This window comes from Equus quagga, chromosome 11 (genome assembly GCF_021613505.1).
Source record: "Equus quagga isolate Etosha38 chromosome 11, UCLA_HA_Equagga_1.0, whole genome shotgun sequence".
Classification (NCBI taxonomy): Eukaryota; Metazoa; Chordata; class Mammalia; order Perissodactyla; family Equidae; genus Equus; species Equus quagga.
This window is the reverse complement of record NC_060277.1, coordinates 59,741,540-59,856,419: the sequence shown is the minus strand read 5'-3', so window position 1 is coordinate 59,856,419 and position 114,880 is coordinate 59,741,540. Positions and strand designations below refer to the sequence as shown.

Sequence of the window (114,880 nt, the reverse complement as noted above, 5' to 3'; positions counted from 1 at the left end):
TTTATCTTGGGATAAATTGCTTCTTTAGCTCCTTCACCTGTGGGAGAAACCAAGCACAGAATGATTATGTTGTGCCATTGGAATGATATAGAGTACAAAGATTTCTCTGTTCCCAAATGCATTGTTGCTTAGGAAAGCCAGATTCCACAGATGCAAGTGGAGGGGAGAAAGCGGTCTTTTCTCTGACATCTTATGAGCTGGCAGAGAAAGGATTCGGGAACAGTTTAAGCAAGAAAGGGTCTGAAAGAACTGATTTGTACTTGGATTGAAAACTCTGAAACTCTTCTAAGACTCTTACTCCTAACGGACATGTTTCTGCTCCAGCCAGGGAGTGGCTCAGTGTGGTGGGGAAGGCAATCGATTTTGCCACACAGCAATGATGGAACAGGAGAGGAATGGACAGATTTTCTCGGCCCTGCAGACAAGGTGTGGCAATGCAGAGAAAGGCAGCCTACGCTTGAGGTCAGAGTTGTCCTTTTTGAAGGAGGAGGACAGGAAAGGCCACCATAAGCCAAGGCAATGCTTGATTCAGGCAGACGAGGTCACGCCAAACCATGGGGCATTAATCTTCCTCGAGATAACAAGGCGTACACACACGAGCAGTCCTGGAAGAGAATCTGGGCGAACAATCTTCGTCCCCCGTGGTGCGCCGGTCTGTGCGCACCTCTGAGCTGGAGGAACAGCGGTTGCACTTAAAATGAACTTGAGAGCAGATGTTTTCTTCATCTGGAGTCCCTGAACCACTTATCAAGTGTGAAACCTCAGCTAAAGCCAGGGAAGTTCACAGAGAAAGGTCAGATCCTTTCGAGAGGTTCAAGGCAGAACTGGGCAAGGCTTCAAATATTTTTACTCTTCATTGTTAAAGACTAGGAAATATCCAGTCCAGGCGACTTCAGTGGGAAGCCTGGGCCTCATGTGACAACGACCTTAGAAATCTGACTCAGAAATTAAAATTCTAGAAATAGAATTAAAACTCTAGAAATAAAATTCTAGAAACAGCTGGCAAATGGTGGAGCCAAAATGTAACCTTTGACAATCTGGAGCCAAGACCACTAAACTCTACGAAATGCATAGTCTTAGACACACCCCACATTCCACAGTGACAAAAACAAAAGCAAAACCTGCAAGACTGTGAAGCATGGAGAATTCAGTACAACAGAATTCTTTCGACACTACATTTCCAAGTTCTACCATAAAATGGGAAAAATAAATTTGCATGAAACCAAACATATCACAGGGTTAGTTATGATTCATAATCACACATCTTAGTCTCGTGCCTCCATCATGATGAATCTCTGACTTTCTGGCTTATGTGGAGAAAATGGGCACTGAACCTACCCCAGGGAGGGCTCAGGAGGGCCACGGGCCAGACATTCCCTCATCTTTTGTGCTGTCTCCAAATGGGGTCGCATACCCAGGCACAGAGGTAGAATGGTGGAATTGAATTAAGTTGTGCAACTCACAATGAAATACATTGTGCATCTTACAATTCAATGGTAAAATGTAAGCATTTATATGGACCAAGAACTTGGTAACCTCATTTTCTACTTATTTAAATACATCAGAAGACTCAGAAGAAGAAAAAAAGTGGCTTGGACCTTTATTGATCTTGAGGGACCCTCCAGGGTTTAAGTATGTGACTTTGAATCTGAGAATCCCTACAACCGACAGCAAAAGCATGGTCGGATATGGTTCAGATGAGAAAAATGCACTGAAAATTATGGTCCATTTGACCAAGCGGGAAAGCCCTTACAGCATTGTCTCACTTCTCAGGCTCTCTCTCTTTCTTTCTCTCACGCCTCTTCCATCCCCATCATGGTGTGCAACCATAATGAAACAAACATACCAGTAACATCTGAATTTCACTGCCTTGTGAGTGCCTCCACCACTGGGAGACCTCAGGATCATTTTGAGTCTTCCTTCCTAGCAAGGCATTTTTCAAGGGCCGTCCCAGAAGACGGTTTACATTGCATGCTCACTCCTATATAATCTTGGATCGTTGAATACCAAACTGTGTCTTGGGGACTAGATTATGAAGTATTTTCTAAATTTACTGGACCGTGGAACTTTTGTTCCCAGATTCTCTCCAAGACTTAGGTTCCATGGCACTTACATTGGAAACCTTGGGCTACATGTCCTCTCCAGCTCTGACATTCTAATATCTATCAAAGGAGACAAATGGAAGAAATGGCATTTCTTCAAACTGACTATAGACATTTCAGGAAATGAAAAGGCAGATTAAAGGCAGGAGGCATCGCTAAGGACTCCAGGCCAGCTAACTTTCCCCAGTCAGGGAAGAGAAAACACCCATAGAAGCCAGCAAAGAGATTTGTTGCTGTGATCCTGAGTTAGGAATTGGGTGGAGGTCGTTCCCAATAGCCACTCAAGTTCTCCTTTGCTGTATATTTATTCTCCTTTTAGGGGGACCACAGTGTTTCAACTCAGGGGCTCTAGGGGTGGCCTCATCATGGTCTTTTGAAGAACACCCAAGAACCCAGTTATAGCATTATATGAATGATCCAAAGGTGGCCTCTGTGTATTGGCCCCTATGTTGTTTATTTCTTTACTGAAAGCTGAGAGCTGTTACCTCAAAAGCTCGCTGGCATTTAACTCAAAGTTTTTCACATCCAATTATTTTAAAAATAGCCCAAACAAGCAGATTTTTAGCTATGTAGAATCTGTCTGCTTTGCATGCCCCAGGAAACCTTACCCCACATCTGCCGGCCAAGGATGAGGTAGAGCCTCGTGGTTATAAGACCCCAAGCTGCTATGCCCCTTCAGAGTTCTCTGACTCAGAGACTCCACACCGTGGAGCTGAGCAACATCACCTAGACACGTAAGTGCCCTTTGAGGACACATAAGTCCCCACTTCCCCAGGAGTTCCCTTTCCCTCCTCCCTTTCTGGATGGTGGCCCATGTGCCCGCTGTGGCCTCTGGTCAGTCTCCTGCTGTGAAGGACCTTGCCTCTCATGCAACCATGTTCCATCACCACCCAATAAAGTTTGTTGTGTGTCACTGCCTCTTGTGGTCATATCTTTTTTCCTAGATCAGCCCTAAGACCCTCTAACAAACCCTCACATATATAGAGAGAGGTGAGACACAGAGGAATGATAGGCCTGGCACAGAAACACAGTGATAACCTTAGGATTCGTGCATGCAGAGAAGGGCAGGAAATCTTCCAGAGAAACAGAAGCATTCTGGTGGTATTGTCACACAGGCCATTCCAGCTTCCTCAAATAATCCAGCTGAAGAACTTCTTCCAGAGGATCCAGGGTGAAAGTGGGTGACATGGATTGCCAGTGATGGGCTCCCAACTGGAAGACCTCCTGAAAAAGAATCTTCACACTATCAAGCTGAGAGAGAAAAGACCTGTTGTGAGGCTGAATGTGTGGACTACTCAGCTATGGAGCTATGGAAAATAATGACCTGGTACATAAATCTGTACATGGGCCTGGTGGCAGTCCACGAGAGCCCTGCACTCAGACAGCACACAACTGGGTGTGCTCCCGCTCAGGTGACTGATAGAGCCATTCTTCATCCAATAATTTCAGTGGCTGATCCTTAACCCTCACTCCTCATACACAATGTGATGTGTGAATACCTGGGTAGAGTCGAAACTGGCTGGTGTAGTCTTAACAGCTGCACACTGACGCATCAGCTCCCTGTCTCCACCAGTGTTTGCTTCTATAAAGGAAACAAAAGCCATACAGTTCCTCTTGCTAAGGTCACTGGACTTCACTGGCTTCTTCCATGATGACAGAGTAAACAAAAGATGACTAAGTGTTTTTGGCATCCAGGGCCATCCAGGGCCATCCACAGTCAGAAGCAGACTCTGGGAGAAGTATATTTTGAACATCTTAGCCTTAAGTATGTAAGGAGAGGGAAAACTGAAGGCCTTTTAAAGCAATATTCATTCAACAGCTATTTATTGAGCACCTACTACGGGTCAGGAGGAAATAACATCACTTTGCCTCTTCAATCTTCATTAGAAGTAAAAACAGTCACAAAATCTTCCCATCCCTACAAACATGCCTTTTTGCAACGTAGCTTTTCCATTCCCGCCACGAAAAGGTGCAATCTATTCCTCCACTCTTTGAATCTGGACCTGGCCATGTGGCCTGCTTTGGCCAACGGGACATTAACAGTATGACACAAGCAGAGGCTTAACAAGCACTTGCTCTTTAGAGTGTGCCCTCTTACTGCTGGGGGTTATTCTCTCATCATCTGAACAAGCCCAAGAAGCCTGCTGGATATTGAGAGACCACATGGAGAGCAATCCCAACCATCCCAGACAACCCAGCAAAGACCCTGGACACGTGAGCCACCCAGGGAAAAACAACGGATCCTGGACCAGACAGAAGGGATGCCAAATGAAGCCCAGCCAACCCTTTGGACCATGAACACCAACAATGTGTTGTTGGAAGCCACGAAATTTTGGGGGGATTTTTTACACAGCATAAAGCTAACTGATACCTAGGAATCCTAGAGTTGGAATTAGGTACCAAACATGTTATATTTAGAAGTAGGACTCTTTGCCAGCAGGGCAGAGGCAATTCCCCTGGCAAACTGACTTCCACTCACTCTTGGTGCTCTGGGGCCTGGAAAACTGACTTTAGTAGTTGGCTCAGCTGCATCTCTGAGGAAGGAGAGTGGTAAGGCCAGAGAGATGGTGGAGATCCCTGAGGTTCTGTGGGAATCGCTTGACTCTGTGGAGACTGTCAGTTATTTTCTGAGGGTCTTGTGGTTCTACGCAGAAGCCCGTGGACCTGTAAAGAGTCTGTGTATCTGTGGGGTGCTCTAGGATGCAGCGCAGAGCAGCACTTCTCAAACTTGCTGTGGAGAAGTGCCATTTTTGTTTGTTCTTTATTTCTAATCCATCATAATCAGTTACATGATCCTACTTGGAAACATGCAAGATGGACGTGTCCATTGATCATGCACTTGGATGTCATGCAACGTAAAATTGCTATAAAAATTTTAAATTCTTACCCTCAATTTCTCTACTTACGTCACAGTAGCCCTGTAACAGTTTGTGAGCTGGCATTGGTCCCATGCGTGGACCACAGTTCGAGTAGCATAGCTGTAGAGAGGGCTGAGGCTGACCCTACAGTGCATACAGCCCCTGGCCTAGAACCATGAACTTTCATCTGTGGCACGAGCTTGACTATTAAAATTTTTCTTTGAACACTAAACCAAATGGCATTTCTTCAATTTCCAATGCAAAGCCTATGGAAAATCAAATCACCGGAAAACTTTTATGAAGAACAGAACCCTTACTTGGGAAGGGCGCTGAATAATAAAAACCGTAACTCTCAACATTTAGCGCCTCATTGCCCAGGAGAAGCAGTTGCACTAGGAAGCATTGTACAGACATCCGTGAGCCACGGTCTTGATGGCAACGCTGATCTGAGCGTCAGCCCTGCCCTGAACGCTGGTGCCAGCCCCGCTGGGGGAGAGTCTGCTCCAGGGTCTACAGGAACAGAATGGTGCTCCAGCCAGCGGAACCGTGCACCCCATGCTCTGAGCAGCCATTCCCATCCACTGAGCCATCACTTTTTTTAACAACCTGCAGACACCAGGAGCATGAAAGGTATCATTTCCAGAAAAATCTACGGGGTGCTTTAAGGAGTGTCCCTTAAAGTATCTTGCTGAGGGAGGGTCTTGCAACATTAAGATTTTCCCCTCACACGCCAGAACAAAGGTTGACATATTTGCATTGTTCTACAGAAGGCGTGAGAATGAGAAGAACAGCATCCGACCTGTCAAAGAGGCAGGGCTGCCGCAGCTCCTTGTCAATAAGATTCTGTTGGGACCCAGGACATTCTAAAGCCTCTTTTCCTTCATCTGGAGAGGATGGTCACCTCTCAGTGGTGCCACCATCAATCCACTGTCAAAATCAGAACCTGGAGCGTCATCCCAGACTCTGCCCCTTCTCTCAACTCCAGTCACCCTACTGGTCACCAAGAGTTAGCAGCTCTACCCCCGAAATGTTTCTGCTACCTCCATTCTCACTGCAACTGCTCTGTTCCAGGCTACGGTTTCATTTGAATTACTGCAAAAGCCAAATGCTCTCCCTGCCTCCATTCTGTCACTATCTAATTACCATGAATGATAACCATCATCACCAACTTACTATGTCCTGAAGATTGTGTTAAGTACTGAACTTGTGACCTGAGAAATAGGTACTATTATTTTTTCCCCAACATTTTATTATGAAAAAAAAATACAGAAAAGTTCAAAGACTTGCACAGTGAACACCCAAATACCTACCACCTAGATTTCACAATTGCTAACCTCTTCTGCAGTATCTGCTTTATCACATATCTGTCCATCTACCAACCCATCTTAGTTTTTATTCATTTAAAAGTAAGATGCAAATATCAGGACATCTCATTCAAATATTTTGGCATGAAAATCATTAACTAAAGCTCAATATATGTTTAACTGTTTTAAGATAAAATTTACATACAGTAAAATGTGCACATCTCCAGTGTACCACTGATGAAATCTGATGATTGCTTTCACCTGTAAAGACAGAACATTCTTAGCAACCCACAAAGTTCCTTCAGGCCTCTTCCCAGTCAATCCCCAATCTCCAGGGTGACCACAGTCGACAACAACAATTTTTGGAACTGTCATTTTTTATTGTTTTCTTTTAACCAATGAAGAAAACAACGCTTAGAAAAATTAAACCATTTGCTCATAGTATCAAAGTGGAAAAGCCTAGATCTTTCTAACTTCAGAGTTCACTTTCTCCTCCCAGCTTTTTCTCTGTGCAGCAGCTGAGTGCCTTTATCAATGCAGCCTGACCCACCAAGGGCTCCACGGCACACACTCAATAGTTCTTGGGGAAAAAAAAGTCCATTGGGGGATTTCTTACGGACATGAGCATATAGAAGAATTCTAAAGGATCTGAGAAGTCCTACAATAAAAAAACAAAGCAGAACAAAACAAAAACCTGTTTATAGCCTGTTTCTTGGCTGATTAAAATCTTCTTCTCCTGTAACAAAATGTAGCATTGATGGTGCTTGAAATGCTCCCCAATATGTTTTCCTTTCTGGGTAACAGGTGGGTCACTGCCTAGCTTCTCCAACATCCGGGTTCTATCCTGCCTTCAGATTTCTGCTCAGCCCCTTCCCACTGCCTGGAATTCTCTCCTGGCCTCCATCTACTCTTTACCTCTCTGACTGTGCTTGTTCTCCAGGCCCCAGCTTATTATTTTTTGGAAAGTTCCCAAACTCCCTAAAAGGACTTGTTAGGAATCCATCCTGTGCATTCCTGTGGTGCCCTGCACATCTCCACAGGAAAGGAAAGGAGGGGAGAGGAAGGGAGAGGAGGGGAGGGGAGGAGAGAAGAGGAGAGGAGAGAAGATGGAAAAGATAGAGAAATACCTTCACTTCAGATTCCCCTTCTTTGGCTACAGCCTCATAACATTTTGGCTTAAAGCTTCTGAGACATTTATTTCCACACCAGTGTTCCACATAATTGTTGCCTTTATGTCAAAAACTACAAAGATAATAGGACGTTAAGTTTGTAAAATACTTAGACTAGAGGGATCTCAGACATTAGAAATTGGCAGCTAGTAGGCTGAATCAGCCCACTGACATGTTTGGTCTACACAGCACAGGGCCATGGTATTTTCAAATTGAATTTGTTGCCAGCATTTCAAACCTGGAGTCACATGAAAATCGCTATTTCTAGCTTCTCTTGGAAAACTGGGATATTTGGCAACATCCAACCTACATTACTGTATAACAGCAATCGTTTGGAGCTAAGTAGTAGCTCACAATGAAATAGTATATTCGTCAACATAGGATGGGCTCTCATGAAACAGCAAATAAAGCCCCAAATCTCAGTGACACAACCCAACAAAAGGTTATTTCTTATTCATTCTAAGGCCAGTGAGAGTTGGTGAGGGCTCTACTCCAAGCGGTGACCCAGAGATCCAGGATTCCTCCTTCTCGTGATCCATCATGTAAATGTGTCATCCAAGGTCACTGTGGGAAGGAAGGAGAGGTTGAAAGAGGCACAGTGGCTCTTACCACCCAGCTTGACATGTGTCTTCAGAGTCCACTGACCAAAACTAATCAGACAGATCCAATTTAGCTGCAAAGGAGCCATGGAAATGTGGGCCAGCACATGGAATTTGGTGAGAATTGGCTCTACCACATATGGATGTGTTCTTTATTTTGTCAAATATCCACAGACCATATTTTTCCAGACACTGACATTTATATGCCACTCATCACCATACACCATTCCCTTCACTCATTACATTACCCTGGTTAAAAGGAACTGTATGGAATTGGAGAGCCTCTGGGTCCATAATTATACTCCAGCTCCTGCTCAGGACTGACACCATCTGAAGCAGCCAGGAGGCTTGGACAGGCCTCCCCAGGGAGGAAAAATCCCACAAGCCCTAAGACAAGCCCTTCATCTGCTGGCCAAACGACAACCCTGGCTGAAACACAAGGGATGCCCAGCTGTACCCAGAGGCCAGACCTGTATCCAGCACCTCTTCATTTCCATTTCAACACACACCTGGCAGCTGGTGAAGGGACTTTTTGAACAAATACGGTTTCTTCTCTCTACATGTCTCCCAACATCTCCCCCAGGAAAACAAAGTATAAAATGGTGACTGTGTCTTCAAATCAGGCCACAAAACCTACTTAACACAGATGTCTTGAAATTTCCCCATGTAGCTGAAACAGGCTTTTGTGAGCTGGCTGGAAATGAAACTACCACTTAAAACCAATTCTATGGGTAGAGATGTTTCAAGGGCAAGCAACTGGCTTATGAATGTTTATAACGTTTCTTGCCATTATTACTTTGTAAACTAGAATACCTATATTGAACAATCTGAAACTGGTTTATTAAGGGTCTTTTTTTCCCCTTTTTCCCTTGAATTAAAAATTTGATTTAAAATTCCTCTTACTCTCAGGATAGAAGAAACCTTCAATAACTACTTAATATCAATCAAAAGATTGGAAAGCCATTTACTGTCTTCTACAATTGCAAAAGAATCCTCTAACTCAGTACTGTCCAGATCAGTACTGTTCATTTTCATTCAGTTCCAAATACTTTCTAACTTCCCTTTTAATTTATTTTTGGATCTATGAGTTATTTAGAAGTATATTATTTTTTTACAAATATTTGAGGATTTTTCATAGCTTATTGACTTTTATGTAATTCAATTGTAGTAAGAGGACATACTTTGTATGATATTAACCATTTCAAATTTATTGAAATTTGTTTTGTGGCCCTAACATGGCCTATTTTGGTTAATGTGCCATGTGCACTTGAAAATGTTATATATTTTGCTGTTTCTAGATGCAGAGTTCTACAAATGTTATTTAGCTAATTTGGCTGATAGTGTGGTTCAACTCTTCTATAGTCTTCTTGATTTGCTGTCTACTTTTTTCTATCAAATAGTGAGAAAAGGGTTTGTAATATCCAACTAACTGTGGACGTGGCTATGCCTTTTTCAGTTCCATTAGTTTTTGCTTAATTTATTTTGGAGCTCTGTTACTATGTGTATAAACATTTAGGATTGTTAGGTCCTCTCAATGGATTATTTTTATTATTTATTATTATATATTTATTTTTATTATATATATTTTTATATATAATATATCATATTATATATTTTATTATTTATTATTTTATAAATTTATTATTTTATTATTATAAAATGAATTTTTATCCCTTTGTTCTGAAGTCTATTTCATCTGATATTAACTTAATCTCTCCAGCTTTTTAAAAATTAGTTTTAGTATATTATAGCTTTTTCACCTCTTTGCTTTCAACCTATTTGTGTATTTATCCATACAATGGGTTTCTTGTAGTCAGCACATAGTTGGGTCTTGCTTTTTTATCCAACCTAACATTCTGTGCCTTTTAATTGCTATTTTAGACCATTTACATTTAATGTGAATATTAACATAGTTAGATTTAAGTCTATTATCTTACTATCTGGTGTCTGTTTGTCTTATCTGTATTCCATTTCTTTTTTTTTTCTCTTTTTCTACCTTCCTGTAATTAAGTATTTTTTTGTGATTTCATTTTTATCTCTTTTGTTGGCTTATTAACTATAATTGTTTTGTTATTTTAGTGATTGCTTTCAAGTTTATAGTATCCATCTTTAACTTATTCACATTTTACTTTTAAGAGATATTGTACTATTCCATGTATAGTGTAAGATCCTTATGCTTCCATTTATCCCCACCTGAATATTATGCACTTGTTTATATGCAGTCTACATTTACATATGTTATATTATAAATCCCATGATACATGTTTTTATTTTGCTTAAACAAGGAATTATATTTCAAAGATATTTATATAATGATCAAAACCTTACATTTTTACCCAGAAAGCTATCGCTTCTAGTGTTCTTCATTCCTTCTGTTCATTTGTATTTTCACGTGGTATCATTTTCCTTCTGTCTGAAGACTTCCTTTAACATTTCTCATGGTGTGGGTGTACTGGTGATAAATTCTTTCAGTTTTTGGATAATTGAAAAACATTTTGCCTTTGTTTTTTTGAAAAATATTTTTTGCTGTGTAAAGAATTATAACTGACAGGTTTTCGTTGTTTTTTTTTTTTTTTTGGTCTTTCTGTCTTTTAAATATATTGCTCCACTGTTTTCTTGCTTGCATTGTTTCTGATCAAAAATGTGCTGTCATCCAAGACCACAAGATAATTTGTGAGGCCCAATGCAAAATAAAAATGCAGAGGAGGCTTTGTTCAAAAATTATTGAGAATTTCAACATGGCAACAGCAGAGCATTAAGCAATTGCACGGGTTGCAGATCCATGAAGCTGTCCCTGAAGTCATTCTTTTCTTTGTACATCCAAAGGTAACTTGTCTTTTTTATGTTTGTTTTTCACATTTTCTCTTTATCACTGATTTTGAGGGGCGTGAATATAATATGCCTCAATGTAGTTTTCTCTCATTTCTTGCACTTCAGTTTCATTGAGTTTCCTGGATCTGTGACTTTACTGTCTTCATCAAATTTGAAAAATTTAGGCCATTAGTTCTTTAAGTATTTTTTCTTTTACCCCTTTTCATCTCATTCTCTTCTTAAGAGACGAAAAGTATATATATATTATACAACTTGAAGTTGTCCCATAGCTAACTGATTCTCTTCACCTTTTTAAAAGTATTCTCTGCATTTTTTATTTGGGATAGTTTCTATTGCTATGTCTTCTAGTTCACAATCTTTTCTTCTGCAAAGTCTAATCCATAATTAATCCCACCCTGTTGTAGTGGCTATTTCTATAAATTTGACTTTTAAATATCTTCCTTGTCTCTATTTAACTTTTTCAACATCTGGAATACAGCTATAGTAACTGTTTTAATATCCTCTTTGCTAATTTTAATATCTGTGTCAGTTCTGGGTTTGTTTCAACTGATTGATTTTCTTCTGATTATGGGTCATTTTTCCTACTTCTTTGAATGTCTGGTAAATTTGTTTGATGCCAGACAATGTAACTTTTACTTTGTTGGATGCTGGATATTTTTGTCTTCCTATAAATATTTTTGAGCTTTGCTCTAGGATGCGGGTAAATTACTTGGAAACAGTTTGATCCTTTATTGTTTTGCTTTTAAGATTTATTAGGCAGGTCCAGAACTGTGTTTAGTCAAAGGCTAATTATTGCCCACTACTGAGGCAAGGCTCTTCTGACTACTCTGCTCAGTTCCCCATGAATTATGGATTTTTTTTCAGTTTGGATAGTGGGAACAGGCATTATTCTCAACCCTGGTGAACACTGAGTATCATTCCTTCTAATTCTTTCAGTGGACCTTTCCCTGGATCTCAAGTGACACATACACATAAGCTGATCAGTGCTCTCCTATTTGATGGTTCTCTCTCTCTGTCTGTCTCTCTCTGCAGCTCTCTTCTCTCTAGTTTTCTAGTCCTCAAACTTTAGCTGCTTTTGTCTCCTCAGACAATCAGCTCTGTCTCCTCAACTCAGTTCTGTCTCCTCTGACTCTTCTTGGGCTTCTCCTTTAATCCTGGCCTGGAAACTCTCTCAGAGTTACAAACAGGGGCTGTCATAAGGTTTGTTATTTATTTCTTGTCTCTCAGGGATCAATGTTCTTTGCTGCCTGATGTCTACTTTCTGTATATTTTGGCTTTTTTTTTTTTATTGTTTCTGGTCAGAGGGAAATCCAGTCCCTATCACTCCTTCTTGGCCAGAAATAGAAGTCCCTTTGTTTGATTGTTGACCAGAATTTTCCAAACAGGCTAGGTCTTTCTCAACACTTGACCTTAGTTGCATGGTTAGTACATGACTTATCTTTTAAGAATCTGTTCCAAGATTACCCCCTTTTTGAAGTTTCTCCTGACGCATTCTCCTTACCACTATACACTTTACATGGAACAAAGCATGCCTATTCATGAGGGAAACATTCTGAGCACTTCATGAGTTTCCATATTGGGGTCCACCAATACAGTATACTTGTTCTCTCTAAATGCTCTGTTTTCTGGATAAGAACAATTACTTCCTTAAAGGTCTTTAATTTCTCCTCATTTCCATAATTGCCACCAGCAGCTGGCTTTTGTCTCAAGGTTGTTTTTCACAATAATACTGAGATAGGATTTTATCACATTGCGAAGATATCTGTGCTAATGGCCCCCATAGAGAACCAAGCATCTCTGGGACTCGGGCAGTGGGCAGTTAGCCAGTCTCCTCACTAGTTAAGTGACTTGCTCCTGCCCATGTATTTCACACTGTGCACTCAGCCAACAAGTTCATACCATGTCTCACCAAAATTAAAATCACTGCATGCATAAATGAACTATGGTATATCCAGACAGAGGAATATTATTTAGCACAAAAAAGAAATGAGCTATCAAGCCATAAAAAGACATGGAGAAAACTTAAATACATATCGGTAAGTGAAAGAAGCTAATCTGAAACGGGTATATACTGTATGATTCCAACTATGTGATATTCTGGAAAAGGCAAAACTATGGAGACAGTAAAAATATCAGTGGTTTCCAGGGGTCAGGGGAAGGGGGAGGGATGAGCAGGTGGAGTACAGAGGATTTTTAGGGCAGTGAAGATACTACACTATAATAATGTATTACATTATTACACTATAATAATGTATAGTGTTACACTATGACAATGGATACATGTCATTATACATTTGTCCAAGCCCAGAATGTACAGCACCAAGAATAAACCCCAAGGGTAAACTGTGGACTTCGGGAGATGATGATGTGTCAATGCAGATTTACCAACTGTAACCAATGTATCACTCTGGTGAGAGATGTTGACAACGAGGAAGGCAGTGGGTGTGTCAGGTAGGAGGCATACGGGAAATCTCTGTACCTTCCTTTCAATTTTGCTGTAAACCTAAAACTTCTCTTAAAAAATACAGTCTTAAAAGAACATCACTGCATGTCACAGACCTGTGTGACTACTCACAGGCTGGCAACACTGTGAATACCAAATCCAGTTGTTAAGGATCTAGTTATTCTTTGAGGCATCCATTTCTTCATTTATTTCTTTATTGAATTCCTCCTTCTAGGCTATAAGCTTGTAGAAGGCTAGGACTTGTCTTACCGTTTTCTGATTCTCATGACTAATTACAGCCCCTCGTATAAAATAGGCACTTTATTAATACTTGTTGAATGACTGAATGAAAGTGCAGTTAGAAAAACATGTATATCTCCAAATCTCAATTATTACTAGAATGCCTGCATCGTGGTGACCTCATGTTTATATGCACCACACTTTGGCTGTTAAATATTGCTTCAAGCTGTTTTGCAACACATGGATGTTACTTTAAATATTTTACATTTCCAACCTGATGGTTCATCTAGTACCCATTCTGTCCCTTGGACTTCTCTCTGGTTCCCTTTATCTCAAAGGATAAATACTTCACTGTGTTTGGTCACTAGAACAGCGGATCTGATAACGCTTGACCAGCCGCTGCCTGGAACAGGCTCAGGATTTGATGTGAGCTATTTGAGGGCCTCTGATGAAAGGCTGTGCAGTATGAACATTCAGTCATGTTCCAAACATCTGAGGGACTGAGCTATGTTTATCCAGACCTGGCAATTCCTGTGTTCAGAACTATTTTCCTGGAGCATTTGGAGGGGTTAGGCTTTGCCAGGGAATGTTCCTATAATGTTTCTCTCGAGTCGGAGGGAAGCACCACCCATGCTCTGGACGTGCGGGGCCGGCAGCTGCCTGTTCTGCCGCACTTGCAGGCAGCCTCCCGGGAGTGTTGGAACTCACAATTTTCATCCGAATGCTTAGAAACATCTCTTTCTTTCCACAACCCTCCCAGCATATGCATGGGGACACCATCGCCGTACAGATTCCCCAGACTGGTTTGTGGACAAGCCCCAGGGTTGTGACACCGGGCTCAATGGCTCCTCTCTTTGCCGCAAACTCCAGCCACAGGCCACTTAGGGTCTGAGTCTTAAGCCTGCTCTCAGCACCTGTGATCACATGGCTCCATGACGAAATGGTGGGGCTGTCCTGTATGGCTCCCCTCTGGATGCAAGAGGCAGGGAGAGGGTCCAAAGGCGTCGATCCCTGGACAGATCCTTTTATGAAAGGGATGGGCATTAGCATCTTAGAAAGCAAGTCATTTCTGTGTATCATGACCTAGCTTTATCTCAGTTTGTAAGTTTGGTTCCCTTTTCACCTCCTAAACTTTGCGAAAGCCTACTTTAAACGTGCTCTCTCAGCGATGCTGTAAGACATTGAAAGAAGTCACTTTCCAGACACGCTTATTGGTTTGCCAGGGCAGCCACGACAAAGCACCACAGGCTATGTGACTAGAACAACAGAACCTGATTTTCTCCCAGTTCTGGAGGCCAGACGTCTGAGATCAAGATGTCAGCAGGTTGGTTTCCTCTGAGGCCTCTCCGTGGCTCGTAGGTGGCTGTCTTCTCCCTGTATCTGCACAGGGTTCCCACTGAGTGTCTGTGTCTAAACATCCTCTTCCTCGGAAGACACCAGTCAAGGGTTAGGGCCCACCCTAATGACCTCATTTACCCTAATTATCTCTTTAAGGACTCTGCCTCCAAATACACCACATTCCGAGGTACTGGGCTTGAAGATGTGGACACGTGAATCTTAGGGGCACATAGTTCAGCACGTCACTCATCCCCACACAGAACAGTGTGCTGGGGGCTTTAAGGGGGGCTCTCCAAAGGGGAGAATAATTTGGGGGAAGAGAACCGCAACTTCAAGTCTGACCCCCCTCTCGCAGAATAGATTCTTCCTCCACTTGGAGATTCTGCGTTTCTTTTCTTTTTCTTAAATGAGAATTATATTTCTTTTCGGTCCACCTCCTAGCCAAATTCACTTTCTGCCAAACCTTATCCCACCCACCACTACTTCTACCACCCCCACCCCTCCCTCCTTCCGTAGACCCCACAACCACAGCCAAACACATCTTCCCAAAGCACAGCTCAACCCCAATATCTCCTCGTGAACTAGTCAAAGTTCAAAAGACTCTCCCATATGGCCCCAATATGCCTTTCCAGGCGTGTCCTCCCCCACTGCCCTCCTGAATACTTTGTTACAGCCAACTAGAAAGCTCACCCCCTTCTATACCTTTATTCGTACTATTCCCTTGCTGCTTCTGTCACAAGTCATCCTATTCATCTGTCACCACCTTTAAATTCCACCTCTTGTATTAAGCTTCTCCTGATCCCAAAAGCAAGAGCTCCTCCTCCCTTCCCCCTGCTATCTCTTACTTTGTGTTTCTTGAATGGCACTTATCCTTTATCTTCCTTGAACCACCTCCCACGAGGCCTTGAGCACAGGAGAAGCCCTGTTTCCTCTTCACATCACTGTGAAGTGCCCACTGCAGGAGCTGGCTTATAAGGACGCAATACAAGTTTCATTGGGTAGGGTTGCTGCCCTTTCTGTGTGAGCCCTGCCACCACCTTCATGTTCTTTACTGACACCACAATCTTCTGAGACGATGTCTTAGTTCGTTCAAGATTCTATGGCAGAATACCACTAACTGAATGGCTGTGAACAACAGGAATTTATTTATCACAGTTCTGGAGGCTAGAAGCCCAAGATAAAGGTGCCTCCAGATTTGGTGTCTGGTAAGAACCCACTTCCTGATTCATGGACAGACGTCTTTTTGCTGTGTCACCACGTGGTAGAAGGGGCAAGAGAGCTCTCTAGGGCCACTTTACAAAGACACTAATTCCATTCACGAGTCTCTGCCTCCCCAAATCCCCACCTCCTAATACCATCACCTTGGGGTTTAGGTTTCAGCATATGAATTTGAGGAATACACAAACAGTCAAACTGTGGCAGTCAATAAACACTAGTGCCTGATAGAAGGAACATTTTTTCTACTTTTTCATATTTTGGTTCATAGAAGAATGGACTTTTCACTCTCCTCCCTATAGAAGAGTGTTAAAGAGAACGCAGCTGGCCTTTCCCCACCCTCTTCCAGGATCCTTCCTTAGGAGGAAGGATGATCATTGATTCATCGAAATCTGAAATTTATTATGTCTACTAGTGGGCAGGGTCACTGGATTAAAGTCAGCGCTCATTTGCCACATTCTCTTTCTGGTATTTTCAGTGGTACCTAAAGCAAGCTAGCTATCCTCAATACTGTGGGAGAGTCAGTAGCTGAGTTGGGAACTCTCTTGAGGCCCTCTCTCTCTCTTTCCATTGCCATGTGAGAATGTAGATCCCCCAATTTCAATTCTGGGGTAAGAGTCAGGAAGTAAGACACCCCCATCTTGTCCCAAGCTTGAAAACTCTCCTCCAGGTACCTGCAGTTTGCATTCAGATATTGGGCTCTTAATTGGTATACCCAACATCCCACTGAAAAGGAATCATGAAAATGAAAATGCTTCTCTGGTGCTTATTGAGACCCATGTCAGGAGGAGGAGAGAATGGTCCTCTAAACCTATATTTATGCCATGATAACTAGTCAGAAGTTTAAAGGGAGGATCAATTAAATAATTGGGGCATCTCTTGCAATAAAGGGCAAAAAAAAAAAAAAAAATCAAAACCAAAACCAGTTGGGAGTACTGATAGTCTGATAGCATGGGTGAGGGCTGGGAAATCACATTCTCTGGAGATTACAAGCTTTGAAGTTTTCAGGTTGTTCCCCATTTTCTGAGAATCAAAGAAGTAAGATTTTCTACATTATCTGTCTCTGGGGATACAGAGGCCGCTTATATTGTCTTCACAAGTCACCCAAATAGAGGGTTTCCGGGACACATGAGCTCCCTCCCACCTGAATACTTCCCTCAGAAATAGTCTAAGCTTAATTTGCTAGTCAATTACCTTCTAGACCCACCCACTCAATGGAAAAACATTTCTTGTTGAAGATTGTAGAAGATTGGAAGGACTTTAAAGTCGACTTTTATTAAATATATCCATCCTGTACAATGAGGTCTACTTAATTCATTTAAGCACTTAGTTTTATTTTTCTGAAAATTATTCTTTTTAAAAAATTCATCCTTTGTTGTTGTTGTCATCACTATTCTGTTGTGTGAAATCCCTAGTTCACAAAAAAGAATCAATGACTCAAAAGTGGTTTGTTAAAGAATAAGAGGGTAATGAAAATAGTAATATAAACACTACAGCTGGAAATAACCTCATAAATATAAATAGAAAAGAGGACTCCAGTCTAGCTCAAATGTAGACTATGAATCTGCATGTGCCACAACAAGCGATAGGCAAGTCGACTTCCTGCAGACGACCCCAACTGGCGAGTTGAAGGGGAAGCCTGACAATTAATTTTTAAATTGGATTTCATGAACCAGGGAATTTGTTCCTATTCTGCAGTAATTTGTCTGTTTAGAAACTTTGTTAAAAAGGATTAAAAACATTTTGCATCATTTTCCAGCAGTGACCTTTTTAATAAACCCATTAAGAATACTTTTTCTAGAACAAGCACAAAATATTGCTTTTCAGTTTTAAAATGAATGTTTTTATCTAAGGAGTTTAAAACTTCAAAGCCAACATTCAAAGCCTTCTCAAAAGCATAAACAGATTTGAGTCAAAATATTTTCCCAAAGTTTGTAAAACCAATTTCATAGCTCTTGACACATTTATGCTCAGAGAGGCAGCTGAATGAGCATGTGGAAGTCATTAGTACTGTTCACTACCTATTTCCAGTTCTTTGCCTTCTGTGTGCATGACCGCATTACATCTCTCTGCTGCCTTTGAAGTTAGGCATGGCCACGTGACCTGCTTCAGGCAGAGAAATGAGAATGGAAAAACAACTTTAAGAGCCAGTGTGCAATTCCCCATGCTCTCTCTCCCTCTGCTGCTGTGACAACTGGTCAAGGTTCCAACAATGGCTGTTCCACCAGCATGGGTCCCAGAGTGAGGAGGACACACAGCAGGGCCTTTGACTCGCCTGCCCAGGACCTGAACTTTTGCTGGATGAGACTTGGGGGTCATTTCTTACTGCAGCATGACTTAGCCCATCCTGAGTGATACATGGTGATGGAATTCCTTAATCAGCAGACACAAGTAGAGTGAAGCAGAGTATTAGTAGCATATAGTATGGAAGAACAATGTCATGAGGGGTGGTAGTAAGGCTTATGTTTGTTTTTGGTTTGTGGTTGGATGAAACCACTGATGTACCAACTTTGAACTCACTCTTGGAATATCAGTGACATATAGTCAAGGATGAAGAGGCTGGTGACATTTTTCTGTTGGAAACTCGTAGTAAGGAGAAGAAGTGTTTATTTTTGTTAACAATTATTGTGTGAGTCATGGTGAGGATTGGAAAATGTGTGTTGGGATCACAGTGCGTGGAACACTGACGAAGTCAGCGCTGAGGAAGGGAGTCGCCATGAAAATAGGTGTTCCCAAACGTCCGTCTTCTCAGTACTCAACATCATGCACGCAAATCATGATGCAATAGCACAGGAAATACACTCAAATTGGAAATTAAAATCAAGCGGTGCCCATTTGGTATGTCTTTCCAGCACACAGTTTGAAGTATTGGCAGGAAGTGCAAGACTTTATTTTCCACACAGACTGTATTGGATAAAAGGCTCTCAAACGAATATTTGAAATTAGGAGTGAGTTTTTGGGTTTTTTTAAACCTTACTTCATGGCATTGATAATATCAGTTAAGGCTATCTCAGTGAGGTCAAGTGATGTGCCCATGTGGCATGTGGAATACCTTATTTGGCAATTTATGATGATTCTTAAAGAGATGAACATTTGGTGCAAATGACTTAATCACAAGGAATTTGACTCCTTCCCGATATTTGATGAATTTTTCAATTACTAGAAGAAGAGAAAGATGACATGTTTTTGGGTAGACAATATTTTAGAACTGTAACCAAATGATGCCACAGAATTTGAAAACTTTCAGAGCTCAATTTAACCAAAAAGTACGTTAGGAGCCATTCATCACTACCTCGCAGCTTTTGAGTTTACCATACACTGATTGTGTGTGATGTTTGAATAGATGCTGAGGATGGAAGGGCTCTCACCATAGCTATTTAGTTCTCCATCAGGTGCTTTGCTTTTAGTTTCATTGACCTATAACTGTGAGTTAGAATTTTATGCTTTTGAAATATTTAGATTACTATTAAATTTACCTACATTTTATTTTAGTACTTTGTTTTTATTTAAATCTACAATCATCTAGACTTTGTTAGTATAGCACATGAAATTACATTACAATTTTTTTCTCAATAGCCAATTATTGAAGAATCCATTCTTTCTGCCTCTATTATGAAGTGTTGATTTTATTAGATCCATATATGTGTGTATATATATATATATGTATGTGGACCTCTTTTTGGGCTTTCGATTTCATTGATCTGTCTGCCTATCCTAGTTTTAATTACTATAGTTTAAAAACACTGCTTCTGGAATAATAAACAAGTAACAATGACTGAAACGTTTTTAAAAATGATATTGGTAGAAGTCTTACCTTACAATAACTTTAAAATTGCTATCAAGAAATTCATCTATCACTATGAGATAATACATGCCATATGATTCTTCCAATATGTTTAATTTCTCCCTCTCTCCATCAGCATCGTTCTCTATGCTTTCAAAAGTGAACCAATTTTTTCTATCTGGAAGAAATTTGCATTGTCTTCTTTGTGTTCTTCCGGTTGGTGCATTTCTGTTCTTCCTTTCACTGGGGGTCAACCCCTGTTATCTGTGGAACATATTCCTCTTTCCCTTCCATCTCTGTGTTATCTGGCTGGCCTATGCTCCCCAAAGAGAACCATTAAAAGTTATCAGCGACCTCCTTCATGCCCTTCAAGTCTGTTTCTGATCTTCACCAGACTGCCTGGACTCATCTGCACGTTCTATGGCTACTGCCCTATTCTGGACCTCCTCTGACTTTTCTGGGGGCAACTTCTCTGCCTCCTCCCTTGCCTCCTTGTTCTTCCTGTACTTTCTGTACACACTTCTCTTCCAAGAATGGTTGGGTGGCCTTGCACACTTTACTTAACTTCATTCCTCCCAAACCCAAAGAACACGAAGTGGTTTAGTCCGTGAGGTTTAGCTCACATGCCTACGCTCATCAAGCACCAGTGGAATATTTCACAGCTCCGTCTACCATCAGTTAACATTTCCTGATCTGAAAATGAACTGCTCATCTTCCTCTGGACTCCCAGAACATTTCTTCTGCTTGACATTCCAATGCCACCATCGTCCAAGGCACCTCTGAGACATCTTCTGGGTGTGAGAGAAAGGAGCCCCTAAGTTACAAAACTTTGACACATGGTTTGAAGCCCTCCCCTCTTTCCACTCTAGCACCACCATGTGCTGCTTCTTCCTATTTCCTACCTCTTCAATAGCTTCCATTGAGAAGTTCATTAAAAGCTTCTCTGGCTTTCTGCTGTCAATGGATCAAATCCAGGTTTCTTAGCCTGGCACTCAGGACCACCAGAGTCAGTGCAAAAACTGTTGGTAGCACCTGCACCCACTGGAACCCTAATTAATATTTAGGTCAAAAGCATTTGGATTTCAATCTGAACTTGTTCTCTCATTAGTTGTGTGAGTTTGGGAAGGTTATTTACCTGATTCTCACCAAATCCAAGACCTTGGAGGGGCACAACCTGTGAGATTTACCAGCCTCTGTATGTCAAGCACTAAAGAACTTCAGTGATCAAGAGCCTTGCCTGTTGAGCACAGAGGCAGAACTTCACACATCTTGTTCAACAGCAGTCGTGTCACTGCTGGATGGCTACAGGTGAACACAGGGACCCTCCACTCCTTCTTTGTCACTCTAGGAGGTCCACATGAGGACTCTACCTTCTTCTTCTTTGCTCTTAGAGGTCAACAAAGTGATTCTGTCTTCCTATGGCTCACCCCTTTTTGACCCAATGGAGCTATTTTATTTCTTGGCACCCCCAAAATACTTACTACAGTCAATAGATGTTCTATAAAACTTTGCAAATAAATGGTTGTATGAGACCACACATTCTTACTATAGAGAAAAGATCACTGAGAGCCAGGATATCTGGGTCTATATCAAATTTCCCTGATTCTGGCTTTGTGACATTGAACAACTAAATAACTTTCTTGAGCTTTAGTGTCATAATGTTCATGCGGAGCTCTAGTCAGTGTTCAATAGCCACACGTGACTGGTTGCTACCATTTGGGACAGAGAAGATATGGAAGATTTTCATCATTGCAGAACGTTCTATTGGACAGCGCTGATAGATAAAAACTCCATGATAAGGGTGGTGTGGCTAGCAGTAATGTCATGAAATAGTATTTATGGGAAATGCCTAGAACAGAGGCTTCACTGACCACAGAAACACGGCCACATTAAGTGGAGTAGACAACCAAATGGGATGTACTACAGTGTATCCGAGGAGTTAGATTAGTGGAGATTCAAATAAACAACAGAAAAGCCTCATCATAATCATCTGGGAGTTATCTGGGCTCATTGAATGATAGGAAGGGAGAGGAAAAAGTAGCCCCACCCTATGTGAGTCTCTCTAGCATTAAGCCAAAGACATGAGGTAATTCCCAAAGATATTATAAGGCTCCAAATAGGAGATGGTGGTTTTTAGATCTTTAAGCTGCTTAATTGATTTAATAAATGGAACCTTGATTTGAAGAGGCAAAGGGAACTGCATGGTATTTAACTCAGAAAAAAAGACTGGGAGGAACTGTGTAAGAGATTACAGTTTTTCCCAACCAGGAGACTTTCTTAGATGACCCTCTTCTTAATGTCCCAGGGTCCTCTTCAATATACTTCCACAACATGTTGCTTTTAATAATACCCCTTGGCCAGATTTGGTTTCACCAGCGTACTATAAGTTCCTAAAGGGCAACAATCATGTCCACTCTTCCATTCTTCACATCACAACCAGAGTGGTAGCTTAGGAATTGAGATTATGTCCCTCCTTATCTGAAACCCTCCAATGGCTACATAGTACAGATGGGACCAAGATCAAACTCCCACAGCTGGGGCTGCCAACATACTTGGAGGAGCCCATTGCAAAATGAAAATGCAGGGCTCCTTGTTAAAAAATTATTAAGAATTTAAAGATGATGACCCCTAGAACATTAAACCAAGCATGAGCCCTTCTAGGCCCAGGGCCCTGAATAGCTGTACAGGTCTCATGCCCATGAAACCAGCCCTACCCATGTTTAACTCCTGTATATAGCTACTCAAATTTTCAGTCTTTTAAAATGCGATTTTCTTTACCAAGAATACCCTTAGGGGATTTCCCACCCCTGCCACATTCATACTGATTTCTTATCTTTCAGATAGTTGCTTAAATGTCACAACTTCAAGAAAGTCTTTAAAAGTCCAGTCCCTCTCAGAAATTCTCATAATTGACTTAGTTCTTTGTGTGACTATTTGATTGTCAGTGTAATCCACTGGACTGTAAGCTCCATGAGGGCTGAGACCATGTTTATTTTGTTTATCATATTAGATATGATGCAGAGTCAAATACAGCACTACCACACAGTATAAAATTCTGTTTAATGAGTGAGTGAATAAATGAATGAATTGCAATTTTCTGTATACTATGTCTTCAGAGAATTGATTGGTGGGAACAGGAGGAAGATGACTCTGGAGGAGAGCATTTCACAGTCCCCAGCCCAAATCTCAGTTCCTAGCATAGTTTCACCCCATAGAGTTTGCTCTGCTCTCCATCAGGGATTCAACTAGCCAGCAAGCAGAGAGACAGAGTAAAGCCAAGGTTTGGATTACTTAGGATTGAACCATCCTTCCATTCCTATTGGGTCTCAGTGTATTCTTCTCGCTTGCCACTGGATTTCACTTGTTTACATTTTGTTTAGGGATTTTTAATGGTTACATAAAATAATTAGTATATTTCTTAAAAACCTATGGGTTTTTAACTCCTGCTTTGAAGGACATAGTAAGTGCTTCCAAAAGGCCAAACAAAGCAGCCTTTACAATTACAAACATGAGACTGTCTCACCTAACTGATAATAGCACTTACCTCTGGGGAGAGAGAGGCTGGGACTGGGGAAAGGTCAAAGGAGGAGTTAGCCTCATCTGTAACGTTTCATTATTTTAAAAGAATAATGTGTTTCTATGTTATCATATAATGTTAAATAATATTAAAATATAAAATATAAGTCCTTTGCTTCATTGGCCTGGCCATACAAAATTTAAAACTCAAATCCTTAAAAAATAGGATGTCCTAGCCAAAAGAAAGTACAGATAGATAGTTTTAATGTTAAAAGTAAACAGCTGCCTTGATATATCAGTCACATAACTGACTTTACTGAGCTTTCATCATTGGATTGATTTTGTTGACAAGTTTAATTTTCTATGTGTTTTGATCTCTTTACTCAGCCAGTGTGATTTCAGTAACCCCAATCTGGTTTTCAAATTTTTATTTTGTGTTTCTGCATCCCCCAATTCCACTCTAACCATGCAGCCTTCTGTCAAGTCATGCAGGGAAAGGTGCCACCAAGTCCTTCAAAATGGCCAGTTTGGGATTGTATGAAGTCCTTCAACTCTGTGTAGCCTGCATGTGCCTTTCCCTCTGGTTGTCCTGTTGCCATCTCAAACTTAACATTAGAGAATGTCAAGCTCCTTTCATTTCTCATAAATAGAATTAATTTACATTATCACTCTACTTTTAGACACGGATGTAGGTGTATTGCACCCTGGGTTAGGTCCTATCTCTTGATTTCTAACAACTACATACTTTTAAAATTATTTTATATGTCTTAGCTCTCCTGAATGATCTTTGATCCAATCTCCCACTTTCTAATGGACTTTGTATAAGTGCAGTGAATTAAAACCACATAATGTTACCTGTCCCAATTGGTACATTCTTGCATTTCAGGAGTTGGTTCATCTCAGACCCAATGTGGCCATAAACACTATAATTTACAGTGTGAATATAATAAACCTAAGCTCCAGGTTAAATCTGTGTTCCCACCCCTTCCACCATTATTAAGTTGCTTTGTCAAATAAGCATCTGAAGATATATTATGATTTCAGTCTCGTCCCCCTTCATCTCCTCAAGCCTCCTGACTGACAAGGGTTTCAATAACCATGGCAGCAGGGCACAGAAGCTCCAGCTGCACAGGGCCACAGCTGAGCTCAGCAATAATTGGCCAGAGCAGAATAGTGGCTCCCTCCTTTAGACTGGGCATGCACACTTCAGTGTATTCCAGGCCTGCTCTCCAGCACCCCCACATTCTCTGTTGTTTCCCTGAAACAAAACCATTTATCCTGACGACTGCACTGCTGTTTTTCTTAGAGCAGAGGTTATACCAGGAAACTTAAATAAGCTTTACTTATGTCTCCTGGCTGGCCCCATAGGCATTTGAGTTTGCCACGCCAGCTCTAGAGCCATTGAGAGTTTTGACACTAAAGTGCCCTGGGTGGTTTTGGCTCTTGTGTAGACTTGGAAAGACCTGCACCTCTGGGCTGGTTCCTTCTGTGCTTGGAAGGCCTTGCCATGTCCTATTTCCAATCCTAAATAAATGCAAAAGATTTTATCTTAGCCTGCCATTTTAAGGATGGGGTGGGCACATCCCCAACTGCTTAGTCAGCACTACTGCTTGCATTCTGGGAAAGTAAGGAGTCTGAATTTCACAGTGGAAAACGGCCGTTCTCCCTTTAGTTCCTGCATTTGGCTGTTTCTTATGGCTGCTGTATTGGTCAGGAAAGGCTAGGCTAGGCTAGGCTGCGGTAACAAACAACCCAAAAGTGTCAGCGGCTTAAGAGCACACAAATATATTTCTTACTCATGTAATATGGCCATGGTGGACCAGCAGCTTGGTTATGTTTAGTGTGGTTGTACAAGGACTGTCTCAGGTCGCTGGTTGTCATGTGTGATGGTTAATTTTATGTGTCAACTTGACTGGGCTAAGAGATGCCCAGATAGCTGATAAAACATTTCTTCTGGGTGTCTGTGTGGGTCTGTGAGAGTCTTTCTGGAAGAGATTAGTATTTGAGTCAGCAGACTGAGTGAAGAAGATGGCCCTCACCAAAGTGGATGGGAATCATCCAATCCATTGAGAGTCTGAGGAGAACAAAAAGGCAGAGGAAGAGCAAATTCATTCCCCCTTTGCTTGAGCAGGGCCATCCATCTACTCCTGCCCTTGGACGCTGGTGCTCCTGGTTCTCTGGCCTTCAGACGTGGACGAGAACTTACACCAACAGGCCCCGGAATCCCGGCCTTTGGACTTGGACTGGGAATTACACCATCGGCTCCCCTGGTTCTCAGGCCTTTGCACTCAGACTGAATCACCACTCGCCTCCCTGGGTCTCCACCTTGCAGACGGCAGATCATGGGACTTCTTGGCCTCTGTAACGGTGTGAGCTAATTCCTATAATAAATCTCCCCATATATATACTTATATATATATGTCCTATTGGTTCTGTCTCTCTGGAGAACCCTGACTAGTACATCATGTCAAAAGGAAGAGAATTTTGGAGAGTTTCACACTGCCTGTTAAATACTGGAGCCTGAAGTGACTCACACTCCTTCTACTCATAACTCGTTGTCCAGAACTAGTCACATGGATCTATTCATCTACAGGGGGCCAGGGAGGTGGAAAGCTGGGAACAATTTGATGTATAGCACTAATGACTACCACCATCGGCTCCCAATGGCAAAGTTTAACTAATAAGGCAGCACTGTCCTCAATTCTTTTCCTGGTTATAGATTTGCTCCACATGCAGAGCAAACCATCATGTGGTTATCTCATTTCTGCATTGTTCCTGGTAGGTTTCCTCACCTCAAACTGATTTTGTATTTTACAGATAGCTCTATCTTAGCATAATTCATGCTAAAATTCTTACGGAAACTAACCATTTGTCTGTCTTCAAAACACTCCTCACATAGGTAGACTGAAAACAAACCAAATTGCTGTTTCATGTATAGCTCAGAAGCACACACCCAGTAAGAATGTAAATACCCTCATATTCTCTTCTGTAAAGCAGGGACAAAACTCCTACCAATAATCACTTTATCATGTTGACACTCTCAGATCAGTGTGATAGGAAAGTTTTAAGTGACCAAAAAAAAAAAAAAAATCAAAGTATTCTCTCCAGTATGTGTAATTTTGCCTTCAGCAAGTGGCTTCCTTTTTAAGTAACAGGCCTGATAATCTTTTTAAACAAGTGCATTCATTCAAAACCATTATAAATTTTGAATGAATGTAAAATTTTTAATTTTTGAATGTGATCTCTCTTCAAAAATAAGTCCAAACTCTTAATCATAGTGAGTTGCTTCAGACCAAACAATGTCTCACCCAAGTGCCATCTTTGCACAATCCTAGTTGGGATGGTGATTTGGCTCCCTCAGTACCTACTCAAACCTTCCGTGCTATGCCCTAAATATGCCCTACTATACTCTGGAAGCCAAAAGCTTTAAAAACACTACATTTCCCAGGCTTCTTGCAGCTCAGGTTTTGGGTGTGATTTGGGTTTTACTAGTCAGGTCGTACTTGTATGAGGCTTGACTTTGGAACTCACTTATGCGGGAAGAGGAAGGATGCGAGGTGTGAATTCTGCTTCTATGGATGACAGGAGTCGTGCTCCTGGAATTGGCAGCTGTGTTTACCATTTCCTGATTTAGCAGAGGTTACTTTCTGATCCCAATAGAAATAGTTCTGGATCTGATAGCAGTATAGTGGCTTCTCAACTCAATGGGAAATTTCCCGGTCCTGATAAAAGCATCTTCTTTGGTGGCCTAGTTTAGCAACGTGGTTTGGAAGTTACTCAGGAAGGTTAGCCAACCACTGTTTCCTCAGCTTAACCAGTGGCCCTAGAAACCATTTAGTACCCTCAATCCCTTTTGTCTAATCTTGCTAGAGGAGCTTCCCTTATCATGAAGCTGACCAATAGAGATGGTCATTATTTCACCACCAGTGGATCTTTCTGTTTCATCCCTGAGCCTGTGAGCTTTCCCCTCCGTAAGAGAAAACAGTATCCTCTTCTTCTTGAAGGTTGAACAATAAATACACCTCAAAATTTCTATCCTTTACGAAGGTACTCACTCATCCTGAGTACCAACCAAACAGAATTCAAACGACTCTTAAAATTCTCATTAGATAACTCTGTGTCTGTAGATTTGGGCTTTTCATCGACTCCTTGTCTCTATATTTCATAATTAGACTCCTTTCTACATTCCTAACACTGCTACTCCACAATGCTTAGTACTCATTTTATTAATACATTCTTGTGTATCCTGAGCTCTATATGAGCAAAGAAATATGTTGTGAGTTAAGGGTCTTAAAAATGGCAAGATGAGATTAAGAGAATCCAAATCAAGGTAAGAAAGGGAGGGACCCAGTTTTAAATTGTCTTTTCTCTCTAGAGGAAGTTAGCTATTTCTGTGGCTATAACTTTAGCTCAGATGATAATCCAAAATGCACATATACGGGAAAGAATCTGTTTTAATTAACTTGAGCCAAAATGCTGGTGTAAGTGTTCACTAAACACAATCACTTCCCATTTGGGACTGAATGCTCCTTAGGAGAAACCAGGCATGTGGAAAGCAATCCTGAAATCTATCAGTATCAATGGGTGTGGCCAAAAGGGTGCTAGAAGAGTTTGAATGAGGAACAATTATTTGATTTCTAGAATTGAGAGCCTTTTATTGAATTGTGGGAGATTTTTTCTTCTATCTGACAAAACAGAGTATACACTCAGATATTATCCTTAAATTCTACTTAAGGATGGAATCAGAGACATCTAGAGCTAGGACTTCGTGTTACTATGGTAAAATTAATTTATTGTGTTGATGATATTGATTGTTCAAAATAGTGTATCCTCACGAATGTCTGTTGGGAAAACTAACACGGTTTTAAAATAATTTTCTTTAAAAGAAAATGCAACTTTTGAGAATGGCCAATTCATTTTAAACAGCTTAGAAAGAGGCAATGTAGTAACAATGAAAGTCTGGAAGCAAACCTCTCTGACTCTGCAACTGACTAACGGTTTGACTTTGGATTATTTTACTTCTCTAAGTCTCAATTTCCTCCTTTTTTGAATGTAAATAATGAAATGTGTGCACCTTAGAGAATAGCTGTGATGATGACATAACATATGTAAAGTTCCTCTGCTCAGCAAAGGTTGACTAACATTATCATTAGATGCATCACCCTCAAGATGTGATCAATGACCTCGAAGTTAGATCCCACTCATGCTCTAATTTTACACAAATTTTCCAAAATTAAAAAATTTTTAAACACATCTGGGCTCAATTCTAAATCCATCCATGCAATCATTTTACACATTTTTGTTATTGTTGCTGAGAAGGAGAACCACTGCTTGGCATAGCCTCTTGGAGACCAATTAAAGTACAAAACGGTGGTTAGGAGCTCAGATCCTAGTGTCAGCTAAGGAGGCTGAACACTCACTCTGTCTCCCATGTTCTATCTGAGTAATCAGCTAGTTGCTCAGCCGCTGTGGGGTCACCTAAACTCTCTGAGTCTCCGTCTCCCATGTGCAACTAGCAACTCTAACTATCTCATGAGATTGTCATATTATACGATGGGAACACAGTAAGCACTCAACCAACATTAGATTCCCTTCTCCAGGTATTCGATGTCCGACAAGCCAGTGAAAACTTGTTTTGGTTGCCTATTGTTGCATAAAAAATTATCCCAAAACTTAGCAGTTTCAGACAACAATTTATCATTTCTTATGATTCCATGGGTCGATGGGCAGTTCTGTTTCACATGGCGTCGGCTGAGGCACTAGGAGAGCAAAGATTCCAGTGTCTCACATGGCTGCCAGTCAGTGCACTCTTGGCCTGAGAGCTTATCTGTGGCTGTTGGCTGGGGCCTCGGTTCTCTTCCACAAGAGCCTCTCCACACAGCTGCTTGGGCTTCCTCACAGCATGGCTGTCAGACTTCTTACATGGCAGCTAGCTTTCAAGAGCACAAAAGCAGAAGCTGCCAGGCCTTCTTAAGGCTGGAATTGGCACAGTGTTACAATGTATTCTGTTGGTTCTGGTGATCAGAGAGTCAGCCCACATGCAAGAGGGGGAGGGTGAAATTTTGCAAGGACGTGAATACTTGGAGGCACAGTTACTTCCCCTCAAGACCCTGAGAAATGTCTGTTACATCTACTGTTGTAAACTAGGAAAGTCGGTTGCTCCACACAGCACTATTTTAAAGTGTCAATGCCTCAATCTTCAGACTGTGGTGCAGCGGTGGGGGGTAGGGGTGCCTCTGGGGTCATGTCTGTGGCTCTGGCTTATAATTTTCCTCTCTGGTTGCTTGGCCTCATCTCTCTTAAAGAGCTTCTGTCTTTGCTACACACACTGAGTGGGCTAAGGTTGGGAGGTGAAACCCACCAGCTTGTCATAAATAAGTCAATGGATATCCCTCAATACACATATAGATTTTTGTTATCAGTAAATACATAGGTTTCCATAAAGAGCAGGTTCTCGGGCAAGCAAATCACTATTTGAGGGAGGTAGGGAAAGTGTCCTATGTCTGAGTGACTGAACGGCTCAAACACCCCAGATGAGAACTTTGAAACTTAGTCCAATGAAATCACTTCACTTTCCAGGGAGAAAAGAAAGCCATTGAGAAGTAAAGTAATTCTTATGGTTCCCATACACAATAGGATACCACTTAGAATAGCAGTGAACGGCTACTGCCCCCAAGGGGCTCCCTCCTTACTCTCCCATGAAGCCCCCAGAGTTGCTTTTCGGGTCATGGTGAGCTCTTTAGAAGGTCCTCACCAAAAAGAAAAATTTGGCAGCAGAAAGGGTCTCCTATGAGCTCCCAGCAAAATTAGCAAACAGCAAGGTCTTCAGGGAATGGGCTATAGATCACAAAAGGGAATGATGTTAAAAGATAAAGATGTGAGCTGAGGGAGAATTCAAATTGTTGAGAGCAGGGATGACAGTATTTGTGCTGCCACTGCTCCATCCTGGACTCTGCAGATTAGACTACCCTATCGGACCTCTAGATTCTTATCTGTCTAAGCTCAGACATGGTCTCAGAATCCTTCTCAACACTGCAAATAAGCACTACCAAGGGCAAGAGCTGGTCCTCAAGGTGAAATAAACTTTCCATCTCTGATGAAGAGTTTAAATATTGTCTCCTTTTCCCATGAATGCACAAATACGAATACAGGGTTCTGAAAACACCATCAGAGCGCTCTGCATAGAAGGCTGGTCTTCGAAATCGTGTCAGTGGTGAGTTCAGTGCTGATGGGAACAGTGTAAGGGCCAGGGCTGGAAGAGTGGAGACGGAAAGGGAAGACTGGGGCACAAAGATGAGCAGTAACCCCACCTCACTCTATGTGCTTTGGGTCCACCCTGCACACAAAGGGAAGGAATCCATTCCTGTATTCACTGCAAAACAAAAATTATAACCTAAAACCAGACCCCACCTCAGCTATTTCCGGCATGAACTCAGGACCCGAAAGTGCCAGTTGAGGTGTTTATGACAACACTCTCCAGAGACAAAAATGGAAATTACTAAAATTATAGGAGGCTCGGCTATTTAGGGGCAGTTACACACATTTCTAAATCTGAATGACGCTTGGGTAGGTGGAAGCCTTTGACATTCCAGCAGCTCTTCTTAAAGCCGCATAATATTAAACATAGCTTGGCCCTGAATATGTCAAGCTGGATCACGTGTTGCTATTTGCAGTCCTGTGATTCTTAAACAGGACCACTCTTTGTGAGTCTTGGCTGCTCGTGGATTTCAGCATTAGATATTTGCCCTCGTGAAGTAGCTCCAACATTTTAGACTAGAAACCAAATGTGTATTTGCGGAATTTGGCCTTGCCCACAGTTTACCAAAATAATAAGAAAACTAGCCTCTTCCTATGTCTTAACTACCTTTTCTTCCCATCACAATGTTGTAATGCAGGGAACATATGTCTAAGTAAAAGGACTCCACAAGCACACATTCCTCAAAAAAGATAAAAAAATTATAATTCATGGAAAAAGGCAGTAAGATTTCCCCCAAAACCTATAACAATCAAGAGACATGGAATTTACGTTTATTCTTACTTTGTCTAAAAATGATGACTATCGACAGTTGATTGCTCTAATTGCTGAGTGCTTTAGTGGCACTTATATATCTTTGTTTCCATTAGAAGCAAAGGGAGAATGACAAAACCTACAATTTGATCTCTAAAATGATATACTGAGACCACAAAAATAGCCCGAGCCCAAGCTTATCATGTTTATGTCAGCTCTGCCAGCATTTTGAGATGTTCTGTGAAGTTGACTAACCAAAGTCTGAAAAAGCTTTTAAGGAACAGAGAGAGAGGCAGAAATGGGGTTTGGGGTTAATGGACAGTGGTTAGGGCAGAGCAAGGAGAACGCAAGGATATGGAGGGAGGCGCTAATAGTAGAGGGGCGCACACAAGCAGGGGGAAATGCGAGAGAAAACCTTCCCCTCCAGTAATCTCATCTTCCCTTTCAGAGCTTCTAGATGAAAGGATTCAAAGCCGGCACGCTGTTTACATCCTATCGAATGAAATTACAGATGGGTAAATGTGAGCTAAGAAATCTTTAAAGGAATTAGGAGAAATTATAAGTAAATAATCTTGGGATGAGCAAGAGCTTTCCTGGTGTAACTCCAAAGGCATAAATCATAAAGGAAACATTTATACACTGCACCCTCCGTACATTGAAAACCATAAACAAAATGAAAAGGCAAGTGGCATATGAAGAATATGGGTTCAGTGCAAATGACGGAAGTATCATATGATTGATATACAGGGAACTCCAAAATAAATGAGAAAAAGGTAAACACTCAGGGGAAACAGGCAAATAACAAGGACAAGCAATTAACGGAAGAAATCCAAGGGCCCGGTGAACAGCGTTCCCCATCACCAGTTCCCAAAGAACAAGATGTTAAAGCAGGAAGACATTTTTATGCTATTAAAGAGTAAAACAAAGATAACAAAGGGTAATCAGAGGTGCAGAAAGACAGGCCTTCTCACAGGCTGTTGGCCGGAGTGAGAGTAACAAATTTTCAGGTGGGCGATTTGACAACACATTGTAAATGCCCTTTTAAAAATGTGCGTAAGTTCTGATCTAACGATTCCATATCCAGGAACTTATCTTAAGTAAAATATTAAAGACGTTTGCAAACATGTAGCTAACAAGATTAAATCACAGCTACATTGTTTACGACAGAGAAGAGTAAGGCACAATATAAATATCCAGTAATGGGAAATGGCTATAGAACATTCTAGAACCTCAATACAATGGAATATACAAAGCCATTAAAATGACATTTTGAGTGGCTGGCCCTGTGGCCAAGTGGTTAAGTTCACACGCTCCGCTTCAGCAGCCCGAGGTTCGCTGGTTTGGATCCTGGGCATTGACCTTCACACCGCTCATCAAGCCATGCTGTGGTGGCATCCCACATAGAAGAACCAGAATGACCTACAACTGGAATATACAACTATATACTAGGGCTTTGGGGAGGAAAAAAAAAAAAGAGGCAGATTGGCAACAGATGTTAGCTCAGGGCCAATCTGCCTCATCAAAAAAGCCTTAAAAAAAACGAAGTTGTGAAAAGATGTTTAACGACATGGAAAGTGTGCGTACTATCAAATGGAAAAAGTATAAATGAGTTGAGGTGATCAAGGCACTGAGAATGGTATCTGACACATAGTAAGTGATTTATGAGTGCTGGCTACTTTTTCAGAATAATTCTACTTTTGAAAGGAAAATACATAAATAGAGAAATAAAATCTACATATAGCAAAATATCTGGTTAGTCTAGAAATATGGAAGATTTTTATTTTCTTCTTTTGTCTGTCTGGATTTTCTGAAATTTCCACAAGCAATATTTACTGTTTTTAGAGACAGAAAGGGAAGGTTTTAAAAAAGGGCGTTGTGGATAAAAAGTTGATGACATGGAAATCCATTTGTAATACCTGAACAAGGGAGATTACAAACCAGCAGTGTGGTCCCAAATATATTAATGACGCATTCAAATATAAACACATTAAATATTGGTAAATAAATATAAACATTACATATTACCTATTTATATAAATAGACATACACGCATACAGTCACGGCAAAAGGATTGAAAGCATACACAGTAAAATGTTGACAGACCTCAGCGATTATTTCTGGGCGTTATGGTAATGTGTGCTTTCCATGAGTTGTATGTGTGTATTTTCTCTATTTTCCAAACTATGTGTCATGCAAATATTTTTTGTTTGTAATAAAGAAAAAGTTATTAAAAAAAAATAACCCCTGAGATACCCTAGGCCCTCCTAGAATTTAGGCAATGTCCCATTTCTCAGCCCATCTGGGGTCAGCGCCTCCACTCGCCGGAACCCCTCGGCACTCCGCCCACAGGTGAGGAGTTACCAGTCCTGCTGGCTTGTTCTATGTTTTGCACTTCCCCTTTCTTTGTTTCCACCGCCCTCTGTCCAATTCAAGTTTTCATTGCTCAGCCATTGCTTCCATAAGCCCATGTCCTTGCTCAGAGATGCCCACCAGCTCCCCTGACTCCCACTCCTGGAGCTGAAGGCCCCCCATTCTCCAGGCATCTCACTCAGTGTACTTCTTCCTATTCCCCCCTAGGAGTCACGGTCAAGCTGGTCTACTTACCACTGTTCCAAGTGCGCTCTATACTTGTCCACCTGTCTTTTTGCTCACACCACACCAACTGCCACAGAACCAGAGGCCTCTCTCCTTCTCCGTGCTTCTTTTGAGGCAGAGCTCAAAGCACACCCTGCTGTGACTCCTGCCCCACCGCCTCAGAGATCAGTTTCTCCTGTCCAGCCCAATCACGCTACACAGAGCATAACGCAAACAATCTTTTTCACCTTCCCTATTAGATTGATTATATTTCTTTAATTCTTCAAGTAGCCTAGAAGCCTAGCAAATAGTAGAGAATTAAGGCTTGGACACAAACAAAAGGCTTTCCAAGACAGGAGATCGGGACATTTCTATCAACACAGTCCTTTAATAGTGGCTATATCAGCACTCAGGGCTCCGGCTCGGCCTTTCCGGAGGAGTAACAACACCGCTCCTGGCGGGGCCCCTAACAGAAGCCCACCAGCCGGAGGGTGTTGGGGAAGCTCTTGCGCATGCTCATGCATTTTTCCTGGTCGATGTACAGGGAATTCGCTTTGACGGCCAGCTCATGCTCCAGGGTGGCTTTGGTGTGGACCAGCGACTGCAGGGTGTCCTCCGCGTCCTTCAGGCGCTGCTGCAGGGTCTGGATGGTGTCGTCCACCTCGTACACCTCGTTAACAAGGCTGCGTGAGGGAAGAAGCACCGGTTACGTTAGCAGAGGTCACACTCCCGAGGCTATTGGCTGAATGAGGGCGGGCGTGGTCACTGAATTCCTATTGGAGGTGTGGCCGCTGCACTGGGCGCACCTGGAGCCCCCAGCAGCATGCACGTCACAAGACCGTCAAACTACTTCATATTGCAAAGTTGCAAAGGAAGTAATACTTGTGCATGGTGCCATACTATACTTGTGCCATCCTAAGCACTTTACATGATCAGACAATTTAATCCTCATAACAACCCCATGAAGTAGAGACGATGATTATCCCCATTTTACAGATGAGGAAACTGAGGTACAAGGAGTTTAGGTAACTCTCCTTACAGTTTTGCATGGAACTACCCATCAGCTGCTTTTAATTACTATGCAGCTTTCCTGCCTGCCTCCAGTTGGTTGAAAACTCAACTCCAAATTCATCAAATTTTAACCAGTGATTCAAAGTTAAGGTTTTCTTTATTTGGGGGTTCATTTATCAGCGGACTGGAGGTGCATGAAATGAATTAAAGTATACGGTAATATAAAGAGAACAGTGGCAGTGAACAAATAGGGATGTGGCTGTCCCTAGAGAGAGAAAAGGGTTTCGTGATCCTAGAAAAATATCCAGACCGTGTTACAGTCATTATACCAAGGCAATTTTACAGCTTCACAGAACTTGTCAACTGGAAAACAAATGTGAGGTCATCAAGCCCAGCTTCCTTGTTTTACAGACAAGGACACTGAGCCCAGGGCACTGATGAACTGCCCTCCCTACGGGCACACCACCCACATAGGTTTATATGCCTCGCACACTTATCCAGGAAGCTAAGAAGGAAATAAGGAGCCTCAGGGGCCGTAATAAGGAACTGGGTCCCATTTCCTGCCTCCACGCTCTCAGCGCTCTGTGAGGAAAGGGCAGAAGCAGAGACCCGGGAAGTTGACTTCAGCTCCCGGACCCCTTTGGGGAAGACCATCTCATTTCTGTTTATAGTCCCCAAGTGCAGGCTTGCCAGATAACACACAGGATGCCCAGTTAAATTTGAATTTCTGATAAATGAGTAATTTTTTTAGTACAAGTGCTTTTTAAAATTGTGGTAAAATATACACAACAACACAGAATTCACCATCTTAACCATTTTTAAGGGTCCAGTTCAGTGACATCACCTGCATTTGCATTGTTGTGCAACCATCTCCACCATCCACAGAACTCTTTTCATCTTGCAAAACTGACACTGTCCCCATTAAACAAGCCCCCCTTCCCGCAGCCCCTGGCCCCCCACCTTCTACTTTCTGTCTTTATAAATTTGACGACTCTAAGTGTCTCATGTAAGTGGAATCATGCAGTATTTGTCCTTTTGTGTCTGGCTTATTTCACTCGGTATAATGCCCTCAAGGTTCATCTATGTGGTAGCATGTGTCAGCATTCCCTTCCTTTTTAAGGCTGAATAATGTTCAGTATAAATATTTTTACTTAGCGTAAGTATTTTTAATGTAAGTGTTCCATGTAATATTTGGGATATACTTATACTAAACAAGTATTCATTATTTATCTGAAATGCAAATTTAACTGTCCATCCAATGTTTCAACTTGCAAAAGCTGGCGACCCTACCACAGGGGCCAGTATAGTGCCAGCACAAAGTGGGCTCTCAGGGAATACTAAGATGGCACCAAAGCAATAATTTTTCTACTCAAAACCCTCCATACTCTCGTTTTCCTAAGGGACAAATAGTTACTGTTTTTACGGAGATGCTCCAAATTAGCAGCTGTTGTTTGGGTTGGGGGCGGGGAGGAGAGGGCAGGAAAGGGGACTGGCATTTTGTATTCCATGTAGATCTGTATTACTTGAATTCACTTCAAAATCAGAATGTATCCCTATCTTACTTGTGAAATTTAACAAACTTTTAGGAAAAAAATAAGCAAGGTGAAAAGTTTGATATAAAAGTATAAAGTGTTATTTATATTGAGTAATGTTGTGAGAGAACAAGAGGAAACAACAGTAACGCCTAATGGTGATGGATGCTATAGCCAGGTGATGGAATGCCACGCAAGCAATGCTTTTTAGAAAAGAACTTGTATTTCCCATAGGGAAAAAAAACTCACAATACAGTGTTGGTTGAAAAAGGATTTAAAATCCTATATACAGCATGATGACAATTTTGTAAATGTACCTGGTGGCAAATACAACAAAATGCTAACATTGGTTATCCCTCGATGGCACGAAGAATTGAGGATGGGTTTTATTTTTTATTTCATTTTCTGATTTTTTTCTATCAGAAACAGATACTATGCTTAAAGCCAGAAAGAACACAAATACTTTCCAAAAAGGAAGCAGAGTTTAGAGGGACTTGAACTCTCTTTGACCTTTAGAGACCAACCCCACAACGGGGCGAACGTCACACCTCGAGGGACAGCACAGAAATCAGCTGATGATGGTCTGGGAGCTCCCTCCGACCGCTCCGCCATGCTCACTTTTTGGGGACACGCTCACTGGGGAATATGCTAGTCTGTGGCTGACACAGGCTCAAGTGGGGTACAGAGCAGATGCATCACTGGCACCCCAGGCCGCCTGCAGGTCCCATCTCAAAGCAATGGTGATGTCATCCTTGCAGATGCTGAAACCAAAAACCTTCTGATCATCTTGACTCCGCTCTCTTCTTCCTGCCCCCACGCCCTTCGATCGATCGTAAAATCCTGTTATTCCTGTCTCCCACAGAGCCTCATCACGCCCGCTGCAGCCTTCCCTCCTGCTCTGCAGGTGTGTTCTCCAATGCGCTTGCTCTGTGTCTCACCTCAGGGCCTTTACCCTTCCCACCCCTTCAACCAGAAGGCCCTTACTGGGCTCTTCATCCTGCTAACTCATGCCATCTTCAAAGCCCAGGCGGACAGACACTTCTTTGAGAAGTTCCTCCCTTAACCGCTGCCCGATGTCATGTGTTTCAAGAACCCAACCCTTCTGCAGCCATCAGGGTGTTTGTCATTGCCTGTTGACTACATGTGCCCTGCAGGCCATCAACTCCGCAAAAGCACCATCCACCTGAGCCAGCCTTGCTCTCGGCTGCATCCACAGCCCCTCCTATAGTCGACAGACATGCAAAAACTACTTGTTGCTCGAGACCAAACTTCCACGTCATAGGTGAAGGAGGTGGCCATGGGAGGCAGGGAGCTGCCCAGAGGTCCAAGTCCACAGGGGCTTCCAAGAACAGGAACCAGAGCCCAGCTGATGTAGAGGAAGCATAGACTGGAGGGAGACTGGAGGCTCGGCTTCCTAGTCACCTGCAGCCAGCCCGAGAAGGGGAGGGCACCCCAAAGGGCCCCCAAAAAGGCTCACAGAAGCAACAACAAGGGGCCAGCCTGGTGATAGTGGTTACGTTCACATACTCCACTTTGGCGGCCCAGGGTTCACAGGTTTAGATCCCAGGCACAGACCTAGCACTGCTCATCAAGCCATGCTGTGGCAGCATCCCATATACAAAATAGAGGAAGACTGGCACAGATGTTAGCTCAGGGCCAATCTTCCTCACAAAAAATAAAAAAGAAGAAGAAACAACAACAAGCCATGAAAACATATCCAGACCATCTCCTTTCATCTTAGAACCTGTACTGTTTTCTTACTTTCATTGAGGAGGGAAGGCATTGAAACTTTAGTGCCAAAGTTTCTTTTGGTATCGGCTTGGTAAACACAAAATCTGAGATCTGATCTAAAAGCATATTTTTGTTGTTGTTTAGATCAAGTTGGATTAAAAAGAAAGTCTCTTTTGAAGATCCCAGGGTATAAAATATCACGAGCAAAGAAACAGACCTTCGGAGAGGCTGCTGCCGTTGGCTGGCGTTGGGATTTACGACAGCGGTTTGTTTATAGCCGAGCGGGGCCTGCCTCTCGTCTCCCGCCCTCCCTGGGCCGCGTCCACTGGCTTCAAAAGGAACCCTGAACCCCAAGGTAGGAGATGGAGCAGGATGACAGATGAGGCTTTACTCCTCGCAGCCAAATACTAGTCTAGTGGGAAATTGATCTCTGAGGGAACTTTTGAAAATACATAGGTGTTAGAATATCAATGTTTAACTAAAAAAGGGAATTCAAGACACACAGAATGCAGGCGGTTAATGTCCAGTTGTTTTTCTGCTGCCGTGTGAACACAGCCAGGAGACGTACACTTCTCTCAACTTTCGCCATTAGAAATACATTTTTCATCATCTTTCAAGGCCACATTTCACTCTCGGCTTCCTTGTTCTTGGCAGATCACAGAGAGCTGTTCTGCTGAAACCATTCATTTTTGGGGAATTACAGAACTGAAAAACATTTTGCATGCAAATACAAATAAGGCTACCGTAGTTTTTAAAAAACGTATCCAGATTATTTAAGTACAGCAGAGCCTGGGCTGGCCTGCCACCAAAGATGCCAAGAATGTTTAGAATTACTTTTCAAAGAACCCGTTTAGAAAATGTTAAATGAAAATAAAAGTCTTGAAACGAAAACAGCAATTTTTCTTAGTCCTCACGCCCCTGAGTTTATGGTCTTTAATTTTTTCTTAATCTCGATAGCCACAGGGTTGCTTTCAGAATGATCAGTTAAGAAGGAACATAATCCCCTCCCCCAGCAATAATCCTACATTCCGCTGTTGTTACTCCGGGACCGTATTTTTGGCAATGATATTTTAGCAAGAAATCTTTACAGAAACAAAAGCAGGTTTTGTCCTAAAGTCAATTAAAGGAGCAGAGGAAATAGACATACCACAGAGTGAACAGGAAGCAAAGGAAAAGCCAATTCTATTGAGCTGTGAAGGGGGAGAGAAGAGTAAAAACCATTCAGCTTCTCAGAAGCAGCCGTGAATGCCTCATTGTTTGAGAACTCCAAAGTCAAATTAGACCACTACTCAAAACCCTTCTAAAAAGCAACCCTGTGTTTGTCTAATGGCAGTCTGAACAATTTATTTATCCCCATCTCTACTTTCGATGACTCTGCAGAAATTTTCAGAGAATGAAACTTCAGCTCGGCTTCTCCTAATAATATTTGAATAAAGCCACGATTCGTGACCTAATCCTAACTGGCCAAATGGGCGTGCTCTCACTACCAGGCTCTTGTGCAGCAAAGAGACACTGCAGACAGGTTGTCTGGGGGCCCGCCTAGCCTCTGGGGCAGAGAGCAGCTTATCCCAAATTATGGACTGTATATGAGTAGGGTTTCTATGGAACCCATTTTGAGCAACATGTAGCTCAGGTGAATTCCTAGCTGCCAATGGCCTCTACCAGGAGAAATGCAGCTAAGAACAGAGATGAAGGGTATTTGCATAAATTCTATTCTAAAGCATGCTTCTTAGCATCCAACACAGACAAGAAGCATGCTATACTTGTAGGGTGTTTTGCAGTAACATCTCCTCTGTGACCCTCAGTTTGTCCTCTGAGAGAGAGATGAAGATACAGCACCTGCCTTGCTAACGCATCCCACATGGGCATTGAGAAGGTCAGGTGAGATCAGGTACCTGACAGGGGGATGGAGAAAGCACAATGTGGAAGACAGGAGAAGCTGAAGCAAACAGTGGGTGTAGTGGATAGAGCTCTGCAGTGGGACAGGCAAGGGTTCAAACTGCGGCTCTCCTTCCTGCCTCCGGGTGCCAGCTGGGCCAGGCCACTCACCCCACTGCTGCCTCCGTTTCCTCATTTGTAAAATGCAGATAATGAATGAGGTAGTATGAAGTGCTCAGGACAGTGCCCAGCACAGAGTAAGATCAGTAAATGGGAGCAGCTATTATTATTATTAGCACCATCACTATCATTTTCATTACTTTTGGCCTCACAAAGATCACCCTTTCTTTCCCTCCGGGAAATCCTCAGCCTCGACCCACCACTGGCTTTTCCGGTGGAGCTGGAAGTCAGTCTATCCCTCAGATAAATCCTTCATGATGACAAGGGAATTCTATCACAGGACAGGGAGAAGACAAGGCTCGTGGCATCCCCACTGCACCAGAAAGGACTTTGGAGTTCAAGTGCTGCCCTTTGTTCCTCCAGTTTCCATAAATTTAATTTCCTTCTGCGCAGAGCGTTTCATGACTAAGAACAGCAGTGATGAAATCCAGAAAGGCAGAGGCAGGTATCGGGAAATTGGAAACGAAGCCAGAGGGGGTGGGGGGTGGAATCTTGGCCAGTTCCTTACAAGCTCATCCTAAAAGGAATCTTCAAAGTTAAATAATAATAATAAAATACACCCAGTGTTTAGTAGATAAACTGTGGCAGCGGATTCCTCCTGCCATGTATATGTGGGCAACGTGCTTGATGAAGACCAGCTGTTTTCAATTTCCACTGAGCACAGAGCAAACTGAAATGAGCCTAAATGAGATCAGCATGGGTTTTAGGGGATCACGAAGACGGTCTTGACGAGAGAGCAGATATTAACCGCCCAAAGAGGCCAATAGAACAAATGGGTGAGAGCAAATAGACCGGGATCAGTGGAATCAGTACCACAAGTCCCTTTTCTGATGTGCACCCCCGGCCCTGAGAAATACACAGCAAGCCAGCGCGCTCTACTGCCTGTAAGAGGGGTACTCTGGAAACTGCAAAGACTCCAGGGAAGTGCTGAGGAACCCAAAGGCCACCTTGGCCCCACTCAATGAGGCTTAATGTTTATTAACACTTGCTGATATCATTTCCTTTTTTTAAAAATCGTGGTAAAATATACATAACACAAAATTTACCATCTCAACTATTTTTAAGTGTACAGTTCACAGCATTCAGTACACTCACGATGTTGCGCAATCACCAGCATCTGTCTCAAGAGTGGTTACCATCCCCAACTGAAACTCCACGCCCATTAACCAATAGCCCCGCAACGCACCTACGCGATGAGCATTACCATGCTCCTCCATATTACCGGTGTGTTGGCAGAAAGTGCCTTTTTATGAAGAGCTCAGAGCCGCAGTGGGGCTGGTGGGTTGTCCCGAGCCTGGAGCCGGCCCCTCCTGCAAAGGGCGCACTCCCGCCTCCTCACCGTAACTGAGCCATGTCTCGGCAGAGCTCTACATTCGGTCTCCTCGTCCGCTCGTCTAGTCTGGTCTGAGCCACCTTCAGGAAGGCAGACTTGTCCTTGATGGTCTTCTTGATGGATTCTATGGTCATTTCAGTCTGGAAAATCTCCTGCAGAATCTGTATGAACAGAAGCAAATGCCCGAGGCTTTGGCATTGTGCCCTCAACAGCCTGCTTCCCGCCTCTTGCCTGTCCCTTTGGCACCTGGCACCCGCCTCAGCCTCTCGGATGGGGAGGTGATTCTCCGAGCCTTGCTCCTTCCCAGCCCAGCCTGGGAATCTGCCGTGTGCTGCTGCCCTGGAGAGCTGACTGTGTGCATCTCTTCTCAACTCCAGCTGAAATCAGCCAGGGTGCGAGGATTTACACCCCAGGAATGGGCAAATGCTACAAATCAGAGCACTCACCGCCCCCGCCCCAGATCACCTGTGGTTAAGTATTTACCCGTACACATTTGTGTGTAACTCTGAGAAAAGCGAGGCCATGAGGTTTGAGTGGCCCTAACTTCCCTCCTCACATCAGTCTGCCCTGCCTCTTTATCTTCCCACTGTCTCTCCTTATTAATCTCGTAGAGCTGTTTTTCTGCTAGTGGAGGATTTGCCTTGAAGCTAATCAGTTCAAGCATCAGGGTATCTCACATGCAAGGAAGGAGCACTGGCAGGCTTGTAGGACTGATTTTACATGCTTGTTTCTTACAGGGGGTCCCCCAAATTGCATAAACCTGGATCCCTCGCTGGTTCCTCCTCTGTAAACTGAGGCCCCCTGCCATGCCCTGAAAACCCTTCCTTCTCCTGCACCTTGACCTCTGGACTCCCATTTCTCTGCAGGTCCCCCATCGCTCTCCCTCTTCCCCAGCCCCTTTCCTGTGGCCTGGAGACACACCCAATTATCGCCCAAATTCTTCTAAAACCTCCTGTCTTTACCGCCACTCTCCCATCCCATCCCAACGGGGTACTCTCCAGCTGGCGCCCTCCCACCCTCTCCTCACACTCACGGCCAAATGTATTCAACAGTGGCCTTGCTCACTCCCTCCACTGCCCGCCCACCTAATCTCACAGTGGCCCCTGTATTCTGTCTCTGGCCCTAGCTGCCCTCATGAAACTGCGCTCTCAAAGCCAACGATGAGACCTCTCCCCGACATCCCTCTCCTTGAAACCCTCGCCTTACTTTCTCTGCTTAGTTTCTCTGGCCAACCACTCTCCTAACCCCTCGCCTTTCTCTCTAACTACTCCTCATCACTTCCAGCGCAAAGTTTTGTTCTCGGACCACTTCTCTGCGACATCCTTTCTCCCCTGCAGAGCTCTCATGTAATCACACGGATTCAGTGCTTGTGTAAACCAGGAACTCTTAAATCTGTCACTCAAGCTTTGACCTCTCTCCCAAGCTTTCAACCACCTGCTGAAAATCATTACACTGTTCCTATCACCAAGGCCACCCTCAGGGGCCCCCCTGCTCTCTCTCTCACCATTGGAAATAACTGCTCCTTCTGCTAAACAAACTGAACATTTTATCTGTAGCTCCAAGAGGTTCTTTCTGATGGAACATATCATTTTGTAGGTACATGTCTTGTCTCCTCTAAGATACAAGATGGCAGGGTCCAAGTGTCATTCATGTGAATAATGCCAAGTGCCTAGCACTGTACCTTAAATGTAGCTATTATGGGCTGAATTCTATCCTTTCCTCTGTACTCCTCCCATTCATCTGTTGAATCCTAACCTCTAATACCTCAGAATGTGGCTGTATTTGGAGACAGTGCCTATAAAGAAGGAATTAAGTTAAAATGAGGTCATTAGGGTAGGTCCTAATCCAATATGACTGGTGTCCTTATGAGAAGAGGAGATCAGGACACAGACACAGAGGGAAGACCATGTGAGGACACAGGGAGAAGACAGTCATCTGTAAGCCAAGGAGAGAGGCCTCAGGAAGAAACAACCCTGCGACACTTGGGTCTCAGGCTTCTAGCTTCCAGAACTGCGAGACAATAAGTTTCTGCTGCTTAAGCCCCTGGTCTGTAGTGCTTTGTTATAGCAGCCCTTGCAAACTCATACAGTAGTAAAGAAAAATTTGTTGAACAAAGGGACTCCATCACATCAGTCTCCTAAAAGGCCTTTAGAACGACTTCTGACTGCCCAGTGGATACCTTCCCATCAATATCTTCTACAGTCTGGCTCCAGCTACCTTTGCAAGCTTCTCTCTAGGACACACAGCATCCCCGCCAAACTGGTCTCTTTACAGACCTCAACTCAACCTCTGATTGTCTAGCTCGCAAGGCTTTGTTCAAGATGTTGTCCCACCTGGAATGTTCACATCGTCTCCCAAAGCCCATAAACACTTCCTGTATTTGTCATTTGGCAACCACGATTTGTAATTTTTCTATTGTTACCAATTGCTCATGAGCTTTTCATATGTATGCATCTCTTCTCCACAAGTATAAGCTTCCTGGGAACAAAAACTACATTCTATACTTCTTTCTGCTTGTCACACTATGTAGGACACTGTCTGGCTCATAAATATTTGTTGCTCAAAGAAGATACCATGAGAAGGAAAGGTTAATTGCTGCAGCCTGGGAAAACATGGTGCCCTTGACTGGATAACATCACCTGAGAGTGACCTGGCCAACAGTGTAAGGTTCTTAAGAAAAGAGACGATAAATTATATGCAGCATAATCCATAGAAATAAGAGCTCCAAGACTGATAGTAAATGAAAGAAGAGCTCGTGGTTTATCTTGAAACATATGAATTCTGCTTAAATCATTGTAAAACTCATAATTAGAGCACTTTAAAAAGTTTAAAAGTTTAATATCAGAAACATTTTGAACCACCTAATAGTTTCCTGTATTTGGTTTTGTATTCCAGAAAAAAGGGCCTGAAATAATTTAACAGAAAACATTCCTACCATATGTTCTAATAATAAATTCACTTCCTAGTTACATACGTGATTCATTAAACTTTAATAATAATATTTTTGTTTCTATTAAATACTAAGAACCTTTCTTTACATAGTGTGTTCTTTGTGTTCCAAAAACTCAGTGGACTCCAGTTTCATTTTGACACCTGGCTACCTGGCTAAAATAAATGGTGTGCTTTGTACTGTGTTTCATTTTTCTCAGTCTGCATGGCCAAAAGGTCGTGTGCCAAAAGGCGTCTCTGGGAGTGGTGAGAGATTTGTGGTCCCCGAGCCTCTGCTCCACCCACCCGCTTCAGCTAAGGGGTACCACCCATGCTTGATTTACCTTTGCTAAGTGAACCTGAATCTTATTTTTAGCATCTGCAGTCTCAGCAATGCGATTGGTGAAAGACAAGTTCACTTTGTTGAACTGGTTCCACATCTCGTTGGCAGTCACAACTAAGAGGTTTTGAATGTCCTCTCTGAGTTTGGCAGAGGCAGCTCGTTCACTCTGGGAGCGCAGAATATTGTCATCTGTAAATTTGGCCCAGGACTCGGGCACTGAGATCCTGAAAAAAGGAAGTAGAACCATACAATGGTGACAATGATGAACCAGCCTAGATAGTCTGTAGGCAATCAATCATCTTGTGAAAGAGAAAACCCAAATCACTGGATCCTGGTTTTATTGCGTAAAATGCAAACCTCAGAGGAAAATTGATTTTAAATTTTTCTTAATTGCTCCTTATTTTTCTGCTTATTCTCTGTAAGTCCAAAGCATAAACTAACTCTTCTGCCAATTTGGAGGAAAAAAAGGATTGATGAAGGGTATGGGTATGTGGGTTTATTAGAAAGGTGTCACACTGGCCCAATGAGCATATGAAAAAACACTCAACCAGGAGTAATCCAAGAAGTACTAATGAAAACAACGACACACAAATAGTCCTTTATCAGAATAGCAAAGAGTGAAGAGAATGACAGTTTGCTGGTGAGCATGTTTAGAAGAAGATTCCCTCATATCCTGCAGATAGGAATGTTGACTTGGCACAAACATGCTGGAGGTTAAACCAAGAGTCTTTCAAAGGTGCATCACCCAGAGATTCCACTCCTAGAAAAACGTTTTAATTGAGATATAATTGGCATATAACATTGCATTCGTTTTAGGTAGGTGTACAACATAATGATTTAATATATGTATACATTGCAAAGTGATCACCATCACCACACATAGTTACAAATTTTTTTTCTTGAGATGAGAACTTCTAAGCAACTTTCAAATATACCATACAGTATGGTTAACTATAGTCGCCAGGCTGTGCATTACATCGCTGGGACTAAAAGTACGGAGCGCTTCCTGAATTTGCGCATCACCCTCGTGCAGGAACCATGCTACTCTTCTCTGCATACTTCCAGTGTTAGCACAGATGCTGCTGAAGTGAGTGTGACAGAAATTTCTCCTAAGGAAATAATGCACCCAAAGATGTATACACGAGACAGTCATCTTCAGCAATATTTATGCCAGTCTTTAAATGGTTTATGCCAAGAACCTAAATGTCCAAAACTAAAGAAAAAGTTGAGTCAATTACGGTACATTTACAAAAGTAATCCATGTATGTAAACTCTTGTTGTAGAAGAATATGGTCACAAGGTTTCTGATATATCATGAAGTGAAAAATTAAACAGGCTATACAAAAATGTATGTGTGTGATACCATTATTTAAAAATATTCATCTATATCTACATGCATGGAGGGATATTGGAGGGTCTAAGAGTAAACTGTTATCATTGGGTGTCTCTGAGTGGTAGGGTGACATTTGTTTGTTTGTGATGTAATAGGATATCAAACAAGACTCTTACTGTGGACTACAATTTTTCGCTCAGGCCTCAATGACCCAAAATAACACCCTATGTGCTCCATACCCTCATAGTCTCTAAGATGGCTAGACTTCACGCCAGAAATACAGCAGGCCCTTCATGGAGGGTTAACTGGTCAGAGTGTGGGGTTCAATCCCAGCCCATCCCCACTCCAAAAGGAGAGGAGGAAGATGCTTCCTGCTCACCTCAAGCAAGTAAGAAGAATTTTATGAGGACCATTTAGGACATAATCTGATTCACACCTGAAGAAATTAAAAGTCAAAGTTCGTACATGCTGCTGCTGGAGAGCTAAGAGGGGGACTGCTTCGGGGGTGACTAGCCTCACAGGAGGGAATCCATTTGGGGGTCACTTTACAAGGGGGAGGGGGCATGAGTGTGGAAAGAACAAAAGGGAACTTTTTTGGGTGGCAAAAATATTCTTTATCTCAGCTGTGATCGTGGTTACATAGGAAGAGAAATTTGTCAAAACTCGTCAAGATGTACACTTACACCAAATGCATTTTATTGTGGGTAAATTTCACCTCAGTCAAGTTGATTTTTTTTTTTTAAGGAATAGCTGGAAAGGACCATGAACCCAAAATTTCATGCAGGGGCCTGGTGAAGGAACCATTGACAGAGCAAGTTTCACAAGCAGTCATAATAAAAACATTAAGCTGTTTTTCAGCTTGTAGCCCATCGAGTCGAGGGCATCTAATACACTGGCAACACTTTATTTTCTTCATGCTTATCTGTGCTTTCTAGGTTTTCTGCATCAAATAGATGTTATTTTTATAGTTAGAAATTTAAACACCAAATATTCTTTTGCAAAAGAATACAGGATGCAGGTGTCAAGGGCTGACTGAGGAACACGCACGCTTCCTGCAGACTTGTTCAAAACAGGTGTGCCTTTTACCTTTCCACATCTTCCTGTGTTTTCCATTTTAACCTATAAGCCGCATCATCTTGAAAGAAGAGAGAACGAATTAAACGACATCGAAATCATAGAAGCGGTGTGAGCCTGACTTACGTTGCATCCACCCTCTCCACGCCACGAAAGTAGCTGACGCCATCGGACGTGTTTCGCAGATGGTGGCACTTATCATCGATTCGGTACGCCGCCTGTTTGTCACTCAGGTCTTTCTCCAGCTCATGCTGGGAAGCTCTGTTAGCTCTAGAACACAGAGTAGGGAAATGGAGCTTCAAGTTTAGGTAACAATTTTGGTGAGGAAACCTAATTGCCCTCCTCTGTTGGACCCACCCGTTTCTGCTCTCAGGGTCTCTCCTCCTTAACACAATGTCCTCCTTCTCAATTAAAAAGAAACTTCTCTGGAGATGTCCACACCTGTGAGTACTTAGAACCCTGCCCACACTGCCCCTTCTATGGGGTAGGGAGGGGCTTGGGGAGAAAGGTGTAGAAAAACAGAAGTTGGGTGTTTGGAGCCCCAGGACAGGGGCCCATCCTCCTAACACACAACTGTTCCAGACAGGACACTGCTTTAAAATAATCTGCCCACATCTGTGCCTTCCTTTCTGTCCTCCTTTTCCTCGTCTACATCCTAACCCCTTTCTCCTCCATTCTTTGAGCGCAATTTCCCAAGAAGTTATGAGGGATTTACAGCCAGCCTCTCTCCAGCTGCAGGTGACCTAGTGTGGTCATGCCAGGCCTGAGAAGTTTGGCAGGAGATGGAGACCAAGGGTCAAAATTAACCTCCAGGGCAGGAGACAGAGTTCTTGAAAAGGATCAGCAATTGGTGGCCCCCCGACCCGTGTGATCCAGCAGCCGCCCTCCTGGGAAGGAAGAGGCCTTAGTGAGCTCTGAGGTGCGTGGCATGCCCTGCCCTGTCAGGCAGAGAGGAGACCTGCTGCTCACTACCAAAGAGACAGGCCCGGGGTGCAGGCGTGGGCGACAAGTGACCCCATCTTTACTCATGGAGCAGCTGCTTACTGAGCGCCTACTAGATGCCAGGCACTGTTCTACAAGCCTGGGATGCATGATGGACAAAACAAACATCTGTTCCCAAAGGACCTCACATCCTACCTCGAAGAGACAAGCAACACCCACAATGAATAAGCAAGTCATGTGGTTTGTTAGCAGAACAATGCAGAAAACCATGCAGGAAAAGGGGGCCAGGAGTGTGAGTGGTGATTCTCAATAGGACAGTCAGAGTAGGACTCCTTAAGGAGGCGATGTTTGAGCAAAGACTTGCAGGGGGAGAACCAGATCATGCAGGGCCCCATTGGACATTGGAAGAAGTCAGGTTTTCCTCCGAGGGAAATGAGAGACCATTAACCTACAATTTCAAAGGATCATTCTGGTGCTGTGTTGAGAACAGACTGCACGGCGCAGAGAGACCCATTAGCAGACTGGTGCGGTTCCCCGGGTGAGAGATGGCCTGGACCAAGGGGGCACAGTGGAAGGAGGCGAGAAGTGCTCCGATTCCAGATATGTTTTAAGGACAGAACCAAGCGAATCTTGTGGGAGACTGGACATCAGTGAGAAAAAAGAGCTGAAGGTGAGTAACTGGAACAGCAGAATTTCATCAACTGAGGTGGGCGAGGCTGTGGGTGAGTAGGCTGGGAGAAGAGAGAAGTTCAATTGACACACTGAGCCTGAGTGTGCATTAAACCTCCAAGTGGAGGTACCAAGTAGGTTCTTGGAATTTAGGAGAAAGACCTGGGATAAGAATAAAAATCTGGGAGGCGTTAGCATATAGATAGTATTTGAAAAAGCTGGACAACTGGATGATCTTAGTCATTTCTATATTCCCCGCACCCAAAAGTGTCTTTGCATACAGAAGCCACTCAGTAAAGCCTGCATTGAATTGAATAGACTAATTCTAGACGCAGCCTCCCTTTAATTCAGCCCGTGCCTTTGGGTAAGGCACTTGACCTGTCAGAGCTCACTTTTCTAATTTGTAAAGTGGAAACGAGGGCAACAGCAAGCCAGGCAGCTGCATTTTGTGAATTGTAAAGCAGTACACATGCGCAAAGGATGAGAGGTGCGAAGCTGCGTCCCCTTGCTACTTCTGTGTTCGGTATCTTGCCTCAGGTTATTGAGCTGAAACTCTGGGATGACACCTCAGAATCTCCTTAGGAAAGTGCTTGAGGCAACACTCCACAGACCTGTCTCATAGCCTAAAAATGGGAAAAATCTTGGCTGCCATGTTGATGCCTAATGAGATGCCATTTTCAGCTGAGATCCAAACTGAGCGCTTCATTGTTCCCACCGAGACAAGTGGAGTTGGAAAACCCTCCTCCCAACAACCTTTGCTGGACCGAGTCCAGCAGCCACCTTAAGGATCCAGGCCCCCACAAATCCTGGAGAAGCCATCCCAGGAAGTAAGGTAGGCATTTTGCCCACTGTGTATTAAAGGAAAGTCAAGCTCTTACAAGATCGCTAACACAAATTTCACAAAGGTGAAGACGCAGAGACAGAACTTCCTGCAAAGGCCTGCATTAGGGCCAGTGAGGAGGCAATTTATAATGGGAACCAATATGAAGATGTGGCCGTTCCACATCCACAGATGTGGCTGTGGGTGGAACCATCTGGGCCAAGAAGAGCAGAGAACATGGAAGATGGGCAGTAGTTTTTAGATTAGGAAAGAAAATAAGGATTAGGAACTAGACCAGAAGAAAACAGAACAGAAACAACTCTTTGAACCCCACCGTTTCTGCAATTCCTAGGGAGCAGAAACCGGAAATTAATATCGGAACTGCACTGCCTTGTATTTATAGCTTAAGTAAGCTGTACAGTTGACCAAACCACGGGCAGTCAGTCATCCTCAACTAATCTTTTACCTGTCCTCACCGATTTCCGAATTAAAGAGCCCTTCCAATCACAGCTCGAGAGAGATCTCGGCCACCTAAACCTCACCGACCTTCACAGCCTCAATCCTGACGGGCAGGGTAGGCAGATAGGCAAACAGTACCAACACCTCTTCCTTTGGGTGTATCTCACGTTATCCTTGACAACATCAGTATAAGCAGAATCATTGTCTCCTTTGTGTAACATACTCGACACTACTTCTTTCCATGGCCACAACCAAATGAACATTGATCTTTCCATTCATGTTAGGCAACAAGCTCAGCGAATACCTTTTCTGTCCTGACAGCTGTTATCATTGCTTAAAACCTTCCTTTGATTATTATTCTCCACCCCCCCATCCCACTATAAATATTAGTGCCTACTATCTACTACAATTACAGTGCAATGGGATACAGTGAATGCTGCGCTGGTATAATCAGAGCACGAAGGAAGATGGAGCAGAAGAGTCTACCAAGAAATCAGGGGCAGCTGAGTCTTTAAGGAGGTACGGACAATAACCATAGGAGCAAGCCAAGATTCATTACATTTCCAAGTATGTTGTTAGGCTGAACATATACAAGTCAATCTCTTATCAAAGAATAAAAGTCTTCTGAGCTAAAAGAAATCTTAGCCATACTCAGTTAGGGCAGAAATCCTTGCTATAGCATCTCAAAATTATTTCTTTAAATAAAAATTTAAAGCAAGTACTCATCATAACCTTTGAATAAAACCCATGTATGTGCACCTGCGTGTATCTATATATAAGAAATCCTTATCTAAGAAGCTAAGAGAAATGGGAATGGGAGGCATGAAAGTATAGTTTCGTGACAAATCCTAAATTGTAGAGAGAGGTAAAGCTCTTACGCAAGTTGGGCAATGGCCTTATCCAAATGTAGCTTCATTCTTTCTTGACAACACAGAATAACATCAACTTCCTACTCAATTGAAAAAGAAAACACATTAATGTTTTCATTATCGAGTACAACATTCAGTGTCAACAACGTAACAAAGCACCCATGAAGGAAAACTTTGTTTCTGGAAAAATTGTGAAGTAAAACAATTTTACATGCACTTATTTACTTATATCTCCCCATGATATGGGGATCTAAATATTAGACTGAGATTCACCTTTTACAGGACTACAGCAAAATTATACCATGGAACACGTTTGAACAGGGGTAAAATTTTAGGGTCTTTAATCTTATCTCTGGTTCTTTAATTAATTAATTAAATCCTGGTGATATGCAAGGTTGAATTTAACGCGTAGCTTCTTCTATACTAACTGTTGTTCCAAGACAAAGTAAATCGGAGGGGCAAAAAGGGCAGCCCAAACGAGGCTTCTCTCTGGCAGTGCATGTAACCTCCCACAGTCCACTCCTCGGTCCAGAGGCCAGCCCACCCCTCAGTCCTGCCTGCGCCCTGCAGCCCAGCTCCATGCTCAGACAAACACCTGTGCTAGCCACGCTGTTCTGCTTGACGACACGTGGCATTTTGATGCTGCTAGGACATACACACTATTATATAACGTGTCGTATCTGAGATTTTTCTTAAAATAAACATTTACTTCCCTCTGAAATTCATATTCACCTTAGAAAATCTAGGAACTCAAAATAGCACCAAGAAGACCTTTAAAAAGTGTGCATAATCATTGTTACCACCTTTTCAAGTGAAAAATGACCATACCATGCATACTGTCTTGTGGCCTACTTTTTCATTTTAACTTGAACATTTTCACATGATGTTAAACAATACCGTGATGAACATCCTCAGTAAATATTTAGGCACCCCCAAAGGTACGCCTTTTTTCAAGGTTTTGACAAGTACAGCCAAATTGCCCTTCAGAAAGGTTGTACCCATTTACAACAAGAAATGAGTGTGCGCTTCCTCCCCTCACACACTAAGTGGCCATTATCACTCCTCTCAATTGTTGTCAGTGTGATAGGACCCCCCCTCAAAAACACAGCAAACCTGCTGGGATTTCAAGGTTACCATTATGACTACATATTTGTTCATCATTTGACTTTCTTCTTTTGTGAGCTGCCTGTTCATGTGCTTGTCCACTTTTTTAAATTAGTTTATTGCTCTTATATTTAAAATTCAATCCTTTCTCATCATATCTATCTATATAGTACAGATAGATAGATAGATATAGATACCAAGATATATAGATATAAATACATATGTACAGAGAGGGATCTCTTTTCACAGTTTGGCCCTGCCTTTATGTTCCGTGCCTGGCATTTTGATATAGACATTTATGATTTCTATGATATCAAATGTATCAAATATCCCCTTTTGATTTCTGCCCTCATTAATTTGATTGTAAAGGACTTCTTCACTCCAATAGTAATTATTATTTAACTAAGTAGTCTTCTTATCTTTTTATTGCTTAAAATATAAATATTGAATATGCCTACAGTTTTTCTCAGTGATAACCCTACTGACTGACTCTCTCAATCTCTGAATTAATGGAGTTAATGCTCCGACCACACATTATTACAAGGTTCTTTCTCCCTGCCCTCCCAGGTAGCAAAGATCTCTCACCCGTCTCACAGCAGGTTGTGCATCAGTCTTAGTTTTTAGTGTTGTTCGATCTTCATCTTTCTCTGTGGCTTCTTTTGCGCACGCATGTGTGTGGCCATTTCACTGAGGTGTTGGCAAAGGATGCATGAAGTACTGCTTAGAAAACACCACTTAAAACCCAAAATCCTAGTGAGCTTTTATACTGTGTGCACACAATGCATATAGTGAGAATTCCTGAAACTTTTAGCGGAAAAAAGGCATTCAATTAGACTTTTGTTATAAAACAAAGAGCTTTCAACAGCAATTTTCATATTTGAACTTAAATAATGTCATATGGTATATGTTCGATGTTTGGGGGCAGAAGGGTTCAAGGGAATAGGGAATGCCTAAAACCAAAGACCTTTGGAACTGCCCCCAACATTAACATCCATTAATCTGTACTCAAAGTTTCATTCGGCTTCAGAGTCCGAGGCGTTAGCACAGTCTGGGAGAACCAAGAAGATGATGCCTGATGGAGTCCCCAAGACAGGCCGTTCTGTAAGAATTTGGGGAATATCACTGATTGAATGTGAGTAATAGTCAACAAGATTCATGAGAAAATATTTCATTTCACCCATGTTTTTCAAAAGTAGACTTTTTAAGACTACTATTATTCTTGGCTAATGTTCATTCAGTTATCCTAAAAATTGAGACCCATTTTGGTAAAAATAAAAGATATGTTAATATCACAACCTTGAGTAAGCTCCAGGACACCTTCACTAGTTTAATTAGTTGGCAATGCCCCTGGCACCCCCTCAGCTGGTGCGCCATTACTCTAATTGCAGGTTCAGTTCTTTTGAGGTAAAGCAGCCCCCGCTACTGACCTAAAAAGTACCAATCTCTAAAGCAGTGGTTCTTGTTTGTTTTTTTTTTTAAAAAACTGCTTTATTGAGATGTAATTCATTTACAATAGAATTCATGTATTTAACTGTAATTACAGTTAAATTCAATGGCTTTTAGTATATTCACAGAGTCATGTGATTACGGCCAGAACCAACTTCAGGACATTTTCATTAGCCTCCAAAGAAACAACACACCCCTTAGCTATTACCCCCCATTTCCAATCCTGCAAGCCTCCTTCTCCTAGGCAACCACCACTCTACTTTCAGTCTCTATAGATTTCCCTAATCTGGATATTTCATAGAAATGGAATCATACAATATGCGGTCCTTTGTGCCTGGCTTCTTTCACTTAGCATAATTTTTTCAAGGATCATCCATTTAGTAGAATATATCAGCACTTCATTCCTTTTCATGGCTGAATAAAACATCCATTCTATTGTATGGATATACCACATTTTATTTATCATTATTCAGTTGGTAGACATTTGGGTTTTTTCCAAATGGTTGTTATAAATAATGCTGCTGTGAATATTCATGCATAAGTTTTTGTGTGGGCATGTACTTTCTTTTCTCTTGGGTAAATATGTAGGAGTGGAATTACTAAATCATATGGTAACTCTATGTTTAACCATTTTCCAAAGCAACTGCATCATTTTACGTTCCCACCAGCAGTGCATGAGGGTTTCTAATTTCTCCACATTCTCACCAACACTTATAATTATCTGTATTTTTGAGTATAGCTATCTTTGTGGGTGTGAAGTAGTATTTCATCGTGGTCTTATTTGCATTTTCCTGATGACTAATGTTGTTGAGCATTTTTTCATATGCTTATTGGCCATTTGCACATCCACTTTGGAGAACTCTATGTTCAAATCCTTTGCCCATTTTTGAATTGGGTTATTTGTGGGGGGTTTTTTTGAGTTGTAAGAGTTCTTTATATATTTTACATATAAGTCCCTTATCAGATATATGATTTGTGAAGATTTTATTCAATTCTGTGAATTGTCTTTTCACTTTGTTGATGTTCTTTGAAGCATCAAAGTTTTTCATTTTGATGATGTCCAATTTATCTATTTTTTCTTATGTTGTTTATGCATTGTGCTTTTAGTATAGATTTAAGAAAGTATTGCCTACTCCAACGTCACAAATATTTATGCATATGATTTATCTTAAGAGTTTTACAGTTTCGGCTCTTACATTTAAGTTTTTGTTCCATTTTGACTCAATTTTTTATATATGGTGTGAGGTAGGGGTCCAGCTTCCGCCTTTGCATGAGGATATCCAATTGTTCAAGCACCATTTGTTGAAGAGACTCTTCCTTTCCCATTGAATTGTCTCAGCACTCTTGTTGAAGATTAATTTATTGTAAATGTGACGGTTTATATCTGGATTCTCAAATTCTATTCCATTGATCAATATGTCTATCCTTATGCCAGTACTACACTGTCTTATGTATTGTAGCTTTGTAGTAAGTTTTGAAATCAAGAATGAGAGTCTTCCAACTTTCTTCTTTTTCAATATTATCTGGGGTATTTTGCATCCCTTGAATTTCCATATGAATTTTAGGATCAGCTTGTCAATTTCTACAAATAAGCCAGCTGCGATTTTGATAGGAATGGTGTTGAATCTGTGGATTGTGTTGGGAAGTACTGTCATCTTAATACTATTTAGTCTTCTGATACATGAACATGGTATGCCAATTTATTTAGATCTTCTTTAATTTCTATCAACAATATTTTGCAGTTTTAAAGCAGTGACCTTAACTCTGGCTGTTCATTAAAATCACCTTGGGAATATTTTTAAATATCAATGCCTAGTCTCCACTCCAGATTTGAATCAGAATCGCTGGATGTGAAACCCAGTCACTGATATTTCGAAAACTTTCATCAAGTGATTCTAAAGTGCAGCCGGGTTTGAGAGCCAAAATAATGGAAACAATAAAGTACCCAAGTTTCAAAAAAGTCTCTTAGAAATACAATAGGTGTTCATGGGCAAACTGAAGTTAAGTAGTTAGAAGTGGCTTATAATTTACTTCACACAGATCATCTCAGGATCAGTGAGAAAAAGAGGTTAATGGATATTTGATGCTAAATTCCTCCCCATTTAGGATGACAAAGTAGATGACAGATTATTTTAAGACTTGCAAGATTCATCAGAGGCTAGGAAAGAAGAAACAGCAGAGCAGGGACCCATCGTTGTAAAGCTACTTCATTCAGGATGTCTTATTCCTAATCACTAATATGCAGCAGTAGGGGCTGTGGCTTTTACAAAGTAGGTTGCATAGCTTCTCTGTAGAGGCCAAAGGTTTCCTGAGTATATTATTTCAACTCATATTTCTTTCAGAGAGTCAAACAATAGAGGAAAGAGCAACTTCTAAAACTTCTGCTTATCATCCTTAATGTAATGGGTCACTAAAAATATTTAGCACAATGTTAAAAGGGACCCTTGATGACTTATAAGGATGCTGATGACCAGGTTGCTAGCTAGTCATATGTACTTTCTTACTCAGGATTCATTTCTTACCAAGGGTCAGTCAAACAAAGTCAAAAAGGTGGGACCCTGCAAAGCTGGTTCAGGGACAGTGAACTGATTTGCTGCAGCAGAAATTCAGCAAGTCAGAGTGGAAAATGAGACTGAGAAGGGGTGAGAGCCAGACAAGGCAAGACCAACGTGAATCTTCTCCTATAGCAATTAGGCAGTCAAGGAAGTTTTTTGGCAGATGGGAAAACTGGTGATCATGTGCAGTAAGGATCCAGGTGAAACTGGGGGAAGGGAAAGGATTTGGGATTTCACATTAACCAGCTATAAAGAAGGAAAAGATGATTTAGAACAATGGTAGGGAGAATGGAATGGAAAGGAGAGAGGAACAAGCAAATCAGAGGAGAAATTTACAGACCCTGGAAATTGATTACAGGGGTGGAGATGATGGTCAGCAAGCCATGCCACAGTGACTGGAGAACCTTGCTACCATCCATAGAAAGGAGAAGGCAGAAGAGTGACAGAACCAGTAATAGTACCACCAGTAGAAAGGGGAAGGCAGAAGGCATCAGGGTAAAAGAAAAGTTCACTTTTAGGCTTCATAAATGTGAACCAAAAAAAAAAATGAGTTACCAACGTAGCTATGTTTGGCGGGCACTTAGGGAGGCAAATCTAAGGCTTAATAGAGTCTCTGGGCTGAAAAAAGAGATTAGGAAGGGTGCCAGGCACGTAATGGCTGAAATCTTAAAGAATGGACAGAGATCTTGTGGGGTAAGTCTAGGAAGTGAAGATCAGAGAACTGAGCACTCAATCAAACTTAATTGGTGGAAAGTGGAAGAAGCCTCATGGGAGGACCAGCACAGTAGTGCAGACATAGCTGTAAGCTTCCGGATGGCAATTTGGCTATACGTCAAAAGCTTTCCAAATGCATATACCCTTTGACACATCGATGACATTTTAAAAAATGTATTCTAAGGGAATAATCAGAAATACGTAGTTATCAATAATATTTTTGTACACTGCAGTGGTATTAAAATACAAAAAAAAATGGAGATAAGGAAATAACCTAATTATTCAAAAAGAGAGGGTTGATTTTTTTTTTTTAAATGATAGCACCTTCACATTGTGGAACACTATGTAACCATTAAAATCATATCTTGAAGAATATCTAATGATATGGGAAAATTACCCCAATATAAGTTTTAAATAAATAAAGCACTATGGTTCCACTGTGGTGGGGGAGGAGGCCATGCATACATGGGCGCAGTGGATATATGGGAAATTCCTGTGTCATCTTCTCAATTTTGCTGTGAATCTAAAACTGCTCTAAAAAAACTAAGTCTTTAAAAAAAATGCACTGCTTTCCCACGTCTATATTTAAGAATAAACATCATTGAGCATTTACCCAGCAAAAGGAAAAGCACTATTCAAATTCATATATTCAGTATAATTCTAACCTTAAAGACGTGTCTGTGTGTCTTTGAGTTGGGTGCTGCCTATCTAAGTACAATTAATAAAAAGACTGAAATACTCCAAAATTAACTTTCATTTCTGCTAACTGAACTTCAGGTGATTTTTATCTTTCTTTATCCTTTCTGTATTTTAAAATTCTCTCGATGAATGTCTATTACTTTTATAACAAAAAATGTATCTTTTCTAAATGCCATAAACATCTGATACTGTAATTCCTTACTTAAAGTGGCTTCATGTGACATCATTCTGTTTCTGTACGTTAACTGCATGTTTGCAACCAAGTTTCCAGTTGAAGCATTTCCCCGACACTTACCGTCAGCAGTTCCGCTTCCACTTCATCATGAACTAGATCGATTCCCATCCTCTTCTCTCGATGAAATAGACATTCTCGGGCTACCTACAGATACACAAGTAATGGAAAACACTAATACAAACTGGCTGAAACCAGTGGCTAGCACTTCTAATGACCTGTTTCTAAAACAAGTCAACAGACACTCCCAATACCAACTTTTCAAGCCATTTTGGTGGAAATCTGGCATGAAACCGACTGTGACAGCTCAGTGAGCCCCTGCTGCCACGTAGCAGGTAGAGTCAGCTTTTCGAAGCAGTTTGAAAAAATTCCTAATTCGGACAGTTGACAAAATGAAGCAGGTGGCATCTAGTTGATCCCCACAAATTGGCATCTGAGAAAATTACTTGGCATTAATTTCTTCTAGAAATAACCTGAAATACAGTCTTCAAGATATTATTTCCGGGGCCGGCCCTGTGGCCGAGTGGTTGAGTTTGCCCGCTCCGCTTAGGCGGCCCAGGATTTTGCCGGTCCGGATCCTGGGCGTGGACATGGCAGCACTCATCAAGCCATGCTGAGGTGGCGTCCCACATGCTACAACTAGAAGGACCCACAACTAAGAACATACAACTATGTACTGGGGGGATTTGGAGAGAAAAAGCAGGAAAAAAAAAAAAAAAGATTGGCAACAGTTAGCTCAGGTGCCAATCTTTAGCAAAAAAAAAAAAAGATATTATTTCCAAATATTTTCTATTAGGAAGAAACAAATGATTATCTTTAAAGATACCAAAACATTTTTTTCAGCAAATAATCCAAGTGACTATGTTTAAAGCACCGTTTATTGTTTTCTTCACTATAAAAATAATGTGCATTATCCATTAAAGAGAAAAAATACAGAAAGTAGAAATGACTGACTTACCCCTTCCCCTGTCACTGTTTTGTTTGTTTTTAATAAAACAAAGGTTATAATGTCCTTACAATTTTATATTAGGCTTTTTAAAATTGACATTAAAGGGGAGGCCCCAACCATGAAATACTCTGAGACAAAGTATGTTAGTGACTCTAACGGAAAACAGCTTAAATTGCTGCCAGTAAATTATGTATGAAAGGACATTATGTAACTGTTAAAATACTTTTTTTCAAAGACTATTTCATGACATGGGGCAACTGTATCATGTTAAATTTTTTAAAAGCATAAACTATAATAGTAGGTGCACTGTAATCCAGATATATCATTAAACAAACTCTTTGAGTGACTCTCTAGTTTTTTTAATAGCATAATTTATGTTTACTGTTAGGTAGTAGTAAACATGTAGGTAGCCCGAGAATGTAGACAAGTTAATAAGTTGGGGGCAACTCTGATTATTTTGACATGTATTACTAAATGGCTTTCTAGGAAGTTTCTATTTGTCCACAATCCAATAAATGAAAGTGTCCACTTTCTGCATTTTTGCCAACCCTACATGTTTGATCAGTTTTCATCTTTGCAAAGCTGATAAGCCAAAACTGGTTACTTCATTCATTTAATTTGTATTTTTATTGAATTTTAACATTTTTTCTTATATTAGTCGATCATCTGTATTTTCTCTTTTGAGATGTATCTGTTTGTGTGCCTGGCTCTAATTTTAATCAGGACTTCCTGATACTGTATTGATAGAACTGCTCAAACAGACAAGAACATCTAGACAAAAATTGCAGAAAAAAATCAAATTCTACCCATCTCTCTGAAAGCAACCATCACTGAAAGGAGTCCTAAGGAAAGAAACGGAATCTCCTCTGGAAATCCAGAGGGTATGTGGCTGTCATTTTAAGGACACTTTAAAGTACTTAGGGGTGGTGTGGGGTGTAGAATAGACCAGGAATCCTCAAAACAAACTGGGGCCAGAGAAAATACCACAGGGCTTCTGAGCCTAAAAAACAATTCATGATGGGTTCATTAAAAAGACATCATGAGCGCACTTTTGACCTTTCTCAGGATTTCTGGCGGCTGTGTGTATCTGTGTGTGCTTGAGTTTAGTGGGGAGGGGGCACAATAAGAAGGAACTGTGCTCAGGAGTCTGCAACAAACCCCTCAACCTTCTAGGCTTCTAGCTCCTCGATTCTCTAAACTCTCCTACTTCAGACATCATGGCAAAGACCTACTACAAATGCTCATCACATGCGAAATATGCGGAAGAATGGTGTTGGCTTTTCTCATCAAAATATATGCACCTTCTGAAATCGTTTCTGTAATTTGCACATTTTAAAATAAGAGAGTCTTCTTTCAATGCTGGTGGGTAGAATGGAGTGGAGGGTCCATCCCACACCCAGAGGGTTAGAGGCAATTTAGCCCACCCAAAAGCCTGGCCAGAGGCCAGCAGCCAAATGCAGTGCTGCCTTCACAAGCATGACAACGGGCTCATCCTCAGCCTCATGTGCCTGTTGAATCAAGCTCACTCTGTCTCTTAAGAAGGTCTCTTTTGAGAATGTCACTGTGCCCGGAAATGGAATCATGACATGTACATAGGAGGTATTTCATGACACAGACTAAAAGAATAGTTGTTTTTTTTTCAAATACTGTTTACATTAATCCAGGGACAACAGTGACCAAGCAGCCTATTTAAGAGATGGGAAGAAGGCGTTTTCACCATAACACACTGTGTGTCCTAAGGGTGTCTCTTTAATTAGCCTCCTTTGCTTTGCATTCAGAATTCCCTCTACTTAAATGGTTGTTCTGGTATAAAAATGGCAATGGTTTTACCATTACTGAAACCAGTTACAGATTTATACAGGATGTCGGCTTCTATCGAAACATAATTCAATAGATAAATAACCTCAGGAATTCAACCAATGTGTTACAGTCATTAAAAAGCAGTGTCTTTTCTCATAGGGCCTTGTATTTACCTGAAGAGGGGCTTCTGTCTCCATCAAAGCCCTCTCCAATTTTTTCTTAACATCAGTTAGTTCATTTGTCTCTCCAATCATTGCATCCAACTCATGAATGATTTCAGATTTCCAAAATCCAATGTCATTGACACGTTCTCCCAAATTTTGGGTGGAGTCTGCCTGGGTTTTTCTCGTTTGTTGATATTTGTCTTGAATCAGGCGAGATGTATCCACCCTTAGTCTCTCTGAATTGTGCCGGGAAGTGTTGGATTCTAGATAGTTGGTTAGATTGGACCTGTACCAGTCATCAGGGGTGTACCTGGTGAAGAGGGTAGTTCTGTTGGAAACAAAGGGGAGCATGGTGCTCTCGCACACCTTCTGAGACCTGGCGCAGTACGGGGCCAGGGTCGGCAAGCTGGAGGCCACTCTGTAGTATGTGCTGGGTCTCCAAGGCAGGCTCAAGCCATGTGCCAAATTGTAGTGGGGGAAGCGGGCCCTGTAGCTTGATGCCATGGTACTGATGGCCGGTAGAAAGTCACTTGGTGTTGCTCTAGGGTGGGCACAACTTGTCGTTACAGTAGAACCTAAAAGCTCCATGATGCTCAAATACTATTTGTAAATCTCTCCTGTTGAAAAGGGAAAGAAAAGGTAAAAATAGACAGTCACATAAATTAATCTTTGGTTAAAACTTACAAGTAAAAGGCCTCATCTGACTTAGTATTCGTAGCAGTGCTCTCTAACACATTAGATATTTGTTTTAATTTGATATCCTTTACCAGCAATAATATATTTAAAAAAATAATTTTTTCCCATCTCCATAGCTCTAGAATGTATTAAAATCATATTTTTTAGATTGGCCATTTGAATTTTTGAAATATTTTTTAAATCACGAGAATATTGTCTTGTAACAAATTCAGATTAAGAGCCTGAACTATGCATTTTAACAGATAGAGATTCAAATCTTGGCTCTGCTGTTTATTAGCTGTGTGACATTGGGCAAATTATGTTACCTCTCTGTGCCTCAGTTTCCTCATCTCCTTATATTATTGGGAATAATAACAGTACTTACTTCTTTGGATTGTTATGAGTAATTTCAGCAGCAAGGGGTTGCCTGGCAGCAACCCTCCCCCTCCACCAAGTCATCCTAAAAAAATGCACAAACGCATAACGATGGTATGGTTGGTATGCAAACACAGCTCAAGGCAAGTACCCAGATCCCTCTTCCTGGCAACTTGCCACCAGGAAGCACCTCCAGTGTAGACATTCGAGGGCAGCCACAGGGCTATGAGGATTGAGTGAGACAATGCTAAGTATTCAGAATGTTTAGCACAGTTCTGGGCACTTAGTAAATGCTCAATAAACGTCAACTTTTAAAATTACTAATACGGAGGAGGATACAAAGTAAGAGGGAGATATCCATCCTCCCGCCAAGACTGAACTCAGCAGTAGACACTGTCAACAGTCCGTTAATAGTTGAATCTTTCCAGATTTTTCCTCTTCATATACCAACTCATGTATTATTTTTAAACTTATATACATCTACCAAATATCACTTGTATATATGCAAAGAGCTTTTTAACACAAAAATGGAATTATCTTAATCATTGTCATTCCAGAACACATATTTTTAAAAATCTATATTTTGGACCTCTCCCCCTGTTAGAAAATATAGATCTGCTTCATCTTTCTTACCAGCTGAAAGGGATTTTATTGTCTTGAAATTTTGGTCATTATTAGTTCAGAAAGCCAAGGATGTCACAGACTACGACGTACCTTTCAGCATCTAAACATCACTCTGTTTGGGGGTTAATGTCCATGGACCTTTTTACTAAAAAGGAAAAATAAAATCAGCTCCAACTCTATAGCCTGCCCAGAAAAAAAAAATCATTTAATGATTATTTAAATAGCTATGCCTTGGGGCTCTTGGTACCCAAACCACAAAATAATCTATTTGTAGAATTGTGGTTAAATCAAAATCCACTCAGACCACATGTGATGAAACAGCTGCCCACTGCCAGTGGTGGTGTCCCACACGACCCCAGCTCCCTGACTTTTTCCTACTTTTTCCCTCCCTTAGCCCCCAAACACCTTATACTGGCCAAGCTTAGAGTACGATGGTAAAAAAGAAACCTTAATAACCACTTGCACTTCTTCACCTCAGTTTGAAGTTTAAACATCACTTTCTGAGAAAGCAAATTCAAAGTAACTTGAGACCTTAGAGTCCTTATGGCTACTTTCAGTTTCAACCCCTTCCCCAAGTCAAATCTAGAAATAATCCAGTCAGTTTTCTTTCAGCAAGAAGCTTCAAGTGAGATTGGACCACTCTTATTTGGCTTTTCTTAATTCTTGACAATAAAAAAATCTAAAAGCTAATGTCTCACTTGGTCCTTCAACCGTGGAATTCCAAGTGTAGGATTACCACGTGTTTACCCAACTCCCATTTTGTTGAAATCTTGAGGCATCTCAACCCATGTTTGTCAATTATTGAACCATGACTCATCTGCTCTAGGGGTGATGTGCGAAATGCAGAGGGTCATAAGCCAGAGGAGACATATGGATTGAGAAAAGCGATACAGTTTACAAAGCACCCAGCGATATTTTTTAAAGTTAGGGATGGGATATAATTTAGAATCTGGAATCTGAAGCATAAAGCCCAGTTGTTCAAAGTTCACAGATGTAGAGCTCCTCATGTATGGCAGTAAGGTTCATGGAGAGACAATATTCTACAGCCACAGCTGAAGTTCTGGCTCCAGTCAGCCATCTTATAAGTTGTTCAGGAAGATGGAATAAAAGACAACAGTGTGGCAATGTCTTACATTTTTTGTCATTATTGGTCAAGAAAACAGTGTCGTGGCCTAAGAAATATTTAACTCAAAATGGACTTCTGCCTCTAACCAGAATAGAATAATAAAAACTAGATTTAGCCTCTTAATCTAAAAAACTAGACAAAATATATGAAACAACTGTTTTCAGACATTGGACCACAGGCACACAGGACTCAGATTCCCGAGAGAAGAGAAACAAATAAGGTGAGTCGTCTGATCATCCTTACATTCTGCCTGGAGGAAATTTCCAGACTACAGGAAAAACGGATGAAAACCAAACAGAGCCTGGCAGCATTTGTAAGTTGAGGAAGACATCAGCATTTGGGGAGGCTGAGACAGCTAGAAGTTGTCAAGCAGGATTCTGGAATAAAGCAAGCTATGCAGAAAAAGAGTTCCATAAATGTACGTAGGGGTCCACGTGAGTCTCTGCTGAGTAACAGGCTGCACATACATCAAGGGCCATCCCACAGACCTTGGCAAAGAATGACAGCAGGGTTGTTAGTTGAATAATTTCTAGAGCTCACAGAAGGTGGAGAGACATTTTGAACTCAGACCAGTCAGAGTGGAGAGTTGCCTGGTGCATTCATTCCATAGAGACCCCACAGAGGTCACACACTAGAGGTGGGGCTGATCTAGCTCTGGAACGAAGGTTGGTAAGACTCACTCTAGCAAAGTTTAAATACAGGCCTCAAAGAGATCAAACTACTCCACAAGTAATTAAATTGCCTGACAACATCAAGATACTCAAATATATAACATCACAATGTCTATCATCTGATCAAAAATTTCCAGACACGCCAAGAAGCAGAAAAATGTGACTCATAATTAGGAGAAAAATAAGTCAATAGAAACAGGTCGATAGAAACATGGCAGAGATGTGATGGCACTAGCAGAAGTACAAGTATTTAAAGGAAAACAAGAAAATAATGAAGAGACACATGGCAGATTAAAAAAAGAACCAAATGGAACTTTAGGAATAAAACATACGCTATATACTTATACAATATATATTTGCACAATTTCACTAGGTGGGATTAATAGCAGATTAGACACTGAAGAAAAAAAGACTAGTGAGCTCCAATCTAACCAAACCAAAGCACAGAGGTTTTTGTTTTGTTTTGTTAACTGAAAAAAAAGCCTCAGTAACCTAGGGTACAATATCAAGGGATCTAACATCATGTACTTGGAGTGTCATAAAGAGAGGGGAGGGAGACAAAAATATTTAAAGAAATGATGGCTGCATATTTTCTGAATTTGATGAAAACTAAATTCCTAGGTCTAAGAAGGCCCACACATTCCAAAAGGATAAACACACATGCGTATGCACACACACACAGGGACTACCATCACCACCACCACCACCATCACTTGAAGGCTCATAATAATTGAATTGCTGAAAATCCACAATAAAGAGAAAAACTTAAAATTAGAGAAAAAGACACATTAGGTAGAAAGGAACAAAGATAAGAATTAGTGCATAATTCCTGTCAGAAACTATGCAAGCCAGAAGACAACCAAAAACATTTTGAAAGGGCTGGAAGAAGGTACAAGCCTATAATTCTACATCCAGTGAAAACATCCTTCCAAGATGAAGGTGAAATAAAATTTTTTCATAAAAACAAAAGCCAAGAGAATTCATCAGCAGTAGAACTGCACTAACAAGATTGCTAAGGAAAGTTCTTCAGGAAAAAAGAAATTATACCAGATGGAAGCCTGGATCTGCATAAAGAAATGAGGTGTCAGAAATGCTCAGTATGTGTGCTAATATAAAAAAAAACTTTCCTGACTTTTAAATTTCTTTAAAAGATGGTTGTTTAAAGTAAAAATAATAAAAATTTATTGTGGAGTTTATAATAAAAATAGAAGTAAAGCTTCCTCAGAGGTGAGAAGCTCAAAATTATTTTCACAGTAAATACTCAGATGCTCTTCACCTTTTTCATTCCCATTCTCTCACAAATTTACAATGGAGTTTTCCAGATGTGACATGACATGTGATACATGATAACACACTGAAAGCAGAAGCAGATACAAGAACGCAGCTACTAAGATAGAAATTAAAGAACTTTGACAAAAATGAAAAACAACGCCACTCTTCTCGCTAAATGTTTTTGTTTCAGAAAACAATTTTTTTAATTCAAAAAATGTTATTTATGTTACTACATAATAGATTATTATGGTTGTTTTAAAAAGAATATTTTTCATTTCTGAATTTTAATTTCTTTTTTTTAGTAGTTTTTTGGTGAGGAAGATTGGCCCTGAGCTAACATCTGTTGCCACTCTTACTTGTTTTTTCCTCCCCAAATCTCTGGTGCATAGTTGTATATCCTAGTTGCAAGTACTGCTAGTTCTTCTTTGTTGGATGCCACCACAGCTTGATGAGCAGTGGCTTGATGAGCAGTGTGTATGTCCGCACCCAGGATCCGAACCGGCAAACCCCGGGCCACTGAAGCAGAATGCACAAACTTAACCACTATGCCACCAGGCCAGCCTCTTGAATTTTAATTTCTAATATAATAAATATCAACGGATGTAATCCACATAAACTAAAGCTCTTTGAGGTCCTCAACACGAGGTCGTTTAGTATAAAGGAGTCCTGAGAACAAAAAGTTTTGGAACTGCTGACCTGGAGCAATCTCTAAGAAAAAAATAAAACAGAGTTGAAGCTAATAAGTCAATAGTGGAGAAAAAAATAGAAGACTTACAAAAGACACATAATTAATCCAAGAGAAAAGAGACAAAAATAAGACAAAGAGAAAACAAATAGCAAGATGATAGATACAAACCAAACCATACTGATAATTACATTTATAATAAATGGTTTAACAATCAAATTAAAAGGCACAGATTCTTAGATTGATTTTTTAAAAGCAATATTTAACTATACGCTGTGGAGAAAAATTCTCATTTTAAATATAAAACACAGACAAGTTAAAAATAAAAGTATGGAAAAAGATAGGCCAAGTAAACACTAATCGAAAGAATATTTAAATGGCTATATTAACATCAAACCAAGTAGACTTCAGAAGAAGAAATATTATCAAAGATAAAGAGAGAAATAAGGATAAATGGATTAATCAAGGACATGTAATGATCTTAAATATCTATGTAACTATTAACAGAATTTTTAATAAATGAAGCAAAAACTGGCAGAACTAAAATGAGAAATAAACAAATCCACAGTTATAGTCAGATATTTCAACACTCATCTGTCAGTAATTAATGGAACAAATAGACAGAAAACTGGTTTACAGATAGGATACTTGAACGCTACAACTAACTGGACCTAATTTACATCTAAAGAACACTCTACTCAAAACAGCAGATTACACACTATTTCTAACTGCACAGAGAATATCCACCAAGGTTGACCATATTCTGTACCATAAAACGAGTCTCAAGGAACTCAAAATAATGAAATGATACATAGTATGCTCCCTGACCATATCAGAAGTAAACTGGAAACCAGTAACAGAACGATATTTGGAAAATCCTCAAATAGGAGGAAATTAAACAACATACTTCTAAATATCCAATGGGTCAATGAAGAAATCAAATGAGAAATGTGGAAATATTTTGAACTGAATGCGAATGAAAACACAGAATACCAAAATCGTATAATGCAGTTAAAACAATGTTTAGAGGGAAGTGTATAGCTTTAAATTCTTATATTAAAGTAAGAGTGAGCCAAAATCAATGATCTACACTTTCATCTTAAAGGCTAGAAAAAAAAAAGTGAAGTAAACCCAAAGCAGTGGGACGGAGATAGTAAAGAGAAAAACTCAACAAAGTAGAAAATGAACAAACAGGAAAAAAGAAATGAAACTCTAGTAATAAAATTGATAAACCTCTTGCTACACTGATTAGGATAAAAAGAGGACAAATTACTAATATCAGAAATGAAAGAGGGACTATTTCTACAGACCCTGCAAACATTAGAAAATTAATGAAGCATTATTACCAATAATTTTATGGTGAGAAATTTGACAACATGGATGAAATGAACAAAATTCTATACAGACACAAATAACCAGAACTGACTAAAGAAGAAATGGATAATCTGAATAGCCCTATAGTAATTAAATAAATTGAACCTATAGCTTAAAATGCTTCCTTAGAGAAAATTTCAAGCCCAGATGGCTTCACTAATGAACCCCACCAAACTCTTAAGGAAGAAATAATACGTCAGTTTTAAAAAGTCCATGGCTTGCTTTTGTGATATGACTTTTGTAATATTTAAATTATTCTCTAAATTCTAACTCAGTCACTTCCAAAGAGGGCATGACACATACTAAGATCCATTAACTGATGCTATAAATATGTCATATTTGCAAATAAACTGAACAAATTCTTTGGAAAAATGACTGAAAATAGCTGTGGAAAAATCTGTCCCATAAATCGTGCAATTATATTTTATTATACTTTTAGTCATAACCAGAAAGTGTTTTAAGAAGTGAGACATGCTACAAAAAGTCAAATACAGTGTTTGACTATGTTCATTTAATGTGAGGTCAATAGTTATTTACATAATGGAAAAGTGCTATAATCATCTTCTATAAATACTGACATGCTAAAAATATGATTAATCACACAGAGATTGTCAGTACTAGGAAGCTCTATTTCCAATCCAAAAGGTAGCCTCAAGTTGAAAAAACATATTTTATTAGCATATTAAGGCAAGACTTTAAAATCATAAACATTTTAAGGTATAAAAACCTATAGATCATTTTCTGCAGAAGACATGACAAGTACAGAGGTTACCATGACTTGCTCCATGCCCTGCCTCCAATGAGTAGCAAGCACAGGCTTGAAATGACCTCATACAACCCCATTTAGTTTCTTTGGTCAGATCCATTTTATTACTTGCAGTTTCAATCTGAAGCAGAATAAAACATTGCCCCAATACATTAATAAATACCAGAATTAGAAAAACTTATATCAGGTTTTGATGTTTAAGTAATTTCTCTTTATGTATATATTAAGTAAGAATGCAGGAAAAGCTAAATAATATCTTTCTTCCAAGAGAAAGTTCGATAAGGAACTCTGTTCATTGATGGTGGAAGTATAAATTACTACACATTGGAGAGCTATGTGACAGCATCTGGTAAAGTTGAAAAAGGACATTCCCTATGACTCAGCAATTCAACTTTCTGATATTTACCTAGAGAAACTCAAGTATGTACATAATTAGAATGCATAAGAATATGTTTCTAATAATTTTTAAAAGGGAACTGCCTAAAAGTCCGTCAACAGGAGTATGCATATGTAACTTATGGTAAATTCCTACAAAAATGATCACACAAGAGTTTAAATGAACAACCTAGACCATATATAGCATGATATCATTAAACTTAAAACTTAAAAATAGTAAACTTAAAAAATAACACTATAGGAGTCATGTCAGTAACATGGCAGAACGAGCAGTTCCTTCTATCTCTCCCCCCTCGAACTACAACTAAATGGACATTCATTGATCAATGGAGGATACTCACACAGCCCCTCAGGATGCCTGAGAGACCTCCACTGCAATACATCGGAGAGTGGAAGGACTACCCCTGGGGAGGAGGTGGAGATAGGTGAGAACTCTGCGCCCCCGGACAGCCCAGTACCCGTGAGCGACTGCTCTCCTGGTTAATGCGCTCATAGCACGGCTGCAGCCCCGAGGGTGGGCGTGCACCTCGGTGCAACTATGGAAACAGGTGACTGCAGCCCTGAGTCCCCCATGGTTGCTCTTTAGTCCAGTGGGAAAGCCCACAGTCCCACTGCAGCCCCAGGGAGTGTCTCGGGCTCAGACTCAGTGGGGAGGCCCCACCCACCAAGGACAAAGGCTAGTGCAACCTAGGTGCAGAGGCGGTGTAGCTGCAAGTCTGGGCAAACACCCCCTCGGCTGCCTTAGACGCCCATAGCTCTGCTGTGGACCCAAAAGGGCAAGTGAGACCCAGCAGGACTGTGGGAGCATGCAGTAACAACCCTGAGCCCCAGTGTGATCACTCCTTGGTCCAGTGGGAATGTCCACAGTCCTACCACAGCCCTGGGGAGTAACTTGGGCTCCGTCCCAGTGGGGAGTTCCCACCCACCAAGTGCAAAGGCTGGTGCAACCTAGGAACAGATGGTGGTGTATCTGCAGCCTGGGCAAAAGTGCCCCCAGCTACTGCAAACGTCCACAGTATCACAGCAGCTCCAAAGAGGCAGTATGACTGACAGGACGGTGGGAGCAGGAGGCAGCAGCCCTGAACCCCTGTATGATCACTCCCTCAACCAGTGGGAGAGTCCACAATCCCACCACAGTCCCAGGGAGCACCACTGGCTCAAACCCAGTGGGGAGGCCCCACTCACCGAAAACAACAGCTGGTACAAACTAGGGCCAGATGGAGGCAGAACTGCGAGTCTGGGCAAACAAGCTCCTAGCTGCCTTGAAAGCCCATAACACCACTGTGGTCCCTTAGGGGGGAGCACATCTAGGCAGGTCTGTGGGAGCAGGCAGCAGCAACCCAGAGCCCCTCTGTGATTGTTCCCACACTGGAACATAGACAAAATCAGAAAATTGCAGCTCTCCATCAGAACAGGTTAGCAAATGCTTAAATATAATATTAAAGATAAATGGAAAGAAAAAACCAAGAATAAATATAATCTTGTCATTTTAACAACAAACTCACAATGCAAGATGAAATAAGATGTGACAATAACAACTTAGAAGGGGAAGAGGAGAAGAATGGAACTGGCTTAGTCTAAGGAAATAAGAAACCATCAGAAAATGGACTATGTAATCTATGAGATGTTTATACAAACCACATGGTAACCAGTAAACAAATAATTAGAACAGAGACAAATTATAAATAAGGATAAAACTAAGAAAACTAGCATATAAAACCACCTAACTGAATTGGTAGTCTGAAATACATGGGACGAGAAACAAAGGAAATGCAGGAGAACAGGAAAACAAGCGATAAAATGTCAGCATAAGGCCCTCATATATGAATAATCCCTCTAAATATAAATGGATTGAATTCTCCAATCAAAAGACACAGAGTGGCAGGATGGATTAAAAAACAAGACCCAACAAGATGCTTCCTCCAGCAAACACATCTCAGCCCCAAAGACAAACACAGACTCAGAGTGAAGGGATGGAAGACGATACTCCAAGCTAATGGTGAACAAAATAAAGCAGGAGTCACCATACTTATATCAGACAAAGCAGACTTCAAGACAAAACAGGTAGAGAGAGACAAAGATAGGCAGTATATAATGATAAAAGGGACACTCCACCAAGAAGACATAACACTTATAAACATACATGCACCCCACACAGGAGCACCAAAGTACATAAAGCAACTATTAACAAACCTAAAAGGAGGCATTAACAACAATACAATAATAGCAGGGGACCTCACACCCCACTTACACCAATAGGTAGATCATCCAGACAGAAAGTCAACAAGGAAATTGTAGAATTAAATAGAAAACTAGACCAGATGGATTTAATAGACATATATAGAACAATCCATTGAAAAACAGCAGGTTACATGTTCTTCTCAAGTGCGCATGGAACATTCTCCAGGATAGACCATATCTTGGGAAACAAAGCAAGCCTCAACAAATTTAAGATGATTGAAATAATATCAAGCATCATGTCTGGCAATAATGCTATGAAACTAGAAATCAGTGATAAGAAAAAAGCTGGGAAAGGGGCAAAGATGTGGACATTAAACAACATGCTACTGAATGAACAATGGATCATTGAAGAAATCAAAGGAGAAATTGAATATTATCTGGAGACAAATGAAAATGAAAACACACAATACCAATTCATTTGGGATGCAGCAAAAGCAGTCCGACAAGGGAAATTCATTGCAATACAGGCTCACCTCAACAAACAAGAAAAATCTCAAATAAGCAATCTCAAACTACACCTAACAGAATTATAAAAAGAGGAACAAACAAAGCCCAAACTTGGTAGAAGGAGGGAAATAATAAAAATCACAGCAGAAATAAATGAAATTGAAACAAAAAAGACAGTAAAAAGGATCAATGAAACAAAAAGCTGTTTCTTCGAGAAAATAAACAAAATTGACAAACTCTTAGCCAGGCTCACTAAGAAAAAAAGAGAGAAGACTCAAGTAAACAACAATAGAAATGAAAGAGGAGAAATTACAACAGATACCACAGAAATACAAAAGATTATAAGAGAATACTATGAAAAACTATAACAAATTGGACAACCTGGAGGAAATGGATAAATTCATAGAGTCTTACAACCTCCCCAAATTGAATCAAGAAGAAATAGAGAATCTGAATAGACCAATCACAAGTAAAGAGATTGAAACAGTAATCAAAAACCTCCTCAAAAATAAAAGTCCAGGACCAGACAGCTTCTCTGGAGAATTCTACCAAACATTCAAAGAAGATTTAATACCTATCCTTCTCAAACTATTCCAGAAAATTGAGGAAGATGGAGCACTTCCTAACACATTCTATGAGGCCAACATCACTCTGATACGAAAGCCAGACAAGGAGAACATAATGAAGAAAAATTACAGGCCAATATCGCTGATGAACATAGATGAAAAATCCTCAACAAAATATTGGCAAACTGAATACAGCAATACATTAAAAAGATCATACATCATGATCAAGTGAGATTCATACCAGGGACACAGGGATGGTTCAACATCCACAAATCAATCAATGTGATACACCACATTAACAAAATGAGGACCAAAAACCACATGATCATCTCAATAGACACAGAGAAAGCATTTGACAAGATCCAACATCCATTTATGATAAAAATGTTCAATAAAATGGGTATAGAAGGAAAGTACCTCAACATAATAAAGGCCATATATGACAAACCCACAGCAAACATCACACTCACTGAAAGCCATACGTCTGAGAACAGGAACAAGACAAGGGTGTCCACTTTCACCACTCTTATTCAACATAGTACTGGAGGTGTTGGCCAGAGCAATTCGGCAGGAAAAAGAAATAAAAGGAATCCACATAGGCAATGAAGAAGTGAAACTCTCACTGTTTGCAGAGGACATGATTCTACATATAGAAAACTCTAAAAAATCCATCAGAAAGCTATTAGAAATAATGAACAACTACAGCAAAGTTGCAGGGTACAAAATCAACTTACAAAACTCAGCCACATTTCTATACTCTAATAATGAACTAACAGAAAGAGAACTCAAGAACACAATCCCATTCACAATTCGACCAAAAAGAATAAAATACTTTGGAATAAATTTAACCAAGGAAGTGAAAGACTTATACAATGAAAACTACGAGATTTTACTGAAAGAAAGTGATGATGACATAAAGAAATGGAAAGACATTCCATGCACATGGATTGGAAGAATAAACATAGTTAAAATGTCCATACTATCCAAAGCAATCTACAGATTCAATGCAATCCCAATCAGAGTTCCAATGACATTCTTCACGGAAATAGAACAAAGAATCCTACAATTCACATAGGGCAACAAAAGACCCCTAATAGCTAAAGCAGTCCTGAGAAAAAAGAACAAAGCTGGAGGCATCACAATCCCTGACTTCAAAATATACTACAAAGCTATAGTAATCAAAGCAGCATGGTACTGGCACAAAAACAGGCACACAGATCAATGGAACAGAACCGAAAGCCCAGAAATTAAACAGCACATCTACAGACAGCTAATCTTCAGCAAAGGAGCTGAGAACATACAATGGAGAAAAGGAAAGTCTCTTCAATAAATGGTGTTGGGAAAACTGGACAGCCACATGCGAAAGAATAAAAGTAGACCATTCTCTTACGACATTCACAAAAATAAATTCAAAATGGATCAAAGACTTGAAGATAAGACTTGAAACCATAAAACTTCTAGAAGAAATATAGGCAGTACACTGTGTGACATCAGTCTTAAAAGGATCTGTGTGGACACCATGTCTTGCTGGACAAGGGAAACAAAAGACAAAATTAACAAGTGGGACTTCATCAGACTAAAGAACTTCTACAAGGCAAAGGAAACCATGATGAAACCAAAAAGACAACCCATCAACTGGGAGAAAATATTTGCAAGTCATATATCTGACAAAGGGGTAATGTCAATAATATATAGAGAACTCACACAACTCAACAACAAAAACTCAAACAACCCAATCAAAACAATGGGCAGAGGATATGAACAGACATTTCTCCAAAGAAGATATGCAGATGGCTAATAGGCACATGAAAAGATGCTCAACATCAGTGATCATCAAGAAAATGCAAGTCAAAGCTACACTAATATATCACCTTACACCATTAGAATGGCTATAATAACCAAGACAAAAAGTAGCAAATGTTGGAGAGAATGTGGAGAAAAAGGAATGCTCATACACTGCTGGTAGGAATGCAAACTGGTGCAGCCACTATGGACAGTATGGAGATTTCTCAAAAAACTAAAAATAAAAATACCTATGACCCAGCTATCCCACCACTGGGTATCTATCCAAAGAACTTGAAATCAACAATTCAAAGAGACTTAGGCACCCCTATGTTCATTGCAGCATTATTCACAATAGCCAAGATGTGGAAGTAACCCAAGTTCCATCAATTAACGATTGGATAAAGAAGATATGGTATATATGTACAATGGAATGCTACTCAGCCATAGAAAGTGACAAAATCATCCCATTCTCAACAACATGGATGGACCTTGAGGGTATTATGTTAAGCAAAATAAGCCAGAAAGAGAAAGGCAAACACTGTATTATTTCACTCATATGTGGAAGATAAACAAACACGTGGACAAAGGGAACTATTTAATGGTTACCTGGGGAAGGGCGGTGAGGGGTGGGCACAAAGGGTGAAAGGGGGCACCCATAAGGTTACTGACAAATAATCATCTACAATTGAAATTTCACAATATTGTAAACTATCATAACCTCAATATAAAAAAACACTATATAAATTCATAACTAGTGAAATATAAAAATGCAGAGTATAGGTAAACACTAAATTCTGGTAGGTGAGGTAGGAGAGAGGGGAACGGGATTCCCAAGGGTACATAGGAGGCCTCATTCCTGCCCAAAACACCTGTTTTGTTTTTTTAAGCGAGGTGTGGGTACATGGATACTTGAACACTCTACTTATTGTGTGCAATATTTCCTTTTAAGAAAGAAAAAAGTGGAATATTTTATCAGATATCTCAAAACACTCTGCCTATTATTAAAACTATTTACTTGCTTTTTTCACAATGACTAAAGGAATAATTTTATCCATTTCTAAAATGTCTATTTCTCTACACCACCACAAGCATCCAGGGAGAAAACATACAAGGCTTGGTCTATTGTCAAAATACAAGTGAGAGCTTCACACGGAGAGCTAAACAGAAAGGGCCGCGGGCAGCGAGAGGACACCTGTCTTGATCTGAATTCAGGACCTCTCTCTGAACAGCCAGGTGACTGTACAGCCCTCCCCTTGGCTGCACTTGGAAAACCCGGCCAATGAAGCAAGGAGAACAAGGTACAGTGTTTGAGGACCAAGCACAGCACTGCTAACAGGTATAAGAAATACGAGTTAGCAGCAGATCGGGGTTTCGGACGCCCCTTCCCTGGTTCCGCATTTAGAAATAACTTCCCAATCCTTTAAAGGCATCAGAAAGATAAGTTATGAAGACATGGAGTTGGGGACCGGGTAGGGGGTGCCTGTGGGTTTGCATGCTTTTTATTTGGGGGGCAGAAGTAGAGAAGAGATCTGGGGGAGGAATCTCAGGGTTTTCACCTCACCCAGACTTCTGAGGTCAGACGTTGGAGCCCTGATTGGGAAAGGGGACCTTGGCGGGGTCGTCCCAGAGGCAGGCAGGAGCCCACGAGACCACTCACCTGTCAGCGGATGCCAGGCAAGGGGCGGGGAAGGGGCGGCGAGCCGGAAGGGTCCCAGCCCCTCCGCCGACCGCCCGCTGAGCCTCAGACCCGCAGGTCGGGCCCTGGCCCCGCCTTGCCCACCTGTGACGTCAGCGCCCGCGGACCACTCAACGGCCGCTCCTGCGGCCTCGCAGGGAGCCGATTGGCTGATGAGAGGAGAGGCCGGCGGGAGCCGGAGGAGCCGAGGGAACCGCGGGGGAGGCGGTTGCCATGGACGCTCTCGCGCTTAGTAACCAAGCTTCCCCGGCGACGCGCCGGTCCGCGAGGTGAAGGAGAAGCTGAAGGGCCAGTGGAGGCCGCGGTGATTCCCCCCGCCTCTCCTGCGGCACCTGATTCGGAGCCCCTCCAGCTGCCAAGAGCTTGGAAACCCGTCTAGATGCAGCAGGGCTGTCTGGGGCTTTACCGCCTGTCCTGGGATGCTGACAGCCCCCCAGTTACGCCTGTCTTCAGTTCAGCAGAGCTTCTCCCTTGATGAGATTATCTAGTGATCTTCCCCTTTCCTCTCACTAAGGCAAAGACTGGGGGCTTTCCCTCTCTCTCTTTAGCAAGCATTTCTGTAAACAGTGTCCCTTACCATTTTGTCTGGGCCCTGGGCCACATGTCTTATGTACTTCACTATTCATCCAGGCAACCTCCTTACAACCCTGTAGTAGGAGTTTACATTTTACATGAAGAAACTGAAGCTTGGAGAAGTCAATTGATTTAAGCAAGGTCACCTAGGTACTAAACTCAGATCTGTCAAACTTCAAGACTCTCTTTCCACAAGGCAGCAGTCCAAATGTGGGGCAGCAGGAGAACTCACGGGGTACTATTAAAGCTAAAGAAAATGAAGCCTTCAGTTAATCATTCCTGATTTGTCTGGAAACCCCTGCGTGCCACTCCACCAAAAGGTGATGCTGGGGGACACCTGCCAGGATAAGGCAGTCTGGCCAGCCCCTGACAGGCCTCAGCCAAGTGACTCCAGGTTGGGGGCCTCAGCTTCGCCAATTCAGAAACTTGGTTCTGTCTGTTTTCGGGGCTTGTTAGAGGCTAACTCAGGCTAACCGAACTCCTAGGAACCTAGAGTAGAAAAGTTGGAATGCCATCACAAGGGTTTACATTATGCAACATGGCACTTGTGAAAATGGAGACAAGCCCAGAATACTTTCCCCAAGTAGGAAAACTACACACAACACCTGATGATCAGAAGTACTCAGTAGCCTAACCACAGGATTGGACCAGCCACGTCTAGGCTCCAAGACCACAGGCCAGGGTGCTGCCAACCTTGACCTTTTGTCTTCCTATGTTTCCTATCAGCAACTCTTTCTATTTCCAGCCTAAAAACATTTCATCCTGAGCTACCTTTTTTTATTACTTTTTCTCATACATAGTGTGTTACATTTTGTATTAATTCTCAGAGCTCCGGGTGGGCCTTGCTGATACCTGCAGGCTGCAGACACAGTGAATGCTACCATGGGTCCAAAAGGTTGCGTGCCAGAAGGCCTGCCATGGTCCCAAAATAGCTTTAGTTGCTTTCAAACTCCTTACAACTGACACACAATCTTTGTGCCTTGCACACGTCAAAATGCCTAATCTCATTGCACTTAGCAATATCAAATTCATTAAATGTCTGATTTAAAAATAAGCAGGTGAAATTACAGCAGAAGTTGGTGTTTTGAGTGAAAAATTGAGTCAGTGAAGGTTTAAAACCTTCTTACTAAAATGTCAGGTTACATTGGCCAACTCTGGTCTCCACAGAAAGAACTGACGGATTTAAAAAAATAATTTAGATGCCTCCTCTAAAAAAATTTTGTTCCATGATCATCAAGTCTGTGGCAGAATTAAGAGGTTGTCTCAACTTTCAGCTTTCTTCTTCAGTGGAGCCCTCCTACAGCGCTTATTTGCCTGTTTATAAAGATAGAGCAAAACAACCTGCATTCAGCTAATTCAACCTCACTTTTCTCAGCAGCTCCATAAGTCCTGGGACACGTCCGTTTCTGTCATCTCTCTATCTGCAGTACGTGGCTTGGTACCTGTCACCAAGGAGGTGCTCAGTCAATATTTGTTGAGTAAAAGAATGAGTGTGTGATGACTAGTGGGACAGGAGATCATCAAAGGTACGGAAGTAGAAAAGCAATAAAGCAGACTTTGCTTGTTTTTTTGTTGTTGTTGTTGTTGTTTTTTTGCCGATACTTCCCCATCAGAAACCAAGTATGGTCCTATCTATCGCCACCCCTTGACTCCCATTCTCTGTTTCCATCCTCATGATGACTCATGCCCACAGCCTGCCGCCTCTATCCCTCCTCCCAAACTAAGCTGTGCTACCGTTTTAGCATATGCCACTCACTATACGTCAGTGCCATTCACGCTCCATCTAAGCTTTGATGCTACTCTTCAGAAATCTGTTCACCCAGCTTTGTGCATCTCCCTACTTCACAAAGGACCATCTCTTCTAAAACTCCCATTTCATGCCTAGTCACCTAAGACTCCTGGTGAGTGGAAAGCTTAGCTCCAACTATATGAAAGCCAAGTCATCACCCATGCCTGTGTCTGCCCCTCCTGACCTTACTACCCCCTTCTCTTCTCTTACTCATGCCCTCATCCTTAGAAAAAGATTTTCTCGTTAGTGCTCACTCCGAACCTTGTTGCATCCTGCCATCCAGATATCGAAATATTTTCTCCACTCTCCAGCATCTTCCACTTCTCTTCCTCTCCAGGTACCGTCCCTTCCATCTTCCAGCATACCCCAACCATTGCTGTTATTGAATTAAGCCATTAGGCTTCCCTGCTTCTTCAAGTTACTGACCTATTTCCTTTCCCTGTCAAATCCCTAAATAAATGGTATATGCCCATGGCCTCTCCGTGGATTTCTGCCTAATCTCATGACTACCTCTGTGCCCCAGGAGTCAAGTTCCATGTCTAAGTTGTTAACTCCTGCATCTCCATCTCTGACCCAGTGCTCCAGCCTGGTTTGACAAACTGCGTCCGGGACAGCCTGTTGCCACCACCCTCCACTATGACTCTCCTAGATCATAAGCTCCTTGGGCTCGACAAATGTCTCATCGATACAAATTATGTCGCATAATGTTTAGCAAGTCTCCTTACATGTGTGAGGGACCCAGTGTTCAAAGCGAAACACAAAGAGGAAGCCCTCTTGTCCCTCTGCTTCACCATTCCCAGTGATGATAAGATCACAGGCTAGAAATCTCTCGTTCTTTCATTCAACTATCGCTTATTGAGTGCCTCCTCCTGTGTGCCAGGCATGGGGGAGAACACAAATAACACACTGTCCCTGCCCTCAAGGAGCTCCCAAGCTCGGAAAGGCAGGAAAGTGAGTGCAGCCAACCGTTCTGGGTGCTGCCGCGGACATCCATCGTCCAGGGCACAGTGAGCACATCGTGGAACCAACTCTTCTTTGCTACAGGGAAAGTGAAAACTGAATAAGAAAGAGCATTCCAGGAGGCAGCAGAAGCAAAGGCCCAGAGTGGGGTTGGCGGGGACGACAGGCTGGCCCCTTCACTGCTCTGCCCTGGTGCAGCTGTTGTGCCTCTCCCTGTGCAATGGTCTGTGTCGTTCATCACACTCCTCGTGCTCTCTCACCTCCTCGCCACCTGCCCAAAAGCTGGCCTGCCTTCTCTTTCCAGAAGCTCTCTGACTCCTCTACCTCTTACCTTTCGTCCATCTGACCACAAGTTATACTGAATATCCCAAGTTTGGCTTAGGTTTCCTGGGTGCAGCCTTGGCTCTCCAAGTCCATGGTGCGTTCCCTGACAGTAGGGAGGTGTGTCAATCTTCTTATGAATGTTCTACAGCGAAGAGCACAGTGTTGGGTCTGCCCTTCCGCCAGAGTTCCCTTTCTCTGTAAATAGAACCACTAGCAGCTCAGACAGAAACTTTGGAGTCCTCATTAATGCGCCCTCTCCTTCATCCCTACCTCCAGTCCGTCACCAACTCCTGCCAACTCTGTCTCCAAAAAAGATAACTTAAATATGTCCCTTTCGGGGCCAGCCTGGTGGCGCAGCAGTTAAGTTCACATGTTCCACTTCGGTGGTCCACAGTTCACCAGTTAGGATCCTGGGTGTGGACATGGCACCGCTTGGCAATAGCCATGCTGTGGTGGGCGTCCCACGTATAAAATAGAGGAAGATGGCCACGGATGTTATCTCAAGGCCAGTCTTCCTCAGCAAAAAAGAGGAGGATTGGCGGCAGATGTTAGCTCAGGGCTAATCTTCCTCAAAAAAAAAGTCCCTTTCTCTTAGTCTCCAATATCATTATCCTAGTTGAAGCTACCACACCTCCTACCGGGATTATGGGAATAACCCTCTAGCTTGGATTCTAGTTTCTGATCTTGCTCCACTACAGCAGCCAAAGTGATCTTTTAAAAACAATGCCACAACTTTCCACTGTATGTAAAATAACACCCATGCTCCTTGACACGACCAGTACCCCGAATGACTGCATTCTTCCCAGTCCCCTGACCTCGTCCCATGCCTCTCTCTTCCTCACTTGCTCTATGCTAGCCACACTGGCCTTTGTTTGGGTTTTTTGATGTTCTATGCTGTTTAACCACCTCGGGGCCTTTGCACGTGCTTTTCCCTCTGCCTGGACCACTTTTATCCCCTCAAATCACTTCCCTAGAGAGGTCACCTAGACTCAATTGGATCCCCTTGCTGTACTCCCCCCCAGCTCCTTTCCCTCATGGCATTTATCACAGTTTCCAGTTATTTGTTTATTTGTGTGGTTATTTAATTAATATCTGAGTTCCCTTCCAGAATATAATTGCCAGGAGGGTAGGAACCAGGTCTGTTTTGCTCACCACGGAGTGCTCAGCAGTTAGCCTGCTGCCAGCACCGAGGAGATTATATTATATCCACGCCTCTGACGAGGTATGTTCTGCCTCCCACAACTTCCAAGGGGTGAATGAAACCTTCCCCAAGGCTGAGCTCACAGACTGTTTCTGGTTCCAAACCACAACGCGATTGATGAGAGAAAACCCCCTGGCATCTACACAGCCACTCCAACACTCAAAAAACCCAAGGTCCTGACAGTAGCCCCACATACGTTTATTTGATGGACTTGTTACATGTCTGGTCCTCTGCCAAGTGCTATAGCAGGGACGAAAGTAGGAGTCCTGGCCCCAGGGGCAGAACAAGAGGATCCACCGAACTGCTGCTGAAGAGACACGGGATCTGCCTTCACTCAAAAATATGGAGTGAACCTCACCATTCTCCTGCTCAGAAAGCTTTGCCGGTTCCTCAGTTTAGAAAACGAGACCTAAACACCTCAGGTCAGCATCCAAGGCCCTCCGTGACCCAGCCTAGCTTTCCAACCCTCCCTCCCCACTCCGCGATCCCAAAGCCAGGGAAACACACAACCCTGCTCCAGCCTCCCAGCCTCCGAGTGGGCCCCAAGGACGTCCCGGAATTTTTCGGCATCTGTGATTTACTCAGACTGTTCCCTCAACCTGGAGTTCTCGTCCTCCCCACCTTTGCCAATGAAAATGCTACTCATTCTTTCACATCAAGGGCAAATGCTACCTCCAAAACATTATTGCTTTTGCTTGTCAAAATTAATTTATCTTGGGGCTGGCCCCGTGGCTGAGTGGTTAAGTTCGCGCGCTCCGCTGCAGGCGGCCCAGTGTTTCGTTGGTTCAAATCCTGGGCGTGGACATGGCACTGCTCATCAAACCACGCTGAGGCAGCGTCCCACATACCACAACTAGAAGGACCCACAACGAAGAATATACAACTATGCACTGGGGGCTTTGGAGAGAAAAAGGAAAGAATAAAATATTTTTAAAAAAAATTTAATTTATCTTGTCATGTGTTTGTATAGCACACATAGCATAACCCATTTGATGCTATACTTATTTACTGATGTTTCAGTGTCACAACGTAGACTATAAACTCCTTGTATCTGCACACACACACACACACACACACACACTACTATTGCACTACCATAGTACAGATCATGATTAATATTTAAGGAACCCTCACTCTGTGCTGTATACCATATATTGTGCTACGGCTTTACATACATCATCTCATTTATTGCTCCTAATGGCAGCATGGGATAGACTATTATTATTTCCATTTTCTGGGTGAGGTGATAGAAGTTTAGAGAGGTCAGATAGCTTGCCCAACGCCACACAAACAGGAGGAAGAGCCATGCTTTGAATCCAGGTCTATATGGCTTTCATTTCCATGCTCTTCACCTCTGTACTATAAACAACTAAACCTGAAAGAAGTCATATATCAGAAACACAGTACCAACCATGAAGCAGCAGCTTTGAATGATTACCGTGCCACGCGCTGCCCTTTACATCTGTAAAGTCCTTCAACTCAGCAACACCCATGTGAGGAAGGTACTACTGCCCCAGCGCACATCAATACACGCTGATGACCTGCTGGCGAGACAAGGGTCTCAGCCCGATGACAGCAGGTACAGCAGGCACTGGGACAGAGGTCCCCTGTTGGGAGTTCTTAAAGTCAACTTTTTAGGGATAACACGTTAATAAGACAGTCCAAATGATTTAGACACCCTCTAGAAAGGAGATTGAGTGGGCCACAGAGCAGGGTACGATGGGTGGTCCAAGAGACTTTAAACACAACCTCCTCAAGGTTCTGGGATTCGTGTCCTTGAAGAAGATGTTTGCTGTCAGCACAGAGTCCAATGGAACCACAAGAGCATGGGCCTAGATAGCTGACAGTGGCCCCCAGCTACCACGTGGGATCCTTTAAAGATGTGCAAGAGCATAGGATAGTGGACGAGCTTCTGCTAATCTTGGATGGCAGAGCAGGAAACAATGAGTGGGAAGCTTGTCCACTGTAAGTGTGGGTGAGAAAGTAAACAGGGAGCCCCACTGCAGCTTCCACCACGGAAGGGGCAGCTCCTGGAGGCTGAGATGGAGCCAGAGACTTCCCTTTCTCAGCTCTTTAGCATGGGAAAAAGAAGATTCTTATTGCATAGATAGCTGTTTCCCAAAGTGTGTTCCCTGGACTGTTAAAGAAGCCATTTCATTAATCAATCAATCATAATTCTATAATCAAATAGATTTGTGAATTTCTGGCACAAAGAGAGTTAAGCAGGTTTCTTTAACACAGGAATTCTTAGTCTTAAATGTGCCAGTTTGTATTTTCCCACAGGATTCTAACCACAGAGTTTTTAAAACTGAGAACACTTTTTAACATCCCCAAGGGACACTAATGTTCCTCGGAACACGGTTTGGGAAATCCTGGTTTAGAATTAAATGTGTCCTTAAAATATGTGTCAGTGAGAGAAAGAAAAATTTGTGTCCATGTCTGGCTGATTACAGACATACTCCAAAGCCATATAGAAATACCGGATTTATCTGTGTATTCAATAAAAGGTTCTAACTCAGTTGTGAGTTGATGACAATTCCTCTTCTAAGCCTCTTGCCTAGGAGTGGGAGTGGAGAGGGTACTGTGTTGAAGATTGGCTCATGGTAAAATAAAGTAAAAAGGAGAAAAAGAGAGAGGAAGAGAGGTAAAAGAGGTATATAGGGGTGTGAGTGTATTGGAGTGAGAGGAAATGTTTAGGAAAAGGAACTAGAAAATATTGCCTTTTTAGCCAGCTGTCTCTAATCTGCTTGCTCCTTCTAAATTCTCTCAATTCTGTAATTCCCTTTTTATAACTATTTACATAGGGAAATCGGAACCATTTGCATTGTCAAAGGTGGGAGAGATAATAGAAATGTTTGCAGTCTAAATTTTAGAATAATGTAAGTTGTTGAAATGTATTCTTTATCATTATTCTTGGAAATTACTTAGAAACAGATTCTTGACATTTTATTCAAATTTGCACCGTCTATATCAGCGGCATTCTTCTCCCTGAGTGATGTTTGAGAATCAGTACTTTTGGAAGCAGCAATGTCCGTCTGTGAACTGGATATGGGATCCAAATGGGCTTAACGTACAGAATATAACACCACACTTACAGAAAAGTACTTCACGGAGGACTGATTCACACTTAATTGAGCATGTGATGCACTCAGTGAGAATTTTATCATTTACAATGGTAAGATGATAGCAGCTGTCACTGTTATGTTTTGCTTATGTATCTAAGCGATTTATAGGGGTGTGTGTTACAGTCAGCTTTTTTCGTTGAATAGACTTCTTCATAGCATGAAATTACAGGCCACACCTTATTGGGAGTATTTCCAAAGAGCCAAGGTACATAGACTCAGTCAAGTTTAGATACCGTCTTCCAGCTCTCCTGGTTAGCAAGGGAGAAGCTGTGATTCTAGAGGCTAAATGACATGCCCACGGTCCCGTTTTTTTATGTGGTCTCCTGATCAAGTGGAAATGATGGGCTCCCACAGGGTTCTCTTTCCTTATGCTTCCATCAGAGCCGTTATCTCACTGTCATATGTTTTCACATATACTCTCCGCCATTAGACTGTGAGCCCTACAAGGGCAGGGACAGCATTTGTCCAGCCTTAGTCACAAGAACCACTTTTGAAACACTTGCCCTGCACCAGCTTCATACGTAGCATCTATGACTCTTGCAATAACACCATAAGTTTGATAATATGATTCCCCTGTCACAAGGACTCACAGGCTGACTTGACCAGGGTCACATCAACCAGGAGATTAGAATTGGAGTCCAACCTAGGTCTGTCTGACCCCAAAGCCCATGGTCTTTCCCCTACATCAAACGGCTATACATTCTTCTTATATATTCTCCTTTTTATCCTTACTACCTACCATTGAGCTTAGGCTATGGTGTACTCCTAGTACAGATTTGTTGAATGAGTGAATGAATGAGCACTTGGAGAAAGAAGGACCAGCTTCCCTCCCTGCACTTACTGGTGACATGATATTGGGCAAATCCCTAATCACCCCAGGTCAGTTGGCTATCTCCATAAAATGGAGACGATGGTGCTTCACTGGACTGAAGGGAAGAAAATTAATCGGATACTTTGTTGCAGTGCTTTCCAGAAAATCAATTCAAATTCAGATGCTCACTTGTGAGTGGTTCTGGAAGAGCTAGGAGTACTTAGCCCATCTAAGGAGAATGGCACCTACTTCTACAGAGGTGGGCAGTGGACTGCTTCTCTTTCTCCCCAGAAGAAGTAAAACTGAAGGAAAAAGCCATCCAGATTGGAGTTATCAGGTGAGCTGGACTATGGAGTAATTAATCAGCAGCCACCTCAGCAGCTGAGATAGCTGGACAATAAATTGTTCTCCATGGCCTCAAGGCTTTTCTTATATGATCTGAGACTTCCCTGGAATTTAAAGTTCTGTGTAGAAAGTCCTGGTGTCTATTGACAATTCAATGTTCTTAATTAATCATCATCAACATCAAAAATTACTCATATTAAATGCTGTAGGGAGATCCTGATAATCTAAAGGAAGAGACAAACAAAGACACAGATAAGATACTCAAAGGGTGAAAATTTTTTTGGTTTATTGTTGTTAAGAGTCATAAAATGGCAAATATTAGGGTTTTGATTATACTTCGCACTATGTATAAAAAACACAGGGGAATATATCAAGGCTACTTAAATATTTGACATTTTAGGTTCTGAGGCCATTTTGCAATATCCTCCCTAAGATTCGGTAGAGACTATGTATTATTAAAGAAATGTAACTGCTACAAGCAGAGAGACTAATGGGTCTGAGCAGGCTGGTTTTTATCCGAGATACAACATATTTTGTCCAGATAAGCCAATAGGACCTCTATTAGGTAAGAAAAACTAGCTTCTGAACTCAGCTACCCCCGGAAGGTTGTTAGAATTTTGTCAAGGAGACAGCACATGTCAAATAGAGTCAGAGAGTCAGCGTCTCTAATTTACTGGACTCAGATCACTCATGCGCTCACTGAACATCTTTTAGCCCTCAGCATGCAAGGCAAGGAGTTATGACAGGTGACTAGCAGTGGCGTGCTGGAACTGGTTTCTACTGGCTCCCAAGAGCCCATTGTTAAATTTGCAGAAATTTTGCAAGCCAGCTGTTAAACACAGTCATCATTAAAAACTAAATTATATAAATGTATATTTAAATAATAAAACAATGGTGATAAACACTAAAAACTCATCACTTTCTAATTCTTTTACAACATTCTACTATGTTTTAATCCTCTTGAGTTTATTTTCATCTATTTCATCTTTACAGTAGAAATACTACATAATGATGGCCTTCCTTGCTGATCGTTTTTTTTTTTTTTTTGAGGAAGTGAGGAGGATTGGCCCCGAGCTAACATCTGCTGCCAATCCTCCTCATTTTGCTGAGGAAGACTGGCCCTGAGCTAACATCTGTGCCCATCTTCCTCTACTTTATATGTGGGACTCCTACCACAGCATGGCGTGCCGAGCGGTGCCATGTCCACACCCGGGATATGAACCGGCGAACCCCAGGCCGCCAAAGAGGAACATGTGAACTTGATGGCTGCGCCCCCAGGCCTGCCCCTCCTTGCTGATCTTAGGTTCAGTGACATCACTGGTAAATGGGAATTGATCAGGATGGGAGTATTTACATCATGGAACTCATCAAAATCTACAAATCAAGGCTTGATTTACTGTTTTATTGATTGTCTAGACTCGAGAAAGTGATGGAGAAAATGCTATAGCACAGATTAAACTTAAAAGTGTCTCCTGTCTACAGCCATTGAATTGTGGCAAGCACGAAAAATTGAAGTTATACTCTTCCATTATTGGGAAACAATTATGTGACTCAGCAAAGAAATCACTCATGTCATTGAATGAAGTTCCAACACAGATCTTCATTTTTGTCTTACTTGTTAACCTAAGTGAAAATATCAACCAACATTCAGATTGGAACTCCCCTTGTTCACCAATCGCAGCTATAAGTTGTCCAGAGACACAAGAGTCTAGCAAAAATCACTAAAAGCATTCAGTGAAAATCAATTGGCCACATGGAATTTACCATACACAGTATGGTATGTTTTATTACTATTTATAAACTGATGCTATACATCCTTTATGACATGAAGATGTATAATAAAGTTATGTGCGTATATATACATACATTTTCCCCAGAAAGCCACTGTTAAATGTTTACATCATTGTAAGTGGACCCCTGTTCTTATCCTTAAATAGATTATCATCCACTGGGACATGGCCAAAACCCCTCTGGTGTAAACTCCAGCGTACTGAGAGCCATTAGAAAGGAGCCAGGCTCCAGGAGTTCTAAAGAGGGAGAAGCACCCAGAAAGGCTGGTTGACACGTTAGACAGACAATCTTGTAGCTCTTTAACCTGATGGGAGTTTGTCGAAACCAAAATGGAGTTGGGCATAGATAGATGTGCTATATTTGTATAAGATATTTGAAATGATCTTGCTCAGTGATTTAATAGAAGAGTTAGCTTATTTTTGTTGACATGGTTGAAAATAGTTTCTCTCTTGTTAATAGACTGTAAATAGCCAGAGTTTTACTGATGCTAACTTTAGTCTGCTTTGCGTTGGCCTTTCTCTGATTTATGTTAGCTCAGTTGGCCGTTTCTGAAGAGACAAAGGTACTAGATAGCTCATTGCACCTTCTACAACCGAGACAAAGTTTCCCACACTGTTGTTGGCATCATAGTCGGGCAACATAAGGGAGAACCTATTCGGCTCATGGTGTCAGCTATGACCACAGCCCCCTGGTGAGGAAAGGCTGTCTAGCTAACTCTTTAGGAGCTGTAGCAGACGCTGTTAGTGCTCCAGTCTGTGTCCCCTCAGATCTTTTGAGCATTCCTTGAGCACAGGCTCCCAGTGTCCTTTCACTCCCAATAGTGGACTCTACTTCTCCTTGAGGAAGGATATGACTGCACAAGAAAAGCCGGAAGTGCCCAGGAATGTGTGCCTCAGGTCAACCCTCAACCAAAGACTGAGTTCAAGGGTGTAAAGACCCCAGTTCCCTTGCCCTGGCTTGGGACAACTCTGAAGTGTGACCTACCCTATCTCCTGAGCTCCCCCTGTGGGGCTGAACCAAAGTTACCTTCCTGAGAACTTTGCTTGATACTATACTCGCTTCTCCTGACTTCCCTTCTAGATCCCCGTCCTCGTTTCTCTACCAGTTTTTCCAGGGGAGCATTTTCTGATAAGTCACTTTCACTCTAATCCTCAGGGGCGACTTCTAAGGAACCCAACCTAAGATAGTGGCCGTGTTTCATGTGATCTGCTCATCACCTCCATTCATCACTCCATGGCCACAGCTGATTGGACCACAGGTGGGCACCTAGCTCAAAGGCAGCCCATCTGTAGGCTGACCAGCAGACAGAGGTGGACAACAGACTGAGGTAGGCTATCACCAAAACCAGTCTAGGCAGATCCTCTCTCTCAGTTTGATCTTGATCTTGATCTTTGATCTTGATCTTTGATCTTTGATCTTGATCTTTGATCTTGATCTTGAAGTTTGATCCTGAGTCACACAGAGAGTAGCTGAGTCATCTTATTTGATGTGACAAAACTGTAGCTGAGATTCATAGACTTGGACCACCACGGAGCTGCAAGATAATCCTGTTGTTGGAGACCTGTTGCATCCTCAATGGCTTTCCAGTTTCCAAATATATTCCCATTTCCATGAGATTTCTTATTTCTGCTTGTCTCTTTTGTTGACCAAGGAAAACTTCACTACAGTTCAGACATCAGATATTTATTTGGGCAATTAGAATTGCAATTCAGGAGACACAGATTCAGGCAGAAACCCAAAACATGTTCCAAATACAGGAGAGGGGCTAGGGTTTTTATGGTAAAAAGGGAGGATGAGGTAAGTTGTATTAAGGAAGAGTTCGTTGGTGCTAGAAGAGGTAAGGCTGGGTTTGTACTTCATAGATTGGCTTGAGATTCGGTCATCAGGCAACAAGCTAAACTTGTATTTCATTGATTGGTTAGCTATTCGGTCATCAACGAAGTCCAATTTCATCAGTCCTGACAAACAGGATATTCTTGTCCTTATTGACTTCTTGGAATGTTGGTGGTTTGGTCCAGTTTGGAAGATAAAGAAAACAAGATGTGAAGGCAATTCCTCTGAAATGGCTGTTCCAGCTTTATTCTAATATGGCTCCACTCATGCCGTCTTTCGCACTTTCCTATAATCCTCATTACTCAAGGTAATTGGATGGCTCTGTTTCTCAAAGAGCTTAAAACACAAGCTAGGGGTCTCCTCATTCGTGGCCCCAATTTTCTGGCCACTCATTGCCAAATGCTTCAGTGAAAGGGTCCTGAAAATTATCAAGGAGACAAAAATGATTCCAATTGAAGCAACATGATGCCAAATTAGTATTCAAATAAGTTGAATAATGAAGATGGGAGGAAATCTGTTTGAGATATTAAAAAGCTGAAAGGAGGCAGACCAGTGATCTTGCTTGAGGTGAAAAAGCAGCTGAATTTCCTTCCGTCTTCCATGTCCCTTTCTCACTTACATCAGCCAGGATGAGGAGACAGAGAGTAGAAAGAAAGAGTGAGAAGGACATAAACCAGGAGTGTGGAGGAGACTACACAAACCGCAAGTGTCGAGCCCTTTGGCTTAGAGGTGACTTTTGAGCTTTTGGATGACTTTTGTTCAGTGATGAAAAGACCAGACTAGAATGGAAACTAAGTCACGTTCTCTGGGCCTTGCTCCAGGTTTGCTGGATAACTAGCTTAAAAAAGGAGCTTCCAACCTAGCCCAGCTCACGAATGCAAACCAGTAGAATCCATGCTTGCCTGGAATCCACGTCATCTCCCACTCCCCCACCCCACACTTGTTTAGAATGCTCATAAAAATACTAAGTGCTCCTCTTGGGCCAATAATTAGCTCATCAGAGTCACAATGCGTAGACATCCTTGCCCTGCTGAGAACATTCCCAAGTGCAGAGCCTGACACATCAGAATTGCCCAGAAAGCTTTGAAAATGCAGACTTCAGGGTCTTGTCCCAAGAGAATCTGATTCCTAAGCCTAGGGTGGGCCCTGGAAATCCAGAAAAACTTCAGTACAAAGGAGGAGTTTGCTTGAGTTTGAGCAGTAATACCAGATCTTGCATTTTGTTCAGATGCCCTTAACTTCACATTAATCTTGAGGATTTTCAAAGGCAAAGAAGACAGCTTGTATCCTGACTTCTGTTTTTTAGATGGATATTTCTATACTTCAATAACCTACATTGTAAACAAGGTGCGAATTTTTTGCTTGCGAGTGAGATCTTGCTTGTGAGCGAGATTTTTAGAATAGTTACTTGTATGTCTAAATTGTTTAATTGTGTGTGTGTGTGTGTGTGTGAGGAAGAGAGGCCCTGAGGTAACATCTGTTGCCAATCTTCCTCTTTTTGCTTGAGGAAGATTGTCAGTGAGCTAACATGTGTGCCCATCTTCCTCTATTTTGTATGTGGGACGCTGCCACAGCATGGCTTGATGAGCGGTGCTAGACCTGCAACGGGATCCGAACCTGCAAACCCTGAGCCACCAAAGCAGAGCGTGCAAACTTGACCACTATGCCACTGGGCTGGCCCCTAATTTTTTTTTTTAAGTATCCAGGAGGAATCTTTAAGTCTTTCCTGTTTCTCCCTCATCTGTCACATGAAGCACACACGGTTTTTGGAAAGAGGTTTCGCATAACTGAATTGAAGTTAGTTGAATTGCAGAAAGTGAAATCTAGAAGGATCTTAATAGCTCCCCAGTCCAGCCCCCTTTATTAGATGAGGAAACTGAGGCCAACAAATTTGATTGATTTGCCCACCATCACCAAGTATCTTGGAAGACCTCCGCCAACATCCTTTGATGTCTCCCTTACTCAGGAGGCCTGGCGTGAGTGTTCTCATTGGAGCTTTATTTCTAGTCTTGTTCTACAAAAAGCACTTTCAGCCAAATTGAGCAGGGGGGGTGACTATCTCGAAACTCAGCCGACCGAGACATCTCCATCTCCCCTCTGCTTGATCAGACCCTAGCTACAAAAGTTCCATCCCTTACTGCCTTGAGGCTTCCCCAAGGAAGAGACAAGACTGAAAATAGAGAGAAAAAAGCAAATTTCATTATCCTTCAAGATACTCTGTCTTCTCATTTACGTAAATCCCCAGAGCCTGCTTAGATATCTGCTGAGACTATCTACCTACATATTCTCTCTATATCTACATATACACACACGTATATGTATATGTATATACATGCATATCTCCATGTATACACACAAATATATACGTACATACGTGTGTATGTATACATACCTCTATATATTCTCTACTTCCCTGGAAATTATTTACTAGAGTCCAAAGTGAGAGTCATAAACTCCACACTGTATTATTTCTTTTATCTCATTCAGTACAACCTTTGGATTGTTGTGCAGTTAAAAGAGAAGGAGAAATACAGTGAGTAATGTTCTGATTCATAGGCAATCTGGTGCCATCCCTCCACTCCAGGGACACGAGGTGTTACTCATAGCGCCCACAAACATGGTGTCATTCCACTTTCTTTCACCCCACCATTCGAAGTCACCAGTGCTCCAAGGAGTGAGGGTGTCATCACCATGAATTCAAAAAGAGATCTTCTATTGTTTGTCCCATGAAGGGATGCAGCTCTGCAGAGGCCCCACTCTGACCGTGGCTGGCTTGCACCTGCACACTGTGCGTCAGTGCGCCCAGCACCCATGCTTTGAACAGGTTACAGGTGCGCTGCCTTCAGCAGCCGGGTCGAGATTGAGCCCTCTGCCTCCAGCCTTGGACAGCTTCCTCTGTATAATCCAAACTGCCGAATACATGTTTTCCGTCTCTCTCTGCGCCACGATGTAGAACAGGTTGGAAAGCGCTGTTCTAGACACACATCTGCTGGGCATTTCTGAAGAACACAGTCATCTCCTGTAGCAGCTCCCCACACCTCCACCCAGAGTACACATCCCAACCAGGAGCTGCGTGTTCCAGCCAGGAGAAGGGCAACGGGAGACGTTTTCTATCAAAGTGGCCCCATGGCACGTTGGAAAGAGCATAGGCTCAGTCATGAGACAGACCTGGACTGGTAATCTTGGTTTTACCCCCTACTAAGGCAAGACAATGACCAAGTCATTTAACCTCTCTGAGACTGAGTTCCTTTTCTATAAATTTGGGATCATAATACCACTTTCACAGGTTGTTAAACAAATTAAATAAGAACACAGGTGAAATGATATCTCCCTGTCCCTCTGTAGAGCATATTGTTGTTCCTATGGGATGGGGGAGGGGTAACTGGGGGAAGGTTTGTGAACCTACACAGCCACACACGGAGCTATTTTCTCCTGGCCTCCGCCTCCCACGGCAGCATAGTGGGAAGAGAAGCATTGCATTATCTTGCAGCAGAACCGTGGCAAGGCAGAACTTAATTATATGTGGCTGCAAGTTAGCTGCCACATTGGATGAGCTCATCAGTTCTTACAGAAAATGGCCAAGGGCTTCTTGAAAGGTGACAACTATTTTTAAATAACTAGACTTTTTAAAAAACGTTTTCTTCTCTCTCCTCTCAGCTTAAGGTAGATTGGTCCAAGGCCTAATTTAGATCAGGGTTTATTGTGAGTCCTACAGCTGATCTTTCTTCCCCTGGTTCTATATCCCTGGAGTCCATATGCCCTTCCAAGCACATAGCTTAGAAGTAATAATGGAAACATATTGCTCGATTCCTGACACACACGCCCAGGAAGTTTAAATAATTTATCTAGTACAGTACTCTTTCTTTAGAGTATCTAAGGCAGCCAGGAAAAGACTTTGAAGGAGTCCACCGTGGCTCTGAGGGCTGTTCTGAGGAAATGCAGAGCAGGGAGAAGAGCAGGAAGGAGTCTCAGCTGGGCTGGGGCGTCATCCAAGATGCAACACAGCTCCTCTCCCCAGCCCAGCGGAGATTACCAGACCATTGGACTAGCCTACTGGAGATACTAGAGCACTTTGCAAGGGACATGTGAGCATCAATTTCCAGTCTTCAACTTCAGGACATATTCATTCCCACAGCTGATCTGCCTGGAGGGGAGCAGGATCGAGGAGTCTTCTTCTTGCTTATGATTGTACGTTGCCCTCAGGTGTAAGACATTCTGAGTTACCAAATAAATGGACAATTCAATGACTTGGTAATGGGTTCAGAAAGGGTATCACTCTAATAACTAGTTAATGAATGCTTTTACCAATCAAGCGGTTTCCAGCTCGTTTCCTAGAAAATTGAAGGGAGACCTAAACAGTTGTCCATTCATCAAATAATTTTGGGCGATAGAGGGTCTTGTTATTTTTGGCATATAAGTCAGAAGGAGTTACCTTTTAAATTAAATAACATTGATATGAGGACACTCCCTGCAGTTCCATCTAATCTGTATGAATGAGGTTTCTCAACACCAACATCTATAAAAAGGAGACGTTAGCACAGAACTGATCCTGAAACCCAGCTCAGTGTAGCAGTGATATGTGCATTAATAGAAAAATAAGTAAATAATGTCCTGTCTATCATGGAAAGGTGCATTTCCAATAAAATTTTGTTTTGGGCGTTTAATAATAAAGTAAATTTATGTTGTTTATATCAATTGTGTACTGATAATTAAAAGTTTAAAATATTTTACACTTGGGGCCTTATTTAATGGAGTTACAAAGAATTTTAAAGTGTGTTTATTTCATTTATATACATATTTTTGTAGCAGAGAAATATGACAGAGGGATCAATGGGAGATTTTCAAGCCTAAATATACATTACACGAAAATAAAATTCTGTAGGGGAAGTAGAATAGGAAATGAGTTTGAAGAAAGATGTAAAATTTCTTACTGTTAAGGAAAGCTTGTTCATTTATTTTTAAATGAATGATGGTGGGTATTATTCATTATGACATTTAGCTGGATATATCAAAAAGAACGATGTAATGGCTTTAATTTTAAATATCAATATTTGTAGTACCTGGAAAATTATTCTTTTGCCATTACTTAAACTTATAATAATTAATTTAAAGTGTCAAATTTTAAAAGTGCAAGAGAGTACAAACTTTTAAACAATCCCTTAAGGTTACCTGAGCCCAAAATTTTGAAGACGGGGGCTCTAGTGTGCCCAGATGCAGTGATCTGGCTCCCTCTGTCCCCGCCTCCCGAGGAAACTGTCTACTCTCCAGCTTGTCCTGTCCCACACAGATGGCCCTAGAGTCATCTGTACATGAAGAAGACACATTCGAGATTTGTTCTCTTTGGTCAATATCTTTTCACAAAAGGTAGAAATAATATTGGTAGAAATAAAAGCTTGTGGGGCTTCTATCAGGGCATAACCTTGGGATAAGAGAGGTGACAAAAATATTATCCCAACAATAGTGAGAAGAAGAGCAGTTCCTGGGAAACACGAACTACCTCTGGGATGGAAGAAAAGATTACTCTGGAATGAGGTGGAGGCAGGGTGGCCCCCACCTGTGCTTAGGCAGGAACTAGGGGGAGGGAGCAGAGAAAGGATGTGGAAGCGTCCAGGGACATGCCAGGACAGAGTTCGCTCCAGATCCTAAGTGCAAGGCCGTGTGTCCCTCCCCCATCCATGCTCAGGGTGCCCAGCACCTGCAGACAAAGCTGCCCTCCACCCAGTGTCACCATGAGTCGACCCCTTATCTGTAAGGACAGATATACGGCCTATCACTGTAAGATCCTTCTCTGACTTGACAGGGAGACAAGAGCATGGGCCCAAGATGCAACCGTGTACCTGAAATGGGCAGGACTGTGCCACAAAGTTGGAAACCCTTAGTGGAAGGTTGGAAGCCAAAAAGTGGATACTGGAATTAATGCAACTGACTAGTAGGAAATCAGTCGCAATGTTGAGAAAGGGAGCAGGAAGTAGTAGGCAGGAGGGGCTTTCACTTTCCAGAATAGGCCACCAAAAGCGGAAGCAGGACACGCTGGAGGAAAACTGTCAGCTGCACAGCCTTGCTGAGGCCTGGCCCTGTTTCCTTTCAACTGGGTACAACCAAGCAGAAATTGTATGGGCTGATGGCTTAGATTGTGTGCAGTGTGACAAGTACCCCACATTACAAAATCTTTGCTCTTCTTACACAGGCACACACACACATTCATATTCCTTGCACAACTTCTGAAGAAGTTTTATGTTAACATGGCTGCCTTCATGATTAGAGAGCTTTGTTCACAGGTAATTCAATAATCAAAGCATCAGAATATTTAGAAATAATGATATTACTACACATAACAGTACAGAGATCCCCTATCTGTTGTAGACACCACTTGGGATACCTGCCTGGGCCCTGATTTTTAGAACAATTCCCCCTCTCTGCCTTCAAGAATGACTTAATCTCAGCCTAAGCCATGGCCACATCCTTGCTGCTCAAAGTGTGGTCCATGGACCAGCAGCAACAGCATCCCCTGGGAGCTTATAAGAAATGCAGAACCTTAGATTCCGCCTTTATGACCGATCTGTAGAGTCGGAAGTTTAAGGCATCTAGGTGAGCTGTATGCACACTGAAGTTTGAGAAGCACTTGATAACACGGTACTGCTACTTTGGATATAGCTCATTAGACGAGGGGTGGATACTTGATGCAAATTGTGTCAACCAGAATCTTTCTTGAGAATCTTAACTGAGAACAAATGGCAAGGGAAATTGGGTCGTATTCCTGGTTGCCATCCTTCCTGGGGTGTCTTATAATAATATACTTATTTGGACAAACATTCTTTTTCAACAATCTGGAGCAGCTTGGATTTTTAGTAAATCACAAATGTGTGAGTATATGGGTGCACAAACACCCATAGCATAAAATGTGTGTGCACATCACAAGAAAACTATAGACCAATATCCCTTACGAATACAGATGCAAAAGTCTCAACAAAATACTAACCAGCCAAGCCCAACAGCATATTAAAAGTGTCACACACAGTGAAAGAGGGATTCATCCCAGAAATTCAAGGTGGTTCAGCTTTAAAACAGCAATCAGTGTGAGACATCACATTAATCGAGTAAAGGAAAAAACCACACTACCATCTCAATCGGTGCATGAAAAGCATTTGGCAAAGGACAACTCCCTTTATGGATAAACGTACCCAGAAAACTAGAAATAGAAGGTAACTTCCTCAACAGGATAAAAGGCATTTATGAAAACCCCATAGCTAACATCGTACCCGGTGGTGCAAGTTTTCCTCTAGTATCAGCAACAAGACGTGGATGCCTGCTCCCACCATTGCCACTCAACATGATACTGGAAGTTCTAACCAGAGCAATTAGGCAATAAAAAGAAATAAAAGACATAAAATAGGGAGAAAAGAAGTGAAACTATCTCTATTTACAAGTGATGTGATCCTATATATAGAAAATCCCAAAGAATCCAAAGACAACTTCTTAGAGCAAATACATTCAGCAAAGTTGCCGAGTACAAGATGAACACACAAGAGTCAGTTGTGTCTTTACACACCATCAGTGAACAATCTGAAAGGAAAATTAAGAAAAAAATTCTGGGGCCAGCCCAGTGGTGCAGCAGTTAAGTGCACACGTTCTGCTTCGGCAGCCTGGGGTTCACCGGTTTGGATCCTAGGTGCCGACATGGTACTGCTTGGCAAGCCATGGTAGGCGTCCCACATATAAAGTAGAGGAAGATGGGCACGGATGTGAGCTCAGGGCCAGTCTTCCTCAGCAAAAAGAGGAGGATTGGCAGCAGATGTTAGCTCTGGGCTAATCTTCCTCTTAAAAAAAAAAAAGAGAGAAGAAAAAAATTCCACTTACAATAGCATACAACAGGATATAATATCTAGGAATAAATTTAACCAAGGTGGCAGATGACTTGTACACTGAAAACATCATAGCATTGCTGAAAGAAATTAAATAAGACTTAAATAAATAGAAACACAACCCATTTTCATGGATTGGAAGACAATATTGTTAAGATGGCAATACTACCCAGAGTAATCTACAGATTCAGTGCAATCCCTATCTAAATTCCCGTGACCTTTTTGGCAGAAATGGAAAAGCCTGTCCTCAGATTTACATGGAATTGCAAGGAGACTTAATAGCCAAAACAATCTTGAAAATGCAGAAGAAAGTTAGAAGACTCACATTTCTTGATTTCAAAATTCACTACAAAGCAACAGAAATCAAGTGGCATAAAGAAAAACATAGGGATCAATGGACTAGAATTGAGAGTCCAGTAATAAACCTACATATCTGTGGTCAATTGATTTTCAACAAGGGTTCTAAGATCATTCAATGGGAAAAGAACAGTCTCATCAACAAATGGTCCCGAAACAACTGGGTATCCACAAGCAAAAGAATGAAGCTGTACTCCTACCTCATACCATAGACAAAAATTAACCAAAATGGCCCAATGACCAAAATATAAAAGAGCTAAAACCATAAAATTCTTAGAAGAAAACATAGTGGTAATTTCTTCATAACTTTAGATTTGGCAATGGATTCTTAGATATGACAGCAAAGCACAAGCAACAAAAGAAAAAATTGGATTTTTATCAAAATTAAAAACATTCATGCATCAAAGGACATTATCAAGAAAGAGAAAAGACAATTTACAAAATGGGAGAAAATATTTGCAAATCATATATCTGCTAAGGATGAACTATCCAGAATATATAAAGAACTCTTACAACTCAAGAATAAAAAAACAGACAACCTAATTTAAAAATGGGCAAAGAACTTGAATAGACAGTTCTCCAAAGAAGACATACAAATGGCCAAGAAGCACAGTAGAAGATACTCAACATCATCATCCTTCAGGGAAATGCAAATCAAAACCACGATGAGGTACCACTTCACACCTACTAACATGACTATAATTAAAAAATAATAATAATAACAAGTGTTGGTGAAGATGTGGAGAAGTTGTGCGTTGCTGGTGGGAATGCAAAATGGTGCAGCCACTCTGAAAAACAGTGTGATGGTTCCTCGAAATGTTAATTACTATATGATCCAGTTAACTATAATTCTGCTCCTAGGCACATACCTAAAAGAATTGAAGACAGGTACTCAAACAAATGCATGTGCACGCATGTTCATAGAAGCACCATTCACAATAACCCAAAGGTGAAAACAACCCAAATGTTTGTGAAAGAGTGAATGGATAAACAAATTGTGGTATATGCATACAATGGAATGTTATTTGGCCATAAAAAGGAACGAATTATGACACATGCTACAACGTGCATGAATCTCAAAAACATTGTGCTAAGAAAAAAAAGCCAGACACAAAACATCACATATTTGTATGATGCCATTTGTATGAAATATCCACAGTAGGCAAACCCGCAGAAACAGAAAGAAGATTGGTGGTTCCAATGGCTGAGAGCAGAGGGGACTGGTAAAAAACTAGTAAACTTGATGGTAAAAAACTACCCAATGGTACAAGGTTTCCGTTGGGAGTGATGAAAGTCATTTGGAACTAGATAGATGTACATCATGGTCACACAACATTGTGTGGCAGTAAATACCACTGAGTGGTACAAAAAGGTTAATTTTGTGTTACGTGAATTTCACCTCAATAGAACTTTTTAAATGTGTGTGCACATACAGGTAAATAAAGAGAACTAGAGAAATATTATAAAGTACTTAGGCAATTATATGATTTTATATATTACTCTGAAATAACATTAAAGTATATGTCAAAAATCCACACGGTATTCCAAACAACAGAAGCCTGAAAGCAAGAATTGCTCACTCTTGGTTTTAATCCATGCCCCAAATTACTTCGTTGCATACATACTGCAAAATTTCCCACATCTATGAAATTTTCTTGATTACCTTAAGACACTTGAACTTGCTTCAGACAACCTTGTCTAGAACCCAAAGCAGATGGCATCAGTTGACTGTGGGACTCTTTCTTACTCGGGATTAGTGGAAACACCAGTCAGCAGGGACCAGCACCTGTTCTGAAATATCACAGGCACAGAGCTTGGGTATATTGGGTTAAAGGGGGCTTCACCTGTTTTTCCATTGAGATGTTTGTTTGACCAAAAATAACCATAATATTTAAGAACATGTTTTTGGATTTAAGTGTTAGCTAATATTTAACAAAAGCCAGCCCTGGTGGGCTAGTGGTTAAGACTCAGTGCTCTCACTGCCACCACCGAGGGTTCACCTCTTGGTCAGGGAACCACACCACCCACCTGTCTGTCGGTTGTCATACTGTGGCGGTTGTGTGTTGCTGTGATGCTGAAAGCTCTGCCACTGGGATTTCAAATACCAGCAGCCTCCCCTATGGTGGACAGGTTTCAGCGGAGCTTCCAGACTAAGACAGAGTAGGAAGAAGGACCTGACCACCCACTTCTGAAAATGTTGGCCATGAAAGCTCTATGAACAGCAGCGGAGCATTGTCTGATATAGTGCTGGAAGCTGAGAGGATGACGCCAAAAGACCAGACAGGGTTCCACGCTGCTGCACACAGGGTGGCTAGGAGTTGGAATTGACTCAATGACCCACAATATGTGATGAGTAGCATGTTTGGTAGATGCCTCAGCCTCTCCTAGGCTCACCAGCGAGGACTCAGACAAGCACAAGACAGCCATTTCAAGACCTTAAGAAAGATGACCATTAGTGCATTTTTACTTGACTTAGTCCTGTTTCACAATAGCCGCACATAAATAGACCACCCCGAATTGAACTTTGATGGTTACTCACACAAAGGAAGGAATAGCAGACCTTTAGAACTAGAAAGGATGTCAAGTGGCTTTATTTTTCTTTCTGCCTTATTCTGGTATCAATGTTTTCTTTGACAGAAAGTGAAAAGTATATACGCTTGCACTTAGTTTTCTGGAAAGAATTAATCGCTGACCTCTTCCTCTTGTTCCACAAAGCAAACAGTATTGGAAATCTAAGGAAACTCAAAAATTATATGGTTCAATCTCATTTCTTTACAAACAGGGAATCCAAAGCGAAGCCAAGGACTTTCAGTGACTTATCCAAAGTCACACCGTTGGAAGAATCTGGACCAGAACTCAGGCGCTCTGACCCCGGGGGGACCATTTCCCAGCCTGATTCAATGTGCTTTCACAGAGCACATGTGAGCGTCACTCCACACAGCCGAAGTCCTGACACTTTCATTTACCTTGTTTTTCTCTATTAAATGTTCTGTTTCCTGGCTCCCCTGCCTTTTTCGTTTCTGGTTTTCTCTTTCATTTTAGTGAAATAAATCCCTATAGCTTCCTATGCAGAATCATGGGCTGTAAAATTTGTGATTCCCTAAGTATCTGAAAATGGCTTTATTCTTGCCTCACACTTAGAATAATAATTTGTCTCAGGATTAAATTCTAGGTTGAAAATAATTTTCTCTCAGAATTTTGTTCATTACTTTCCAGGGTTCGGTGATACCACTTTGATTTCTAATCCTTTTTGTATGTGACCTGTTTTCCCTCTTTTAACTTTCAGGGTCGTTTCTTAATCCCTATTGTTGTGAAATTTCGTAAAGATAGACTTATGCCACTGTTGTTGTTTGTTTTATTTGTCATGGTGCAGACACTTGGCTGGCCCTTACTATGTGGATTGTCATGTCCTTCAGTTCTAGAAAATCTTGCACTATTTTTCGGTAATGTTTCCTCTGCGACTGATATTCAATGGATTTTGTTTCTCCTGAACAATCCTCTAATGTCCTTATCATTTCTTTCCTATTTTCCTTTACTTTATCACTTCATTTTTACATTATGAAAGATTTCCCCGGCTATATTTCCCAACCTTCCTGTTGCGTTTCTTTTAACGATATTTTTAATTTTCAAGAGTCTTTTATTGTTATCTGGTTTCTTTTTTTTCCTGAGGACGATGTTCTCGTGTGGCTGCAATGTCCTCTCGGACCTCTTTGGAGACATCAGTTATACAGTATTTTAAAGTTTTCTCCTCTGCCCTGCATGATTTCTTTCCTCTCTTTTTCTGTACGTTTTGGGCACTTGCTTCAAATGTCTGGTATCCTTTACCGCCCTTTTATGTTCCAGAGCGAGGCACTAAGAAGAGTGACTGGAAGCTCTAAGTACAGAAACAAGGCTTGTCAACAAGTGGCCTCCACATTGGAGCACCTCCAGGCTTCAGTGCGTGGATCTATATTTTTCCGCAGAGACTCCCCAAATCCTCACCCCTGTGCGTAGCTGCTGGTACTCTGTGAGCAGAGCAAGGGAGGGGGCGGGGGACACAGACTTTCATTTCCATACCCGTTTTTATCCCTCACCCTCTTACCCCCGCTGTACCTAAAATGTCCAGGACCAGGGCTCCTTGTCTTTAATCTGCCCGGAACATAAGCCTGCAACTTTCTGTGTGCAGTGAGGGAGGCGCCCAGAAGACCAAGCACTCTGCATGGAGACGGTGGCCCCGGTGCCTATTTTTGGCCTCCAACTTTCTGTGGTACCTGACGCTTTCGTGTCCAGAATCTTCAAGGGGTTTTATGGAATTAAATAGCTTGTTTCTCTGCTTACATAACAGTAGAATGTAGTCAGTTCCTCTCTCCTATCTGTTTTCCATCTTCCACAAATTTGTTTAAGTCTCTTGTCCACTGATGGCTCCTGTCTTGCCTTCTTAGCCCTCATGGCCTTGGACCTCCTGGCCTCCTATGCGGTTTAGGGTGGTCTTGCGTGGGGAGGTGGGAAGAGACAAAAGATACATATACTTTGCCATGTTTTACCAGGTCTTTTCTTCTTCTCTATTTTCGTTAAGTTTCAAAGTTGAGTTCATAGCATGCATTGGGAAGGTTTACGTCTTTTCTATGCTCTGGGAGAATGAGTGTAGTATATTTCTTGGTAGAATTTATCCAAAAACAGATATGGGTCTTGGTTTTTTTTTTTTTTTTGGAGGAAGATCAGCCCTGAGCTAACATCTGCTGCCAATCCTCCTCTTTTTGCTGAGGAAGACTGGCCCTGAACTCACATCCGTGCCCATCTTTCTCTACTTTATATGTGGGACGCCTGCCACAGACAGCATGGCTTGACGAGTGGTGCCATGTCCGCACCTAGGATCTGAACTGGCAGACCCCAGGCCGCCAAAGCAGAATGTGCACACTTAACTGCTGCACCACCGGGCTGGCCCCAGATATGGGTCTTACATCCTTTTAAGTGTTGTATATTTGACTGCCTTTTCAATTTCTCTATGGTTATTGGTTTATTTGGGTTTTCCATCCCTTCTCAAACCTTCTTGAAATGTGGTGTTCGAAGTTTCTGGATCTTCACATCTCTCATCTTTTGTCTTATTTTTTCATCTGTCCCTTCTACAGTATAAAAATCCAGAACATAACAGCATTGTTCACAATAGCTAAAAGGTGGATGCAACCCGAGTGTCCATTGATGGATGAATGGGTAAGAAGAATGTGGTATATTCATAACAATGTAATATATTCATCCTTAGATAAGAAGTAAATTCTGACACATGCTGCCACGTGGATGAAACTTGAAGACATTATCTAAGTGAAATAAGCCAGTCACAAAAGGACAAATACTATGATTCCACTTATATGAGGTTCCTAGAGTCATCAGATTCATAGAGACGGAAAGTGGAAGGGTGGTTTCCAGGGGCTGAGGGAAGGGAGTGGGACTCAGGGTTTAATAGGCACAGAATTTCAGATTGGGAAGACGAAAAGTTCTGGAGATGGATGGTGGTGACGGTTGCACAACAGTGTGAATGCACTTAATGTCACTGAACTGTACACTTAAAAATGGTTAAGATGGTGAATTTTATGTGTATTTTACTGCAATTTTTTAAAAAATTAATCTTAACTTTTTAAAAATCAAGGAGAATTTCTTGGCTTGACCATTTGGCTCATGGATTTATTTTTCACATTTAGTTATGCATTCTATATATTGAAGTTTTTTAAATTATCTTATTTTAAATTTATAAAATTTCTACTTGGTTCTTTTTCTACATCAGCTATTCTTATTTTGTGGTAATCCCCCAATTAACCCATCATAAGATTTTAATTATCTTTATTTTAAAGTATTTTTCTGTTTTCGCTCTTTCCTAGGAGGATGATGTTTTCCTTTTGTTAAGCTTGGCGGTTCTCTCTCATGATGTTTGCTTTTCTAGAATGTTCGGTGGTTCTTCTACTTCCGTTTGTCTGTCTGAGGATGGGGCTTATTTTCACTATACCTTGCTCTTGGAGGCTGTGAGAAGGAGCTTTCTGGGTGTGGACAGGTCTCTATTCCCTCTTTGGGTTCAGCAGCCTCTGGAGACATTTCCTTCCCTCTCAGCCGAAGTCCTCACTCTCACTATCCCAGTGAGCGTGTAAAAGTCGTTGTTTCTTGAAGTAGGAGTTGGGGAAGGAGCTGCCTGGCCTAGCCAGCCTTCCAAGGCAGCTCTCCAATGAACGCCCCTCAAGCAAGCTCAGGAGTCCTACCTGTGCCTTTGTTTTCACCTGAAGACTTCCTCACACCACTATATCTGCACGGCAGCTTTTCACTGGAATGCCCCATGGTTTGGCTTTTCCGCTGTTCTGTTTTGCCCCCACCTTCAAAAACTCCCCTCCATCCTTATTCACCAATAGTATGCAATCTTATTTTTCAGTGTTGTTATAGACTTAATATTTCAAGAGACTTTCATATGGGGGTTCAGCCCACCCCTTGCTATGCCCTTCATTTGCTCTTCTCTTTAAAAGCCTCTCCAGGTAGGGCCATGTTTCTTCTTAGCTCAAGACCAGGCTGGTGGATTTAATACCTTTGAATGGTGAGGAATGGCTCTCCACACTTAGGCTGGCCTTGAAGCGTCACTCACAGCTGCACATGCCCAAACAGACAAAGAAGACCCTCATGACCAGAGGAAGGTGCTTTTCGCCACAGGCTGCTAGGTAAATGGAGCCTGTCACTTCTGGAGTACCTCAGCCTTGCAGGCACCTCACTGGGAGTGCCGGGAGACCCGGGCGCTGTGTTCCGCCACTGTGAGAAGCCGGTCGAGAGGAAACACTGGCAGTTTTGATACCAGAGCCATAAAGAATCAATGCACAGCCATGGGGTAGAGAGGGACATAAGGCTTCCTTTTGTTCAGCAGCAATTAGTACATTCCAGTAGAGCCAGTTCTGGGCAGGGGGCAGAGGGAGTAGCCACAAAATGGCCTTTGTCCGAACTCCCATAAAAAATGCCAGCCAGTGGGAGTGAACACAGACATAGTCCAGAGAGTCGATTGTAGATGTCCCGGATCTTGGCTTTTACGGCAAAACTATTCCAGGAATTCATGGACCGTCGTCTATGGAAGGAGGAGGAAAGCAAATACCTCCTCAAGAAAAGGTGCCACTTTCAAAAGAGTTGATTTTGTGGTCGAGGACTTATTGCTTACTAAGGACGTGGTCTCTAGAAAGTTAGGCGGGTTATTTTGTTAATAGCATACAGATACAGCCATAGAAAGACATCTTTCCTCTTCACTCACCCCCATGCCCACTCCCGGTTCCCTCATGTACACACAGAAATATGTGTTTGGCCATGTTGATTCACAGCTAAATAATCTTAAAACTGTGTTGCGTCTTTCTAATTATAGACATACATAGTAAAACTTGCTCTCTAGGTAGGTGTTATTATCCCCATTTTAGAACTGAAAAACTGAAGATCCAAGAGGTTAAGGAGCTGGATGCAGGTCAGCTGGCAGAGCTGAAATTTTAATCCAGATCTGTCCACCTGCATTCTTTGGATGCCAGATCTACCACCCAGCAGCCCTCGCTCCTGAGAGCAGACGTCGGCATAGTGGTGAGACCGCCTGGGTCCGAATCGTGCCACATCTGCTCATCAGCTATAGGACGAGCACATCTCTGTGTGTGGCTTCCCTCAACTCCACAGCAGGCGTGACGACAGCGCCTCTCTCATAGAACTTCAGGGGCATCAAATGATGGAAAAGGTGGAGTACTTAGAACAGCATCTAGCACTTAGAAGGCAGTAAATGGACTTATTTCAGTTATGTCAAGGGCCACAGAGGAAGCGCCTACTCAAGGTCAGGAGGAAATGCTTTGAAGGCTTTCTCTGGCTTAGAAGGGTTAACACTGATGCTGACATTTTTCATCTCATTTTGAGCTAATCATACACATTTAGAAGGTGGTTGGCCAGATTAATGGTGCACTTTCTGACAGCTCGAACATGAACTGAGCTCCAGTCTCTTTTTTTTTTTTTTAAGATTTTATTTTTTCCTTTTTCTCCCCAAAGCCCCCCAGTACATAGTTGTATATTTCTCGTTGTGGGTTCCTCTAGTTGTGGTAATGTGGGACGCTGCCTCAGCGTGGTTTGATGAGCAGTGCCATGTCCGCGCCCAGGATTCGAACCAACGAAACACTGGGCCGCCTGCAGCGGAGCGCGCGAACTTAACCACTCGGCCACGGGGCCAGCCCATGAGCTCCAGTCTCTTAAGTGTTGACCACCACTGGGAAGAGCAGAGAAGACGGACAGAGGAAAGCCTCGTGTTTCAGGGCCCTCCCTGGCTAGGACATTCTAGCTTTCCTTTTTTCCAAGAAGATAGGACTTGTTGATCGACTCTAGGGAGAGAGTATGCTAACAAGAGCCCTGAATGGAAACCATGGGGTCTGACCCGAGACTGCCTCATTTACTAACTGGGGGGGCCTTAATTTCTTCATCGCACAAAAAAGAAGAGAAAATGAACTCACATCCAAGTTTTCTTATAGCTCTAGAAATACATAATTCTGAAGCTTTATTTCTTCGTGAAAACTAACCATAGAGGCCGGCCAGGTGGCGCAACTGTTAAGCTCACACGTTCCGCTTTTCGGCAGCCCGGGGTTCGCCGGTTCGGATCCTGGGTGTGGACATAGCACCGCTTGGCACGCCATGCTGTGGTAGGCGTCCCACATATAAAGTAGAGGAAGATGGGCACGGATGTGAGCTCAGGGCCAGTCTTCCTCAGCAAAAAGAGGAGGATTGGCAGTAGTTAGCTCAGAGCTAATCTTCCTTGAAAAAAAAAAAAGAAAATTAACCATGGTTTATCTCAAGGCCAGACTCCAGCCAACTGCCATAAAAATGAGCAAATCTAAATCGTCAAACGATGCGTGGTAATCTTAGTCCAATTCAACCAACTCTGAGTAGTCAGACTAGAAACAGTAGAGCAAACCCTTTGAAAAATAATAATAAGAAAAAGTAGGAAGACATAGTTGGGCCCTTACTAGATGGTGAATTCACCTTCTTGTCTCATATAGGACATGTTGAGAGTTTCACCTCTAATGATTCATTTCCACTGGACTTCGGAATATAATTTAATTTTTATGAAGTTTGAACTTTTTATTAGTGGAAGGGTGGGAACAGGGTGTGGGTTTAACGCCTACACTAGAAATCACTTCGCTGATCTGTCCCAACCCACTTGAAGTGATTCAGTCTGTTATTATCATCATCTTCATAATAGCTGTCCTTCGTTGGTCACTGTGTCGCAGAAGCTCACGACATCCTTATACAACACACAACGTTGCCAGGGAGAGGGCTGCAAGTTAGTGCCAATCGAGGCGCCCCTTTCCCATCCTGCTGCAGTCTTCACTGTAAAGAAATATTTTAATACTGTGGAAATTTGCGTATTTTGATGGATATACAGATAACCGCTATAAGTACAGATGATTCTTGTTATTCGCGGTAGGTGTGTTCTATAAAGTCACCGAGAACCCTGAATTAGTGAATACCGAACCCGTGCTCCTAGGAATAATAGAGGCAGGCTCCTGCAAGCCTGTGGTCACAACATTTTCACCAACCAAGCAACATAGTATCTTATTTTATGTGTGTTTCTGTTTAGAGACACTTTATTTAAGATATACTGTTGATTCGCTAATATTGAATTCTCGGCCAGCAGCACTGTAACTCGCGCCCGACAAAGCACAGGCATACGATACAAAAGGAGGCACATCACAGCTTTCTTCCTTTTGGAACCCAGGCAGCATTTCAGCACTACACTGGGGGCCATTTTTAAACAGCAAAATCACCAACAAAAGCCACAAAAATGTGAAAAATGTGACACTAAGTATTCTGCAAAAAGGACACTTGTTTATAGCATAGAGATTTGAAACAAGAAGGCAGGAGTGACCTGTTCTCACATCAGATGCCTCACGTTTTTTGCTGCTTTGTGCATGCGCGTGTCTGAGAAGGACCAGGATAGCAGTGAGCACTGATTTGGGGGTTACAAATAAATCTTAGCAAGCAGACAAATTCCCAGATAATGAGGATCCAGAAATACAGAACCCACAAATAATGAGGGTCAATTGGAATTTTAAAAGTAGGGTTGCAAATGAGGAGAAAGGATAATATACAGGGCAAGAGTCAGGTTTTAGGATTAGACCTTTAAATTCTGGCTTCACCACATACTTAGTGGGCAAATTCTCCTTTAGGTCTTAGATTTATCACCTGTGAAACAGGCCTAATCAAAGTACTTACCACATGGAGCTGGTGTGAGAATTATAAGAGTTAAAACACACAAAGTTCTCAGAACACTGCCTAGCATGTAGTAAGTGCTGCTAAATGAGAACTAATCTTCCTCATCCTACCCCCGCCTCACCTTCTTTGAGGGAAGCAGAGAAAAGCAAGTAACCCCAAGCTGAGAGGACCCCGTTCTGGAATTCCATACTTGAAGAAGGAGAAGGAATTCCACCCTTTTCCAACTGACCAAAAAGAAACTTGAATTAAGCATTATGGTATTCATTAGGATAATAAATCCACATACGTGTGAGTTTCTAGACTTTTCTGAGAATACTACTCTTTCATTTTTGTAATAACTTATTTCCACTGGATTTTGACGTATGATTGTCTTTTTCTGAAGTTTAATATTCTGCCCACAAGAAGGGTAAGAAATGGGAATGAGGCTGAGGTTTACACAACGTGGGGCAATACTCATTTGGTCCAGAGCCAAAAGGTATGATTCACCGTGCCCTAGGCAGCAGCTTAATCTCTAGATAAATTTTGAATGACACACCTGCCTTGCAATCTGGATCCTGTAGCCAAGGGATTACCATCAGATGACAGCTCATCCACATCACAATTCTACTTTCTTGGAGAGTAAACAAACTTCTTTTTGAGGTTAAATTTCCAAACTGAAATGTATGGCAAAAAAAATTTGTAACTGTGTGGTGCTTGGTGACTGTAGTTAACAATACTGTACCTCATGATAAGAAAAATAACTGTACCTAAGAAATGTATGACGAGGCAGCAGTTGAGAAAGAGGAGATAAGGAAAAACACAAATAACATGATTCTTAGTAATTTCAAGTGTAGTTAATAAAAATTCATTCTGTTAATTTTAAGTATATCTGAATTCAGAAAACAGGATTATTGAAAGTACCAAAATAATGATTATCATCATCTTAATTAACAGCTGAGCTGTCCCTGAAGAAGGAAGAGGGCAAGGTAGCATGAGGAACGGCACAAAGACGGTGGTGGGAGTCTGCTTCAGCACGAGAATGTGGAGGAATGGCCATAGACCACCAGAGCTGCATGTTTATTGTTGGAAGTGACATCATCAGAGCCTCTAGAGAATGATAGCGTAGGGACAGCAAATAAGCGAAACTGCCACATGGGCTCTGGTTTATTGGCGGCAGGCCCCAGGAGCCTCACTGGCAAGGGTTCTGCAGTGGAGCTCCGTGGGAAACGGTGCCCAAACATGCTGCACCTAAACTTCTTTCATCTGGGCACTCGGATACGTGCCTTTAACACCCTGGCTCATGGATTCCTCACAAGGAGCACTGTTAATATTGCCATTTTACTGTTGAAGAAACATGCGCAAGATCCCATTGTCAGCCAAAGCTGGTTGCCTGTAAATGTCCTTGGGCAGCGTCAAGGTGTGTTGTTGGTCAAAACCCCCCACATGGAAGGCAATACATTTGAATATAGTGGGTCCTGGTTATAGCATTGGTAGCCATGAGGGGTTGGGCATTTTTTTAACCTTGCTATGCCTCCATTTCTTAATCCACACGATAAAAGTAATAATACTTCCGCATTACAGGGTTGTTATGAGTGGGACAGTGCCTGCATGGTGCCTAGCTCAATAAACGTTCATTAATGTTGTTGCCATTATTGACCTCCCAGGGCACGCTAACTGGGGACTCCAATGCGGCATTCCTAACCCTACCCAAGGAATTAGTATCCAAAGTCCCTTCATGGGAAAATAATTAGGCTCATCCAGAGATGAGGCTAATGATTCTTATCAGATAAACTTTGATCAGGCTACATAAAGCTGCCTGTCAGGTAACCTGTCTCCATGGAAAATCATCAAACTATACCAAACAGTGCAAAAATCCTTCCCCAGATGCCCTGGAAATTATGCCACATACATAATTTGAATGTGTTTTTATTGCAGAAATGATCATGTTACATAGGAGAAAACAGCAAATGTAAACAAACAAAAAGAAGAGACTAAAAGCCATCCACAATGTCCCCTCTGAGATAACCCCTATCAACACGTTTGCATATATCCTTCCACACTTTTTCTATGCATATCTACCTAGCCGTGTATTTGTTTTTCACAAAAATGTGATCGTATGGTTTTCTAGCTTGCATTGTTTCATTTGATGTCTTCATTTTTTCCAAGTGAATTGATCCCTCCTGCCATTTTGGGGCCCTGGCCGCCTGCCAGCAGCTGTCTGAAGCGCTTGTCGGACTTTTCCTCACCCATTGAGACTGGCATCATTAGAACCACTTTACAAATGGGAAAGTTAATGTTTTGAGAGCTTAAGTAAACTTGCCAACGTTCACAGAACCAGCAAGCGGCAGAGCCAGGCTTCATGCCAGGCACCCAGGCACCTAGGCCTGTTCTCTGAACCAGATGCCGTGCTTCTAGCCCTGCATTCGCAGTGGCTGCATGTATTCACTGTGGCGGAACTCTGCTTAGTTCAACCAATCCCCCACTATTGTGTATTTGGAATGCTGTCAGTTTTTTCACAGTTATAAATATTGTGGCACCAAATATTCTTATATATCCTTTTTCTGGTTATTTTCTTAGGCAGAAAATGTTCCTAGAACTGGAATTACTGGATTAAAAAGCTTGCACATTTTAAGGCTATTGATAAATAGTGCTAGATGGACCTCCAGAAATACTGTACCATTTAAAAACCCCGTGAACAATAAATGAGAATGTTCATGTCCCACTCCTACATTATATATTTCTTTAATCAAGAAATATTCATTAAGCATCTATTAGATGAAAGGAGCTTATTAAGCATAGGGTATTTATATTCATTGGGCTCTTATTACTACAATAGGTGGAAAAGTATGTATTTGTTTTGGTATTGATCCTCACAATAATCCAGGGGAAAGGCAGATAAGGAAGTTCTACAGAAGAGGAAATGGACACCCAGTGAGTTTCAGGGGCCCATCCAAGGTCGTGCAGCTGGTGAGGGACAGAGCTGGGATCAGGGCCAAAAGCAACGCTCTTGCCTTTCTGCCACTTTGCCAAGCCCAGACACTGAGGTCGATCTGAGGGGTTTTGTGCAATTTCCTGTCCCTTCCTCACAAGCGGCATGTTTTGAGCAAAGACCATTAAAAGAAAACATGTAGAAGAGCTGACTGAAGAGAAAGTTGAAAATGGGGTGACACTTCCCAAGTTTCGAGGCTGACTTGAGTGTCATGGATAACCTGATTCTGTCTGTCTGAGGAAACCCATCAGCAGATACATGTCGAGGTGAGGGTCATACAGTCCAGTTGCAAATAATGTTGACACTGGAAGAGACTCTAGAAGTCATCTGGACTAGATCTTTTATGTGAATACCGTCAAAGCAGAGCCCTGGGGGAACTGCTGCCTGCCCAGTGTCAAGTTGCTGAGCGATAGCAGTGTGGGGATTACAACCCAGGGCTCCTTAACTCACAGGCCAGCTCTCTTCCCATGAATCTTTTCTTAACAAGTCCAGATGGTTCTTGATCTTTCCCCTAATATCAGAACCGTCTTCTCACCCCAGTAGCCCACAAGTCCCAAAGGAAAAGTGAGGTCCCTGTCAGATATCTGGAATCTTTATCTCCATCACTCACCCTTCACAATTCTACTCATAAAATTAAGAACTCCTCTATGAAAAAAGACACCAACAAAACAAAATAACAAACTGGCAAAAAATATGTATATATTTGCCAGTCATAAACAAATATTAATTAATAAATAGATCATACAAATCAACAACAACAAAAGACAAACAATCCCATAGAGAAATGGTGAATGGAGATGAACAGGCATTTCAGAGAAAAAGAAACACAAATGGTCAATATGCTTAAAAGATGCTAAATCTTACTCATAATTAAAGTCAAATCAGAATAACAGCAATTAGTGATTAAATAGCAAAAAAAGTAATGAAAAATAAAACAGTGGTGTCTCATTTTAAATGAAATTGGCAAATGTTTAAAAAACATTTCTCAATCTTTGGCTTTTCCTTGCTTCCTTTCCCTATCGTTTCAGAAACATGGAAGGAAACGTTTTCCATTATTTGCTACACTAATTGAACAGTTTAATCTCCTTAGTCTTAATTCCAGTCAAAGGAATAGAATATTGTATTTTTCTCCTGAGAAATAAAATGAAATCCAGTTCTCATAGGGAAAAGATGTTTCTTAAAACATAGCTTGCTTAGCCACAGATTAGGAGAAAATATTTGCAAAACATATGTCTAACAAGTAATTTATATCAAGATATATAAAGGACGCTTACAACGCAACAATAAGAAGACAAACCATCTGATAAAAATAGGCAAAATATTTGGACAAACATTTGACCAAAGAAGATATACAGATAGCAAATAAACACATGACAAGATGTTCAGCATCAGGAGCCATTAGTGAAATGCAAATTAAAGCTGTGATGAGATGTCACTGCACATCCACTACAATGTCTACAGTTAAGAAGACGGCCTGCGCCAAGCGCTGGGAAGGATGTGGGGGAATCAGAGCTCTCAGACACTGCTGCTAGGAATGTTAAATGGTACAACCACTTTGGAAAACAGTTTTGTAGTTTCTTAAAAGGTTAAATGGTTGTTAAGCAGATGAAAAGACAAGCTAGAGATTGGGAGAAAATACTTACAAATCACATATCTGACAAAGGACCACTATCTAGAATATACATTTTAAAAAACTCTCAAAACTCAAAATTAAGAAAATAATCCAATGAGAAAATGGGCAAAAGACATGAACAGACATTTCACCAAAGAGGATCTACAGATGGCAAATAAGCAAATGGACCAATGCTCAAAATCACTAACCATTAGAGAAATTCAAGTTAAAACCACAGTGAGATATCAACACACGCCTCTCAGAATAGCTAAAATAAAAAATTAATGTCAACACCCAGAGCTGGCAAGAATGTTGAGAAACCAGATTACGTGTACAGCAGTTCTTATAAAACTAAACATATGACTGCCACACAACCCAGTAACTGCACTCTTGGACACTTATCCCTAAAAAATGAAAACTTACATTTACGCAAAAACCTGAACACAGATGTTCATAACAGCTTAATTCATAATAGACAAAAACTGGAAACAACCAAAATGTCCCTCAACAGGTGAGTGGTTAAGCAAACTGTGGTACATCACTACCATGGAACACTACTCAGCAATAAAAAAGAATGCATGACTTAGATGAATCCCAAGGGGCTATGCTGAGTGAAAAAGTCAATCCCCAAAGATTACATGCTATATGATTCCAATTATATAACATCCTTGAAGTAACACAGTATAGATATGGGGAAGAGATTAGTGGCTGCCAGGGGCTAAGGACAGGAGTCAGGTGAGGAGAAGGGAAGTGAGTATGGATGTAAGTGGACAGCACAAAGGACTATTGTAGTGATGGAACTATTTTGTATCTTGTCTGGAGTGGTGGGTACATGACCATACACATCTCATGAAATTGCATAGAACTAAATATACACAAACATACTCAAATAAGTAAAAATCAAACTGGGGAAATTTGAACAAGCTCAGTGGATTATACCAATGACAGTATCCTGGTTAGGATATTGTACTGCGATTTTGCTAAACGTCATCATTGGGGGAAACTGAGTAAGGATATTACTTCTTACAACTGCACATAAATCTACAATTTTCTCAAAATTGTGTTTAATTTTTTAAAAATGAAACATACATTTGCCATATGACCCAGCCATTCCACGTCTAGATATTTGTCCCAGAGCAATGAAAGCGTACGTCTACACAAAAACTTATACCTAAGTGTTTATAATAGTTTTATTTCTAATAGCCAAAAATTGAAAACAACCCAAATGTCCATCAACAGATGAACTGATAAGCAAAATGTGGTATATACACGCAATCAAATACTATTCAGCAATAAAAAGGAATGACCCTATTACTATACGCAACAATGTGGATGCATCTTAAAATAATTTTTTGTTGTTAGTGCCATCGAATCGATTCCAGCTCCTAGTGACAGTAGAGCAGAGCCCTGCCCGGTCTTTTTGCCCCATCCTCTCACCTTCCTACGCTCTATCAGACAACGCTCTGCTGCTATCCATAGGGTTTTCACGCCATTTTTTTTGGAAGTGGGTGGCCAGGTCCTTCTTCCTACCCTGTCTTAGTCTGGAAGCTCTGCTGAAACCTGTCCACCATGGGTGACCCTGCTGGTATTTGAAATACCGGTGGCATAGCTTTCAGCAACACACAGCCACCACAGTATGACAGCCAACAGAAAGGTGGTGTGGTTCCCTGGCCGAGAAACGAACCCGGGCTGCGGTGGTGAAAGCACCAGATCTTAACCACTTGGCCACCAGGGCTGGCTGAAAATAATTATGCCAGATAAAAAAAAGACTACAGATTGTACTATATGATTCCCTTTGTATACAATTCTAGGTAACGCAAACAAATCTATAGTGGCAAAAAGCAGATGAGTAGTCCCCTGGGGAGAGAGGAGAGGCAGGCAGGAGTGAGAAGGAGGGATGAAAAAAACGGGACAAGGAAGTTTTAGTGGGTGATGACTATGTTCATTATCTTGATTGTGGGGATTTTTCCTCGGATACATATGCATATACGTATGCAAATATAAAAACTTAAAAATTGTTTACTGTAGGTCAATTAAACCTCCATAAAGCTATTATGCAACAACATAACTCGCCTTGACGTTTTCCCTGACACACCAATCTACCTCACGTTACCCTATTATTTCTAGTCTCTCCTACCCTAATTCTTGGGGTTTTCACTTTTTTACGGTTGTTTGTGCTTCTTTAATTGTTAAATATACACTGCATGAATTTTCTTCATGTTCCTATATCTTCCTGTAAGATGCTTTTTCCTAGGGATTTGAACAACAACAAAAAACCCTGGAAATAATAGTAAGATGATCCCAACAAACTCAAAGCAGGGAGAGCAGAAGCAACTATCACCTGTCATGGAGAAGGAGGCTGAGGTGCAGAGCGGTTCAATGATCCGCATGAGATCCTGGCTGGCCTGGTGCCATTTCTACTACAGCTCGTGCCATCCACCCTCTTATTCAGTTAGGTGCTGGGAATAGAAAAGAATATTTTTCCCTTTGTCCCCACACTGCAGTCTCAGCCCAGAGGTCAAGAAATTATTGAAACGTTCAAGTTTAGAACTAGATAGTTCTAAGGGAGGAAGGGTTGATAATCTTATTGATGAGAGTCTGAAAAATTCGTTGCATCAAGTTTGACAAGGGTGTAGGGTCACTGCGTGACAGGTGGAGCATGTCCACGCGTGGGCTCTTGCAGTTCCCGATCCTCTGCATCCCGGGCTGGGTGAGGAAGCCCAGTCTTGTCTGCTCTGCAGGGACCACACTAGATTCTAGGAAGCAGGAGTCAACGTGGCCTCCAGATCAAAGCTGCATTCGCCCAACCATTTTACCAGGGAGCTCTGCCTTCCGAGTGGGGAGTACCTGGCATGTTTTTGTGTGTTTCTCTCTGTCTCAGGGGGGAGAAGCGGTATGCATCAGAATTCAACCACCAAAACCAGTTTGCTAATCCCCAGCTGTACATCTCCATCTCTCCCACAGCCCAGCTCCTCCAAAGCCCAGTCTTGACACTTGCAGGACGTGCACGCCTTCCCTTATGAGGGAGGCACAGAGAATCCTCACAATGCTAACTTCATGATCCAGACAGACTTCCCAGAACCCCTCAGATGGGCTTCATGTGACAAAAACTACTGGTTGGCCACATTCACCTCCATTTCCCCTTCCCTCCTGGTTAATAGAACCCCAACTTTTACTTGGGAACATCGCTGACTGAAAAGAAAAAAGGCTATTTCCAGCCATGCTCACAGTTGGGTATGGCTGGAAAACTAAGTTCTGGCCACGGAGACATGACAGGAATGCTGTGTGGGGCTTCCTGGAAGGACGGCTGCTTCCAAGAGCTGCCGGAGATGGGAGGGGCGGGTCCTTCCTGCCTGGAATTCGGCTGCCTTGGCTGAGGCTCCATCAGCCATGGTGGACTGGAGGATGAGGAAGCCACACGCAGCAGATGGGGGAGCAGAAGACAAAAGCCCGGGTTCCTGATGCCAGAGAGCCATCATACCAGCCCTGAACTGCCCACTTCTGGACATTTTTTACGTGTAAGAGAAATAAACGTCTATCTTGTGTAGGCCCCGGTTGTTTTGAGGGTTTCTGTTGGATACATCTGATCCCCATCTAAACTGAGTAGCCAGTCTTCTCCCTCCATTCCCTTAAGTAATAAACACTTCAGTAGCTTATTG

General features: G+C 41.8%; 1 protein-coding gene and 1 non-coding gene across 4 annotated transcripts; both read right to left on the bottom strand.

The window, feature by feature from the left end:
* Positions 1-34,342: 34,342 nt before the first annotated feature.
* Positions 34,343-75,514, bottom strand: TEKT3 (tektin 3). Of its 3 annotated transcripts, XM_046674683.1 has the most exons (10): positions 75,408-75,483; positions 62,512-62,566; positions 61,808-61,882; positions 60,757-61,364; positions 57,898-57,981; positions 51,094-51,164; positions 47,452-47,595; positions 44,920-45,142; positions 41,654-41,808; positions 34,343-34,665 (listed from the first exon to the last, which is right to left on the bottom strand). In XM_046674683.1, exons 4-10 carry the CDS (start codon positions 61,333-61,335, stop codon positions 34,449-34,451), a joined length of 1,473 nt encoding a protein of 490 aa, XP_046530639.1. In that variant the 5' UTR covers positions 61,336-61,364; positions 61,808-61,882; positions 62,512-62,566; positions 75,408-75,483; the 3' UTR covers positions 34,343-34,448. The 3 variants fall into 3 exon arrangements, with proteins under 3 accessions (XP_046530639.1, XP_046530638.1, XP_046530640.1); XM_046674682.1 differs by lacking the exon at positions 62,512-62,566 and having other exon boundaries at positions 75,408-75,514; XM_046674684.1 differs by lacking the exons at positions 61,808-61,882; positions 62,512-62,566 and having other exon boundaries at positions 75,408-75,508.
* On the bottom strand, positions 45,907-46,013 carry LOC124248045 (U6 spliceosomal RNA). Its single transcript, XR_006890927.1, has one exon. It is a non-coding gene; the product is annotated as a U6 spliceosomal RNA (small nuclear RNA).
* Positions 75,515-114,880: the final 39,366 nt, after the last annotated feature.

Coding starts and splice junctions, on each gene's coding strand:
- TEKT3 (XM_046674682.1), bottom strand. CDS start 61,335: ATGGAGCTTTTAGGTTCTACTGTAACGACAAGTTGTGCCCACCCTAGA. Junction 57,982..60,756: donor AGACAGAAGCCCCTCTTCAG/GTAAATACAAGG, acceptor GTGTATCTGTAG/GTAGCCCGAGAATGTCTATT. Junction 51,165..57,897: donor TGGAAGCGGAACTGCTGACG/GTAAGTGTCGGG, acceptor TCAATTGAGTAG/GAAGTTGATGTTATTCTGTG.